General features: G+C 41.8%; 2 protein-coding genes across 7 annotated transcripts; both read right to left on the reverse strand.

Moving 5' to 3' along the window:
* Positions 1 to 28,258: 28,258 nt before the first annotated feature.
* Positions 28,259 to 70,746, reverse strand: ZC3H13 (zinc finger CCCH-type containing 13). Of its 6 annotated transcripts, none has more exons than XM_063425996.1 (21): positions 70,448 to 70,746; positions 67,600 to 67,718; positions 67,020 to 67,129; positions 65,349 to 65,460; positions 61,289 to 61,397; positions 59,498 to 59,637; positions 57,677 to 57,831; positions 57,204 to 57,401; positions 56,859 to 57,035; positions 52,814 to 53,124; positions 49,881 to 50,327; positions 48,834 to 49,010; positions 43,092 to 43,584; positions 41,030 to 41,133; positions 39,219 to 39,248; positions 36,286 to 37,314; positions 34,957 to 35,460; positions 32,412 to 32,564; positions 31,483 to 31,683; positions 28,922 to 29,085; positions 28,259 to 28,751 (listed from the first exon to the last, which is right to left on the reverse strand). In XM_063425996.1, exons 2-21 carry the CDS (start codon positions 67,699 to 67,701, stop codon positions 28,593 to 28,595), a joined length of 4,875 nt encoding a protein of 1,624 aa, XP_063282066.1. In that variant the 5' UTR covers positions 67,702 to 67,718; positions 70,448 to 70,746; the 3' UTR covers positions 28,259 to 28,592. The 6 variants fall into 6 exon arrangements, with proteins under 6 accessions (XP_063282066.1, XP_063282064.1, XP_063282065.1 ...); XM_063425994.1 differs by having other exon boundaries at positions 57,195 to 57,401; XM_063425995.1 differs by having other exon boundaries at positions 57,204 to 57,404.
* A 7,437-nt stretch (positions 70,747 to 78,183) lies between these two features.
* CPB2 (carboxypeptidase B2) lies at positions 78,184 to 112,879 on the reverse strand. The gene is made up of 12 exons (XM_063425998.1): positions 112,711 to 112,879; positions 110,395 to 110,477; positions 107,442 to 107,520; positions 103,597 to 103,721; positions 103,377 to 103,485; positions 100,259 to 100,360; positions 99,813 to 99,935; positions 99,298 to 99,408; positions 86,306 to 86,396; positions 83,257 to 83,459; positions 80,377 to 80,461; positions 78,184 to 78,733 (listed from the first exon to the last, which is right to left on the reverse strand). The coding sequence occupies exons 2-12, from the start codon at positions 110,463 to 110,465 to the stop codon at positions 78,546 to 78,548; spliced, it is 1,287 nt and encodes a 428-aa protein (XP_063282068.1). The 5' UTR covers positions 110,466 to 110,477; positions 112,711 to 112,879; the 3' UTR covers positions 78,184 to 78,545.
* Between the last annotated feature and the right edge of the window lie 17,266 nt (positions 112,880 to 130,145).

Raw genomic sequence — 130,145 nt, forward strand, 5'->3', positions numbered from 1 at the left:
GACAGCACACAGCTCCCTCGCCGCGGTTGAGATGAAAACAGGCACCCGACCCACTGGACCCCAGGGACAAGTCCACGCCAGCACTCCAGGTAGGGAGGCTGGGTGGACATTTTTTTATTAAAAGAAAAATAATTTGTATGTGTGTGTCTGTAAGTGTGCCTGTGAATGTATGTGTGTGTGTCTGTAAGTGTGTCTGTCTGTCTGAGTGTGTGTGTGTCTGTGAATGTATGTGTGTCTGTCTGTCTGAGTGTGTGTGTGTCTGTGAATGTGTGTGTGTATGTGTGTGTGTCTGTCTGTCTGAGTGTGTGTGTGTGTCTGTAAGTGTGTCTGTCTGTCTGAGTGTGTATGTGTCTGTGAATGTATGTGTGTGTGTCTGTAAGTGTGTCTGTCTGTCTGAGTGTGTGTGTGTCTGTGAATGTGTGTGTGTCTGTGAGTGTATGTGTGTGTGTCTGTAAGTGTGTCTGTCTGTCTGAGTGTGTGTGTGTCTGTGAATGTGTGTGTGTCTGTGAATGTGTGTGTGTGTGTGTGTGTGTGAGTGTATGTGTGTGTGTCTGTATGTGTGTGTCTGTGAGTGTGTGGGAGTATGTGTGTGCACGCGTGTGTATATATATGTGTGTGTCTGTGTATGTGTGTCAGTATATATATATATATATATATATACACACACACACACACGTGTATATTATTTTTTTGGGGGTGGGAAAAGAGTTCCCACACTTTATTCCCCAGGACTTCTCCGGAGATCTCCGGATCTCCCATGTCGGCTCACGCAGAGACGGCACTATCTGAGTGCCGGCTCTGCTCTTAGCCTCCATGGGCTGGCGGGGAGATCAAAGATCTCTGCCAGGTTCCTCTCACAATATCTGAGCATTGCCACGGCAACACTCAGATCTCGCGAGAGTTAACTCTAGCTCCGCAGGCTAGAGTTCACTCTCCACTGGACCACAAGGGATGGCGCATGGCAGCAAGGATCCCCCCTCCCTACATAAGGTAGGGAGGGGGGATATTTACTAATCTGCCCCCACCTCCACAATCCCTCCAAACATACAGCCCCCCCACACACACAGCACCTAGACACATACAGCACGCTCACACACACAGCACACTAACCGCACCCTCACAAACACACACAGCACCTTTACAAACACACAACACCCTCACACACAGCACACTAACAGCACCCTCACAAACACCCACACACACACACAAACAGCACCCTCACAAATACACGACACACACACACATCACACAAACAGCACCCTCACACACACAGCACCCTCACACAGCACAGTAACAGGACCCTAACAAACACACAAACACCCTCACACACAGCACACTACCAGCACCCTCACACACAAACAGCACCCACACAAACACCCTCACCCACATAGCACACTACCAGCACCCTCACACACACATCACACTAACAGTACCCTCACACACACACTAACAGCATCCTCACGCCACCCTCACACAGCACACTAGCAGCGCACACACACACAGCAGTGTATGTGTATATATATATATATATATATATATATATATATATATATATATATTACACATGCGGCGTGTGTTTGTGCTTTAGGGTGCACACCCTAATGCAATAGGCTGCGCACGCCTATGTTCAGGGTATGAGTGTGTGGGAAGCAGGGGTAGGTGCGGGAGGGAGAAAAGGGGAAAAGAAGAGGGGATAGGACTAGAGGGAGCAATGTATGGTCCATGCTAAGGGGGAGTCGGATCCCGTGCGCCGCTTCTGGGGTCCCCACCATTCCGCGGGAATTGAGAGATATACATAAACCAGGGTTGCCACGCTTCCACGTGTTTGGTCTCCCTGCCCATCAGGGAGGCATGGAGCACCTCTGCACCCTGAATGTCCTCCACTCGTCTGACCCACTCCTCCTTCGTCGGGATCTCCGTCTGTTTCCATTATGCCGGTATGGAGGCGTTAGCTGCGTTTAGCAGATGGCGCATGATCGATTTTTTTGTAGCTTGATATCGGTTGTTGAGAGATATGCAGGAGTTCGAGTTCCGCAGACCAGTCTGGGACTTCTCCCAATACCAGGGATACCTCATTTTTTATAATTTCCCAGTACGGGGCTATGGCGCTACAATCCCACCAGATGTGTAGTAGTGTGCCTCTTTCTGTTTGACATCTCCAGCACGTCGGTGGGTCGATGGGAAGATTCGGTGTATCACGGTTGGCGTTCTATACCAGAAGGAAATCAATTTATAGTTAACCTCCTGGTAGAGAGAGCTCATGGAGCTCTTTTGTTGCCACAGGAGTGCCTTGTCCCATTGTGGTGGTGTGAATGGTCTACCGAGCGATTCCTCCTACTGCCTTCGGAATGTGTTATTGCCCATGCGGTCATTCATGACTAGATGTTGGTAGAGAATGGACACTGCGTGGTCCAGTCCAGAGCCTTGCTCACAGAGCTTCCCGAACCACGTTAGCTCCCTGTTCAGTCGTTCTTTATGTGTGAGGGTAGTATAGTATTGTTTTAGTTGCATGTATCGGAGTGTGGTGAGTGCGGTCCGTGGTCTACCCTCCAGCAACGCATCCAGATCTCGGAGCCCTCCGTCTCCTAGGGCCCTTCGTATGGGAAGATATTCTCCGTCGCCCAGGAAGCTCCACGCCCTAGCTGGCAAGCCTCCGCCTATTCTGTTATTGTGCGTCACCGGTAGAAGGGGGCTGGGTGTTGGTGAGATATATGGCCGCTCCCTTAGTGATTTCCAGTTGCGTAGCGTTTGTGTCACCGGTCCGTCACCCACTGTTCGGTCTCTCGGGCCCTGTTCCCCCCCCAGACCATGTTTTCCAGTGTCTTTTTGTTAATTGTTTTGTCTAAGGATACCCATTGTTTCTGCGTGGGTTGCGTATGCCAGTCAAGAATGTGTTGCATCACTGTGGCTTGATGATACTTTTTAAAATCCGGCAATGCCAGTCCCCTGTTGGGTCTGGGGAGGCAGAGTATGTCGTGCCGCAATCTGGATCATTCACCTCGCCACGTGTAGCGTATGACTGCTGTTTTCATGGAGGAAAAGAATGTTGCTGGTGGCGTGAGTGGTATGGTTTGCATAAGATATAGGACTCTAGGGAGCACATTCATTTTGAGCACCGCTATGCGCCCATGCCAGGTTATGTGAGGGAGAGCCCATCTAGTCAGGTCTGCAGTGATTGATTGTAGTAGAGGTTGAAAATTATGCTCATATAGTTGTCTGGGATCCGTAGGCACCCATATGCCCAGATATTTCATTTTACCATGGCACCAACGAAACTCGAATTGTGATTCCAGGGCCATATATTCGGCAGTGGGCATCGTTAGGTTTAGGACATTTCGTCAGATTTAGCTTGAACCTGGACAGGTTACCGAAGCGTTTGAACTCTGCGAGGAGGTTTGGCAGAGTTAAACGTGGTTGTTTGATGAAAAAAAGCGAATCGTCTGCGTAAGCCGCCACTTTATGGGTCATTCCCTGTGCCTCATAACCCCGAATATCTGGGTTCAGGCGGATCGCCTGCAGGAGTGGTTCAAGTGACAGTGCGAACAGCAGTGGGGAGAGTGGGCACCCCTGTCGCGTTCCGTTTCTAATCTCGAAGTCGTCTGTCCGTGCCCCGTTGACCTTTACCGCTGCCCTCGGGTTGCTTTATATGGCGGATATCCAAGTTAAGAGCTTGTGTCCCAGTCCCATCTCCCTCAGCGTGGATGTCATGTATTGCCAATCGACTCGGTCGAACGCCTTCTCCGCGTCGGTTGATAGCAGTAGAAGGCGCTCTCCCGTTTTCCTCACCTGATGTTGGATGGAAAAGAGATGCAGAGTGCTATCCCTCGCCTCGCGTCCAGGTATGAAGCCCGTCTGGTCCGCGAGGATCGGGGACGGGAGGAGAGGCTGCAGTCTGGTCGCAAGTACTTTCATGAATAATTTCGTGTCGACGTTTAAGAGGGAGATTGGGCGATAGCTACCGCAATTCATTGGGTCTTTTCCCGGCTTGAGTAGTACGGTTATGGTCGCAGACAAGGACTCCGGTCCGAATCTTCCACCGTCGGCCACCGCGTTTAGGGCTTTTGTGAGCCAAGGTAGAAGCGTTCCCACGAACTTCTTATAGTATCCTGTAGAAAAGCCATCCGGTCCTGGCCTACAGTTTTAGTATTCTTGAGGGCTGCTGCGAGTTCGTCTGAGCTGATAGGTGCGTCTAGGGCTGATGCGGAGTCCGGGTCGACCTTCTCTGCGACATTAGCGTGTAGATAGTCAGCCATTACTGTGGCTCTGTTCAGGTTGCGGTCGTTCCCTACGGGTGTGGGGAGATTATAGAGGGTTTGGTAAAAGTTCTTGAACTCCTCCGCTATCTCCTGTGGGAAGGGGGAGATGGCACCCGATGTAAGACGTAATTGACGTATCAGGGTGCGGTGCATCGAGCCTTCAGGAGGCATGCCAGATGTTTACCTCCTTTGTTAGCATGAGCATAATAAAAGCCTTTGGAGTGTTGTAACGAGCGAAGGTGTTTTTTCAGTATGTGGTCCCTCAATGTTCTCCTTGCCTCCGTGAGTTCGCCGTATATCGTGTTGAGGTGGGATCTTTTGTGTTGTTGCTCCAGCGTCGAGATGGTTTTATGGAGCTTCGCAATCTCCTGGGTTGCTGCCTTCTTCTTCTGAGATGCAATACGTATGAGCGTTCCGCGAATCACGCTCTTGTGGGCCTCCCACAATGTGATAGGTGAGGTTTCTGCTAAGTCATTTTCTCTGAAATAGAGATCAAGATCTTGTTCAATCTGTTCCCGTGTCAACGGGTCCAAGAGCAGTGCTTCGTTCAGCCTCCAGGTCCAGGTGGAGGGTCGGAACCGAGGTTATTTCCAATTCTATTCTGACTGGGCCGTGGTCCGACCACGTAGCTGGTTCAATGGTAGCCTTTAATAGGCAAGAAAGGCCCTCCTGTTTGACGAAGAGGTAGTCGATCCGTGCATAACGGTTGTGGAGAGCGGAATAATGTGTGTAATCTTACTAGACAGGTTGAGGGTCCTCCAGCAGTCAACCAGCCCCAGCCCGTTCAGCACGCCCGTTCAGTCGAATGGATCTGATGCATCTCTGGGGGATACAGCTATGTCCCGAGGAGGAGTCCAGCGTTGGGTCTAGGGGTGCGTTAAAGTCACCCCCTACTATTAGTATGCCCTCTGCAAAGTCCCTTAGTTTAGCTAATGCACCTTTGAGAAATGAAGCTTGGCGCCTGTTGGTGACGTAGATAGTTGCGAGCGTGTATATTTTGTCTGCTATAATCCCCTTCAGGAATAGGAAGCGCCCTTGTGTGTCTTGGACTCGGTCCAGTTCCTGGAGTTCTAGATCTGCTGCTATAACGATGGCCACTCCGGATTTGCGGGCTGTGGGGTGATTGCAGAAATAGTTGTTTGGGTAGGATCTGTCGCGTAACTGGGGGGCTGCGCCTTCTTTAAAGTGTGTTTCCTGAAGCATCGCCACCGCGATGTGTTTTCTCTTCAGTTCCAGTAATAGGTGTGTTCGGCGTTCTGGGATATTCAGGCCCCTACAGTTAAGTGTGAGGACAGACAGCGGCGTGCCGCGGTATGCCATTCCCCCCTATGGGCAGTCGGTCTTTTCCCACCGGTTCTGGTGTTTGGAGATCCCCGGTTTTACGGTGGCTGCCCCGGACTCCTCACCCCCGTCACAGACCAAGATAGAAGGGGGTTGGGTGAGAGGTTGGAAGTAGGGGGAAGTAAGGAAGAGTGGAATGGGCGGTGTTAGTGAAGGCGGTGAGGTGTGTGTGGTGTGTGTATGTGTTAGTGGGTGGTACACCAGTCAGGTGAAGACCACCCCTGGGATTGTAAAAATCCGGTGGCTACCCCCTCTTATCAGGAGGATACTCGTGCAGCAACTAGAGTCGTCAGGGTCCCCCTCCTCCGTCCAACTGTGTTGGTCCCTCACGGTCTAGTCGCAAGAGATTCAGCACGAGCGTGTTGTGGGATACGCAACTCTAACTCTGCCCAAAGATAAGTCAACAGATGAGAGGTGAGTCCGTCCGCCCCACCGTGCCCCTTTCGTAATATGACAAGTATCGCACCGTTACATTTTCAATTAATATATACACAGAAGAAGTCATTAAAAGAAAAAAGAAACGATCATAACATTGTGAAATCGAGTAAACAGAACTGATACCAACATTCCCGGAGTCCCCCCTCCCCTCCGCCCCCCCACCCCCCCAGGGGCCTCAAATTATCTCTTGTCGGTCCTATGCATTTCGTTTTGCCTTCTTTTGGATCAACAGCAAAAACATATGTTAGGAAGGCTGAACTTGATGGACACAAGTATCTTTTCAGCTATGCAACTATGAAATTGTTAGACATATTAGTAGATTTGGTAAAGTTGGCTGAAAGACCAATTTAGGTCTTTCAGCCTTTTGGTAGATAGCTCCCTAATAGTGTGGGAATTAGTGAGCCATCTACTAAGCGGCTGCAAGATGCAGCTGCAGCACGGATCGGATCGGAATTTCACTAATTCAAATGAAATTTCAAACTGACATAAAAGTACCAAATGTCGTCCTAACAAACTGTTCTCATTCTGTTAGGACGAAATTCGGTAGTTTTGATGACATTCTGTCTAAATGACATGGCGTTCGAGAATAATGAAAGCAGGCATCGCGAGATCACGGAGAAAAGGGTGAGTATTTTGGGAAATTTCTCTGACCCACTTGAGCTGGTCAAGCGTAGTCCCTACTTTGTCTTATGTTTTAAAGAAAACTAGAGAAGATAGGGAAAAAAGAACAGATCCTGAGCGAGGGAGAGAAGAGGAAGTGATTGGGGAAAGGTAAGTTCAGCATGACAGTGCCGCTTTAATTAAATGTAATAATCATTTCAAAAATGAAAAATGTTACTTTAATGACCGTTGTCTTTTAAAAGAAGATGAAATGCTCAATGTGGAAATAAGGGAACATAGTACTGTTTCAGACATTTTTGATGAATGCTATGAAAATATCTTTAAAACTTCTCTCTACTGTTCTGTTAAATTATACTTTTATATGTGATTATTGATGTCAGTGAGAAAGACCTATTATTCTTTAATGTGGAGGGCATCGTAGGGACAGCTCAATGACTCACATTTAGCTTGTGACACTTTAACTACAGTAAAATATTATCAAATTATAATCTATTCTGTCTGTTAAACCGTCTTCCTGATTCACAACAGTCTGTTGACATACTGAATATTTTAGGTTTTTATTACTGTCAGAGGGATAATGAAAACATGTCCTTAATAATCTTTTGTCTACTAGTCTCACCTGAGCCATCATTGATTGTTCTGACTGAGGATGATAGGAGTTGTGATTTAATACAGGCACCACAGCTTAATGCAGGATTCCTAGGTAATAAGTGCTCAGCAAGAATCTCCCAGAAATGTATAAACTGGGATAGGGTATATAAAAAAAAGAATGTAAACTGCATAATAGAAATGTAGAAAGTAGATGTAAAGAAATGTAGAAAGGATGTAAACTGCAACTGCAAGGGTGTCTCTAAATAAATTCCCTTAAATATCTGCCAGTCATATCTCCTGTGATTACACCCATCTAATATACATTGCTCAAAAAAATAGAGGGAACACAAAAATAACACATCATAGATCTGAATGAATTAAATATCCTTCTGAAATACTTTGTTCTTTACATAGTTGAATGTGCTGACAACAAAATCACACAAAAATTAAAAAATGGAAATCAAATTTTTCAACCCATGGAGGTCTGGATTTGGAGTCACACTCCAAATTAAATTGGAAAAACACACTACAGGCTGATCCAACTTTGATGTAATGTCCTTAAAACAAGTCAAAATGAGGCACAGTAGTGTGTGTGGCCTCCACGTGCCTGTATGACCTCTCTACAACGCCTATGCATGCTCCTGATGAGGTGGCGGATGGTCTCCTGAGGGATCTCCTCCCAGACCTGGACTAAAGCATCTGCCAACTCCTGGACAGTCTGTGGTGCAACGTGATGTTGGTGGATGGAGCGAGACATGATGTCCCAGATGTGCTTAATTTGATTCAGGTTTGGGGAACGGGCGGGCCAGTCGATAGCATCAATGCCTTCGTCTTGCAGGAATTGCTGACACACACCAGCCACATGAGGTCTAGCATTGTCTTGCATTAGGAGGAACCCAGGGCAAACCACACCAGCATATGGTCTCACAAGGGGTCTGAGGATCTCATCTCAGTACCTAATGGCAGTCAGGCTACCTCTGGCGAGCACATGGAGGACTATGCGGCCCCCCAAAGAAATGCCACCCCACACCATTACTGACCCACTGCCAAACCAGTCATGCTGGAAGATGTTGCAGGCAGCAGAACGTTCCCCACGGCGTCTCCAGACTCTGTCACGTCTGTCACATTTGCTCAATGTGAATCTGTTTTTATCTGTGAAGAGCACAGGGTGCCAGTGGCGAATTTGCCAATCTTGGTGTTCTCTGGCAAATGCCAAACTTCCTGCACGATGTTGCGCTGTAAGCACAACCCTAACCTGTGGACGTTGGGCCCTCATACCACCCTCATGGAGTCTGTTTCTGACCGTTTGAGCAGACACATGCACATTTGTGACCTGCTGGAGGTCCTTTTGCAGGGCTCTGGCAGTGCTCCTCCTGTTCCTCCTTGCACAAAGGCGGAGGTAGCGGTCCTGCTGCTGGGTTGTTGCCCTCCTACAGCCTCCTCCACGTCTCCTGATGTACTGGTCTGTCTCCTGGTAGCGTCTCCATGCTCTGGACACTACGCTGACAGACACAGCAAACATTCTTGCCACAGTTCGCATTGATGTGCCATCCTGGATGAGCTGCACTACCTGAACCACTTGTGTGGGTTGTAGACTCCGTCTCATGCTACCACTAGAGTGAAAGCACCGCCAGCATTCAAAAGTAACGAAAACATCAGCCAGGAAGCATAGGAACTGAGAAGTGGTCTGTGGTCACCACCTGCAGAACCACTCCTTTATTGGGGTTGTCTTGCTAATTGCCTATAATTTCCACCTGTTGTCTATCCCATTTGCACAACAGCATGTGAAATTGATTGTCACTCAGTGTTGCTTCCTAAGTGGACAGTTTGATTTCACAGAAGTGTGATTGACTTGAAGTTACATTGTGTTGTTTAAGTGTTCCCTTTATTTTTTTGAGCAGTGTATTTCTAAGCACACAAAAGAGAAGAGACAGACGAGAGAAGAAAGAAAACTTTAAGCTTGCCTTTAGAAAGACGGATCGTTTGAGCAGTCTAAAAACTCTTTGTTCCTTGCTAAACTAATTTTTCTTGTATGTTTCTACATAAAAAATGCAAAACATGGATGCGGGACCTGACTGCCACACTGATGGGTAGCACATAGTGTAAGCTCTGGGCAAAAGCTCCAGATTCAGCAAACTATCAGATGTTTCACCTGAAAAAAAAGCATGGTCGTATTGAGGACACTTTGCATACCCCTGAGACAAATTTTGAAGCACTTCGCTGCACGATTCACAGTCTAACCCTAATACTTCTTTGACTCACCCCAGAGGATTAAGTGAGGCCTAGTGAATCCAGCGGGCAGAAGAGACAACCACTTTCCTGAGATGTGGAGCACATCTTCCTCACAGGCTCCCTGCTTCTGATGGGTCCCGTTCCTTCCCATTTGGACTGGCGAGGGTTTTCCTGGTCCACATGGGCCCGACACACTTATCCATGCTGGCTCCTACTGACTCCAACAGCCCACAACTGCAACAACGCAAGATGGCGGATGTGCCTTCCATTACAGGAGAATGCACTCACTCAGTCTGGTGAGGAATGTCGTGACATGCTCGAGCAGTTTCTCAGTCAGCTGGATGCAGTATTCTGCCATTTCTGGGCAGAGCTGGAGAAGTGTCTGACTAAGACACTGTGCCATGTTCAGACGGAAGTGAGGAAGGACAAGGGTTGGGAGCTGATGAAGCCTGCCTCCCTAAGTTTGTTGCCACTACAGAATGTGTACCTAGGCTGAAGGCACCAAGGGAATTCCTCCCGAAGCATCGCCCACCTTGCTGGAAGACCACCCGCCACTGGCGGCAGAGAAACACCTGCGCCTTCTGTTGCTCCTGAAATGGGAAGGATTTGGAGTCACAGAGCCCCTGGGTCCATGGGTCACAGATGCTGCTTCAGTAACCTCAGTGTCAAGCCATTTTCCCTGCCCTGTTCAGGAATCGGATGAGTAGAAGATCCTGTAACGCACAGGCGCTGCATGACTTACACTCAATTGCCTCAACACCATTTTAGTGCCTGAAAATCATTTTTGTTTGACTTTTCTTTATTGCCCTTATTAACAGGCAGGATTTTTATTTAATAAGATGTCATATTGTTGGTGTGTGTCGGGCCTCCATGGCTTACCACGCGGTATCACACCGTTCCCTAATTATGCTTTTCTTGTCTAGCTGACAATCCTCATTTAATACTAAAGCTAAAATGTTTGCAAATTAGACATGTCAACCTAGCCTGTTACTCACATGTTTTTTAACTTGTTTATTATTTTTTTTAAAAATGAGGCTACTTCACTCTTGATTCTATTGCATACAACACTGCTACTACATGTATTATATCTGTTTCTCCGCTATAAATCCTCATCTTTTACTCTGTACTGTTAAATTGAATGCCTCTAATAAAAGAAAGATTGAAAAACAGAAAGTTCCATAGTAAATGAATGGCTAAAGTGTATCTGTCCCCTAACATACACTGTGCAAAAGTTTGTACTAAAATGAAATCATCATTTATTTATGTTAATATTTGTAATTATGCATAGAAGTACTAATTTTTAGGATTCCTATCAGCTCATTAGCAAAAGTTACTCCACCATATAAAAAGGTCTGGTACCTACTCCAGGGTCCCTGACACTATAGCTACTGAGTATTTTTTCAGGTTTATTACTTGATTAAGAGGGAGTTAAATTTCAGTTTCCTTAGTGGACAATACGCTTTTTTTTTTTTTTTTTTTTTTAAACATATTTTTGTCACATTTATTGTATTTTCGATTCATTTATATATAAATATGATAAAATAGATTTTCAGGTGTGAGCAGTCTAACCATAATAGTTAGAAAATTAAATACTAAATCCAAATGAATAAACAATATATTTTTGATGGAAATGCTGCATGGAATATACCAGATACACACACAAGGAGGCTTTGGAGAACCCTTCCTTGTTGTTATATGGGATCTAGAAGAGCCTCGTACATTTTTAATTGTTTTTATTTATTGTTAAACAATGGTGACAAAATAGTCAATTTCTTCTTACTCTTTAGCAGAGCAGAGATTAAGGATTTCTATAGTAGAAACACTCAGCTTCCACGTATTTAAAACTGCTTTGCCGTAACAGGCAATTAAAAAGCAGGAGACAGAAATATCTCTGCATACGTAAGATAAGTTCCAAACATAAACATGTATTTTTCAGGAAGTCAGAAGGGAGGCTGTGAGAGTTATAGGTAGGCAAGTTGTGAATAGAACTGTGGGAATAAAGTGGTTTAAAGGGACACTATAGTCAACAAAGCAACTTTAGCTTAAAGGGACACTCCAGGCACCCAGACCACTTCGGCTCATTGGAGTGGTCTGGGTGCCAACTCCCACTACCCTTAACCCTGTAAGTGTAATTATTGCAGTTTTTTTAAACTGCAATAATTACCTTGCAGGGTTAAGTCCTCCCCTAGTGGCTGGCTATTAGACAGCCACTAGAGGACACTTCCTGCTTCATAGCACAGGTTTTCTGTGCTAGAGCGTCGCTGGACGTCCTCACGCTGTGTGAGGACCTCCAGCGTCGCTCTATTCCCCATAGGGAAGCATTGAAATTCATTTTCAATGCTTTCCTATGGGGTGCGCTAATGCGCATGCGCGGCATTGCTGCGCATGCGCATTAGGTCTCCTCGGCCGGCGGGCGAGATCAGTCTCGCCCACCGGCCGACGTAAGCAGAAGGAGGAGCGGCGGGGGAGGAGGAAGCAGCGACGTGGGACCTGTCGCTGCCCCTGGTAAGTCACTGAAGGGGTTTTCACCCCTTCAGCAACTGGGGATTGGGGGTGGGAGGGAGAGGGACCCTCCAGTGCCAGGAAAACGGATCGTTTTCCTGGCACTGGAGTTTCCCTTTAATGAAGCAGTTTTGCTGTATAGATCATGCCACGTCAGCCTCATTGTTTAATTCTCAGCCAGTTAGGAGTTAAATTACTTTGTTTATGCAGCCCTAGTCACACCTCCCTGCATTTAACTTACACAGCCTTCCTAAACACTTTCTGTAAAGAAAGATTTAATGTTTATACTTCCTTTATTGCACAGTCTGTTTAATTGAGAATTTGTTAGCTCCTGCACTGTCAATAGCTTGCTAGATCTTGCAAGAGAATCCTGTGTGTGATTAAAGCTCAATTTACAGAGCATGAGTTAAAAAAAAATCCAAAGTAAGTTACATCTGATTGAAAGTAAACTATTTTCTTTTCATGCAGGCTGTGTCAGTCACAGCAAGGGAAGGTGTGGCTAGATCTGTATAAGCAGAAACAAAAGTGATTTCACTTCTAAATGGCAGAGAATTGCGCAGTGAGACTACAGATGCATGATTTATACGACAAAACTGCTTCATTAAGCTAATATTGTTTTGGTGAATATAGTGTCCCCTTAACTTTAAGATAATGCCTAGTGATACTGCAGGGGCATGATCTATTTGGTGTTTAGAATGACCCTTTAATTCTGGTAATCGAATAGCAGTTCTCATGTTGGCATCTAATTACTAAGAACTACCTCTTATAAAAGAATCTGGTTCTCTATTTACAAATAGCAAAGCGCTGAAACCTCAGTCAGATCACGGCTAACATGTACCTTTTAACTTCTTCCCATTGCCCAAATTGTGCCTTGTGTTAGAGAGGATTTATTTGACATAATGGATATAATCAACACAGAGTCACAGTTAAAATTCACACTGAGTCTTGATATCAATACACTTGCTAGCAGCGGAGACATGTCAGTATTCTCTTTATACACAGTTATTTATATCTGTATTATATATATGTGTGTATCATTTGTCACATTCCCAGAAAAGTAAATAAAAATGTATTACTAGAAAATCATTATATTGTATGTAGGTGCCCCGCGGTCTCATGCCAGATGTCTTGTGATTTATAGTTAAATGACTTGGAAAGGTTAAAAATAAATACAGAGAATTTAGGAGAAATCATGCAGCAAATGCTGCGGTAGCGTATGTCTAATTTGAGACATACTTCTCTTCACTAAAACCTGAAAATCAACGGGATATTGGTCCTTTTTTCAAGAAAGGGCATTTATGCTTAATACTGTAACAAATGTAATTTACAGATTAGCATTGACTCAATATGCTCAGAGGTGATTATTATTTTATTATTATTATTTTATTATTTATATGGCGCCATCAGATTCCGTAGCGCTGTACAATGAGTGGAATAACATACATGTAATTGTTACCAGACAACTGGACGTACAGGAAGAGAGAGGTGGAGGGCCCTGCTCAATGAGCTTACATTAGTGGGAGTGGGGTATAGTGACACGAAGGGTAAAAGTAGGGGTACGAAGTAGGTTATTAGAAAAGTATTAATTGAGGGCTTAGTAGGTAATTTTTTGACAGTTGCAGGTGATTAGACAATATAGACACACAGACCACGTAATCTCATTGAAGTGTTCTGGATGGAGTGTCTCTGTCCCCATAAAACTTCAGTTGGAAACATTGCAGTCTTAGAAATCCTGCAATGTTTTGATTGCAGTGTTTAGACTGCCTCTAGTGGTTGTCTATCTGAAAACCACTAGAGGTATTTCCTGCTGTTTCACAGAGTTAAACTGTGTGAAACTACGCTGGACGTCCTCACACTGTGCATGAGGACATCATGCATCTTGCAAATACCTATTGACTCAATGCTTTCATATGGGAAAGGTGTAATGTGCGCTTGGCATTCCCCACGCATGTGCATTAGGTTTCCCCATGCGATGACATTGGAGATAACTCGGTGCGGTATCGTTTTTTGGTTTTTTTTTAACCCTTTGATTACTCTTCCCCCACTACTACAAAAAGGTCTTCTTCATAAGAGATTGTGTTTCTATTAATCATATTAAAATATCCCCAATTAGTCAAACATTTTCTCCTGTGCCAACTAACTCTTTATGCAAAAAACAGATACCTGGCTCAATGTCTGCTTATGTACTATGTCCTCTGCAGATTCTCTCACTTTCCCATCCCTTTCTCTAACATAACATCGTTTCTCGTTGCTCTGGAGTGTCTATAGCAATATCATTCAGTTCTTGGTTTTGCATAAGAAACTCCACAAATTACTAAAGCAAGTACTGCCTGGAATTCAAAGTGAATTTCAGATTTAAGGCCAGAGTAGCCAAACAGGTGCATACAAACCAATACTTATTTCTGTCTGTGAAACCGAGCGTTGTTGTACTCTTCCCATAACCTGTTCTAAAGAATGATATTATGGCACTAGAAAAAGTGCAGAGGCGGGCAACAAAATTAATAAAAGGAATGGAACATATCAGCTATGAAGAAAGGTTAATTTTAAACCTCTTTAGTTTAGAAAAACGTCGCCTGAGAGGGGAGATGATAACATTATACAAATATATTCGGGGCCAATACAAACCATTGTGTGGAAATCTATTCACAAACCGGACTTTACATAGGACACGAGGCCATGCGTTTAGACTGAAAGAAAGAAGATTTCATCTAAGGCAAAGGAAATGTTTTTTTACTATAAGAACAATGGGGATGTGGAATTCTCTGCCTGTAGAAGTGGTTTTATCAGAGTCCATAAAGATGTTAAAACAGCAACTAGATACATACTTGCAAAAACAGAATATTCAATTATATAATTTTTCAATGTAGGGTAATAACTGATGATCCAAGGATAAATCTGACTGCCATTCTGGGGTCAAGAAGGATTTTTTTTCCTAGCTTGTTGCAAAATTGGAAGTGCTTCAAACTGTTTTTTTTTTCCTTCTTTTGGATCAACAGCAAAAAACTAATGTGAGGAAGGCTGAACTTGATGGACGCAAGTCTCTTTTCAGTCTATGTAACTATGTAACAATATAATGCTGATCAGTTTGAGAACACTATTGCTGTTGTGCTGACAGCTGTGTTTTTATACATGACATGATTCTCCCAACTCTACTGATTTGTGTGAGACTGTCTCAATTTCAGGGTTCTATCCTGTCATCTTGACTTATTTCTGTCCTGCACGTGGGGACAACAGGAAACTATTTCAAGCCAGCACAGCGGGAGTGCATCTTTAGATACACTAGCGATGATAAATCATGCACTACAAACTTGCAGTGCACAAAATGCTATCCAAAAACATTTTTATTTGTTATGGAATTGTTCCATGCTGGGCTCTGTGCAAGTGATGAGTTTAAAAACCAGAGAAATTGATCACAATGAGTCATAAACAAGCAGGGGCGTATTAGCCGCGAGGCAAACAAGGCATTTGCCTTGGGCGGCATTTTTCAGGGGGCGGCAAAAAAAGCCGCCCCCAAATGCCCAAGGCAAATGTCTTGTTAGCCTTGCGGCTAACAAGGCATGCTGGGCGGCCGGCGGGCTGCTGGGCAGTGCGGGTGGGTGGGCGGGCGGCGAGGGAGCACTTCCTCTGAGCTGTCTGCTCAGCTCCCTCGCGCGCCGCAGAGTGAGGCTGGGAGCCGGAATATGACGTCATATTCCGGCTCCGCCTCCCAGCATCACTCTGCGGCGCGCGAGGGAGCTGAGCAGACAGCTCAGAGGAAGTGCTCCCTCGCCGCCCGCCCACCCACCCGCACTGCCCAGCAGCCACTGGACCACCAGGGAGACAGATACCCCCCCAGCATTCCCAAAGGTAAGGAGGCTGGGGGGGTTAAATTTAAAAAAAATAAAAAATGTATTAAATATGTGAGTGAGTGTGTTTGTATGTCTGTGTATGTCTGTTAGTGTGTCTGTGTGTGTGTTTGTTAGTGTGTGTGTATGTCTGTAAGTGTGTGTGTGTCTGTTAGTGTGTGTGTGTGTATGTCTGTTAGTGTGTGTGTATGTCTGTGTGTGTCTGTTAGTGTGTCTGTGTGTGTCTGTTAGTGTGTGGGTCTGTGTGTGTGTGTGTGTGTGTCTGTTAGTGTGTGTGTGTGTCAGTGTGTGTGTGTGTGTGTGTGTCAGTGTGTGTGTTAGTGTGTGTGTGTGTCTGTAAGTGTGTGTGTGTGTATGTTAGTGTGTTTGTCTGTTAGACTGTGTGTGTGTCTGTTAGTGTGAGTGTGTGTGTATCTGCTAGTGAGTGTGTGTGTTAGTGTGTGTGTGTGTTTCTGTTACCTAGTGTATGCGTATTTGTCAGTGAATGTGTGTGTGTGTATTTAGAAGGCGGGATGGGGGAAGGGTTGGGTGGGGGTGGCGCGGGCGGGGGGGGGAGGGTTGGGTGGGGGTGGCGTGGGCGGGAGGGGGGCGCCTGAGTTTTGTCCTGCCTAGGGCAGCACAAAACCGGGATACACCACTGTAAACAAGTGAACTGAGTGGTTAAAACTACCACCAGTGCAAATAGTGGAGCACTTTCAAAACAACTTATAACTTCTAGCAGGGGTCCTCAAACTCCGGCCCCCCACATGTTGCTGAACTACGACTCCCATGATTCTCTGGCTATCTATGTAATTCAAAGAATCATGGGAGTTGTAGTTCAGCAACATCTGGGGGGCCGGAGTTTGAGGACCCCTGACTTATAGGATAATTGTACAGCAATTTGCTAAATAAAAAAATTAAAAAAACGTATGTTGTAGAATATTAGGTGTTCAGGTGTGTGTATTAATATATATTATACACTCAGATGGATTAGAGCAAGGTAACGACAGACTCTGGATGTGTTCTAGTGTTTTTCTATCTTACTCCACATATACTCAAAAAGAAACACAAAACAAAAGCAAGCAGCTTCTGGTGAAGTAGTACAGTAAAAATGCAAGTGAACAATATTTAAAAATGTAGCGGGATAGAGAATTTTATTCCCTTTGTTCGGCTGTCCGTGCCTTTTTGCTTCTCTTATTGAATTTTCTATATTTTTGCTTACTTTTCATCACATCTTTTTACTAGTCTCATACTATAGAGTTGATATGCTGCCTATTTTATGGACTAATGTCAAGCGGAAAATCAGAGCTGTAACCGTATGATTTTTGCGGCTTATTTGACATTTAACCTTTTTTATTCATGAGTTCCCTGTTTCACTAAATATCAAAGCATCGGACCTGTCATTTGTACGAGTCGTGATTTTACATGTGTACTGTATTTTCTCTCTGTCATTATTGATTGAATCTTGAAAATAAAGATTGTCAAACAAAAGGCATTTAGTGTTATTAGGATTTAAAGTTTTAGAGTGGTTGAAATTGTGGTTTAAGGGGTATTTAGGATTATTGGGTTTAAGGTTAGAGTTGGATTCAATTTAATAATAGAGTACATGAGTTGTTAAATAGGAGTTAAACTTAGGCTTAAGGTAAATGGTTTTTAGCCTACGGAGGTTTAGGCTTTGAGAGATCAAGTTTGAGAGTAAGGAAAGGCTAGGTTTAGGTTTTAGGAGGGGTTCGATTTAGGGTTAGGGGAAAGGGGATGGCATGTGGATTTTACTCAGCCATTTTACTCTCTTAATCATACTCACCCTCCTATGATCGACTATTGAGCTGCAGGAGCTGTAATACAGGGTGCATCACTCAATGCTGTCTCTACTCCTCGTGCAAAGCATTAACTGTATGAGATGCTGATAATGGACAGATTGGAAGTGATCCCTTCTACTTTCTGTCTAGCCTCTCACTCAGACATTGATGAACTGGGACAGTATTGTATGCTCCTGGTAAAAGTTCCTGCAGCTCTGCTATCAAGCAAACTAACTACACTGTTGAGGACATTGGTCAAGGCTCTGGTATTTCTCTCTCCCCACCAGCCAACGTAAGCTCCAAAACGAACATTATAAGTGCTGAAAACGAACATTATAAGTGCTTTTGTATCGTGGACGTCTGGAAAACTTTCAGATAAATATAGAAAAAATATCATGTTTAATGGCAATACTTTCTTACTGCATTAACAATAAAATATTATCAGTAACTACATGTTGAAAGCTGATCTGTCACTTCCTGTGATTTTTAAAGGACCACTATAGGCACCCAGACCACTTCAGCTTAATGAAGTGGTCTGGGTGCCAGGTCCAGCTAGGATTAACCCTTTTTTCTATAAACTGCTATGTTTATAATAGGGTTAATCCAGCCTCTAGTGGCTGTCTCATTGACAGCCGCTAGAGGGCTTCCACGCTTCTCACTGTGATTTTTACAGTGAGAAAACGCCAGCGTCCACTGCCGCGCATGCGCATTCAGCCGAGGAGGAGGAGGAGAGTCCCCCACCCGGCGCTGGAGAAAGAGGTAAGTTTAACCCCTTCCACCACCTAGAGCCCGGCGGGAGGGGGACCCTGAGGGTGGGGGCACCCTCAGGGCACTATAGTGCCAGGAAAACGAGTATGATTTCCTGGCACTATAGTGGTCCTGTAATATTATGATTATTTATCCCCTATTTTTAACAAATATATATTTGTGAGGTCTGAAAAGTTAAAAAAGGTAGCAATCAACACCTCCTTATCCTGCAACTGGGCGCCTCTGTCTTAGTTCCCTGTCAGTCATTGTTATAAGCTCTGTCCTTTGCACCTGTCAGTCAGCAGAGAGAAAACATACAGAGAAAAGAAAAAAAATAACAATATTTCAATTTATCTTCATTTGCAATGTTTGTCCTGGATTTTCCTTGTCAGAACTGGATAGTGATGTCATTTTACTAAATCTTTTATATAATTAAAAGAAAAGCAGAAGATCACATGAAAAAACAAAAGTTTAACAATTTAAGTAATAAACAATGTATATGGAATGTTTAATAGGAACGTCTGACAGTTTGTAAAATAACTAGTAATACTGCCCTACTGTATACTAGGAGGTGTGATTTAAACCCTCTGATTGACAGAAAAGTCAGAAAAAGGTTATCTACATGGCAGTGGAAAAAGTAACGCATATGTCAAGGCTTTTTTTTCCTCTATGGTTTAAGAAATATATTTCTTGCTATTAAAATGTTATGAACAGTCTGTTGAAGGCTAATGTAGAAATCCAATTTCAATCATCGCGTGTCAGACAAGGCGTATAGCTTTTGCTACATATTAGATTTACCAGATCGGCAGTGCTTAAATCGAATTATGTATTCCCACTATTCACAGGTCTTTTATCGAGGAGCATTAGACTGGAAGAACAGCATATGAATACTCATAAATGATCTCTGTCTTCAATCCCAAATATAGGACTCTACTGCCCTGTAGTAATTATTTACAAATCACTCATTTACAAGCTATTTGCTTCTAAATCAACTGGCAAAGAGACTGCTTCTTTTAATAATAAAATAAAGAGAGAGAGAGAGAGAGAGAGAGAGAGAGAGAAGGTGTGTGTGCGTGTATTTATGTTTTTTTTATTCCTCTTTTCATATCACATGTTTGAATTTATATTTCTAAATATGTTGTATAATTGTGTATTCTTCAATTTACAGAAAGATAGTCAGTTTGTATCATGTGATATTTAGTTTTTTACCCATGTATAGCAAACAGTCAAGCAACCAGTATAGATATGTCCACCATGAAAACCTCCTCCTTCATGCCCGTAGGCAAAAGAATCCATGTGGGGCAGAAAGCTAGGAGTGAATTTGTGGTCCTGATTTATGATTTATATATTTTCAGGACCCAAAGGGAGGTGTTTTTGTCCCCAATTATAAAAGTAATGATTTCTATTGAAATTTGTTCTTTTATAAACTGTGAAGAAAATGACAGACTCCATACGCATAGAACACTTCCGCAAGCTGAAGTGCTTTTGGTGTGTATGGAATTTTTAGGCTGCTGAAAATTCACCACAGGGTCTCATAAAGCCTTATGCAGCCATGGATCAATTATTTGAGAAAGTCTTATCTAGAATGCCAAGTTTAACGAAAGTAACATTTCATGAGAAAAAGAAGAAACAGCTGCAGAAACTGCTGACGGAAAGAATTTAGCTTTTAACCCCTGCAGATGTAGAAGGACCTAACTAGGGCAAATGTTTTAACCCTTTATTTACTTCTATCTATGACAATCTCCCTCTTCTGGCACCACAGGTGAGAGTTCTAGACAAGGTATATCCAGGTATACTAGTTATACCGGTGGGACCTTTATTAGATATTCACCTTGTTATCCCTTGCAATCTCACACCAACAGAGCCATCTTGTCCAGATATCTGTGGGTTATGGGATAATATCTGTTATTAAATCCACGTTTCATTTTGCAATACATCCATAGGTTAATATATATGTATATATATATATATATAGCTCTGTATGTCTAGGAGAATATTCACTAAGCATGGCTTAGGTAAAACTATTTATTTTCCATCAGGAAATATCCTTTAAAATAAAAACAATTATTTGGGGAGAAGTTCTCGCACAATATGGTAGTGGCTGAAATAGAGTTGCCTGGACCAGATTCTGTATGATTTTTTTTTTGTGATCTGTTGCTCCCTTGGAATACTGGGCATCATTCCCATAGCAGGTGATCAGGAAGGCATGTACATATATAGTTGTAATTAAAAGTATTCAACCCCCATTGAAAATCTGGTTTATTGTCAAAATGTACAGCCTTTCAGCTGTTTGCAATGAACAACTCAAACACACCAATTGAAATAGTTACATAGCTGAAAAGAGACTTGTGTCCATCAAGTTCAGCCTTCCTCACATTTGATTTTTGCTGTTGATCCAAAAGAAGCTCAACACAACGAATGCTTCAAGTGGTTTCCCTGACTAACTGAAAATGCAACTTATAATGACTTCTCTAGTCTCAAAATTATTCAACCCCCTGAATAGAATTCCTCACAACAGCACAAATTTGCAAAACCGGTGTTGTCTCAGGCACACCAGATGCAACTAATCAAGGGCTTCATTAGTGGAACACTTGAAATACCTTCACTGGCTAGGGGGTTGTTGTGTGTCACATTTGACTGCATGTTTGAAATATGGCAAAGTCAAAAGAATGGTCAGCAAAGTTAAAGGAAAATCATGAGAAATTATTGTTCTTCACAAACAAGGAACAGGATATACAAAGATAATGAAGGCACTGAATGTTCCTAGAGACACAGTTGAAAGCATAATTTGCAAGTTCAAAGTTGAAAGAAGAGTGGTTACACTATTAGAAAGTAGAAAAAAAGACGAAAAAGATGAGACTCAGAACTGGTTTTTAATCAAAGTATAGGAAGTGCTTAATACATATTATGACTCAGAGAATCAGCACTGAGTACTGGTAGAGGATGCTATCCAAATAATATATAGCATACTAGTTCCAAAAAGTGCCAAAAAAGTAAAATTAAATTAAAAATACTTTATTATAATACAGATAAAGAAAGGCACTATAAATGGAAATACAAAGGAAAAAATGAATATGGATAAATATACCAAGTATCAATAGGGGGAGAGAGAGCAATGAGGTTATTGATAAAGTTACTAGCCTCAAACAATGAGGTAGAGCTAATAGCCATAAGACAAGCAGCCAGAGGATTACAAAAGGGATGTGTATATTCAATGAATCTGCCCTATTGCTCCTAAATGAAACACCTTCAAATGTGTTCTATGCTGTCCCTAGTAATATGTAGCAAGAAATCATGCCTCATTAAAGAATGCTTGAGAGGACAGCATATAAACGGAGAAATGTGGATCCAAAGTACAATCCCTGTAGCTCCTAAGACAAACACCTTCAGGGGTGTTCTATAATGTCCCTGAAGGAGAGATGAAAAAAAAGAAAAATACCTCTGCCAGTCTCCCCTCAAGAACATCCCGCAGTAAGTTACTGCGCAGAACCCTCAGACTCAGATTTATTTTTTAATGCCTATGGTAAAGGACCTGAGAATGAAAAATATGAGCAAGTTTTTTTTTTTAATATATAGATTTTATTATTCTGAAAAATTTTTTTTCAAAGTTTATCCCAAAACATTAAATCGAGGCATTAATAAGATGAAATGCTTTTAGTGCCTACAGTGTCCCTTGAGCAGCAGTTACTGTATGGTTTGCTGCAAGCTCGCTTCAGGTGCTGCAAAGCATGTACAATTAAGGCAAATACAGGAACTTCAAATCCTGTATAATTTCTATATTTTAGAATTTCAATATATATTTATATATATATATATATATATATATATCTGTATAGTTATATATATATATATATAATTCTTTATTTTTGTTGTGCATTAGAATATAATTGAATAAACTGCACAACATTTTTAGGAGCACATAAAGCATGGTATTGGTTGGTAGTAGGTAAAAAGTATCACTAAAAGAAAAATGTATAGCATGCTAGAGAAATAAACATAAGATTAAACCACTGGAACTGGGCCTATCTGAAGATTGCTGCACTGCAGAAAATATAATCATATATATGCAACACGTAGATTAACAGTTTGCGAGACTGGAAAAAGATATAGCTCAAAATGGTATCCGCTCTCAACATATAACCTCATACCCCCCACAGGCAGCAAGATTGAGTAAACCTCTGAGAATTCTTATAAATGTTCTTCAGTTGGTTCCAAAAGTGAGTACTACACCCAGGGCTCGAGTCCTGCAGGAACGCGTGGGAACGGCGTTCCTGCACTTTTTTTAGTGCAGGAACGCCGTTCCCGTTTATGGTCCTGCAGGTCCTCGCATTTGCCGCCCCCAAATGTCCCCCCTGTCATGGGGGGCCCAAGAGGTGGCCTAATGGCCACCTGATGGACCTCCCCGGCCGGCTCTTGTCTCTCTCTGTCAGACGCGGCGAGGGAGCTGTGTCCTCTCTGCTCCCTCTCGCCGCGCCGTTTGCTGATGCAGGGAGCCGGAATATGACGTCATTTCCGGCTCCCGGCATCAGCAGACAGCCCGCGCGGCGAGAGGGAGCAGAGCGGACACAACTCCCTCGCTGCGTCTGAGAGAGAGAGACAAGAGCCGGCCGCACTGAAGCCCCACTGGACCCCAGGGACAGGTCCACGCCAGCTCTCCAGGTAGGGAGGCTGGGTGGACATTTTAAAATTAAAAAAAAAAAAAATACAAATAATTTTTGTGTTTGTCTGTGAGTGTATGTGTGAGTGTATGTGTGTGTGTCTGTGAGTGTGTGTTTGTGTCTGTGAGTGTGTGTTTGTGTCTGTGAGTGTGTGTGTGTGTCTGGGAGTGTGTATGTGTGTCTGGGAGTGTGTGTGTATGTGTGTGTGTCTGTGAGTGTATGTGTGTGTGCCTGGGAGTGTGTCTGGGAGTGTGTGTGTCTGTGAGTGTGTATGTGTCTGTGAGTGTGTGTGTGTGTATGTGTCTGGGAGTGTATGAGAGTGTGTGTGTGTGTGAGTGTGTGTCTTGGTGTGTGTGTTTGTGTATGTCTGGGAGTGTGTATGTGTCTGTGTGTGTATGTGTCTGTGAGTGTATGTGTGTATGTTTGTGTGTGTGTGTGTCTGTGAGTGTGTGTGTGTGTGTCTGGGTGTGTGTGTGTGTGTGTGTGTCTGGGTGTGTGTGTGTGTATGTCTGGGAGTGTGTATGTGTCTGGGAGTTTGTGTGTCTGGGAGTGTGTGTGTGTGTGTGTGTATGTGTCTGGGAGTGTGTGTGTGTGTGTATGTGTCTGGGAGTGTGTGTGTGTATGTGTCTGGGAGTGTGTATGTGTCTGGGTGTGTGTGTGTGTATGTGTCTGGGAGTGTATGTGTCTGGGAGTGTGTGTGTATGTGTCTGGGAGTGTGTGCGTGTGTGTCTGGGAGTGCGTGTGTGTGTCTGAGTGTATGTGTGTGTGTGTACCTGTGTGTCTGAGTGTATGTGTGTGTGTGTACCTGTGTGTCTGTGAGTCTGTGTGTGTGTCTGTGAGTGTGTGTACGTGTTTATATATGCATGCAAGTTTTGTTTTTTTCTGGTGGTGGGGTGAGGGTGGAACTCGAGTGAGTTCCCACACTTTATTCCCCAGGACTTGACCCCTGACTACACCAATCCAAGGCCCGCTTATACCTTATACTTCACAGTTTCTCGGCTTCTAAGCCCATTCCCTTCTGGGCTAGCTTGAGCTCTGGGGATAGACTCCTGCATTTGGCAGTTGTCCCTCCGCACCAGTGACTAGGTTTCCTCCGATTCTTGTCTGAGACTGATGTGAGGTAGCCGGGTAGATGTCTGCACAGGCTTACTATTTGAAGGCAAGTTTGCTGCCCTCGGCTCCTCATTGAAGCTTGTTTCAGGTAGTCCCTGCACGCTTTTGTAGCTATGCCCAGAAGTGTTGAAATATGACCTCCAGTCGCTGCAGACAGAATTGTGTGGATCTGCAATAAGCTTGTAGGGAGAAGCTCAGTTCCGGCATGCTTGGAAGGAGTGTGTCCTCATTTTAAGTCAGTGAACATCATCTGGTAACGGCTGAAACCTTCACTTAACAGGCAATTGGTAGCATGCCAATGGGGACCGGGATAAATCCTCTGATTTATAAATATAAAGAAGAAGCCTAAGACCCACTAGTATCACCCCATTCTTAACTATTTGGATGGAAGCACTTGCTGCACCCATCCGAACAGCTCGAAGGTCAAGCTCTGCACCCCAATATATTTTATTTTTTTAATGCACTATCCATAAAACACATTAAAGGGACACTATAGTAAACAGAAATACAGCTTAACCCCTTAAGGACACATGACATGTGGGACATGTCATGATTCCCCTTTATTCCAGAAGTTTGGTCCTTAAGGGGTTAATGTTTCAGAGGAAAGGCAGTGTCTATAATGCTGCCCAGTAACACTCCACTAGACGTAACGTCCACTAGAGGTGCTTCCTGTAGCGTCTCCATGGATGCAATGCATCTATATGAGTGGCATTTTGCGGCAAATGAGCAATAGCCTCCCAAATATATTCATATGGGAAAGGGTTGGATTGGCTGATCGTCAGAGCGGGTGGGATCAAGCCGCAACAAGACCAACTGACGGTGTGCTTAACCCTTCAAGGTAAATATCTGAAAAACAGCAATGTTTACCTTGAAGAGTTAAACCAGTGGTCCCCAAACCAGTCCTCATCAATCCAGAATGTATGTATTTTGCTTCTTTTTTTTTTTTTTAAATGGAGCTACTGTGAAAACCTGTACTGTTGCTGAATGGGGAGGACTGATAAGTGAATGACTGGGTTAAACTGACAGGACCACTGCACCCAGGCCACTTTTTTGAGATGAAGTGTACTGGAATTCAATTACAATTATATAACTTTATTTGTATATGATTTCCTTTCTGACTGTTACATGGTAGGGTTTTAGTAAGGATTTTCCCGGTGGGAGGAATGAGAAAATGACATTTCCAACTTCAAGAATTTCACAAAATCTAATGATGGCTGTCATTTTAGTCTCATGGGGACTAATTCTCCACGGCTCGTAGTTCACATTGATACGAAGAATCTAGATCACCTGGAGTCTTAGGCACCACTTCTCATTACAATGATTACAAAGAAATATATTTAGTATGTGCAAATACCAGAGCTCTGTGTTAATACATATGCATGAGCTTAAGAAAGAGTATGAATTCCCTCAGTGAATTTCAACAACAAAATTGAATATTAAAAAATATATACTTATGTTAGGTAGTCAGAATATTGGGCTTTAAATATTTATTACAGCCCTCATAAATATTCACAAACCTTTTTTGTTTATTTTAATTTTTTTTATAGCCAGATTATGCTATTATAAAAAATTATATACAAGCAAAAAAAGACGCGATGTGATTATAGTGATAATAAACGTAAAAATATTTTTCTTTTGACAAGTGAAGCAGTATTTATAGCTATAAAGCTGCACCTTAAAGTGAGAAATAGCTCAAAACACCACTAAATATACAATCCAAAAATAAGGTGCGCTATACCTTTAAAACACTTAATATGTGTAAAATATAAGATATTATTTTATATAATATATCAATATTATAAAATGCATGTGCAATGTGCAACACGTGAGAATATAAATCCAAAAGAGGAGATACACACTTACAGATAGTGGCTGGAACTCGCAATAAATGGCGCTGTTTACCCCTCGGGGTGATATATAAAGCAAACACAAGAGAAAAACATAGGGTAGTATGTAATTTAAACATATAAAGTAAAATAAGGAAGAGTAACACTCACAATGGTGAGAGTGTGTATCTCCTCTTTTGGATTTATATTCTCGCATGTTGCACATGCACTTTATAATATTGATATATTATATAAAATAATATCTTATATTGTACACATATTAAGTGTTTTAAAGGTATAGCGCACCTTATTTTTGGATTGTAGATTATGCTATTATCAAGTCATTTTTAGCAAGTAGCGCAACTACTAACACACTTTTCTGTTAAGCAATTTGTTTTACACACTTGACAAACAGTACCTAAGGACCTTTTTACTTTTTAGTACTTTTTTTTTTTTTTTTTTAAATACAGAAACACCGTATCTTGCTTTATAAGCACTATATGCTATAATGTCTCACTACATCGTTTTATGTTACAAATAACACACTGCAGTACTGTTTAAAACTGCACTAACTCAGATAACACTATAACTGGTACTTTGTTTGCATTGTTTAATAGATGTGTATAAACACACAGTAACCAACATAACAAAGGTTAGGTTATGACAAATGAAGCACACTTGTTAAGATATACTGCTAGTGATGATTATGGAATATGTCCACTTCCTGGATCAAAGTGTTAGAGAGCAGCCCCTTCGTTATTCTACAAATAATTAACTAATATTTGTCAATAACACATATCACTTGCATTCATAAAGATTGTAGGTCTTGGTTAGGGAGTTTTAAAAATATATATATATTTTTTTTTTTTAAGTTGTAGGCAAATGCATGTTGAGCATTGTTAGGTTTTTCTAGTTCACCCTCTGCAGACCAGGACAGTACATGTCCTCACAAGCCACCAAGAAATTACATGCATCTCTAACGCTAGTTAGAAGTGGTGCTGTAATGATGTTGGGGGAACGGTCACATAAGTTACCTTTCAAACCCTTACTGTGATTAATTTTCAACTTTATTTCTCTGGTCCAGACTCCTTACCAATAAAACTGGTCAGTTCCATGATTCAGCATGCTGATCCTCTGGGTGATAGCACCACTTCAGATGATTACAACCCACTACACTGAAGCAGATATTCATTTCATAGTTGGAAAGCAGCCATTTGGACCTTTCAGCAGACTTTATTTTTGGCATATACTGAAGCAGTTTGGCAGGTAAGTTCTGGAGCCAGTTGGTTCCCATTCAGGTAACAGCCATAAGCCCACACACTCGCCCACCAACACCATCATAGCCGTGATAACCCACTATCATTTATTTAGATGTTTGTACCTTTAACCCTTCTATGTTTCCATTCCCCATCCTTTTCTTCACTTACATGCTCAGTATTTGAGAGGACGCAAGTGAAACCGAATTCATCTGTTAGCATAACATGTGTTTCCCTTTTAGCAGGTTATAGATGGACCTTCTATCATAGGCACTTTAATAGCATTGCATACCTTTCTGAAAATCCAACCCATACCTTTCTGAAAATCTAAAGCCTTTTCTCTGCTTTGTCATGGCTGGAGCGAAAATGGAATCTCGTACAAGTGCATGTCACACAAAAGTGAATTCACAAATTTGCAGTATACAATGCAGAAGTAACGTTAGTTAAGCCGATATACATAGAGTTCTCAATACTAATGCAATTCAAATGGACACCAGCAAAACTCTACAGGGGTGTGAAAATGTGGCTCTGGCTGGCATAGAGTAAGGGGCAATGCAGTACAGATTCAGCCATCAGGCCAAGTTTGAACAAACTTGGTAAAGCCACAAAAAATTAAGGCATTTCAAAATAACTAAAACAACTACAGCTTCATGTAGTTGTTCTGGTGTCTACAGCCTTTCCCTGTAGGATGTTCAATGCAAACACTGTCTTTTCAGAGTAACCCCTCTAGTGGCCATGACTCAGAGAGCACCAACGTTCACTGTCTCCACGCTCAGCACGTGTTGATACATTGAATCTCTATAAGGAGATGCTGATTGGTGCAGCGCCTATGGGAAAGCATTGGATTGGCTGAGATCATCAAGTTTGTTTTTAGAACTATAGTGACAGGAAAACATGTTTGTATTCCTGTGACTATATTGTTCTTTCAATGTTTAAAAATGAATGCAGTTTCACATGAAGGCTTCCAATCTCAATGTGTGGATGTCTCAAACTATATTGTGTTAAATTCGACTGTTTTTTTTGCTTTACGAATGCAATTTACATCAGCATAAAATGGCATAAAAATATAGATTTTTAATGTGTGAATTGTAGGGTAAAATTAGGTGTATTGGGTGGTAAGAAATGGGTATTTCAAAATAATGATTAAACATTTAGACTAAAATGTGTACAACTGGTTCTACAGCTAGTTAACTTAAAAACCAAAATATTGAAAACTTCTTCAGAAAAAAATATTTCTAGAACTTTATACATTGAGAATTATCAAGAACACATTTTAAAACAAAGGTTTATAGTCATAACATTACATTAAGGTGTCATGAACAACACAAGACTGGCGAAAAAAACTGTTTTTACAGCAACACAACACTTCAGAGTGAGTTTGCAGTCATTTAAGAAATGCACGTTTCAGGCCGCTTATTTACAGCAGGGAGTTTCCTATCATCAGTCTTCTCTTGGGTTGGCGCTTTCCGTTTGAATAAACGCAGGCTTAACCTTAGCAGATCGCTGTCCATTACTGGAGGATTTGAGTAAGTCTGTTTCACAGTGCCCTGGACGGAGAGGAGAAACAGAAACCAAAACCAACGTGTTAATAAATCAGCACTGCAGATTTATCTACATTCTGCAAAATGGGTTTGACAAATTTGGTCTGGTTATATAGTGAATATTGCACAATCCAGGAATGCAACATCACTTGACAACATGATACACTAACACTTACTTTATCATTCTGAACAAGCTGTTTGCGAATAGCAAAGTCTCTTCGAGAGCAGAGAGCTTTACAACATGGTCCAAGATTACTAAGTAAACCGGCTCTCTCCTGCCTCCTCAGCAACGCAGCCATATTTAGAGCTCCAAGATCATGTTTAAACAAGGCCTCGGCATCTAAACAAGTCAGTCCAAAAGATAATCAGTTAGTTCACATTTTGTATATCATTTTTTTATTCTGAAAACAGGTACATGGGAAATATGGTATCAAAATGATAAGAAGCTATTTTCTTCGACTTATGGCAAACTAAGCTAAATTATATAAATATCAAACTTAATGACTGGTATAAAGGTAACAAAGGCATTTTAATGTTTTGGTTTTTAATAAAACTGGAGGCCCATCCTGTCCGCTCTTGACATACACCACAATACGTCTCATTCTCTGCTAACGCACAGCCATACATGACCTTAACACTTACACCCACCGCTCGAGGCAGGATTATGGCGGTATCAAGCCACATCACTATTGATAATAAAAACTGCAGGCAACATCGATAACTTACCAAATGCAAGCGAATGGTTAAATGTAATGATATGCCTTATCGAATGTACCACACGCAATGTCTATATCATGTTGACTGCCAAAATAAATAATTACAAAAAAAAAAAAAACTGGAGGCCCATTGATATAAATTCACTGACATAGTGGAATTAAACTATAATATATTTCGAAAAATGTACCTATGAATATTTTTTATTTTTTTTTTAAATATACACGTTGACGAAAATGTTTCAGTATCTTATTTCCAAACCCTCCTACATAACTTGTGTGGTTAAAGTAAGTTACACTAAATAATTGTCCTAATTTTGGAAATCACTATGTCTTATTCTAATAATTGTAGCTGTTATACAGCAAACAGTATAATGTTTAGAGTTTTTGCCTGCAGTTTTAGATTATTGAACCTCCTGGCACAGGTCCCCCATGGCACCTAAAAAAAAAAAATAAGTAAAGAAGGTGGGCCCCCTGCAGACCCTTAAAATAAGCCTCTCCCCTATTGGGGGAAGTTGACCTATTATGGGTGGGGGCTCTAAATAAAAAGGAGTCTCCATCCACCCTCCCCTCAAGCCCCCATCTATTGCAAAGCGACTTTAGTAATTTTTATTTGGACTTCTATGGGGCTGAAGAAAAGAAGATGGAAGAAGAAAAAAAAAAGACATCCAATTTTAAGTATTTTTTATTTTACAGTTATTAGGTTTATTGCCCCCCTTCACTAATATTAGGGTGAGTATGGTAGGTAGGGTATTTTGGTTTTATTGTGTGTGTGTGTGTGTGGGGGGGGGGGGGGGGGGAAATATAATGGGAACAATAGGTCCACTCCCCCTTAATAATTTAGGCCCCCCAGCTGCAGCCAACGGGTGGGGGCTGGGGTAACACTATGTCCCTCTGTTCATTTTATTTAGTAGCACAAAGGGGACACTAGGTCCAACGTTTATTTTAATGGCTCCCAATTGTGGGGCACAGGGTGTGACTACGTCCACTCTAGTTTAATTATTTTATCAGGTGCCCCACCTTGGGGGTGTGGAGAGTTTTGCCAGGTCTCCCTTTAATGGATTAGTGACTTGGCAGTCCCTTTTTTTTTTTTTTTAACAGAGAGCAGTCACTGGCTGCTTGCTGTTTAGTAGATATGCCCCTACTCACAGGCATTGCGATAGGGGCAGGAAGGAGGATTTAATCTCCCTTATTTACCAATATTAAGTTGTTGTTTTTTTTTTACTTAGTATTAGTAAAGTTGTCTGAAAGACCAAGATTACAAAAAGAATGGCTTTTTGTAATTTTGGTCTATAACCTTCTTAGTAGATAGCTACCTAATCCTTATGGGATTGTCATAAGAATAACAAAAAGCAGCTATCTGCTAAATAGCTCCTAATTTGGTACCCTTAAATATGGCAGTGACACAAGGGAACCAATTTAGGGAGTTATCTATTAACGGCTGCAAGATACATCAGAACAAGTCCTCATATTTATGGATTGATTTGGTGCTATGTCTCCTTTAAGGAGGAATAGCAGGCCCCAAATACATGGTGCACAAAAACTGCACGCTCATTGAATGTTAACATGTCCTACTATTGTTGGCTAACCTCCCCTCCATTTGTTTTCAGTACGATTGATCAATACATCAGTAGCCAAATATACACAAAGTGTAATACAGAGGAGGATAAGAGATTGCAAGATAAATGTAAAATGATTGTTATCATTCCTAGTGATATTAATTTATGACAACAGACCTGTGTATCCAGCAGTATACATTAATAATCACCAGAGGATGATGGAGATCAGGGGTGCCCAAAACGTAGATATCCAGATTTTTTAACACTACAGCTTCCACGATGTTTGTCATCCTAATGGCATTCTGAAGGCATGCAAATCATCAGGTGATTTGTGGTTCTACAACATCTGGGGAGCTACCTTTTGGGCACCCCTGATGGATATTCTAGAAATTACAATTTAATATTTTGATATATAAAAATGTATGTGAAGAAGTAAGATGTGAAGAAAATATAGAATGTATTTACCTTTAGGCTTGTCCAAAGATTGCAGACAGGTTTCTTTAACTTTGCTGAAGAGGGAAGGCCCTGCCAAACGTTTGGAAATACCAACACGCAGTAATACCGCACCAGGTGTAAATTTTAAGAGTGCAGCACCAGATTCTCTAGGTTCTTTTGTCTGCTTTGGCATCAGGCTGGACCAGTCCACAGCAATTACATCTAAATGATCTAAACAAAGATATTTTCTGTTACTTTTCTCAATAGAAAAATAAAAAAATACATTTGCTTTGTAAATCTATACATTTACTTATTGGTTTGGGGGGTGGGGGGGGGGGGGGTGAAGGAAATATACAATGTTATATCCTCAAATATCTGCTTTAAAAGAAAAAAAATAAGGTTAGGGTTGTAAGAGCAGAGAATTAGGTAATGGACATTGAAGCAGTGAGAGCAAATATGAAGTGGTATCTGCAATCTTTTCCTAGAGATGTGACCTCCACACAAGGACCAAGGGGAAAAGTAGCTTCACGGCAGAAGCAGAGTTGCTTGTTAACAACGTTGCTGTAAAGTGTGCAATTATACAGCTCCCACTGTAATAGCATATCACCATTATTTTTAATTATATAGTTTGATACTGCCACACATGACATGTCCTGTTTTAATCACATATTTTTTTATCACCATAATGTGGGCAGAGAGATAGCTAGTAAAGGTTTATGGTTTTAGAATTGGTACTCTATACACTTTGTGCATGACTCTACTTTCAGTGCAACTTGACCATACGCCACAGTGCGGCATAACATTAAAACATCAATCCATGTGCTTGCAAAATGGCTATCCAATGTAAAAAATACAATATTTGATTAAGACTAGTCCTATATCTTGGATGACAGAGTATCTCTGTCCAATTGAACCGCTGACAGCAAGGATTTGTTTGTAGTAATAAATGTTGTACTTACCAGATACCTTTTCATCATCTTGCTGTTCGTCCTTCTTTTCAGCATCATCTGCCAGAATCTCATCCAACTCATCATCACTGATTGGTTCATACTCTTCACCAGCTACAGAATCACCTGACTGAACATCGTCAAGCTTGGAATCATAGTCGCCACCTGCGCACACAATCAGTTGTTCGATATTGACAATTCAAGTAATTTCTAAAATAGTGAGTAACTAAATATTGCCAACAAGTACAGTATATAAAAAGGTTAACCACATACTAAAGTGAGAATTCAAAGTGAATTTCACATTTAAGGTCAAAGTAGCCAAATTGTGACCTTTATTTTGGAACTCACTTTGAATTCTCACTTTATTGAATAACCCTGCTAGTATAATGCAACCCGTGATATATGCTTTAATGGACAGGATGATACAAGTTTACTGCTTAGACAAAGTTATTTCGTTTAGCACATTTTGTTCAGAACTTTAAAATAAGTAAAAATCTGGGCATTGATTTAATGATGAAGTTGATATTTTACTCCTTGTCTTATTAAAACACTGAAAGAAAAGATGTTGGAGAGTTAGTTAGGGGAGAGGTGAGTGCTCTTTTGGAAGTTGGAAGTGCTTCAGACTAGGATTTTTGTCTTCTTTTGGATCAACAGCAAAAACATATGTGAGGAAGGCTGAACTTAATGGATGCAAGTCTCTTTTCAGCTATGTTACTACTATGTAAATTTTGAGCTGTGATTAAAAGCTTTTATCAAGCAGCAAAGCAAGAATGTCCAGGGATCTAATTTATTGGTTTCCAGAGGACGTCAGAAAGTAGACATATATCGCCAAATATATTAAGACAGAACAACTACATTTTGAGTGACATGCCTTAAGCAAAACACGATCTAAGAAAGATCCATGGTATGCAGAGGAGACTTATAAAAGGCCTTCCCATATTTCTTCCCAATGTGTTACCATCAGGATTTCCTCCGTTTGTCTGATATCGCTCTCATTAAGCAAGTTCTCAAATGTAGAGGTAGAACACATCTCTCCCTCATTACATAGAAAAATAATTCAAACTATGACAAGACTACAAGAATCGGGAAAACCAAAAACTTAAAGTGACACGTCAGCTCAAGTAAAACTGGGTTTCCATAGTCAAATAGATGATGGTATCAATGGAGCCATGTAAAGAACTGAGGCAAAGAGTCCTCAATGGCAACTAATTTGATTTAAGAGTCTCTTGTGAATGTCAGGCGATAATCTGGATTATTCTAGCACAATTAGCATATATGCAATGTAAGTAAGACCTTAAGACATTATAGGCACCCAGACCACTTCAGCTCATTGACGTAGTCTGGGTGCAGTGTCCCTGTCACACTTAGTCCTGCCATGTAAAACATTGCAGTTTTAGAGAAACTGGAATGTTTACATTGCAATACGAAGACAGTCACTAGAGGTGCCTCCTGCTTGCTAGGCAACTAGGTTTTAGGCTCTGCATGAGGATTAAATGCTTTCCTATGGGGAGGGCCCAATGAGCACTCGGCATATGTGCATTAGCCTCCTTCAGAGAAGGCGGAGCACTGAGGGACAGTGACGCTGGATTCAGGTAAGTTAATAAAGGGTTTATAACCCATTATTTACTGGAGGAAGGGGCTGTGAGGGAGGCACTGATTTCTTTGTGAGAAGTTGCAGCATAAGAGGGAGCTCTCCCTCATATTTCAATCACACAGTACAGATGACTTACAGTACCCTCTGTACTGCGTGAACAAGGAAATTCCTCTGCTGATGTCAGTATGGAGGTCAGCACATGGAATACCGTAAAAGGCGATATTAGGACTAGGATTAGGACCAGGATTATAGGGAGGATTAGGGGAAAGGGTATACATGTGGGGTATCATTGAAATCGAGAATAGTAGCAGTATTGGGACACGTGTGATCTGTACATCCCGAAATAATAAGTGTGGAGGGGAAACCAAAACATAAAAAATAACTAATTTGACATAGATTTGTGTTTAAATGAAAAGTGTCAAAATGCTCTTTAATTTCATAGCCTGGGAGATGTACTTTCTATAAATATATACTTTTGTGTAGCGGTTTTGGATTCTGCAACTACTATAAAGAATTGTAATCCCAGCGTGCCAAATTTTGCACAGTTTTAGCTATAAAACCGTAATTCACTCTTTGCAGTATATGTTTTATAAATTCTAAAAATGTATTGAAATCCTAGACATATTAGGCATTTTAACAATCAGGACAATGAATCTGAGTTAGTTTTATGTACATCCACTAAGTGTGCAGAAATGTTTGCATGTAAAACTGAAGAAATTGGTATTTTTTTTATTTTTGTCTTGTTTCTTTTTTATATTTTCCTTCATATTTAATATTGTGTTATGTATACATATAGGGTACTATTAGAAAGCTCTTTTCCTCCTTTAAATAATGATATATGATATTTATGGGTGCACGTAAGCAGAAAGGGAGAAATTGTGGTGGGATTAATGCATGGCAAAAACACTAAGGCCTTAGTCACAAACGCATTGCATTTAAAAAAACAAAAAAACACATTCTTACCATCAAAACTTTCGGCTTTATCTACTTTACGACCCAGAGCAAAGCTATGCATGTTTTCTGCTTCCTTTTCTATTCTTTCTACAAGTGGTGGGATACGGCCAGCAGCATCATAGGACTTTTCATTATCTCTCTCTTTTGGGTCTCGTTTTTGCTCAACTACCATTGTAGGAACATCGAGAAGTCGAACTCTTTCTTTCTCTATGGGATCAGGAACCACTTTGTCGCGTTCCCTATCCATCTCTCGCCTTCTGTCTCTTTCCCTCTCTCGCTCTCTGTTTCTTGGCCTTTCTTTGTCAGCTTCTCTCTCCCAATCCCTGGCTCTTCCATCTCTCCTTTCCCGTTCTCTTTCTCTGTCCTTCTCACGCTCTCTTTCCCGATCATGTTCATAACGTTCTCGATCAGGTGCCCTTTCCCGGCTGTCAAAAGATCCAGATCTAGAATGCACTTGACGATCTGATTCAGGAGAACTCCTTCGGGAACTGTGACTTCTTGAATCTCGGCGATCTATTAAATAGTTTAAGTCATATTTTAGCAACAAAAAAAAAAAAAAAAGAAAAGAAACATTTTAGAAAGCAACTTCAAAACTGGTTTGCAGAGTTTCCGCTGGCTATTAAAGACATCTTGCACCATGCCTCCTTGCATGCCTTGGAAATACACTCTTATTACTTATAAGTAATTACTTAGAATTACTTATAAGACATGTCAGGAATCGATAGGCATCTTTCTAATGTTCAGTGTTAAATCATTTTCAAAACAGTTAAAACCACATTGCTGCATCCAGCAGCTGACAGGTTGAGATGGTCAACTGAGCCCATCACTGGTATGTATTGGTATTTAATAACAGTTACACTCTGCATTAGCCAACCATACACTGGAGGTCAGTACCACTGGCAGCCAGGGACCCTCATACAGTGTGAAATGGATTGAAATTGGTTTCACATTGAACAGTAGGATGGCACCATTATGACTCCTTGCACCATAACTACTTCAATTAAATTAAGCGATTATAGGATAAAAATCACTTGAGCACTAACAGGTTTATAAATGTACTATGGATCGCTAAACTATTTGCTAAGCATAACAATGAAATAGGTCTCAAACTATGGTCTTTAAATAGCCATGGTATTGATGGTATACACTTGTACTAGCATGCACAGCATATTTAGTAGAAAGCACTAGCACCAAGCAGTACAGTAGAATCAATTTGGCACATTTCACTGTTTAGCAAATACGCCTAATTTCTTACATGAAAGAGTCAGCAGTTGAGAAACATTTTTTTTAAACATATTGAAAACAGTCACTACAACAACAAACTGTAAATTCAAGTACCTGAAGAAGTGCTGCGACTAGGTTCTCCTCTTTTCAGCTGATCAATTCGAGATTTGCGTTCACCAGTAGGTTCAATACTTTTATTCCTCTCTCGATCTCTAGAACTGCCATGCAATAACCTTCTCTTAGCAGTCTGATCCTCTCCACGGTGAACAGAATCAATAGATGGTGACCGCAGACGGCTAGATGCACGGCTCTGATTACTACAGATGCTGCTGCTACGTTTCTGCTCAGCAGGCTTTCGTGGTGGAGGTTCTTCTACAACTGCCGGTCGAAGCTCTTCCTTTTCTACTTTGCTCTTTGGAGGCTTTTTAATAACCTCTTCTGCAACTCTCTCTGGAACTATGGGTTCTCCTCTTTCAGGAACATCTTCATCAGACCAATCACTGAATGTAGTTTCCTTTTCTTTTTCAGGTTCAACCATTTTCTCTGGCAACACCTCGGCAATCTCTTCTTTCACAGGTAGTACAACAACAGGAGCCACTATTACTGGAGGAGTCCTTGGGCCTTTCTTTTTCTTACTATGTGGAACTATGGCTTCCTCATCAGAAACGTCAGAATCCCCTTTAGATTTCTTTCGCTTTTTGTCTACATTTTTCTTTTTCTGGCTTTTCTTAGGTGAAAAGACTGGAATGTCTTCAGGCTGGGGCTCAGGAGCAATTTTTTCTGGGATAATTTCTTCATCTTTCTTCTTCTTCGCAGCTTTTTTCTGCATTTTGGTTTTCTTCACCTTCTCATCATGAATCTTCTCTGGAACCTCTCGTTCTTCTGGTTTGTGTTGAACTACTATATCCACTTCTTTTACCTTTGAAATTTCAGCAACTTCCACCACATGCTCCCGTTGTTTCTCCAATGTGGCTGTTCTCTCTTTTGTCTCTGGCTCTTCATACCGTCTGACTATTTCCTTTCGGTCTGGTTTCCGCTCTTCCTCTTTCCATCGGGTTGGCCGTTCTTCAGCAACATGGGTTGGACTTAGGGAACGAGAATCTTGAGGTCGGACTACTTGGCTTAGCAGTCTGTGCTTTTCATCTGCATAAAACATTACAGATATTTAGCTATACAAATGCTTAATATACAAATGTTACATATATGCAGTTATATCCAGTAAACCAAAAAGTGATCATCCCTAATACACTGTTTAACACCTTCACACTGGGATTTGTGCATACACTATTCCCAAGGTATACCTCCTTACTCTGGAACCAATTTAATTTGCAATTTGCACCATAACTTCAGTCAGAGAGAGATCTCACAGTGCAGTGAGCCTATGAAAGCTGAATACAGATACTACCTCTTTGTATACTGTGCTGTTCAAGCCGATTAGCACCATACTGGCTTATTAAACTTTAAATGGCCGATAAAATATATCCCTCTTAATACCTCAAACATGTGAATCTGTGGCTATAAATTTATTTGGATTTGTGCCTGTGTGTGTTGGCATGTCTTTGTGCATGTCTGTCTGGTATTCTGTATGTCGGTGAATTTGCATGTGCAAGTAGGCAATGTTACAGTAGTTGAGAAATACACACACACAATATGGATGATTTTGAACAATATATACAGGGAAATAAAAGATAATTACTGGAATATGTGGGAAAGTGACAAGTGTACATAAAGAAAAGGTATAAGACTGTTTCCTCATTTAAAATTTCCCATTAAATAATGTGCGGTTTATGTATAACGGAAAATAAATTTAAACATTACTTTCTAAAGCACCCAACATAATCCAATTCTAAAGGTTTTTTTTTTAAGGGGTTATGCGCCTTATGGTCTTAATCAAGTTTTGTCCTTTGTGATCCAAATAAACTTTTTCAATGTCACTTGTTCCATGAAGTCTATATATTCCATTGGTTCACATCGATACATTGGGAATTGCAGCCCCTTAGGTGCTATAGTTTGGCCTTTGTTCCTGTGAGCTGTATCCCACTACTATTGATGTTACTTGATAGAGAGAGTTGAACAAGCCTGAAAAAACAATCCTTTAACTGGGGCTACAAGTTTTGATTATTCAAACATGTCTGAAGTGCATTTTAGTTAGAGTTGTCTAAGCCCTACACAGTAATTACCCTCCTGAAAGCATGACTGTAGAAAGGGAACAATCAAATATTTGACAACTGTCGATAACTGCAGTCTAACTCATCTAAAAGTACATTTACATTAACCAAAAGTGCATAAAAAGTTACTTTACGTTATGCTATTTGAAGGTTTATAAATGGCTTGGTAGGCAAGATTTGAATAATATTTTTCAAATTAGGCTCATAAGCATAATAAGCTCTAGGGCAGCTACTGGGAATATGATCTAATTAGTTTCCCTACTCTCTTCAAACAACTCCACCAGCAACCTTCAGTTAAAGTTGGGTTACATAAAACATTTACACTGCTTTCTTTTGATGCCCTCCAGTTGGAACACAATCTCTCCCTGCTGATCAGTGGCTCATTTCTGAAGTATTAAAAAAAAAATATATATATATATATATATATATATAAAATCGATCTAGTTATTTTAAATGCTAGTAGGAAAGTGATCTTAGATTACACAATCTATTCAGCGAGTATCATGATGACTTTCTACAAAGGAATGCAAAGTTTATATAAAATATGTTTTGAATGAAAACTGTCCACTGTAGCAACACTGTCCTTGAATGCCACCATTTATGAGATAATTGGTCAGGAGTACACGCTTAACCAACCAAAGATCATTTTGCATAGCCCGGCAGCACATTCACATTGCAATGACATCTGCCATCACCACCAGACAAAGCTGTGTGATCTTCATTGGGGTAAGTACATACTTTCAAGTGATAATCAGTTGAAATGGGAATTCCTAGTGAGAACACTGTGGGCGATGACAGGTTTCATTTAAGCTTTTGCTGTTATATTTATATGACAGTACGTTAATGTTCAATTATTTATGTAAATATTATGTAACTTGCCTGCTTTGCCTTTTACTGCTGCAAGAAGCCCTGTGTTTTAGAGAAAATGGGATTAGGATAGAAATGCACTCAACTGAGCTAGAACATATAAAATATACAACAAGGTGTCTATGGTAAACCGAAAACAAAGGATCAATGCAACACTAACAATTAGGTAAAATACTTTTAACGTGATCAAAACTTACATATATATATTAGCACCCCGTAACAACAAAAAAAATACATGATAGATTTATATATAATAATAGTATGACTCTGATGGATTTCATTAAACTGAAAGGGTGAATTTGTCTGGAGGTTTAAACCTATACAGTTGGTGCATTAACCAGCTAAGTCACCTCACCCCAGAAGCTCTGGTCCTTTACATTGAGGAAAATCAAAGGTATATGAGAACTATAAGGAATGCTTTAATCTGCATTCACAGCACTTATGGAGAATCGGGATACAGGAAGGATTCATTTTATGGTCACTAACAAGAAAGCATACAGACAAAAATAAGCCAAATTTATTGTGTTAAAAATGCAAAGTTTGAGGAAAGATAGCAAAAAATAAATAATCAAAAAGGCTAATTCTGTCATATATATATATATATATATATATATATATATATATATATATATATATATATATATATAATAAAAAAAACTCGTCATACAAATTTCCATGTGTGTAGCTATGTCAGCTACATGGTAACATTACGGTCTCATTAAAACCATTGCAATAGAATATTCAGTAGAAGGTATTGTAGCATGAATTTTACATGTATTAAAGACAAAAAAAAACTAAGTGACTTATAGGATTATAAAATGCATGCTATTCTACTTGGAAGTTCAGTTTCATACAATAAGATCCTCCATCTTTATTACATTACGAATAGCATCTGTGTCTACAGGACAAATACAAGAAGGGTTTTCCTTGAGGCCTCGAAGAACACCTACTGTGCAGGCTTTCAGGATCATGTTAACCAAGTAGCTGAGCATTTTCTTACAAGAGCTTCAGTGAGTATTTCTTGGAATCTGAATTCTTTGATGTCCCTGAGCATTAGACATGAAGACCGATTCACTTGATTGAACTACAAGGAATCTGCTTTTCATGTAACAAAGTGAAAGCATAACATCAGATCTAGGAATCACTGACTGAAATAGTCAGATAAATTTGAGAGATTCTAAACCATACATCTTGCAGCTGTTCTACTTTCCAGGTTTAATATAATAATTCAATTCACCAGAATTCAATTACAGGGGAAACGTTACTATCACTTACAGGTGGCTGAGAGTGCTGTATGAAAAGGTTCAGCCAATGCAGCCTCATCTTACTAGACATGAAGGACAAGAATTGCATTGAATAAGGGAAATGTATTACTAAAACTGAATCACATTTCAGAGCGTTCTATGACAGGTACATTATGAAAATCACAGTTGTTGGCAATATGAACAATGCCAGAAATACCAAAATAAAGTGTTAGAACTGACCTGCTTAAATTACAAAGCAAGATGTACTGTGAAACCCAAGTTGTCGCTGTTCCTTTAAATGGATGCGAGGCAACAATCTGATTTAGAAAAATCTATCAATATACTAAATTCCAGAAATTATAATTTAAACAATTCCCACATGAAATGTACGACAGCCTGGGGGCTTAGAGTAAGAAATGACCTCTGTATAAATTGGTGCTGTGGCAGCTGCCTTAAACGGTATCTGCATGACAGTAGCTGCTCTACTGCTCCAATTAAGGTTGCAGTTGACTATAGTGAAAATATAAATGTATTTATTTTTTCAACTTAGCTTTAAACGGCAATAGTATTAATACTCACGTTTTTCATCACCACTGTTGTAAGCATCACTTTCAGGGGAGTGGTCTCTGCGACGTTTGGGAGATTGGCGTGGGCTTGGACTGCTTTCATTTCTGTGCCTCTTCCTAGTGTGTGAAAAGTTAAAAATACATTTAAAAAAAATGTAAACTTCAAAAAAACATACAAATAATTAATCACATACACACGCATATAATTTGTTACAAATACATTATCATTGGCCTTTGCTATAGTCAAATAGACTTTTTTAAAATGTCATAAGTTATTGTTACCACAAATTTCAAAATATATAAATAGCCAAAGAAGATTCAGGAGAGACACAAGCCACAAACAATTTTTAATGTTAAAAAGGAAGAACTGTGGAATAAAGTGGGCTTATTTTAAACTAGCAAGGTTCATCAAGACCTTAGTTAAAATAATTATATTGTGGAGGCCTACAAAAGGTCTGCATGTTCCTCGCTGTGAGAACAAAAATGAGTCTCTTCTGGAACATAAATGAAGGAAAAAGCAATGAAATGAGAAAGACAGGATGTTTTTTTACTTTATGAAGTATAACGTTAGCTCTGTACACTTGGTTAACCAGCTTGCTACTGAAATTATCACTCAACCAAGCAAGGTGAGCATTTGGAATTTACGATTGCCACATACACATAAACCATCAGAAAAGCATCTAAATATGCCAAAATTTACCTCCAGATCAGAGTCAGACCACTATACTGGTCCTCATAGAAATTCACATATATTTATCCAACTAAGGGTAACTCTTATACATACCAGTTACTTTTACTATTGTGTAATATACAGTAACATTATATGTATTCATTTTGCTACACAAAATTGAAAAGAACACTAGAAAAATGTCAGGAGCACAAACATGTATTCCTGACAATATAGCGGTAAAATCAGTTTAGGTGACAGACCCCTTTGCCTTCCTTTCAAAAGGTGATTTTACTCACTTTATTTCCCACACTGCACCAGTCTCCCTCCACCACCATAGGAAAGCATTATGAGGCTGCAAAACACCCACCTCCTCGTAGAGATGCATTGAATCAATGCATCTCTATGGAGAACATTCAGCACTGGCATTACTGCCATGGGAGGTGTTACTAGGCAGTAATGTAAATACTGTCTCTTTGAAAAAGCAGTGTTTAAATGGAAAAGCCTACAGGAACATACTATAGACATCAGAACCACTACATAAAGCTGTAATGGTACTGCTGACTATAGTGTCCCTTTAAGAGTCAAGTGTTTTCTCTCTCACCCCGGAGCTACCCAGAGAGGATGGCCATCTCTAACTTGCTACCGTTCTGGGCAGGAATGTAGTGATGTTGCAGCTATCCCCTCCCCCCCTATTGTTGTTCCACCTATTTACTCACCCTCACTTTCACCCCCCCTATATACTCACCCTCACTTTCACCCCCTCCTCCCCACCCCCCTTGTTGACCCCCTGTTGAAGTTGTCAAGTTGCTGTAATTCATATGCATGTGTTAAAAGCAGGTGTAATAATACAAAGGCAGCACAAAACCTGGTGTTTAGCATTATATGCCAACCGTCACTATCCACATTGTATAACGCTGCTATATACTCTGTAATGAATATGTATTTCTTGTACATCTGCACTGAAAATTATAAATATATAAAAAAAAAAAATAAGTCAAGTATTTTAAAGATATTTCTCAAAGAGTTTGAAGAGCTGTTCCAACATTTAGGTAATTGAAGGTTTTACAATAATAAGGAAAAACCTTCATATCTAAAAGTATATAAATTATTTTACACATTTACTTTAAATGAAAGTGGAACCAGTTGATCACACATATTTGTGCATGATATCAATAAGCAAATGTCCTACTGTATTTATTTTATGATCAAAACAAAATACTGCTCTATTTATCTTTTTAAATCAACTAAAGCACATTTGGTTCTGCTTTGGTGCAACTAATTAGGATTTATTTTATGAGGATTAAAAAAGTAACTACGTAATTATCATTGCTGTATTTTCCAATATAATCTAATTATACTAAGGATTATGCTCTACAATAGTACTGCAGAAAAATGGGATACTCACTTAACCTTTCTTTCTTCGTGAACTTCTTTTAGATTCCTCTCTTCACGCACATCCTCCCTTTTATCTCTACGCTCTTCTCTAACTTTGTCCTTGTCCTCCCATTCCCTTGGGCGCTCTCGTTCCCTCTCTCTGACACGTTCTCGCTCACGCTCCCTTTCCCGCTCTCTTTCCCGCTCCCGTTCTCTTTCACGCTCTCGTTCTCGCTCCCTTTCTTTTTCTTTTTCGCGTTCTCTCTCTTCTCGTTCTCTCTCCCGCTCTTTTTCTCGCTCTCGCTCTCTATCCTTTTCCCTTTCACGCTCACGGATTCGTTCTCTCTCAGTTTCTCGTTCTTTCTCCCTCTCCCTCTCTCTCTGCTCTCGTTCCCTCTCTCTCTCTCTGGGTCTATCATCCCTCCTTTCATCTGTGCGGTCTACTCTGCGCTCATCTCTTCTTTCATCTCGGTCAACATCATCACTCCTTCCTAGGTGCCGTGCTGGGGAGGCTGGCCTTTGATCTGTCAATGATGAGGGGGAAGAAAATAAATATAATTTAAATGTGGTTTGCTGATTGCAATCAAATAATGTTCTGGAAATATAGGCTACATAAATGAAAAGCAAAAGATTAACTTTTAAAAGTGTGATGAGAAATTGAATTTCCATTTCATTCATAATCATCTTGAATAGCAGCAGGAATAAAGGAGCCTTAATTATGCACAAGACCAGAATATGTTATTTCAATGGTAATTATCAAGATTCAATTTCCATTCAGTTAGGTTATTTTGCACAAGCATATTTCTACCAAAATGTCTTCTCAAGACCACCTATCATACTTTATAACAGTAAATACAGCAGAAATAACTTTCACCAAAAATATTTTAACAGTTGTAATTATGAATATTTTTACCAAGGACAACATTAATACTGCAGATAGTACATGCTCCAAGATTTCTTACACAGATAATACCCAATTACAGGGCTCAACCAATTCAAGACAACTCCGAAATGGAATGTAGCATTAATAATTTGCCTGTTTGCGATTCAGGATGGATCAATAAAATAAACTGCCTAGTTCCCAGAGGATGCAGAGGAGCAGGCTGTGACTGCATACCTTGGTAACAGAGACGTATGCAATCATCTTTGCATTAACGTGTTGCATCCTTAGCGCGATAGACAAAATCCCTAACAGCGAAAAGTGTGAAAGAAGCCAATCCAAACCTCATTTGGTTTCAGCAACAAACAACTAATAAACTCCAACAGTAACTTGTACTGTCACTTTATTAATCATACTGGATGACCTCTCTCCATTCTATTCTTGATCTTCGGTATTGCCACTTTCACATGCTTGCTTTCCTTGACCATATTTGTCTATTGTTAATTGGTTACTCCAATTATCATAACCACTGAAGCCTACTGTAGTGGTTATGATGCCTGGAGTACCATGGCCTGGTAACCCGGTAATGGGACAAACCATTTAACAGTTTGCCCTCTTACATGGGGCCCCATCAGGCTCAGATGATACCTTTAAGTGCTTCCGGCTTCTGCAAGAAGCTGAAAGCCGCGACTGTCACCATTCATTGGCTAAGAACATCAGTTGACCGCTCTTAACCAATGACAGGCGCAGTGTGCAATGAAAGTCGCACAGAACTGACATTGGACAGTCATGCACCTTAACTACTTCACATCATTACTGGAGTGCTCAAAGTAACTTTTAAAGATCAACAAAAATTTTAATAAATTGAAAAAAAAAAAAAAAAAAGTCCTTACTTTTGTCTCAGCCTCTAGATAAAAAAATAAATAAAAAATATGTAAGAACCACCATGAAGAAACAAACAGTCTCATTCCAACTTGTGTGATTCCTTTAACCTCTTAAGGACACATGACATGTGTGACATGTCATGATTCCCTTTTATTCCAGAAGTTTGGTCCTTAAGGGGTTAAACCAAGTTTTGAAACAAAATGGTCAATTAGGTGAACAGCTGCAAAATCTAAAGTTTTTGTTTTTTCTTATTTTATCTTAAACATTCTACCAAAAATACTATGGGCCAACCACTTCTGCTTACTTTTCATAAACAGTATTTTTGCAAGGGTTCTTTTTCTGTTCCGCCTGCCATCTTTCAACTTCTTTTCTAAGTCTGTTGCTTTTTGTCCACGATCTCTATCAGATAAAGTACCCCAAGGCTCTATGTAGATCACTGTTCTGCAACCTTTTAACAACTGTGGCCCGGCGAAAATATGAGAAATGTTTTCCGGACCGGCGCCAGCCATAAATAAAACACAATGGTATGTGTGAAGAAAGCGGTGTGTGTGTGAGGGGAGGGGGGGGGGGGGGGAGGTGCAAGGTGTGTGTGATTGAGTGCAAGGTATGTGTGAAGTTGTGTAGTGTGTGTGTGAAGAGTCTATATTGTTGAAGGGGGGTGATTTACTTAAAGGGGGGAGGTGAGGGGAAAGCTTTATGCCCCCCTTCTTACCTCTGGCCTCAAAAGAGGGGACAGATCACTGCAATGCCTGGTGGGTCAATGGTGGCACGTGCACTTCAGCCTGCAGCTCCTCCGGCTGCAGGCTGACCTCACTATTTTCTTCCCATGAGCACAGCACTGTGTCTGAGTGTTGCCGGGGTAACGCGTAGCAAACCTTCCGACCTGCCTGTTCGCGGGAGGATAACAGCCTCCTGCGTCTCCCGGGTATTATCTCCCTCCCTCAACTAACTGCCAGGAGACCGGCGAGGGAGATCTTTGATCTTCCCACCGGCCTGAGAAAGGCAGATAGCAGGGCCGGCTCTCCATGGGCCAGACCAAATTATTTTGTGGTGAAAACTTTCGCGGACCGGCAATAAATTCTTGCGGACCACCGGTTGAAGACCACTGAGGTAACCCTTTGTTTTCTTTTTCTCCCTTCATTAGATAGTCTCTTCAGCCTCTCTACCTACTCTCAATACATCAGCTTCTTAAAACCCAACCCCTCTCTAAAAGAGAGCAGATTACAAATCTAAATATTCTCATACCAAGAACAATACTTGCATTTGTTCCTAACAAATCCATCGAAACGCGCTTGTCAATGCATTAATTTTTTTATCTCAATACCTGCAACTAAATCTTTACTGTCTTTAGAAATGAGAAAGTGCCCTCCACCAAAGGCTGCTGCCAAGTCTTATCAGACTAACAATTACTCTTCTCACAAATCTCCCTTTTGTGAGTTTTATCATTTTTCTGTATCCGTTAGAATTAAGCCTTCAAAGACCACATTCATTGCTCCTAAGAAACACTATAGTTACCAGAACAACTACAGCTTAATGTAGTTGTTCTGGCATCTACTGCCTGTTACACCTCTAGTGTCAGTCACTCAGACGGCCACTGGAAGTGCATTCTAGGTCAGTGCTGCACTGACATTCAGCGTCTTAACGCTCTGCATGGAAGTGCTGAACATTCCTCATAGAGATGCCGATTGGTGCAACGAAGCGTTTTGATGCACAATAGGAAAGCATTGGATATTGGATTGGCCAAGATCGACAAATTCAATAATTTCGGCCAGAGAGGTAGAGCAGGAGCGGGGCCAGCCGGGATGAGACCCCAAGCGGTGCTGGAATTAAGTTGCATAAACTCACCTCTTGCTATTTTGACAGGGGATCCGGGGGCTAAACATCGCTATTCGAACTCTGGTGTCAGGAATAAATGTTTGTATTCCAAGCACTAGTGTTCCTTTAAAGATGCTAGTGCGAATAGCACAACTTACCTCTTTTTCTGTATTTATTGCCCTTTCATCTGTAATGTAATGTAATTACAACACACTCCTTTTAGACCATTTCAATTTAGCAGGGCAATAGTCACATCTTGCTTCTATTTACCTAACCTGATTCCCTATTTTAAAATTGTACAAATTACTTGCCTATTCTACCAAAGCTGCAGAACATGTGGGATCTTTCAAAATAATAGAAGCATGATGCAGATGTTTACGGATTAAAATGAATGATTAAAATGTGTTCTATGATTTGCATGGATTGTTTGAGAGTCTATGTATAGTTATCTACAGAACCTCATAATTGCACACTCCAAAAAGGACAGAAACTAAAACATTTTATCTTTTCAATAAAGTAAAAATAAAATTAATGTGGACAGGCTCTGTGCCATTAGCTTGATGATGATGCATTATCATCATGCATTATTAAACTTCAATTCCAACAAGAAGTATGTGCATCCAAACAAAATGGGAACAGCAAGTAAAATCCAATTTAATGCTGGTAATAAATGTTGCCCTATGCATTAATTAATGAGGGCTAAAATGCTTGCTCTTGGGAACAAAGAATAATAATTCAACACAGATTTTTATGTAGATTACTGTAGCATGGTATGAAAAGATGGGCGTTCAAATTTATAAGCAATAACAAATGAGTATTGTATTTGTAAAATAAAATTGCTCATAGCATATAGATCAATGTAAACTGTAGTTATATGGAACATTAGATATGGCAATATTTCAGGTTTGGGCTTTTGTTTTTGTTTTTGTTTTTGTTTTTTAAGCACACACACACACACACACACAGGTCCTTTTTAGAATTTACTATCAGTAATCATATACACCAATATACAGTGTAGCAAACAAGTACACTTGCATATCCTTCTACATAGATTTTTTTGTGGACCCAGGACATACTTGAAAATGAGAGAAATCTCAATGTATCCATCCTGGTAAAATATTTTATAAATAAATAAATAAATAAATAGATTCATAGGTTTTCACATACTTTACACAACAGTTAATGAAGCAAGTCATGATAAAGCGAGGGTTCCAAATGTAAAGTTCTATGTTAAGAAAAAGGCATGAATGTTACTCTTCACTGCTTATCTTGTAACAGAACAGCTGTGAATAGACAAGGCAGAGATATGCTCAGTCACACTGCCCCTTCTGAGCACCTGTGAAATGCTAGAAATTACAGGGGAATAGGGAGACTCCATAATGGTTTTCCTTGCAGCTAAGCATAATCTAAAAAAATAAGTTTGATATCTTTTTAGCTATACGTTGTCAGGTTATTTAGCTTGCACACTGTGTATACAATATTGTAACATGACTTACAACTTTAAATCACTGTAAAGTTAAAGGGACACTCCAGGCACCCAGACCACTTCTGCCCATTGGAGTGGTCTGGGTGCCAACTTCCACTTCCCTTGACCCTGCAAGTGTAATTATTGCAGTTTTTTTATAAGCTGCAATAATTACATTGCAGGGTTAACTCCACCTCTAGTGGCTGTCTACTAGACAGCCACTTCCTTGTCCATAGCACTCAATTCCCCATAGGAAAGCAATGAAAAGCATTTTTAATGCTTTCCTATGGAGAGCTCTAATGCGCATGCGTGGCATTGCTGCGCATGCGCATTAGGTCTCCGCGGAGGGTGGGATCAGTCACGCCCACCGGCCGACGTAATGACTGGGAGGAGCATCGAAATCACCGCCGTGGGGCAGCAGCTGGGGTCTCAGGTAAGTGACTGAAGGGGTTTTTACCCCTTCAGCAACCGGGGATTGGGAGGTGGGAGACAGAGGGGACCTGCAGTGCCAGAAAAACTGTTTGTTTTCCTGGCACTGGAGGGTCCCTTCAACCCCTTAAGGACACATTGCAATCAAGATTAGTTAACAGACTGTTCTAAGGGCGCTTTCTCAAAATAAAGAGGAGGAAAATTTCAGGGAATAGGAGTCATTGATTAATTGTAAGTGAAAGTCAATAGTTTATACAAGCGCATTACTCATATTATACTCAAATAGGTTATGGCCTGACCTCTTTCTCGCTCTCGACGTTCACGATCCCCATGTCTGCGATCAAATGACGAGTCCCTTCCCTGTTCTCTGCCATCAAACCGTTCTCTTTCTGCATAGCCACTGCGAGAGTCCCAGTTGTCATGATAGCTACTACTGCTGTGGCTATCAGCCTGAGAGCTTCTTGCTCCTCTGGCAGCTGTAAGGAGTAAAATAATATGAACAAAATGGGAACAACTGTCTTTAACTGGCACCAGCAATTTTCCGTGAATAGTTATTAAGAAAAATATATATTCATTTCAAATAAAACAGTTGTTAATAGAAAAATGAATTGCGATAGAAGTGTGAGAAGCTGATTAATATGCACAATGGTAGAAACAGAAAAAAGTGGGCAACATTTTAGTAGGAAAATTAAAGTGGCCTAAACCATTGTCTTTTAATTGTTGCATAACAACGTAAGAAATGCATTCGGTTTTTTTTTTCTTTTCCGATTAGACATGATTGAGCAATTTAGGGAAAATAAATTATGTGATACAAACATTGCTATGGATTATACATACCACTTTACATTATATGTAATTTACTTAATGGTTAAAGAAGAGAAATGAGGGAAGGGGTAATACTCTAAATAGGTACTGGAACACTTAAATTTACAGTAGCAGCAACAGTACAGTCATTAGATTTCTAGGCCCAGCCATTTCAGATGCATTGAAAAGAAGGGAAAAAAAAAAAAAAAAAGTAATGTGACTCCTTTTTTCAAATTGGAGACCAGAAGCAAATGCGCGGCAAGCGCCACTCTCCATCAATGTAATGCTTTTCGACAATCATCACAGGACTGAGTCTGTGCTAGAATCGGAATCACCATCTACTACTGGCTGTAAAGAAGGCTCCCAGTGGCTACAATGAAAACATTGTCATTTTTGGAGATTCAACTTTGGAAACAACTTTGTTTTCCTGTCACTATAGTTTTTCTTTAAAGCATACATATGAAGGCCGTAAAAATTCCAACTTGCACTACTAAGATTTTGGTACGGCTGCATATTGATTAGAACATTTAATATCTATATACCTTTTTCAGAAACATCAGCAGCACGTCCTCTTGCCCTGCCATTACGATCATTTCTATTTTCACTCCTGGACTCATTTCGGTTATCACCTCTTGAATCAGCACGAGCAGCCTCTTCTCTGCCATGACTACTTCTGTAGCTGCGGTCATCATAGGACTCCTCCTTGCGGTGGGTTTCGCGGTTTTCCCGGTCTCTGTAATCATGGGTGTCACGAGCAGAACGTGAATCTTTCTGATCACGGCTTTCTTTAACATCTCTATAGTCTCGAGTGTCTCTAGTCTCACGAACATCCCTGGAATCCCTGGGGTCTTTTCGATCTCTATTATCTCTTATATCCCTGCACTCACGACCTTCACGAGTTTCCCGTTCTTCTCTATGATCTCTAGAGCCACTTGGTTCCCGATCGTGATCTCGATCATCTCTTTCTTTGTCTTTTCTACTTCTGACATCTAAAGGAACACAGGATTTATATTTAACTTTTGGACTTCAATAAAAAGATAAAATCATAATGGCAGACACAAAATGAAAGGACACAATGTCATAATAAGCAGTGACACAAAAATCACATCATAATGCATTAAGCCTAATTTCTTCCATGTTGATACTTCACTGGTTTAATAACTAAACGTATACCACCACATTCAAAAAGCTAGACAATACGGAACTACATACGTAAAGTCTATTTATATAATCAATGTCAATGTCAAAATAAATAAATAAAAATAAGTAAAATAAAAATATAGACAATACTGCATAAAACTGAGAGAACCACCTGAAAATTTGGCAAACGCCCCTAAAAGTGACATCTCTGGTGATGTCTGGTGGCCCTGTGGTGCAGAGGAATGTTGTAACAATAGCACTCTTGTGGCCGCTGTAGTCTCCGCTCTGCGCATCCTCTTCAGCTTCTGTCTTCATCTGTGAGAAGACACGTCGGTGCTGTACTTTCACGCATGCACGAGAGTACACCACAGAGGTCTAAAGAAGACACATTAGACTCCATTTATCGTTGTCTGAATCCCAAAGCAATCAATTGTGACGTCTGCTGGGACTAGACTAAAGTTGATGGTGAAGCTCTGCTGTTTGTGAACCTCATAAATTAAAGCAGACTCAACTTTGGTTCTGTTGGAATTTCAATGAAAGTTTTCACCTTTTAGGAAATGCTGAAAAGTGACAGTCGCTTTAAGTTTACACTAAATCACCATGAATATTTATGAATGTTATTGGTGTTTGGCAGTTGGTTAACCTGCTAAAAAGAAGAGCATTTCCGTGATGATTGCACTATTTTTCAGACAACACTTTGATACTATCGTACTTAAACCGATATTACCAATTAAACAATGTTTAGAGCAGATAGATGTGACTGGCTTTTTTTAGAACAAACATTTTTAAATACAAGTAACATTCAAACTTCACAAATGTATGAAATCTTACTACTGCTTAAAGCAGCTCTGTCACGTTCTGGGATTTTTGCATAATTTGCAAAGACCCCCAACAGTGACTGCCCCCTGGCAATACAGTGGGGACGAGGGGTGCATGGGAACCTGTCACTTGTGGCTGACACCATCTTTTTCCTGCCGGTCCTCCCCAGCTCTTGGTGCTTTGGTTGCCACAAGCAGACGAAGATGATGTAACTCTTGAACACTGCAAAAGTACAACACTGAGATCCATTAAAAGGTCCTGCGAAATCCTACACGGAAAGAACTTTTTTGCCTTCAGTCGTCACTAAAGCTAGGTAGCTCTTCCTTTTTTGTCAAGTGTAGCAAAAACCATAAGTTAGTCTAAACTTTGTCTCAGTAGATTTCAGTGAAATTCCAACACAATCATGTGCATGTTTCAAGATTTTTTTATCTCTAGGAAATATTGCATTTTGGATTGGGGGTGAGGGGAGGGAGAGATGTGCTAGAGCTGCTTTAATTACATTGGAGATAAATAGAATTTCCAGATCTAGTGCATAATATATAGATTCATGTTATGGCAGCTTTCACAGGTCATTTCGTTTACATTGAGAGTATATGCTGAGAAAATAGTGGAAACGATTCAGATTGGAATCAATATATTTATCAGTGACATCATTTCCTTACACATATTTTTGAGGAAATCACATGATGACACAGTTACAACTAGTGCTAACTGCTCCTTGAGCCATCTTGAAAAGAGCAAACCTGGCTTTTTTATATTTACATTTTTGGGTAAAATACATATCACTTAAAAAACACTTAATTTCAAAGCACCACTATAGTTGTCAGAAGAGGAACTTTTCTTATTAGCAACTCAATTTTTTCCCTGTTAACGCCAGGCTTCCATATGCTACAGTACCAGTGTATTCTTACAAGGCGAGAAAACAGGCTTTCACAGAAGTTACCTACGGTCATTAGCATGTTTTCACATACAATTAAATAGGTATCACGATGGTAGATGCCCAATGTCAGCCCTAAACTGACTACAAATGAAAACGGAGGGCTTACAAGCCAGGAATTTTTAATGAGCGCCCATTTAACAGGGATAACAAAACTGAAGATACAAAACGTGGTTAGGGCCTGCGGATCCTTTCAGCCAACTTTATAAGCTAAAATGAATTATTAGAGAACGCCAATCTGGTACCCTTCTATTGGCCTTCAGTCACTGTTCATCAAAGGGTTACCTTGGTAATCCAGTTCCACCATGTTCACTCACTGCCCTATGAAAGTGCAGGTTGTTCTCAAGTTGGGGTTTATTCTGACAATAATGGTGAGTAAGCATTTTATTTATTTTTTATCTGATTTCATTCTGTCACCCTTCTCATGTACACTAGCCATTATACAGTCAAAATCAATAAATTCATAGTTCTTGAGACAGAAACAAGCTTATAACACCACATCTCCACCCTTTTGACAACAATTAGCTTTGTGTTTATGTTGTAATTGAAGCATTGCACATAGTAGAAAGATGTGCATACCATCCATCCGGTCGTGTCGTCTGTCCTGGGAACTAGAGGGTATCTCCCTCTCATGTCTGCCTTTTTCTCGGGCTGGAGAACGATGCTTAGATAGACTCCTCTTTCTATGAGGAGAGGAGGAACCATGTGTAGCATATGGAGAGGAAGAGCGTCTGGCTACAGGAGAAGATGCTCTCTGGTAGGCAGGGGAAGGTGATCTCCGATGACGAGGGGAAGGTGACGGTCTATGAACAGATGATCCTGACTGAGAAGAAGGTGACTGGTGTCTCGAAGACATGGGAGAATGATGCCTTCCATGGGGGGAAACAGACCTGCAGAGATAGGAAGAAACTTTGCTAAGATTTTATCTTTTTAAAAAAACATACCAAGATTACAACAAATGTAATTCCCTGTTTTACTACCAGACAAATTAAGCAGTGCACATAAGAACCAAAAAAAATAAAAAATAAAATAAAGTAGTAGTCTGTACTCATGGTCTTTCTTAAAATGTAGCGTTTCAGTCCCAGCATGGAACTTTCCTCAGAACATCATGCTGTCATGAGGAAAGTCCCATGCTAGGACTAAAACGGCGACACTTTGCATCACTATAAGCACTTTCTTGAGTGCTCTTTTTAAGAAATGAGGAAATAAACGCTGCTTTTAAGAAAGACCATCTGGAAATCTATTCATAAACAGGGCTATACATAGGACACGAGGTCACACATTTAGGCTGGAAGAAAGGAGATTTCATATAAGGCAAAGAAAAGGTTTTTTTACAGTAAGAGTAATAAGGATATGGAATTCTCTGCCCGAAGAGGTGGTTTTATCAGAGCTCATACAGATGTTTAAACTGAAATTGGATAAATACATGCGAAAACATAACATCCAGGGATATAATTTCTAATTAGTGGGGTAATAGCTGCTTGATCCAAGGCGACATCTGACTGCTATTTTGGGGGTAAGAAGGATTTTTTTTCCTAGGTTTTTTGCCTTCTTTTGGATCAACAACAAAAACATATGTGAGGAAGGCTGAACTTGATGGACGCAAGTCTCTTTTCAGCTATGTAACCATGAGTGCAGACTACTACTTCCTTTTTTGTACATATAGAGGTAACTAAAGTCTGGCACCTGGCATTGAACTCTTTAATTGAATTGGTGGATTATTAGAGCCTGAGTGCAAGGAGTCTTCTACTACATTATATTATATTATATATATCTCGTCTGTCACAGGCATAACAATGTGCAGGAACGAGGTCAACGTATGCAACAAACGGCCTGACCACCTCGCAGACAGATTTATAGGAGAGAGACATCAAAAGTAAGTTCCTCTTTCCACAGTGCAATTGAAAGGGACCCTATAGTCACCAGAACAACTACAGCTCATTATATTTGTTTTGGTGAGTGTCATCATTCCCTTTAGGCTTTTTGTAGTAAACACGGTCTTTTCAGAGAAAATGCAGTGTTTACCTTACAGCCTAGGGATAACTCCACTGGCCACTCTTCATATGGCTACTAGGGATGCTTTCTGCAGCACTGCCATTCAGTGTCTCCACCCTCTGCATCCAGACACTGAACTTTCCTCATAGAGATGCACTGATTCAGTGTATCTCTATGAGGAGATGCGGATTGGCCAGGCCTGTATTTGACTTGTGCTGGCTCTGCCCCTGATCTGCCTCCTTGACAGTCTCAGCAAATCATGTGGGAAAGCATTGTGATTGGCTCAGAACAACACTTCTGATGATGTCAGCCAAGCAGGCAGATCAGGGGCAAAGCCAGCAGCTGCAGACTTGAACAAAAGTAAGATTTTACAATATTAATGGAGGTAAGGGGGTACCGATGGAGGTTTTAACACTATAGGTTTAGGAACACATGTTTGTGTCCCTGACCCTATAGCGTTTCTTTAATACTGTATTGACCCCCTATATCAGGGGTCCAGAACCCATCCCAAACATTTAGGGCCACCCGATGGGCCCTATATCTTCAGGGGCCTGGTCAGCGCTGCGGATGTGCAATAGCGAGACCGGGCCCCTTTAAAAAAATTAAAATGCAGCCGCAAATTAGCGCTGAGAGGAAGTGACGGCTGGTCACTTTCTCTCAGCTCCCTCTGCGCGGGAAGGGAGAGAGAAAGGCCACGAGGACTCCCACCATAAGCCACAGCCACCATCCTGCAAAAAAAGTAAGAAAAATTAGCTGTGTCTGCCTGCCTCTCCCTCTGCCCCTGTTTCTCTCTCTGCCTCTCCCTCTCTCCCTCTGCCCGCCTGCCTCCCTCTCCCCCTCTGCCCGCCTGCCTGCCTCCCTCTGCCCGCCTCCCTCTGCCCGCCTGCCTGCCTCCCTCTGCCCGCCTGCCTGCCTCCCTCTCCCCCTCTGCCTGCCTCCCTCTCCCCCTCTGCCTGCCTCCCTCTCCCCCTCTGCCTCCCTCCCTCTCCCCCTCTGCCTCCCTCCCTCTCCCCCTCTGCCTCCCTCCCTCTCCCCCTCTGCCTCCCTCCCTCTCCCCCTCTGCCTCCCTCCCTCTCCCCCTCTGCCTCCCTCTCCCCCTCTGCCTCCCTCTCCCCCTCTGCCTCCCTCTCCCCCTCTGCCTCCCTCTCCCCCTCTGCCTCCCTCTCCCCCTCTGCCTCCCTCTCCCCCTCTGCCTCCCTCTCCCCCTCTGCCTCCCTCTCCCCCTCTGCCTCCCTCTCCCCCTCCGCCTCTGTGCCTGCCTCTCTCTCCCCGCCTGCCTGCCCTTGTCTCTTCCTGCCTGCGTGTGTAGGTCAGTATGTATATGTATTTTAATATGTATGTATATGTATTTCAATATGTATATATATATATATATGTATTTCTGTATGTATGTATGTGTATGCCTCTGCCTGCCCGCCTGCCTCTGTCTCTTCCTGCCTGCCTCTGTGTGTGTGTGTAGGTCAGTATGTATATGTATTTCAATATGTGTGTATGTGTATTTCTGTATGTGTATTTCTGTATGTGTGTATGTGTATTTCTGTATGTGTGTATGTGTATTTCTGTATGTGTGTATGTGTATTTCTGTATGTGTGTATGTGTATTTCTGTATGTGTGTATGTGTATTTCTGTATGTGTGTATGTGTATTTCTGTATGTGTGTATGTGTATTTCTGTATGTGTGTATGTGTATTTCTGTATGTGTGTATGTGTATTTCTGTATGTGTGTATGTGTATTTCTGTATGTGTGTATGTGTATTCGTGTGTGTGTATGTCCTTATGCGTGTGTGTATGTATGTCCTTATGCGTGTGTGTCTGTATGTCCTTATGCGTGTGTGTCTGTATGTCCTTATGCGTGTGTGTCTGTATGTCCTTATGCGTGTGTGTCTGTATGTCCTTATGCGTGTGTGTCTGTATGTCCTTATGCGTGTGTGTCTGTATGTATGTTAGTACGTGTCTGTATAGGACTATGTGTCTGTTTCAGTATGTATAGGAATTTTTTTTTTTTTTTTTTTTCAAACTATAGTCCGGCCCCCAACCGTGTCTGAGGGACAGTGAACTGGCCCCCTGTTTAAAAAGTTTGAGGACCCCTGCCCTATATCAACCGTGATAATCTTTTAGAATCAAATAATACAAACTTAAAAATTACTCTGTACAAATGCCTGAAAATGTATAGCTATTGAATCTAAGTGCACCCCCATTAGCTAGAAAATGTCAAATGCTTTAAGAATCCTTTGGGGGCAGGACAGTCTTATTTAATCCCTAGAGGTCACATTACAGGAGGTGGTTTATTATTTAAGGTCTCCATAGTGGAATAGCGACATTTTGTGCCTTGCTATTAGCCCACAACAAATATTTTACCTTTCATTTAATTAACTTGGCATTAAACATTTCTCCTTCAATGAAACAAAAGTAACCTGGACAATAACACAAGCATTCACTTTTCCATTATAAATGTTTTGTATAAACTTTGGTTATTCTCACACGAAGTGCCACACAAGAAAAGGAATTTCTTCAGTATCTACAGATTTGCACATCTGAATTAAAGAGGGTACTTAAGGTATGCACTATAGCAGAACAAGTTATATCCTACTGGTGATCATAAAAGGGTTATCTGGTTGTAAACAACCTACCTGCGAGAGGGTGAGAGTGCATGTTTATGAGATGAAGACTTGGTAGGGGTTGGTGAGGACACATGGCGTTTTCTTGGAGCAGGAGGAGAATAATCCCTGGAATTAGATGAATTGCTGCCCGAGTGTTCATCTGGACTTGGAGATCGTTTCTGCCTGTGTGATCCTTGAGAAGCATCCCTATAAAAATCATCAAAAACATGTTGCAAAGAAAAAAATCTATATATTATTTACATTTCGAACTTCAAAAGGTAATCAATTCTAATAAGATTTTAGTAGAACATATTTTTAAGTACTACTTGAATACTATATAAGCATATATTTAGAGAGACACCTTACACATCTAACCTCTGTTTGTCCTTTTTGTCTCTGTGCTTCTCAACTTCTTGTGCTCTCTCCTTTACGTCCTTTACCTTTTCCTCCACTCGATCTTTCATTTTATGCTTATCTTTGTGCTTCTTGGAAATTGGAACTTCTTCTTGAGCTGGAGGTGGGGGACTTGGAGTACGAGGTCCTTTCTTTTTGCTGTGTGCTCCTTTTGTGTATCTGCTAAATGCAATGTATTAAAATTATAAAAATATGTATATACAAAACACCCACTTAAAAGCCCCAAAGTATTAAAAGGCAAACTGTATACAATGGACACATTAAATGTAATACAATATTTTGGAATTCAAGCTGGAACAATATCTTTGTGCTTCAAATTAAGTAAATTGAAGGTGTAGAATTCTTAAATCCTTTAGCTTTTGTTGGACTTCTATTTGGTAACCAATTCTGTAATGTAATTAGAATAGAGACAGATATGGTTGCAGCTTACTCACCTTCCTGATAGCTCAGGCTGAGGTGAAGACACGGCAACTGCCTTCTTCTCTTTCTTATTTACGGAACTGGAAGATTTAGGGCTGGATTTTCGTTTTGGAGATTTACTAGATTTTCTTGGTGAAGGTGACATTTTGTTCATTACTTCAGGTGATATCTACACAAAACAATTCAGAAGAAAAACTTTATTAAAGTAGCAGATGTAATTACATTAAGTATGCCTATGCTTTACCAAGCAGCTGCTACGCAATTTATAGATACAAACACAAAAACAACATTTTCAAATCAGCAAATGTAGTATGTAGTTTACGGTTACAACATGACGCCCTGCTATAAAACACCTGTTCCCCAGCCAGTTTCTCTCTTGCATTGGGAATTTACAGGGAGGGACACAATTTATAGTAGGGTGTAGGGTAAGGAGTGTATAACTTTTTTGTTTTTTTAAATAACTGAATACATTTTAATGATATTACATACAATGTATGCTTAAAGGAATACTATAGTTTTTTTTTAAATCGCCGTTTAGGCCCCCGGCACACTCTCTATACTTTAAAAAGGTGTAAAACTTTTTTTTCAGCGCTGTGCGGATCTTATTGTGATTTGCCCCACCGGTTGTAGTTGTTTGGGTGATTATATTGTCCATTTAAGGCATGGGTCGTCAATCTGGTCCCTACCGCCCACTAGTGAGCGTTTCAGGATTCCAGGTGGGTGGTAGGGATTTCCTCATTTTGAGAGATTGGGCGGGCGGGTGCGAGCCAGCAGTACCCCTGCGACTGGGTACCTGCCATCACCATTGCTGCGGCAAACCGCCGGGGCCGCCGTCCATGGAGTTCATCGGGTGGCCCATGCTGTCAGGGCCATCCGATGGTTATGGATTGTAAGGGGGCCTGGTCAGCGCTGGGCGCTTTAACAGCGTGACCAGGCCCCCTGTGATTACATCACACAGAGCTGGGAGGAAGTGACTGCACGTCACTCCTCCCAGCTAACACACAGACGGCGCGGGAGGAAGCAGAGGGAGTCAGAGTGGGAACTCTGACTCCCATCCACCTAAACCACCACTGGACCCCAGGGAATGTCACCCTCCAGCACCTAAAAGGTAGGAAACAGGAGGGAGACTAAAATATTGTGTGTGTTTGTTTGAGTGTATGTGTCTTTGTATGCATGTCGTGTGTGTGTGTGTGTCTTTGTATGTATGTCTTGTGTGTGTCTGCAATGAAGACATCAGAAACATTTTGGAGAGGCGCCCCCAAACAATGTCAGTTCGGTTTAGGACTAGAGAGTGGATGTCAAAATGGTATAATGCCAATCGACCTCTAAAATAGGGGTGGGGGGTGCTGGAGCAAGGAAGGATAGAGGGTGAGTGAGTAGAACTATAACCATTCATACTCCAAATATATAACGTATCACTTTGAAGAATTATTTATTTACTGCTTTAGGAGCAGTAGTTTTGCATGCTCTACCACCACGTTTGTTTTTGCTTTCTCATGTATATAAACATGACCAGAAATCTACGGTTGTGAAACAAACAGAATAGCAAGTGTAACTTATCCATTACAAAACCAGTGAAGACAGTAATGGCTGGTAGTTCAAAAAAGATGCAACAATGCATGTAGTACATGAAAGATTAACCATAAGCAAGAGGGGGAAAAAAATCTCTTGCACTATATCTCCACTTCCCATAAACCAAATGTTCAGCAGGATTACATTTAATGGATTTTTTCCCATAATGTTCCCAAGAAGCAGTAAATAATAATAAAATTACAATTACAAATACTTTAACATCAATACAGGTCACATTTACTAGCTAGTGTGAATATGCAAACCTCTTTTTTAATCACAATCTCTTCTCGTTTTTCCATGTTCTCCTGCTCCAACTTCATAAGTTCTCTCTGGATTTTCTGCCGCTTCATTTCTAGAGACAATTCATGGTCATAATCGTAATTAACATCACCGTTCTCGGAATCTGGGGATATGAAAAATATCCAAACAAACATTTTGAATAAATTATGTAAACCATGTCCTTTAATCATCTGGAGTTACTTTTCTCTGGGTCTCCAAATAGTGAATTATAAAATGAAACTCACAAGGCCAGGACAGAACAGAAGTGAGTCGTAAAAGGGGGAAATGGAGGGGGGGGGGGGGTCAGGGGGAGGAGGACGACAATGATTAGCTGAGCTTGCCAGCTGATGCGCTCCGTTAATTATTGGATGCTCATCGCCAGTGTATATAAGTGTGCATTTCTAGCTTTTATTCGCAAATGGACAGCCAGTCTACTACTTATTATTCTACAGATCTTGCAAATGCTAAAAGATTACAAACTAAAAAGCAAGCTATAAAACTTAACACAATAGAACATTTTAAGAAAAAGTTCATCATTGCACCCCTTCTCAACAGTGTACATTATAAATATGCATTTGTAGCTTCATTAATGCCAAAAAGCAGCAGGAGTATTACCACTACTTATAATTAGCTATGGGCTACAAGAGGAAACTCATGCATATGCACTCAAATGCATGCTTTAATTCAGACAAAACAATAATCTACCTACTGTGCAAGTAAGCTTGTGGCCATCAAAATGCAAAGCAGAAAATGTATGCATGATCTGAGCAGTTCTAACTTCTAAATCACCCTACCTGGTTTTACATAGTACATGTCCAAAATCTTGAACTGGATTTCCATCTAAATCAATGTATATCCTTATTTTCTAGAGCTGCAGAGTTCTACCTATAAATAGATATCTACTCCAACAGACTGTATCGTGCATTATAATTACTCATGACTGTGCAAAACATCACAGGAGCAGCAAGTGAAGATACAATACATAACATTTTCATATAGCTCTCTCAAGCAAGTGTACTTTGTAAACCCACCAGAAAAGGATGGGATATGTAGTTCAGCACTCAAAATTATATCACCTAGCAAACCAATACTGGCCTGTCACATCTCCATTTATAGTTTTTCATGACTTGCAATCAGAGCACAGGCTCCATCACAGAAATCTATCAAGGGGCCTTTCACAGAGGGTGTGGAGCTATATGGTATGCACACTTCATACAATTACTTGCAGAGCGATAGGGAAATATTGCCAAATTAGATAAATAGCTACTTTTGGCATAAACTAGAAAAGTCACAAGTCACAGTTGCCAGCATTTAACATTGATAAAGTTGATTGGTTCCAGCATAGCACCAGCAACTGGCATATGTCAACTATGGAAGAAATGGTAAGCATCTCTCAAAGTACAGAAACTTATATCAAAGAAACAACTGGATAGTTATCTGAACCATTTTGATGAGAAGCAGAGAAAAAAGTAAGAAAATTAGATAAAGTATGCAATAAATCTTTTGACCGGACTGGAATTTTAATGAAATTAGTGGTCTACATGCACTTTTCAGAAAGATTATATATTTATGGAAAACATAAAAGTGACATTTAGGTTTTAATTTTGTGGTCTATGCTAGAGTTTAGAATCTGAAATTCTATGCTACTTGCCAAGCCTAGAACGTTATGAACCACTGTAAGCTATAGCATACTCACCAGGGCTAAATTTTCACTCCCCAGTGGAGAGTGGGAATATTGAGCCCTGGTCTGTGATATGGGTTATACATGTTCTCACCATCTCTAGTCGTTTCCCATTCAGCAGTTTCTTCGTCGCTTTCAGGAGTTCTCTCCTTAGTAATTTTTATATCTTCCTTTTCTCTGTGCCTTCCTCTGGAAGATTCTTTCTGTAAAAGCAAGATTCCAAAGTTACAAAACATTGCCTTTGCTTTTCAAAGAAAAAGAAAAAAGTTTTTCCAACCTAATGTTATAAAAATTCAAATGTTTACCAAGCAAACAGATCTGAATTGCCCCCAAATTGTGCCAGAATCCCAACTGTCATAAGGCTTTAGAATGCCCTTCCAAATGTTCTTTAATGAACATCACTGTGAAGGTAATAGGGATCATCCACAAGACCCCATAACGATGCTGTAGACTCCCCTCTTAAACCATCTTAACCAATGTGCAGCAGGTGAAGAGCTTAAATCCTTCACTACCAAGCACGTTCTGATTAAAAAAAAATATATAGGGGCGGAGCCTGGCATCCAAACGGAGCGGTTGTGCTGCACCTCAGCTCCTGCTCAAAACGGCACAAATTGGGGAATTTACCCCCCAAATAACGACACAAGGGCATGCAGGAGAGGTGCCATTAAGTAGGGAACACCCGGGTGACACTTGGGTGCAAAAACGAAGCGTGTAACCCATCGAGACCCTGCATTAACACCCGAGGCCTACCAGAGATCGGGCAGTGGAGAGACGGCCGCTCACCACGCTGCAGACCTGAGTATGGACTCCCAGGGGTTCCCAACGCCTACCCCCCCCCCCCCCCCTTTGGACCGATGGGGTTTATCTCGGTCCAGCTTGGGCAACCGGAGAGACAGACTGAGCCTGAAACCGCAGCTCACAGGAGAGAAACTGAAGAGCTATCAAGCACATGGCCTGCCTAAGATGGCGCCGACAAGCGAGACAAACCACACACAAGGGGCAGTCACAGCTTTATTCCCGCAGCCCTGGGAGATTACAGTGAGATCCACCGATTGCCTTACCGAGCGATCAAGGCTGGATGAGATATTCGACAACTTCTGGAGAAACCTGGCCCTGCGCCAGCGGCAGCAAGCACAGCCTCGGCAGGCCGACAGCCCACCTCACGGCACCACCAAAATGGCCGCTGCGCCTAATGGTCGTCCCATACGCCTTCCTGGGCCGAAGACCACCCGGAACAAACCTCCGAGGCACCGACCACAACGCCGCAGGCTTGGCCGCTGCAGGCGGCGGCAGAACACCCAAGCTGATAGTGGCGCCCAAAGAAGGGAAGACCCGGCCTCATTGAGACACCGAGTCAGTGGAGTACAGGTGCAGGCCTTCACCACGACCTGGGGCTGGCTGATGGCCATCGGGCAACGGTGCCTTCCCGCAGACTCACCTGGATGGGGGTGTCGTCCTGCCAAGCAAGGGCATCGGCTGATAAGGGACTCTCGACCCCAAGGACACTATATGGTTAAACTAGCCGTGTTTAAACCGTGCAACCGACCATGTAACGTACTGGCAAAATGTTTCTTTATCCTGAGAGCAGCATATTGTCTACCCTGTCTACTGTGTTCCCAACTACCTAAATGCTTAGCAATCTTAGGCTTGTGTTTATAATGTTATTGTTTAGACCCTAGCATTTAAAGGGGACTATCCCCCATACACTTGATCTCCAGCCTGTAACTAACCATGTCCTTCCTGAACATAACCTAAGTTGAACCCGCGTTTCTAACTGTTGCAGGAAAGCTAGTATTAGCCTATAACGATTACCCTGCAAGTCGCATTAGACTACTCGTAACTGCTTATCTCACTTCTTAACCTTGTATGTGTTTGCGCAACTAGAGTTGTATGTTCACAGCCTGTAATATAACGCATAGATTAAAAATAGTGTGGCGCCTGAATGGCCTATAAATCCCTTGCAATTGAACGAATGCATCATTGTAGGCTAGCAGTTGACCTGCACTGTCAGTAACACTATGTCTCTTCATGTTTCAACAAGTGAAGATCGCAGTCCTTCCTAAATGTGAAACACAAACCAGCCTGTCAGCAATAACGATACCTACTAAGCAATAATGATACCTACTAAGCGTCACTCATTTACGTTATTACATGTTATTTTACCTCATGACACTTAACTTAATCTGTAACATTGTGTATATTCATGTTTTAAAAAAAAGAAAATATGGCAGTCTTTCTTAGGAGAAACCATCCTGTTAGCATTCACGTGTGTTATCCCTATGTACCTCCTTTCTCTATTCTGTACCCCATAACGCATATGCCATAATAAAAGAAAGATTTACAAAAAAACAAAAATATATATATATATATATATTAGCAAAACATTTATTTGAAGTGGATGCATAACTAACATGTAAATATTATACATCAATTGTGTATAGGCGGATTTGCAGACAATCATAACAATTTTAATTATACAAATTTATAAAAGGTATATTTTCACTAATACACTCATCCTTTGTAAAAAATATTTCGGAAATAAAAAGCTTTAGACAATATTCAGCATCATTTATCTTGTGATATTTAACACTGTCTGAAATGATACTAGGAAAGTAAAAATGCAAGTTCTCACTTACAGTAGATGTGACAGAAATAAATTAAATTAGTCAATACCTTCTTGTAGGTATTTGCATAGACCATGAAGGCATTACTGGAAATATAGCTTACTTAACGCCTTAAGGACCAAACTCCTGGAATAAAATGGAATCATGACATGTCACACATGTCATGTGTCCTTAAGGGGTTAAAATGGCCACACACACACACAATAAATATAATGAAATCGTATTTGTAGAATAATGCTATTACAAACTGCTATAGCAATTTTTCAGTCTCTGGAACAGTAAGATGGGGGAGACTAGGAGATCAATCTGGTGCAGAAATTAAGAGGTAAAAAAAAGAAAGTGAAATGGCAGACCTAGGGGCATTTGGGGGTTACAGCTTTGGGAACAAAATTAACTGCACAAGAATCAGGAGCGGTAAAAAACAAATCAAAAAAACGGATGTGGCCATGACAGTGCTGCTTTTATATGCCCAACATGGCTTGGTAGTTTCTCCAAAAACAGGAGCAATCATCTGCCAACACTAGATCGCACTAAATTTGCACGCATGCCCAGGTAAGCGATTGGCATTCGCTATTGTCCGAATTTCGGCTAGTTATCTGAAAGACAAATTCTAATTTAGTAGACATGCACTTAACCCCTTAAGGACACATGACATGTGTGACATGTCATGATTCCCTTTTATTCCAGAAGTTTGGTCCTTAAGGGGTTAATAGAGGGAGATTTTATCCTCCCTTATTTACTAATACTAAATATCTTATTTAGTATTAGTAAAGTTGGCTGATAGCTCTCTAATCCTTATGGAATTGCCATTATATTTACATTATACAGGGTACCAATCTAGGCGACTATTTACTAAACGGCTGGAAAAGATACATAAGACAAAATAGTCCCTAATAGATTTTAAAGAGAACTAGATCAGAAAAAAAAAAAAAAAAAAAAAAAGAACAGACTCTGGGAGAGGTACAAAAGAGAAAACCATTGGGGAAAAAGTGAGGCTTGACAGTGCAGCTTTAACGTGCTCACAGAAATTCACATAAGTGCCGAGGCATCCTAGGACAAATGAGTCGCCCAGAATGCAAACGTGCAGCAGAAGTAAGCAAATTTTTTTTTTTTATCTTTGCTGCTTTATTTGTCCTGTAAACACCAAAAAGCCATTTACAATGGTAAAAGTAACAATGAGTTGCCACTTGGAAATCACAATTCTGCTTTAAAGGGAATGTATGAGCCATAGCTACTACAGTTTAATGTAGTAGTTATGGTGAAGTGAGTCTTTGGGTGCCATTCCCTTATGTGTCAAACTCCTTGAGCTCCTCTATCTCCCATTGCTCCTGTTCTGATAATGCAGAGGTTTCCTTTCTCTGCAAATTCATCGAACTATGGACAACAATGAGTGGTGCTTCGACTAGTACTTGAGAGCCCATTGCTGCCATCTTCTTAAAAAGGGATCTTTACCATATGCACATTTATGGACATGGTGTTCATATAAAAATAAAATACATTATTTAAGGGAAAAAAATATCACGTGCATACCCTTGCTGGGGACGTTGCTTCTTCAGCTGTACGTTTCTGTGGCTCTGACTCAACATCATGACGTCTGTTCTTCATTTTGTCACGCAAATCTCCTGTCGGTCTTTCTGGAGACCTGTATAAATTGTACTTATTTTACACTCAGTTCAAAACAAAAATTAGACTAATGACAATTCTTTAACTTAATGAAAGGGGGACAAAGTGCAGATTATTGCACTTGAGATATAATAAGTTGTTTTTAAATTTGCTTTTTGGAAATTATGGACAAGTACAATTCTACAGATGCATTATTGTTTTATTATAATATTTACCTAACTATACACCTTTCTATGCTTTGCCCTAACCCAAAGTATTGACCGTTTGCTTTCAATTAAGCATTATTTAGAATTTCATTAACCCATACGGTGAAGTAATTTGAGTTATATATACCCACACACCTGCCATATAATGCTAATCCATCTTTCATGTTCGAAAATCCTTTAAAACAAGCAATCAGAGGACCACAACAACTAGAGCCCACTGCAGTGTTAATGCCATGGCGCTTTCTCAGTGTAATTTGTCAAACTGTCTTAGAATGGTTTAACAAATTAATTAGGACTTTGGGTACTTGGGTTACTTTGGTATCATGTTTAAATCACATGGGTCCCCCAGCATCCATGTGTCCTGTATTCTCCTGCAGGGGACGCTGGATGCTCTATTCACAGGGCCAATATAGGATTGGGCTTAATGGATGAGGGCACTCTACTGACGCTCACACCAATGAGCACACAACTGAATTGCCAGTTTAGCTCAGTAGAGATAATCAGATTTGTTATGGGGCTTGTAGTATTCCTTTATGTGAGCTCTGAGTTCTAAATATCCTCCACCTACCAACTAAGTTGGTTAGGACAGATTATATAGTAAACAAAATAGAATACTAACATATAATTAGAATTTGAAATCCTCCTACCTGCTAACCATGCCAAATCTGCTGAGTACCACTTACCTAGTTCATCTTACGATAATAAAAATTAAAAGTTTATATTAAAAAACATAAGCAAACTAAAATTCAACATAAAAATAATTATACTCTATTTAGTGATACATAAAAATCAGAAATATGTTAAAAGTATCATGAAGCTACATTGGGTTTCTAAATGCAGTAAAAAATGATTTTATATATATATATATATATATTATATATATATATATACACATATACATATACAAACTTACCATTATCTCAGCCCGGCTCATGTCTCCCGGCGCTTGCCCCGCACCCCTGGCTGAGATCATAAGAATTGACAATCTTAGCCAATGCAATGCTTACCCATAGGAAAGCATTGGGAGGTTAACGCGCATATGCGGCAAAACGCCGCACTGCGCCAATCAGCATTTCCTCATAGAGATGGATGGAATCAATGTATCCCTAAGGGGAAAGTTCAGCGTCTCCATGCAGAGTGTGGAGTCGCTGAACATCAAATGTTGCACGTTGTGCAGCACTGACCTAGGAAGCACCTCTTGTGGCCGTCTAAATGACAGCCACAAGAGGTGTCACCAGGCACTAATGTAAACACTGCCTTTTCTCATCAAGCTGTAGGTCTGGTGACTATAGGGTCCCTTTAACTGTTGTCACAATGTTTAAAAAAAGTATAGTACTACATTAACTAATCATAGGCTTATGAAGTGCCTTACCTTCGGTAAGAACTGCTATATCCTTTGCCTCTTGGTGAAGGTCCATGTATATATCTACAGGTGTTACCATACATACAAGCGCCATTATTCATCCAGTTACGACATTGTGCCTGAAACACAGACAAGATCCAAAGATTTCTCGGTCAGCTAGCAAGCAATAATACACTGGGGGTCGAAGTAAGCCAAAAATGTAATGTTCTTATGGTAAGTCAGTGAAGAGTTTTTGTCAGAAGCAGTTAGAGAACACTAATGACTCTGCCCATGATTTATTTACTTATGTACAATGCATTTGTACTTTTTTCATGTGTTCACTGCACATATAAATTATAATGAAAAACGGATGCTTGGAAGCAGGGTTACGCACAGTTGTGGACTAAAAACCTCAAAATAAATCAGCCAGCCAAAAAATGGCTGAGCATCTAAAAACAATTTACCAGAAGGAGCCATCGCTGCACTGGCAAATAGTGGAGCTTAGTGTATGCAAAAAGTTAGAGATAGTGCCACAAGATTACTAATACAGCAAAATTCTGAATGTTTAAAAGGACACTATGCGCTAAAGCCAGTAAAATTGCAACCTTACCTCCGGAGGTCCAAGCCTTTCAAAAACACTTGGTCTACGAGATGTGCTATCTGATATGGTTTTTGTGTTTTCTACTGTAACCTTCCGACGGCTTTTTGACATCTTGCACTTTTTCTTACCTACAGAAGGGGGGAAAAAAAACAATAATTTAATTGTTCCATTGAAAATAATTCAAATTTACTAGTTAAATTCCAGTTGTTTTTTCAAGCCTTCATGAAAACAAGCACATAATGTCACTAAGACAGCAAGTTTCAACTAAGTTTACTAACTGCAGCTAATATGTAGCTTGTGAATTACTCTCGAACTAAAACTACTGTGGAGCACAGCCAGCCAAAAGCAAACTATTTTCTTTCTTAATATCAACAAAGTGGTTTGGGTGCAGTGGTCCTGTCATTTTAACCCTACAATTTGTAACCCTGCAACGTAAAACAGAAGTCATTTGCTCCACAACCGAGTGAAACTATTTTCAGGAATGAAATGCAGCATTTGATTGCAAGAGCACGGCATTTGGCTGTGCATATCTATTTCAAGTCCATTGCTTCCCTATGCATTAGATTTACGCAGGCATGCTGACAATTTTGAATGTGAAGCAGATTGCTCCAGCAGAAGAGTCCTGGTGCTGGAAATGAGGCAAGTAATCTTTTAAAAAAAACTTTTTAGGGTGGGTTTTTAACCAAAGGTGGTGCACAGAATAGGTTCCCTTTAATTAGATTAACCTAAACTTAGAGACCTATGTTTCACTGCCTCAAAACACACAAACGTTTACAGTACAATTAACGTTCTATTATTTTACATTATCACTGTATTGGTATGACAGGAGCGTGCACTGTATTGATTATAGTGCCATTAGGTCACAAGAGCTGTCTCTCGAACAGTTTTTGGGCAATACAACCAAAAACAGAGATCCTCAATTCACCAATGGATGTGTCAGTATATGGTTGCAATAGATATTGCTAATGCGGAAGTGGAACTTTTTTAGATCTTGAGTTTTGGTCAAACTGTCCGAAAGTGGTCTGATCAATAACCAACGCACAAAGCACACCAACGGCACCATTACAACTACACATAGTGATTTTGGCAAATAGACTACTCCTTTGTCTAGTTTATTCCTCACATATACAGGTCTGCAAAATGGTCTACAGGTGGGCTGAGCCCTTCTAAACATAACAAAAAGGTATTAGAAGACAGAAAAACTGTAACCAAAAATCCAGCCTATAACTGAAAACATGTAGGTCCTGAACAACCTACAGTAAAAGTATTGGAAGTCTCACAATTACCATTGTCAGTTGTTGTGCCTATCCACTGCTAAACCAACTTAGAGCACTTACAAATATTTAACCGAAAACCTTCAAGAGTGCTTAGTAGCACACGAGTCTCACCGGGAATCTTCTGTAACCTGTCCCAGTGCTAGCACAGTGTACAGATACACTACGAAATATGAAAACTGCATCCTTCCATGTTACAATTCTGGGTATAAAGAGACAGACAACATGTACTTATAAGATTATCCCTCATTATGTCCTGTAAGGCACCAGCCCCGCCACACATTGAAAGCCCCCCACCCCCCGTCCTGTCTGTGCCCCCCAGTATCCCAGTTACCCCCGGTTAGGCCGTTGCCCCCCAGCAACCCGGTTACCCCCGGTTAGGCCGTTGCCCCCCAGCAACCCGGTTACCCCCGGTTAGGCCGTTGCCCCCCAGCAACCCGGTTACCCCCGGTTAGGCCGTTGCCCCCCAGCATCCCGGTTACCCCCGGCTAGGCCGTTGCCCCCCAGCATCCCGGTTACCCCCGGCTAGGCCGTTGCCCCCCAGCATCCCGGTTACCCCCGGCTAGGCCGTTGCCCCCCAGCATCCCGGTTACCCCCGGTTAGGCCGTTGCCCCCCAGCGTCCCGGTTACCCCCGGCTAGGCCGTTGCCCCCCAGCATCCCGGTTACCCCCGGTTAGGCCGTTGCCCCCCAGCATCCCGGTTACCCCCGGCTAGGCCGTTGCCCCCCAGCATCCCGGTTACCCCCGGCTAGGCCGTTGCCCCCCAGCATCCCGGTTACCCCCGGCTAGGCCGTTGCCCCCCAGCATCCCGGTTACCCCCGGTTAGGCCGTTGCCACCCAGCATCCCGGTTAGGCCGTTGCCACCCAGCATCCCGGTTACCCCCGGTTAGGCCGTTGCCCCCCAGCATCCCGGTTAGGCCGTTGCCACCCAGCATCCCGGTTACCCCCGGTTAGGCCGTTGCCCCCCAGTATCTCGGTTACCCCCGGTTAGGCCGTTGCCCCCCAGTATCCAGGTTACCCCCGGTTAGGCCGTTGCCTCCCAGTATCCAGGTTACCCCCGGTTAGGCAGTTGCCCCCCAGTATCCAGGTTACCCCCGGGTAGGCCGTTGCCCCCCAGTATCTCGGTTACCCCCGGGTAGGCCGTTGCCCCCCAGTATCCCGGTTACCCCCGGGTAGGCAGTTGCCCCCCAGTATCCAGGTTACCCCCGGGTAGGCCGTTGCCCCCCAGTATCTCGGTTACCCCCGGTTAGGCCGTTGCCCCCCGTATCCCGGTTACCCCCGGTTAGGCCGTTGCCCCCCGTATCCCGGTTACCCCCGGTTAGGCCGTTGCCCCCCCGTATCCCGGTTACCCCCGGTTAGGCCGTTGCCCCCCAGTATCCCGGTTACCCCCGGTTAGGCCGTTGCCCCCAGTATCCCGGTTACCCCCGGTTAGGCCGTTGCCCCCCAGTATCCAGGTTACCCCCGGTTAGGCCGTTGCCCCCCAGTATCCAGGTTACCCCCGGTTAGGCCGTTGCCCCCCAGTATCCAGGTTACCCCCGGTTAGGCCGTTGCCGCCGGCGGGTTGCAGTGTCCGCCATTTCTTACCGTTTTGCCGTCGGTAGCGGCGCCGTAGGCCGCGTCCTGCAGAGTCCCGGGCCGTGACCGCTGTGTGTCTGGCTGCCGCCCCTGGGAGCTCAGCGGCCCTCCCAGTGCTGCGAACACACCAAGATCCCGAGCGCGGCTCCCAGCGCCGCTAACCGGACTCCCAGGTAGCCCCGGCCGCTTCCCCTCCTCCGCTTCTTCTCCTTCTCCCACCGCCGCCGCCCTGCCGAGACCGGAGCGCCTGCCGAGCTGGGGACCGTGAGAGGAGCTGAGGCCCAATACAATAACAGACCGGGGGGAGAGCGGCTTGCTCACTGACTGCATTATACGGCAGCCAATCAGCAGCCACGTACAGTGCGTGCCGCGAGGAATGCTGGGAGAGGCCGTCAGAACGCCTTCAATACTGCGGTGACAGAGCTGCCGGGAGAGTGTGCTGTAACCGTATTCTATGTCTATGGCGGTAACAGAGCTGCCGGGAGAGTGTGCTGTAACCGTATTCTATGTCTATGGCGGTAACAGAGCTGCCGGGAGAGTGTGCTGTAACCGTATTCTATGTCTATGGCGCTAACAGAGCTGCCGGGAGAGTGTGCTGTAACCGTATTCTATGTCTATGGCGGTAACAGAGCTGCCGGGAGAGTGTGCTGTAACCGTATTCTATGTCTATGGCGCTAACAGAGCTGCCGGGAGAGTGTGCTGTAACCGTATTCTATGTCTATGGCGGTAACAGAGCTGCCGGGAGAGTGTGCTGTAACCATATTCTATGTCTATGGCGGTAACAGAGCTGCCGGGAGAGTGTGCTGTAACCATATTCTATGTCTATGGCGGTAACAGAGCTGCTGGGAGAGTATGCTGTGCGGCCATTCAGTAAGCTGGCTGTCCCGGCAGTGTTAGTCACTGAGCGAGAATTGTAAGGAATTCACACTGGGTTATTTAATAAAGTGAGAATTGTTGCCAGGTTATTCACTACAGTGTGGTTTGTAGAGAATTAAATCTGGGTGAGATTTGTAAGTGATCCATAGCCAAACTGAGAACACAACTGACTGTAAAATAGAGAATTATCCCATTCTGGCTAATTTTTTCAGATTTTTGCTTAGTAAACTTAAGTGAGAGTTTGTGGGTTATTCAAAGTGAATTTAAAGGGATGCTAAAGCCAACCAGACCCTTTCAGCTCATTAAAGTGATCTGGGTGCAGTCCTGCAATATAAATCATTGCAGTTTAATAGAAACTGCAATAATTACACTGCAGGCAAAAGACTGCCTTTAATGGCAGTACAGAGGCACTTCATGGTGGCTAAGCAACCTTTGGAAACCTGAAGCTGGACGTCCTCACGTCATCCAGTGTCAGTAGATGAAATACCCATAGGAAAGCATTGAGGCAATAGAATCCCTATAAAGGATCACTCCACACTCATATGATCACCTTTTGGGTGAGGAGTATGAACTGTAGCTTAATGAAGCCGTTTTGGTGTATAGATCATGCCCCTGCAGTCTCACTGCTCAATTCTCTGTCATTTAGGAGTTAAATCACTTTGTTTAAGCAGGCTTGTCACACCATTCTGCATGTGACTTACTCAGCATTTCTAAATAATTCCTATAAAGAATTGTCCTTTTAGAGTCCCTAGGTGGGATGAAACGCATAGGATCAACTCTGAACTTATGGGAACATGCTACATCTGCTTTTACTATCTTCTATGTAAGTCAGTAGATTTGCATTGTGCACTTTACTTGGTTGCTATTTTATTGGATTGCACTTTGTCTTTTCTCATTTTGAGATTAATAACGCTAAAGATCTGTTCCATTATACTGAAAGCTCTTTATCCTTTTTTCAATTGTGAGTGGCCATTTGGCGTATACAATTAATTATCACTTTGTTGTACAGTTTTGCACTGTTATGCCATTTCTTCTCTGGCAGGATAACCCCTACTTACATTCAACTGTACTGGTTATTATGCCAGGAATGCCCTAGTGTCATCCCACCGTGAGTGATAAAACTATTTTAGAACACTTTGACAATTTACCTGGCTCCCGTCATGTGCTTGCAGCCACATACCCTACATCCGAATTTTCATTTAGAAGAATACAGTAAGCTCAACTTGGCTAAGTAGGTATATGCAGAACAATATTCATTGGCTGAGAGCATCAGCTGAACACCCTCACCCAATAGGCACAGTCCTGGATTGCTTGTGCTTCGTTCTATGAAGACACCTGGCTTAAAGGAATTCTATAGTCACCTAAATTGCTTTAGCTAAATAAAGCTGTTTTAGTGTATAGATCATTCCCCTGCAATTTCACTGCTCAATTCACTGTCATTTAGGAGTTAAATCACTTTGTTTCTGTTTATGCAGCCCTAGCCACACCTCCCCTCGCTATGATTGACAGAGCCTGCATGAAAAAAAAACTGCTTTCACTTTCAAACAGATGTAATTTACCTTAACCCCTTCCCGCCGTTACAGCACGCCGTAACGGCTTTGAGCCCTGAAGCGCCCAGTAAACTAACCTTACCAGCGCTCCGCTTTGGGAGGTCTGCCTCACAGCCCAAGCAGCCCCCCCACGGCAAATCAGGCCCCCGGGGGCCAAGTGATCGCTCTTAAAGAGCGATCACATGGCCCCCTATAGCTGGCTGTGGATCTGCCAGCATGGGGACTGTCTGAAATATCAGACAGTCCCCCTGCTGGTGGGAAAGTAAAAAAAAAAAATTAAACATGTTATAAAATAAAAAAATATATAAAATATTATATATATTTAACGTCATACATAGTGTATTTTAATACTAATATAAGTACCGTATTTATCGGCGTATAACACGCACCGGTGTATAACACGCACCTCATTTTTAGAAAGAAATTCCAGGAAATTTCCCCCCCCCCCCCCATAGTATTCCCCCCCCTCATCCCATAGTATTCCCCCCTCATCCCATAGTATTCCCCCCTCATCCCATAGTATTCCCCCCTCATCCCATAGTATTCCCCCCTCATCCCATAGTGTTCCCCCCTCATCCCATAGTGTCCCCCCCTTTCCATAGTATTCTCCCCCTCCCATAGTATTCTCCCCCCCTCCCCTCCCATAGTATTCTCCCCCCCTCCCCTCCCATAGTATTCTCCCCCCCTCCCCTCCCATAGTATTCTCCCCCCCTCCCCTCCCATAGTATTTCCCCCCCTCCCCTCCCATAGTATTTCCCCCCCTCCCCTCCCATAGTATTCCCCCCCCTCCCCTCCCATAGTATTTCCCCCCCTCCCCTCCCATAGTATTCCCCCCCTCCCCTCCCATAGTATTTCCCCCCCTCCCCTCCCATAGTATTCCCCCCCTCCCCTCCCATAGTATTCCTCCCCTCCCATAGTATTCCCCCCCCCTCCTCCCATAGTGTACTTCCCCCCCCTCTCCCCTCCCATAGTGTACTTTCCTCCCCCTCCCCTCCCATAGTGTACTTTCCTCCCCCTCCCCTCCCATAGTGTACTTTCCTCCCCCTCCCCTCACATAGTGTACTTTCCTCCCCCTCCCCTCCCATAGTGTACTTTCCTCCCCCTCCCCTCCCATAGTGTACTTCCCCCCCTCCCCTCCCATAGTGTACTTTCCTCCCCCTCTCCCTCCCATAGTGTACTCCCCCCCTCCCATAGTGTACTTCCCCCCCCCTCCCCTCCCATAGTGTACTTCCCCCCCTCCCCTCCCATAGTGTACTTCCCCCCCCTCCCCTCCCATAGTGTACTTCCCCCCCCTCCCCTCCCATAGTGTACTTCCCCCCCTCCCCTCCCATAGTGTACTTTCCTCCCCCTCCCCTCCCATAGTGTACTTCCCCCCCCTCCCCTCCCATAGTGTACTTCCCCCCCCTCCCCTCCCATAGTGTACTTCCCCCCCCTCCCATAGTGTACTTTCCTCCCCCTCCCCTCCCATAGTGTACTTTCCTCCCCCTCCCCTCCCATAGTGTACTTTCCTCCCCCTCCCCTCCCATAGTGTACTTTCCTCCCCCTCCCCTCCCATAGTGTACTTTCCTCCCCCTCCCCTCCCATAGTGTACTCCCCCCCCCTCCCCTCCCATAGTGTACTTTCCTCCCCCTCCCCTCCCATAGTGTACTTTCCTCCCCCTCCCCTCCCATAGTGTACTTTCCTCCCCCTCCCCTCCCATAGTGTACTTTCCTCCCCCTCCCCTCCCATAGTGTACTTTCCTCCCCCTCCCCTCCCATAGTGTACTTTCCTCCCCCTCCCCTCCCATAGTGTACTTTCCTCCCCCTCCCCTCCCATAGTGTACTTTCCTCCCCCTCCCCTCCCATAGTGTACTTCCCCCCCTCCCCTCCCATAGTGTACTTCCCCCCCCTCCCCTCCCATAGTGTACTTTCCTCCCCCTCCCCTCCCATAGTGTACTTTCCTCCCCCTCCCCTCCCATAGTGTACTTTCCTCCCCCTCCCCTCCCATAGTGTACTTTCCTCCCCCCTCCCCTCCCATAGTGTACTTCCCCCCCCTCCCCTCCCATAGTGTACTTTCCTCCCCCTCCCCTCCCATAGTGTACTTTCCTCCCCCTCCCCTCCCATAGTGTACTTTCCTCCCCCTCCCCTCCCATAGTGTACTTTCCTCCCCCTCCACTCCCTTCCCATAGTGTACTTTCCTCCCCCTCCCCTCCCATAGTGTACTTTCCTCCCCTCCCATAATTACTTACCTGTCCTGAAGCGTGGGCCGGCTTCACAGCGCGCACCGCGGTACAAGAACTTTAATTTCAGGTTCCGGTTTCCGGCGGGACTGAAAGGAAGTGTGCACACTATTGTGCACACTTCCTTTCAGTCCCGCCGGAAACCGGAACCTGAAATTAAAGTTCCTGTACCGCGGTGCGCGCTGTGAAGCCGGCCCACGCTTCAGGACAGGTAAGTAATTATGGGATATCGGCGTATAACACGCACCCACGATTTTCCCCCTATTTTCAGGGGGAAAAAGTGCGTGTTATACGCCGATAAATACGGTACATATATCAGTATTAAAATACACTTAGAATGATGTTACATATATATAGTATATATATATTATATATATAATAGATATATACACATATATTATATATATAAATACGTATAATTACAATAAATATAATAATAAAATTATAGATAGATAAATACATATAATTACATAAAAGATTACATTATTATACACGTAGAATTTAAATACCTATAAATGCATATATATTCAAATTCTTCGTGTATATTTAAGTAATCATTTAACATAATTAGGTGATTTGATTAATTAAAATTTTATTGACATGCCTGACAACACAGGGAGAACGTGCAGAGAATTTAATTTGCAAGCACTATATTTGACCCTGTAACTCTTCAAGACACCATAAAACCTGTACATGGGGGGTACTGTTTTACTCGGGAGACTTCGCTGAACTCAAATATTAGTGTTTCAAACTGGTAAATTGTATTACAACGATATTTTAAGTAAAAGTGAAGTTTTTTTCATTTTTTACAAACAAACAGCACTTTTATGGACTATATTATTGTTGTAATATGTTTTACTGTTTTAAAACACTAATAAAACACTAATATTTGTGTTTAGTGAAGTCTCCCGAGAATAACAGTACCATGTACAGGTTTCATGGTGTTTTGGAAAGTTAGAGAGTCACATATAAGGCTTGCATTTCATTTTTTTGGCATTGAAATTTGCCAGATTGGATATGTTGCCTTTGAGAGCGTATGGTAGCCGAGGAATGAGAATTACCCCCATGATGGCATACCTTTGCAAAAGTAGACAACCCAAGGTATTGCAAGTGGGGTATGTCCAGTCTTTCTTAGTAGCCACTTAGTCACAAACACTGGCCAAATATTATTTTTTTGCTTTTTTCACACAAAAACAAATATGAACGCTAACTTTGGCCAGTGTTTGTGACTAAGTGGCTACTAAAAAAGACTAAACATACCCCACTTTCTATACCTTTGGTTGTCTTCTTTTTCAAATGGTTTGCCATTATGGGGGTAATTCTCATTCCTGGGCTACCACACCGTCTCAAAGGTAACATTACCAATCTGGCAAATTTGTATTTGAAAACGGAACGTTCTATATTTGACCCTGTAACTTTCCAAAACACCATAAAACCTGTTAATGGGGTGTACTGTTGTACTCGTGACACATCGCTGATTACAAATATGTACATTTTTTTGCAGTACAGTATTATGACATTCACAGCTAAAATGTCAGACGGAAATACAATTTTTTTTAAAAAATCTTATTTTCTCACATTTTTTTTACATTTTATTCATAATGAATTATGTTCCATATATAAATAGTTAATGATAAATTAAAGCCCTGTTTCTCCTGAATAAAATGATACATAATAAGTGTGGGTGCATATAATATGAAAGAGGGGAACTACGGGTGAACAGACATATATAGCGCAAATTCCAGTTTTTGTTCACGTTTTGTTTTGATCAGAACGTGCACTATTGACTCCGCCCTGAAGGGGTTAAATAATTGTGTCTCAATCTCTAAATTTAACTTTAATCACATACAGGGGGCTCTTGCAGGGTCTAGCAAGCTATTAACATAGCAGGGGATAAGAAAATCCTAATTAAACAGAACTTGCAATCAAGAAGGCCTAAATAGGGCTCTCTTTACAGGAAGTGTTTATGGAAGGCTGTGCAAGTCACATGCAGGGAGGTGTGACTAGGGTTCATAAACAAAGGGATTTAACTCCTAAATGGCAGAGGATTGAGCAGTGAGGCTGCAGGGGCATGTTCTAGACACTAAAACTGCTTCATTAAGCTAAAGTTGTTCAGATGACTATAGTGTCACTTTAAGTTGCAGGAGAAGACAGAATGTAGATCAAACGCCCAAGTAACCCACGTAAGTTGTTACACAGGTGAGTTTGACTACATGCTGTGGAATGGTGCCAGGGATCATAACCACTATAGTGGGCTGTATTGGTTATGGTGCGTGGATTGTACCTTTAAGAGTAAAATAGCCTGTTACTGTGGAATTTGCTGTTATGTTTTGTAAGGGCAAATCTTCTTGAAAGTCTGTTATTATTCACTCACTCTGAACAAATCTGGTAGAGTAGCACACAATTTTGCACAAAATGAGCATTACATTGTAAATTTAATATAAATTAATTTTACAATGTACTTAATAATGTAATATAATAAATATGTTTAATTATTGGGTTTTGTTGAACCACTTTCTGAGAAACTGCCACCAGGATACTGAACAGATTAATGCCACTTCCAGTGCTTCTCCCATGTTGGATTATCTCACATTTTAAATGAAGAAGTACAGTACATATTTTAGATTTTATATACAGATTGTGACATTACCCTTCTTCTTGAGAGAAGCTGGCGACTGTTTGATTGTGTTTGTTTATTGTACTGCTTCGTGGTCCTGTGTGGATTAAGTTGTTCTGGTACCCAGTGTGGGTCATTTAACCTCTTCCCAACGTTAGGACATTCCTCCTCGACACAGTGGGCTTTGAAGGCGTTATGGTGTCAGCAAGGTTAAATCTCCAAAGTATCAATCGATAATGGGGCGCCCTTCTTTCAGCTGTGGCCCAGATTAACAGATGAGCTATACGCAGAGCTCTATGTGAGTGTGGTGACCGATCATTGTGTTTTCCTCATATACAATATGCAGACGTTTTAGCATTATAGGGAGATATCACTGCAATGGTGAAAACAGCCAGTAGATAGCAGTAACATACTGATTACTACTGTTTTAACTAGGAAATCCAACTGCATCGGACTGCTGAAAGAAAGCTACTTGAAGCTAAAATATGTTTTGAAAAGATATATATTGTTTAATTGTATGATTTTATACCATTTGATGTCACATATACAAGTATAACACAAAGCATTTCTTGTTAATAAAGTACAAATGGGGGGGGGGGTGACAAAGCATTCACAGATTAGCAAATTGTAATGTTTGCAAAATATTCTTCATCAAATCACACAATAATTAATTTGGATCCAAGTTAGTTATGCAAAATTGTAGGCGTAAACATTTGCGAGGCCAGTCACTAAAAAAGATGGAGAGAACACAATTTGTGACTCAAAATGATTTAAAATTGCATGGCGCCATTTTACAAGGTGGCTGCGGTTGTACAATAAATGCATAAATATCTGGTAGGTTGCTGGTCATTTTATTTGTTTGACAATATGACCTGCTATGATTTTGATCCCAGTTAAAGCTTCACTACATGTTGGCTTTATTAGACTCATAGGAAGTAAAAAACCGTAGGTCCCTTTGTCTCGGAGTTCGAAGGTAAAAGAATACTTGATGCCAATATCGTAAGCCCAGTCATCAGAGCCTCCTGGTGCGAGATCTGTGAACCAAAACGCAAGTTACTTCATGCAAGTGTATATTAAGTAAAAAGGCAGTGTTTACAATGAGCTGTAAGGATACTCCTAGTGGCTGTCACTTGGACACGCACTAGAGACCTTTACTGTTACTTCCTCCTTGTGGGAGCACCATTCAGCATCTTCACGCTCTGCATGAAGATGCCTAATGCTCCCTGTATAGATTCATTGCTATTTTCACTTTAAATTTTAAATTCACTTTGAATCAACTTTGAATTCTCACTTTGGTAAATAACTCTGTAAGCTTTCTGGGGGTGTAAACATCTAACAAGTTAGGAGGTACCTCTAACGTTAGAATAGCAGGTGTGTGTTTCTAACGTTAAAGTGCTCCTTTCCATTTTCTCTCTGAAAGAAGAGATACCTGTTTTGGCCAGTGACTACATAGTTTTATATTTTATCAAGGCATTTAACTCCCCTACTCTAGGAAGAGTTAGTGGGATTTGGGAATGCAAATGTGCAGCTATTTTAATATTACCCTCCTCCTAATGACAATATAGGAAAGGAGCTGTTTTAATATTAGTTTGTGTTCTACGTTTATCTTTTTAAAGATATATCAGCTTCACTTTTACTGCTGTGAGTTATTACATATGGTGGGTGATACATGAGGGACACCAGGGTAGAAAAGATGGTAAGGAGGATTTAGGTGCAAAGCAGAGTAACCTGGGATATCTGAAACATTTTCTGTTATTCATGAGGAAATCTGTTACCCTTCAAAATCTAAATTGGACAATATATGCACCATAACCTCTACAACACCACATAAGTGGACAGGAGTTCCCTGATAATCTGTCATACTGTGTACAAACATTGGAACACTAACCTTGCTGTGTCAGGCGCCCACAGTTCTTGAGATCTGATATGATTTGATAAAGTGGAAGTTTATATTTCCACATAATCATACCAATTTAGATCAGGCTTAAAGGGACACTATAGTCACCAAAACAACTTTAGCTTAATGTTTTAGTGTATAGATCATGCCCCTGCAGTCTCACTGCTCAATTCTCTGCCATTTAGGAGTTAATTCACTTTTGTTTCTGTTTATGTAGCCCTAGCCACACCTCCCTGGCTGTGACGGACACAGCCTGCATGAAAACAAAATGGCTTAATTTTCAATCAGATGTAAATTTCTGTAGGCTCCTGCAGGGTATAGCAAGCTATTAACAGAGCAGGAGATAAGAAATTCCAAATTAAGCAGAATTGTCAATAAATGAAGTGTAAACATTAGATAGTTATTTACAGGAAGTGTTTGGGAAGGCTGTGTAAGTCACATGCAGGAAGGTGTGCCTAGTGATTCATAAACATAGTGATTTAACTACTAAATGGCAGTGAATTGAGCAGTGAGACTGCAGGAACATTATCTATACACCAAAACTGCTTCATTAAGCTAAAGTTGTTCTGTTGACTATAGTGTCCATTTAAGGTTTATTTGATTAACATAAACCAGAAGGAACAAGAGAGCCTTACATAGCAAGGTAATTGACTAACCGTTTATAAATTGTTTAACAGATTACTATCGGACAACCCCGGTAGCTCCCAGAATCATATCCACTACAGCGCATGGTAGTGGTTATGTTTTTTTAGAGTATCAGTTTATGCAAATTTTACTTACAAATAGTTTCAGCTCCAGTGCCATATGCATATTTATTTCTATATGTTGCCTTCATGCCATCAGTCACTCTGTTTGCCAGTTGTTGCTAGATTTAAAAAAAAAAAAAGAAAAGCATTATTTGAAAATAGAATTCTTAGCAATATTCAATGTATTTATTTATTTACCTTTAAATTTAGGTGTTCATTCAAAAAGCTGTAATTTAAGCAAAAAATACAAGCTTTCTCAGTGCAGATTGGTAGTATCTGACTTTCCCATCATGGTTTCCAAAATGTAGACCGCCAAATAAGTAAATACCGACCGGTATTATGTGTTTTAAAACTTATTATGCACAATTTGGGCATTTATTTCTCCCTATTTATTTGGCTCTCAATTTTGGAAAATTGTATTACAGGATCAGAACCTGTTAGAACCCCAGTGCAATGTCTACACTTACCCTAAAAAAATAAATAAATAGATAGAAAAACCTCTTGTGGCCCTAACGACCACAATTTAAATTAAAGGACATCCAAATGGCAGTCCCCTTTAACTAAACTTTACATATAGGACATGACTTTTATAAACAGGAATCCTTACCAGCCTAAGGGAGACTGCATATTTCTCCTTCCTTTCCACTAGTGATATTAAGTGTGTAGGACTATAGAGTAGGTAGCTACTCTCTCCTGGCATTCTCTTACTTACACCTGCAGCTGTGTTTGCTGAGTTAAGTTGACTCACTGGTTTTATTCAGTCTCCCCACTCCTCGTACATGGGGGGATAAGAGGAAACCAGCTCTGTGCCCCCTCTAGTTTGATAATGTGTCCTGGGGCCATCAAATGTCAACAATGTCATACTGAGTTACACTATTCACAAATAATATTTGAGAAAGTACATAGCAGTTCACAGTGTTCTAAAAAAAACTTGTTTAGTTATAAACATTTGTTTACTGAAAAATGTTCTATGGGATATAGTTCCCACACAAATGAATGTAACTGTGTCACTAATTATTCATACCTGTTGACCAGGTGTTTGATTTAGGGGTGCATGAATTTTGTTGATGTGTCCAGTATAGGTTTCTGCTCTGCTCTAGTTCTCCTGCCCCACCACCTGCTCCCTCAATCCCATTCCCTTGTATCTCATTCACACTCGGTCTCCTTCTCTTGCTCTGCCTCTCACTAAAATATGGAATCTCTCCTTCTCCTCTGGCATATTTCCTTCACCCTTCAAGCATGCAACCATAACCTCCGCTTCTAAAAAAGCCAAAGCTTGAACCTAACTCCCCATCTAACTACCATCCTATTTCACTACTACCATTTGCCTCCAAGATCCTTGAGATTGACTGACTTCTATGAATCTAACTCTCTGCTTGATCTGCTTTAGTCTGGATTCAACGCTTGTCACTCGGCTTGTCGAAACGGCTCTGACCAAAGTATTAAATGAGTTAATTAATTTAATCTAGTGGTCACTATCCTAATTCTCATCGACCTTTCTGCTGCTTTCATCACTCTGTTTACGAGATGCTACACTCTCCTGGTTCCGCTTCTACCTCTTCCAACAATCTTTCAGTGTTTCTTGCTCTGGCTCTGCCTCTTCTCCACAACCCTTTTTTGTTGTTATTTCCCAAAGTTCTATATTTGTTACCTTACTTACACCTGTTCACGATCTATACTCCCTCCCTTGGTAAACTCATGAGCTTCTTTTGGCTTCCAATATAATTTTTATGCGAAAGACACGCAAATCTATCTGTCTTCTCCCGATCTCTCGCTAACCTTATTGACTCATGTCTCTGACTGCCTCTCTGCTATTTCTAACTGGGTGGCTGCTCACTTCCTTAAACTTTTTGTCATTCCTCCCTCAAGTTTTGCTACTCCTGGGTCTGTTTCCCTCTAAGTCAATGGCACTATCATCAGCCCTACTTCACAGGCTCACTGCATAGTTGTCCTCTTTGACTTCAACCTCTCTTTCACCCCTCATGTGCAGTTGATCCCACCCCTACGCTATGCCGAAGACCTATGTCTATCCTCTGTTCGTACTCTCACCTCTGATGCTCGCCTTCAAGACTTTTCTAGGGCTGCACCGTTCCTATGGAACTCCCTTTCCTGCTCTGTTAGACTTTCACCCAGTCTCCATTCCTTCCAAAAATCATTGAAAACTCACTTCAGGAAAGCGTATCAATTAAACTGTTAATAGCTTTCACACCCCGCACCTTGTTTCCTCTTCTGTAACGGTTTCATCAAAAAGAAAAAGAAAACTAAGCAATCATTGATAACTATTCTAGCAAGCTATTTTTCTACCCTACCCTTACTCTATACCCACTCCCTCTAGAATGTAAGATCATTGAGCAGTGCTCAACCCCTCTGTTCCTGTGCGTCCAACTCGTCTGGTTACAAATAATTGTCTATTAGTCCACCCACTGTACAGCACTGCAAAATTTGTTGTAGCTTTCTAAATATTAATAATAATAATAATAATGTGTAATGAAGCGATTTTTTTTTTTTTTAAATCAATTGTACCCTGTAGGATGTATTTTATTGAAATGCCGGTAATTCCAGAAAATATCTCTTTATTGGCAACAGCAAAGTACAAACACTTCAACTGTGTATCTTGAAAAAGACACATAATCGAAATGCTGCTACTTTGTTTGGGGTTGCCAATAAAGGGATATCATGTTAATATTAGTTCTTTGCTAGTTTCTGCTGGCACCTTGCACCTTTTATTTATTGTTAACATAGGTACCGTAGTTGTTCCTCTGTATTTTACTGTTTAATTGGATGTAAAGTAAGACTTAATTTTGTTCATAAAAAAAGTGTAACTGATGAAGATGAACACTTTTTATGACCACAGTCCAGATATCTGTACATATATTTTAAGTGCAAAAAATAAAATAAAAAACAGGATTCCTACCAGTTCTTCATGGTCCTTGGTTTTCTTCTTTGTATAGGAATATGGAAAAAGCACCATCTGAGAGTAAGAGTGAATACTTATATACCCTTTAAGCACATCTAAGTTATTTTTTATAAAGTTTACAACCGCTTTCACTTCAGCTTCCGATTCTGGAAAAGGTCCACAATATATATCATGGCAAGGGTTACTGGACGCACCTGGACCTAGAAGAGACAAACATGTTACGAGAGCTGTTATATATTCTGTGTGATAGTGCTATAAACATTCTGTCTGTACAATGTTTATTTACTGTATACCATTCATATTCCTATTACCATGATCTGAAACTGTACATCAAATTATAAATAAACCTATGTGTTGCTAAGAAAATGCTCTGAGCATTGTACATCAATATACTGTGCTTTCCGGATGGAGTGTAGTCCCTAGTGGTTTAGCTGGCTCCAGTGCATTTATCTCTCTACCCTGCTTTGTGGACCTGCTCTAGAGAAAACTGTGGGGATCAGTATAACAGCTTATTAATGTCACAGTATAATAATGGTTTCTTTCTGTTACACGAACGGGCTCTTTGTATTGTATTCCTCTAGTGTTCTATATTTGGTTGGCAAATAGTGTAATTGTATGAGACAAATGGCTAGTCTGCTCAACCACCCCCCCCCCCCCCCCCCACTCCCCCACTCCCTTTCCTGTTTGCCACTCCTCTCTATAAATTCATTTAAATAACTCTGTATCTCTACTCTTTAGGTTCACTCTTACATCCATCCCTGCAACAAGGCTATTTAATTTTACTTGGCTCAACCCGCCCACCCACTCACCCTGGTTCCTTCTAACTATATAGCATGCTCTTCCAGCTGTCTGGAACCACAGCCAATCGCCTACTCATTCCCTTCACATGCTATCAGCTGCTGCAGTTATACAATTAACTCTCTCTGCCATCACATACAAATCCCTCTGCTACCTCTTGTCTCATCTCCCCATTTTACCTTTAGATTGTAAGCTCACGGGCAGGGCCCTCTACCTGTTGTATTGGTCTGTTCTTATTGTGTTTGTCTTCCTCCCAATTGTACAGCGCTGCAGAATATGTTGGCACTTTTTAAATACCAGTAATAAATAAATCAAAATGAAAAAAATATATATCTCAAGTATATATATCACAAGTATAAATAGTGTTCACACAAGGCCAGGAGTTGATTCCCATTAGTTAATACATGAACTGATAATGCATTAAAAATATGCAAACAATGTAAAAATATTTCAACTAAAAAAGTTGATTTTAAGGGGGGTGGAACTTGGACGCCATTCTGGACGGTCGCAGGCAGATTGAGCTCCTGCCTAAAATCAACGAAAAAAGAACTCCAAAGGGGGTAAAACACCCCAAACCTAAACTAAATACTCATGAGCAACCTCAACCTGCACTGCGGGAACAACCTCGGGGGGGATTACATTTCCTCCACCCGTGCACAAGAGCAGCTCCGACATCCACCTTTTTGCGGCCTGGTGCCGACCCGGCGGGAGATGCGGCCGGTCTCTACGTCGGGGGCGACCTGGACACTCAGCCCACCGGTCAGTCTTCGCCCTGTATTCCCCCCCCTCTGGGCCGGTGGGGGTATCCCGGCCTCCACCAGACGACTAATCACCTCGGCAAAGCAACCAGACGACAACAGGGACAAAGCCACACACGCGGCCTTCCCTAAAATGGCGGCCGACAAACCTGCACAATCTAACCTGCACCACAGCAACTGGGCAGCAGGCTTCATGCTAAACTTCGACAATATGTGCCGGCGGTATTGGAGAGGCTGGGAGGAACGGCGAAAGCCACCTGAGATGCCCGCACCTATGGAGCTACCCCTAGACAGAGCTCCACTCCATCGGAGCCCCCCTCCTGAAAAGATTCAAGCACAAACCCACAGCCCACACTCTGGGAAGCAGAAGCGTAACAGTGTGGAGGTGCGCAGGGCTCCATCCAGCATTATCAACCGCCAAACACCCCAGCCGCAAGTACCTAGCCAACACAGGCAGAGAGCAGGCAAGACTTCACACCATAAACGCCCAATACAGAGGCTGAAACACAGACCCCCCCAAGGAGACAGACAAGCACACAGAACCACAGTCGCTCCTCTGGGAAGAAGGACTTATACCTATCCCAGAAATCACAGACCCAGAGAACAGCGATACTTACCTCCAGGAAGGCCAAGGACGAGCAGGACACTGGGCATAAAACACACCTTGTACGGCCACGGAGACGCAGCCAAGCAAACTCAAGAGCTCCCAAGGACGACAGGGCTCTGCCAAGCCGAGGCATTGGCTGACGCTGCCACATGCCCTCAAGCAAGGTACCCATGTCCCCCGAAATACTTGCTGCTAAACTCTAGCCCACCGGTACCAAGACAGATAATACTGTTTTTAATGTCATAGTCAATATTATGTTTAGCAGCCAACATTTACTCATAGCCATAATTGTCTTTAACGCAGCCTACACTGGCGACGATTGATAATGCCACGTTTCAAATAGCATGTCATACTCACACTAGTACACCAACCTACCAAGCTGCCTAGGATTTGCATAGCCGGGTATCACTCACTAAGCACAAGTATCTTCTAGCCGCAGGGGCATCCAGAGGCAACTGTATTGCAGAACTAGCTATGCATCACTTGTTTTCACGTACCCATATCAGTATAGCACTTAACACCTCGCCAATAACGTGAACTTCATTACAAACGTAAAGCTCGCACATGTATATTTTAATCTGCATTTTCAAGTATCACTCACACGACTAGCAAGTCCATACAGTTAGATACCCAACTCCAGCTAGGACTGGACATGATTGTTTTGACTATATTGATTGTTTTGATGGTGGATACGCCTGTTTATAATTTATCACTCCTTTTTTCAAAAACAAAAAAAAGTGCAGCATAACATGATGACGCTAATGACATACTGTAACGTTTTCTCTAATGCCTTGTGATAAAGCTGAAATGTATGTTTAACACTGCACTACAAAAATAAAGATTTAAAAAAAAAAAAAAAAAGTTGATTTTAAAACACACGTACCACACCACCCTGCATCAAAGTTCCGGTTTAGATCAGTTCCAATACAGGTGCTGTTTTGATATTTGGAGCGATTCTTTCTCCACATTCGATTCTGTAGAAACAAAAATCATGAATATATTCATAGAAATAAATAATAAATAGTATTTATAATTCCATTCCTTCTAACAAGGAAATGCACACCTACATATGCACATATTATATGAATTGTATTAATTATATGAATATAATCTTACCATAAGTGTGACCCTGATTGCTTGTGATTCTGATTTACCTTAATAGCAGTATTTTCCGAATTAAGAATGCCTTGCTGAACATTCTAAGACAGAACTGGAATATCAATATCAACTATATTGATTGAGGATGAGAAGTACCTGTGTTACTCATTCTTCCAGAAAGGCTATTGCAGAGGTAAGTGTTCAGCACAAAGATTCTATTTACTTGACTTCCAAACGTACAAGAATTCTAAGTATGTGCATTACTACATTTGTGTATGTGTAAATACAGACAGAGATGTAGGTATCAAACTAATATTGTAATGGCCTTTAGATTTAAAAAATATATAGTCCTATTCAGAAAACTTTACACATTTCACAATTAAGCATTCGTGATGTCGCGAACATAAAATTTTCCGTTCGCAAACGCGAACTTCCGCAAATTTTCTCGAACGGGCGAACCGCCATAGACTTCAATAGGCAGGCGAATTTTAAAACCCACAGGGACTCTTTCTGGCCACAATAGTGATGGAAAAGTTTTTCAAGGGGACTTACACCTGGACTGTGGCATGCCGGAGGGGGATCCATGGCAAAACTCCCATGGAAAATTACATAGTTGATGCAGAGTCTTTTAATCCATAAAGGGCATAAATCACCTAACATTCCTAAATTGTTTGGAATAACGTGCTTTAAAACATCAGGTATGATGTTGTATCGATCAGGTAGTGTAAGGGTTACGCCCGCTTCACAGTGACAGACCAAACTCCCCATTTGCACAAGGTTGGATACCAAGCTAGCCATGTCCCGATCCTTGTCCTCACTGATGTCATTGAAGGTCTCTTCCTCCACCCAGCCACGTACAACACCAAGGGTCCCTGAAAGGTGACAACAAGCCCCCTGTATTTTTTTTTTTTTAAATGTACACTACAGTTACACCAGATATGAGTTGCACTGGTGTGACACTGTGCCCTGGCAGGCCCTGAAACGCACACGTGTGAAGGAAACTGACTGCTATTATATTAGTCAAAAAAGGTTGTTTTTTTTAAATGCAAGCTATTGTGACACCAGAAATGAGTGGTGGCACTGGGCAAGTGGGCACAGTATACGCTGTGAGCCTGACACACACGCTGACAGGCAGGCAACTGCAATTAGATTACACAGGAAAAAAAAAAAAGCAGACTGATGTTCTAGCCCTAAAAAGGGCTTTTTGGGGTGCTGTCCTTACAGCAGAGATCAGATGAGTCCTTCAGGACTGTAGTGGACACTGAAAACACTAGCCTAGCTATCGATTTCCCTATTAAATCAGCAGCAGCTACACTGTCCCTCCTCTCACTAAGAATGCAAATTCCGGGGGCGGGCCTAGCTGTCATGGAGGAAAGATGCACTTCGTGTGAGCTCCCTCAATATCTCACTTTAAGCGGCTATCAACAAGCGAATTTCACCCCAGAAGGGGATGACCCAGCAATGTTGCTCCTACCTGACCGACCCGACATGCTTAATAGCGGTCAGCAACTCGACAGAGTCTTACTTACCTCCGCATGGCAAGTGTGGCCTGGTGCTCACCGGGCGGGAGAGGCGGACGATCTCCCGATCCTGGGATGCCCAGGAGCAGCTACTTCCCGGCAGGAACTCCGTTACCCTCCCCCCTCGGACGGGTGGGGGTTATCCCGGTCCACCCCTGAGGCTGTCTGGAGCTAATGGACGCACAGAGCACAGCCGCCCAGGCTGACATTCTCATATGCGACTCTCCCAATATGGCGGCAGCCACGTATCCTCCTGGTACCAGCAAAGCATGGCAGGATATTGAGTCTAAGCTGGACAGACTCTTTTAATCAATTTTGGAAGCAAATAACAAGCAGGAAACCCCAACAAGCTCCACCACAGCCCCAACAAGCTCCACCACAGCTAAGCGAAGCACTCCCCATTAAAATCCACCAACGCAAAAGGCGTCGAAGACGGGACCGGAGGCACAAACAGAAATGCAGAGCCTGCCCCACGTCAAGCACTCGCCTCCACCTTAAGCCACCACAATCCCGCACCGGACGTGAAGCACCACCGGGACAGATCCGACCACCCGACAAAACCAAGCTTCCACCACCTCAAGCCGCGAACCCGGCACTCAGCCAGAGACTTGCCTTTGTTGTTCCAGGTATCAGGGACTCCCAGGGTCTGCACCTGACGCCCAGAAGGGATCGGATGAGCACAAGCAGTAAACAGCAGCCTGCCAAGCATGTCCCACTATAGCCGATCCTCCACACCATGCCTTTGATCACATGAACTGCTCTCTGCACATTAACTAATCATAAAGTAGCAAGCGTTTAAACATGTCATTTTTTCACCTCCTAAAGAGTTTATTGTCGTAGTTCCTTACATGCCTTTACCTTAACCGTTCATGTATTATGTTATTTACTAGTCTCATCTCATGGGGCGACTCACACTTGATTTATAACTAGTGGTGGAGCTGCTGATATAAATACACAGTTGATAACGTGCAACAGAGGCGGCTCTAGACTTTATGAGGCCTTAGGCGAAACTCAAACATGAGGCCCCACTAACAAAAAAGTGTCACATATACACATTGATGCACAGTTTACCTGTGTATGTGCCAGAGAGTGTGTCTGACAGAGAGTATCCTTGTGTGTGAGAATGTATGTCTCTGTGAGCATGTTTGCGTTTTTGTCTGAGACTGAAGTGTGTTGTGTGTATGGCCGGTGATGGTGAGAGTGAGGGAGGGTTGATGTGAGAGTGAGGGAGGGTTGATGTGAGAGTGAGGGGGGGTTGATGTGAGAGTGAGGGGGGGTGATGTGAGAAGGAGGGGGGTTGATGGTGAGGGGTGAGGCTGAGGGGGGTGGGGGTGATGCTTGGGGTGGGAGGGGTGAGGCTGAGGGTGGTGGGGGGTGCTGAGGCTGAGGGTGGTGGGGAGGCTGAGGGGGGTGCTGAGGCTGAGGGTGGTGGGGGCGGGGAGGGTGGTGAGGCTGAAGGTGGTAGGGAGGCTGAGAGTGGTGTGGCTGAGGGTGGTAGGGAGGCTGAGGGTGGTGGGGTGGGTGAGGAGGCTGAGGGTGGTGGGGAGGTTGTTGAGGCTGAGGGTGGTGGGGAGGTTTGCTGAGGGTGGTGGGGAGGGTGATGAGGCTGAGGGTGGTGGGGAGGGTGTTGAGGCTGAGGGTGGTGGGGAGGGTGATGAGGCTGGCTGAGGGTGGTGGGGAGGGTGATGAGGCTGAGGGTGGTAGGGAGGCTGAGTGTGGTGGGGGTGAGAGAGCCTACCTTTAGTCCCTGGTGGTCCAGTGGGCTCCCTGGTGGTCCAGTGGCCACTGCACCCGGGAGCTGCAGACCATGTAATCTCGCAAGACCATCAGAGTGTTGCCGTGGTAACCTGCGGCAACGCTCTGATTGGCCGGTTTTCACGAGACACATGGTCTCAATCTCTGCTCACTGCGGAGCTGCAGACCGGTGTCTGCGGTGGGTGGCCGGGCAGCCAGGAGGGGCCTCGCACCCGGCGGCATACCGGGCAAGCCGCCGGGCCCCCTCCTGGTGTCAGGTCCTCGGTCAGTGACCGAGGACCTGACACAGTCTGCCCACAGGCGGTTTAGGCGGCCGCGAGGCCCCAGCCAGCGCAAGGCCTTAGACGGCCACCTAAACCGCCTAATTAGAGAGCCGCCTCTGACGTGCAAGCTACACCCTAAACATGACAGCCATCTTTCACAACAATGTACTGCTATATACTCATACCCACAGTGCAACTAGCCATGATATATGCACGTTCAGCCTAGCATGCTCAAATATAACACACTTCTGTCTAAAAAAAAAAAATTATAATACAAAAAATAAAAAGAATGCAGCTTTAGAATTAATCTAAATTGTATGCTGTCTAGGAGGTGGGAGGGTCTGCTGCTGATTGGCTGGAATGTGTCTGCTGACTGTGAGGTACAGGGTCAAAGTTTACTCAATGATGATGAATAGGGGGCGGACCGAACATCGCATATGTTCGCCATCCGTGGCGAACGCGAACAAGCTATGTTCGCCAGGAACTATTCGCCGGCGAACCGTTCGGGACATCACTATTCAGCATCTTAGATGTATTGATATTTTCATGTCGTACAAGATAATGATTTTTATTAGGAAGTAAGCTTATCCTCTTTTTTTTTTTTTTTTTTTTTTAAATGTTGTGCTCAAACATTTGCATACCCTTGGCAGGGCTGTCTTTAACGCGGGGCAAACGGGGCAGCTGCCCCGGACCCTGTCCCTGCTGGGGGGCCCAAAACAGCTGCTCCGTTTGCACTCTGCCCGCAAACTATGGGAGCCCATCGGGTAGCCCATGCACTTAGGGCCACCCGGTGAGCTTAACTCCCAGCCAGCCCACTGGACACCAGGGAAGCCAGCCTCCAGGAAAAGGTAAGAAACTGGAGGGTGGTTATCAAATTTTGCATGGGTGTCTGAGTGTGTGTGTGTGTCAGTATATATGTATGTGTGTATGTGTTAGTATGCCAGTATGTCTGTCAGTGTATCTGTATGTCTGTGTGTGTGAGTCTGTCAGTGTCTGCGTGGTTCAGTATGTATGTATGTGTGCATGTCTGTCAGTGTATGTGTGTGTGTGTGTCTGTCAGTGTGTCAGTATGTCTGTGTGTGTGTTTCAGTATGTCTGTCTGTCTGTGTGTATGTGTGCCAGAATGTCTGTATGTCTATGTGTGAGTCTGTCAGTGTCCGTGTGGTTCTGTATGTCTGTGTTTGTCAATATGTCTGTCAGTGTATGTGTGTTTCAGTATGTCCATCTGTCTGTGTGTATATGTGCCAGTATGTCTGTCAGTGTATCTGTATGTCTGTGTGTGTGAGTCCGTCAGTGTCTGTGTGGTTCAGTATGTCTTTGTGTATGTGTGTTTCAGTACGTCTGTCAGAATGTGTCTCTGTATCTGTATGTTGTCCGTTTGTGTGTGTGTATCTGTATGTGTCAGTGTTTGTATCTGTATATCTGCATGTGTGTCAGGTTGTGTGTCCTGTATGTGTGTCAGTGTGTGTGTCGGTGTATCTATATGAAGTCAGTGTGTGTACCTTTGTATCTGCATGTATGCCAGTGTTTGTATCTGTGTGTGTCAATGTATCTATATGTAGTCTGTGTGTATCTGTATGTTCTTGTGTGTATCTATATGCGGTCAGTGTGTATCTGCGTGTGTGTCAGGTATTGTATTTGTGCGTATCTATATGTAGTCAGGGGGGCCCAAGTAAATGCTTGCACAGTGTCCAAACAAAATTAAAGACGGCCCTGACCCTTGGAGAATTGGTAATATATGTACAATTTTTAAAGAAAATATGAGTGAGCAGGCAAAACATATTTCTTTTATTTCTTATTGGATTCTTATTCATCTTTAGGTTATAATACAATGGCACAATCATGAAACAAAACATGGCAGCGAAGAAAAAATATATAAAGTCTGCATACCCTTAGTTCTTAATACTGTGTATTGCCCCTTTTGGCATCAATGACAGTATTTTGCAATAGTTATCTATGAGGCCCCTAATTCTTGCAGGTTGTATAGCTGCCCATTCGTCTTGGCAAAATGCCTCCAGGTCATGCAAAGTCTTTGGTCGTCTTGCATGAACCGCACGTTTGAGATCTCCCCAGAGTGACTTGCTGATATTAAGGTCAGGTGACTGATTGCCACTCCAGAATCTTTACCTTTTTCTGCTGTAACCACTGGATGGTCAACTTGGCCTTGTGCTTAAGGTCATTGTCATGCTGGAGAGTCCAAGAGCGTCCCATGCGCAGCCTTCGTGCAGAAGAATGCAAATTGTCTGCCAGTATTTTATGATAACATGCTGGATTCATCATCTGGCCATCAATTTTCACAAGATTCCCTGTACCTTTAGAGCTCACACGCCCCCAAAGCATCAGTGAGCCACCACCATGCTTCATAGTGGGGATGGTATTCTTTTCACTATAGGCTTTGTTGACCCCTCTCAAAACATAGCGCTTATGGTTGTGGCCATAAAGCTCTATTTTGGTCTTGACTCTCCAAATTACAGCATGCCAGAAGCTGTGAGGCGTGTCAAGGTGTTGTCGGGCATATTGTAACCAGTCTTTTTTGTGGCATTGGTGCAGTAAAGGCTTCTTTCTGGCAACTCGACCATGCAGCTAATTTTTCAAGTAGCATTGTATTGTGCTTCTTGAAACAACCGCACTGTTTTTTTCCAGAGCAGCTTTGTATCCAGAACAATTCTTCTGGCAGTTGTGGCTGAAATTTTTCTTGGTCTACCTGACCTTGACTTGGTATTAATAGATCCCTGAATTTTCCACTCCTTAATAAGTTATTGAACAGTACTGACTGGCATTTTCAAGGCTTTGGATATCATTTTATATCCTTTTCCATCTTTATAAAGTTCCATTACCTTGTTACGCAGGTCTTTTGACAGTTCTTTTCTGCTCCCCATGGCTCAGTATCTATCCTGCTCAGTGCATCCACTTGAGAGCTAACAAACTCATTGACTATTTGTACGCGGACACTAATTGCAATTTAAAAAGCCACAGGTGTGGTAAATTAACCTTTAATTGCCATTTTAACCTGTGTGTGTCACCTTGCATGTCTGTAACAAGGCTAAACATTCAAGGGTATGTAAACTTCTGATCAGGGACATTTGTGTGATTTCTGTTTACATTGTGATTTTAAAATGAGTAAAACAACTATGTGATACTTAATGGCTTCATGTGATCACTATCCTTCAATAAAATAAATTTTTTTATATGATCAGTCATATTTTCAAAATCTCACAATTTCTGCCAGGGTATACAAACTTTTGAGCACAACTGTAACTGAGTTGCGTAATCCTCCAGGTGAGTCCACCTGGACTTGTCTACTTCCATAACGGTATGATAAAGTTATTGTGCTATCTTTAATGGATTTTGTGTATTAATACATAGTACAGTAGTTAATCTACCATATATACTCGAGTATAAGACGAGTTTTTCAGCACATTTTTTGTGCTGAAAAACCCCCACTCGTCTTATACTCGAGTCAATGTCTGTATTATGGCAACTTACATTGCCATAATACAGACAAGGGGCTGTTGGGGGCTGGCAGCGAGCATTTACTTACCTTTCCTGCAGCTCCTGTCAGCTCCCTTCTCTCTCCTCCGGTCCGGTCAGCTCCCTCTGCAAGTCTCGCGAGAGCCGCGGGGTCAGAGTTCCGCGCGGCACTCACACCGCAAGACTTGCAGAGGGAGCTGACCAGACCGGAGGTGAGAGAAGGAAGCTGACAGGAGCTGCAGGAAAGGTAAGTAAACGCTCTCTGCCAGCCCCCTCCTACACAGCCCATCCACTGAACCACCAGGGAATGAGAGCCCCCCTCCCTGGCCAGCTAACAAGCAGGGAGGGGGGACTGTGGCGAAACCAACTTCGCCACTGTGAACTGGAGAAGCCTGGTTGCTAGCCTCCTGCCCGCTGACTATGGCCCCTGGACATATTGCACTTTAAAGACTATATTTGGGCATGTAATGATTTATATTGCTGCTACTGGCCCTTTAAAATCAGCGATGGACATTTTGGGACTACTGTCCCTTTAAGACTGTGAAGTATATTCTATTGTACTGCCTGTATATTGTATATGTATTTATGTATGCAGTTAACCTGGGTTATATATATATGCAGCCTTCATCTGATTGTTCGGTAGAATCACTCCATTCCTTGTATTGAGGAAACTACCGAACAACCAGACCACCCAGGACTAAGTGTGCCTCCAATTACCGTTTGCAACAATGTTGCAAACGGGTAATTGGCAATCAGTGCAGTGTGGTCTTTGTCCTCTGGGTGGCCGCCATTCAGGAAACTAACACGTGGCGGCGGCCATCTTTAACTACCGAACAGCGGTGTTTTGCCGTCGAGTGTCTGGAACTGAAATCGGACACTCGACTAGGCAAACCCGCCGTTCGGTAGAAAGAAACGTACGAACTAGGGGATTCATACGAACTCCCCTTAGTCTCTATAACACCAGTAATTCGTATGTTTCATTCACCTGTTTGTGACCGACCGCAGGGCCAAAATGCATGGAACTGTTTTCGGATACTTTACCCATGCGGTCGGTCAATACTTTAAAGTCCCATAACTCCCGAACCGTTTATCCGAATGGGCTGATTTTAACATATGTTGTTCCTCCAGACTAGGGCTATCTGGAGATATTGGATTTGTGGATGTACCCCAAGTATTTAGGGTACATCCAAAACTTGGGTAAAACTATGTCCCTGTTAATTGTGTTAACAGATATGTTGGAGGGAGGAGATGTGTGGGTTGTACCTTAAACTGGATTGGTGTACTGTAAACCCCTCCCTTGCATGGGAGAATCTCATATAAGCCTGTGTGTGAATAAATCAGTGTTGTTGCTGTTTAACCCTGAAGCTGGAGTGTGTCTCTTTCTTGGGGGGAAAGGGGACTGTATGCCGACTGCCAGGAGTGTAAGCGGATTGTATGCTTTTCTTGTTCAGCTGTTCCAGTTCGGAGTGTTATCTTGTATCCAGTTCGGGAGTTTGGTGTTCTGCAGTAGCTGTGCCTGTCTCTAGAAAAGGGGATTATCGCCTAAACGGATTTTATTCCCTTTTATGCTGAAACGGTCCGTTACAATTGGTGGCAAGCGGCGGGATCGTTCCTACAACCAGAGGGACAGCTACAGACAACACCATTCCTGGATTACAAAGTGAGGGCAACGCCAGTACCCGTACAGCGCCCCTATCTACAAGGAACCAACTGCAGCAGAGCAAGCATGGCACCCAGCTACACGCAGGAGGAGTTTGACAAAGAGCTGAGATCACGACTGATTTTCTTCGGACCCAACCCCCCGGAGAAATACGTGCAGCTCGTGAGTAGACACGTAGATGAGTACCTGCGGTTCATGGCAGATCCAGCCAAGGGTATCGGTCGCCCTATCCGGCGGCAGAGTCCGTTTCGGGGACTCAAAGGTGTACCCCAGGGAGCTGATGGTGTCGTCCATCCTCCCCAGCGGCCGTGTGTGCCCCAGGGAGCCGAAGGTGCAGTCCTTCCTCCCCAGCGGCAGGCCGAGTTACAGGGGGCAGAGGTAGTTGTTCCTGCCCCCCAGCAGCAAAGTGATATGCCAAGAAGGCAGTGTGAAGCGAAGGGAGAGGAGAGCAGCGTCCTCCCTCCCCAGCGGCAGTGTGTGCCCCAGGGAGCTGATGGTGTCGTCCATCCTCCCCAGCAGCCGTGTGTGTCCCAGGGAGCCGAAGGTGCAGTCCTTCCTCCCCAGCAGCAGGCTGAGTTACAGGGGGCAGAGGTTGTTGTTCCTGCCCCCCAGCAGCAAAGTGATATGCCAAGAAGGCAGTGTGAAGTGAAGGGAGAGGAGAGCAGCGTCCTCCCTCCCCAGCGGCAGTGTGTGCCCCAGGGAGCTGATGGTGTCGTCCATCCTCCCCAGCAGCCGTGTGCGTCCCAGGGAGCCGAAGGTGCAGTCCTTCCTCCCCAGCGGCAGGCTGAGTTACAGGGGGCAGAGGTTGTTGTTCCTGCCCCCCAGCAGCAAAGTGATATGCCAAGAAGGCAGTGTGAAGTGAAGGGAGAGGAGAGCAGCGTCCGCCCTCCCCAGCGGCAGTGTGTGCCCCAGGGAGCTGATGGTGTCGTCCATCCTCCCCAGCAGCCGTGTGTGTCCCAGGGAGCCGAAGGTACAGTCCTTCCTCCCCAGCGGCAGGCTGAGTTACAGGGGGCAGAGGTTGTTGTTCCTGCCCCCCAGCAGCAAAGTGATATGCCAAGAAGGCAGTGTGAAGCGAAGGGAGAGGAGAGCAGCGTCCTCCCTCCCCAGCGGCAGTGTGTACCCCAGGGAGCTGATGGTGTCGTCCATCCCCCCCAGCGGCAGTGTGTCCTGCAGGGAGCAGAGACAGTCAGTCTCGCACCCCAGCAGCCGGACAAGAGAATGAAAGGGGAGACAGCTGGTCCCCCTTTCCACCAGCAGAGAGAGTGGCAGGGAGAGGAGCCTGCTAACCCCCCTCCCCAGCGGCAGTTTACCGTCCAGAGAGAGGAGCTTGTTACACCCTCTCTACAGCGGCAGCCTAACCCACCAAGGGGAGATGTTAAGCCCCACATCTGTGCAGATGGGACCGTAGTCTCTGCACTTACAGCACCAGGGGTAGGGACGGTCGGTCCTGTCCCCCAGACACAGAGCGGTATATCTAAAGGGGAGACAGTCGGTCTCCAGCAACCAGGCTCCCACCAGACTACTCCCATGGTAGTGCTGGCAACAGGACAGAATACTGCTGGTCTCGGCCCCCTCAGCAACCCACCAAGGCAGCCTACCAGTCCCCCTCACAGCCGTGGTGAGGCACCTGAACCCAGACCAGATTCTCCCTCACCCAGAGGTAGTAACTGTTTATTATGGGTGGGCTGCTCTACTACTTCTGTTTTGTGGGTGGGTTGCTGGACTAACCAGGGCACTGACCGGCAGGAGGTCAGATACCCTGTTAGTCTAATTGGTAAAGGGGAGAATTGTGGCGAAACCAACTTCGCCACTGTGAACTGGAGAAGCCTGGTTGCTAGCCTCCTGCCCGCTGACTATGGCCCCTGGACATATTGCACTTTAAAGACTATATTTGGGCATGTAATGATTTATATTGCTGCTACTGGCCCTTTAAAATCAGCGATGGACATTTTGGGACTACTGTCCCTTTAAGACTGTGAAGTATATTCTATTGTACTGCCTGTATATTGTATATGTATTTATGTATGCAGTTAACCTGGGTTATATATATATGCAGCCTTCATCTGATTGTTCGGTAGAATCACTCCATTCCTTGTATTGAGGAAACTACCGAACAACCAGACCACCCAGGACTAAGTGTGCCTCCAATTACCGTTTGCAACATTGTTGCAAACGGGTAATTGGCAATCAGTGCAGTGTGGTCTTTGTCCTCTGGGTGGCCGCCATTCAGGAAACTAACACGTGGCGGCGGCCATCTTTAACTACCGAACAGCGGTGTTTTGCCGTCGAGTGTCTGGAACTGAAATCGGACACTCGACTAGGCAAACACCGCTGAGACCTCCAGACTTCCAGGATTTCGTGGGGAAACTACCGAACGGCCCGCCGTTCGGTAGAAAGAAACGTACGAACTAGGGGATTCATACGAACTCCCCTTAGTCTCTATAACACCAGTAATTCGTATGTTTCATTCACCTGTTTGTGACCGACCGCAGGGCCAAAATGCATGGAACTGTTTTCGGATACTTTACCCATGCGGTCGGTCAATACTTTAAAGTCCCATAACTCCCGAACCGTTTATCCGAATGGGCTGATTTTAACATATGTTGTTCCTCCAGACTAGGGCTATCTGGAGATATTGGATTTGTGGATGTACCCCAAGTATTTAGGGTACATCCAAAACTTGGGTAAAACTATGTCCCTGTTAATTGTGTTAACAGATATGTTGGAGGGAGGAGATGTGTGGGTTGTACCTTAAACTGGATTGGTGTACTGTAAACCCCTCCCTTGCATGGGAGAATCTCATATAAGCCTGTGTGTGAATAAATCAGTGTTGTTGCTGTTTAACCCTGAAGCTGGAGTGTGTCTCTTTCTTGGGGGGAAAGGGGACTGTATGCCGACTGCCAGGAGTGTAAGCTGTTCGTATTGCTTTTCCTGTTCGGCTGCTTCCAGGGTTAGTGTGTCTGCTGTTCGAGAGTTGGTGAATTCGTGCAGTTTGGGAGTTCGGGAAGTTGGTGCTTATGGTAGCTGCTGGTCCATCTAAAGGGGATTATCGCCTAAACGGATTTTAACCCCTCATATGCTGAAACGGTCCGTTACAGGGACGAATACAAATATAAATAATAATTTAAATTATATATAAAAAGAAATATTAAAATAATAACAATATTAAAAAAATAATAAAATAATAATAATGTTATGGACAAAAAAATAATAAAAATGCCCACCCCCCACCAAGGCTCTGCATCACATACACAAACACACTCTGCATCACACACACACACTGCACTCATACACACACACAAACTGCATTCATACACACACACACTGCGCTCATACACACACACACACTGCACTCATACACACACACACACTGCACTCATACACACACACACTGCACTCATACACACACACTGCATTCATACACACACACTGCATTCATACACACACACACTGCATTCATACACACACACTGCATTCATACACACACACACACTGCATTCATACACACACACACTGCATTCATACACACACACACACTGCACTCACACACACACACACACACTGCACTCATACACACACACACACTGCACTCATACACACAGACACTGCACTCATACACACACACTGCAATCACACACAGACACTGCATTCATTATATACACACACTGTAAATAAATATTCAATTAATATAATTTTTGGGGGATCTAATTTTATTTAGAAATTTACCAGTAGCTGATACATTTCCCACCCTAGTCTTATACTCGAGTCAATAAGTTTTCCCAGTTTTTGGGGGTAAAATTAGGGGTCTCGACTTATATTCGGGTCGACTTATACTCGAGTATATACAGTATGTGCAGGAGCCCTAGTTTAATTCCCTATCCTTTTTAAATGTATACCATTCAGCCAACCACAGGATCACTTTTTAATTGTTATTAGTTTTATTGTTATTGTTATCAATTGTTTATTTTTTATAAAACAGTTTTTTGGTCCACCCCCATTTGGACGCCATGTAACGTAAGAAATCCTGAATAACCTGTTATTTAATAAATTATTCTGAATGCAACAAAGCATGGCGTGCCTGTTTCTGTTTAATGTGTAAAATACTTACAGTTGTCCATGTGTAGTGATAGCCATCAACATTCATTACTGGTAAAACATAAAAATCAATATATTTCAGTAGCTTCGTCATGGTTTTATCAGTCCCATAGAACCCTACAGCCTAAATATGAAACATTAAAAAGAATAAAGGGCACTTTAGTATTTCGATTATTAAAAGATTTAACAACATGGCAAGATGTTTATTTAAAAAAAAAAAGATATTTGATTATTTCAAGTCATTCAAGATAAGTTTTGCAAATGGCACTCACTTTAGTCTGCTTTACAAAACTCTGGTGCGCCATGGTTAAAGTTGCTACCTTACAGTCATAGTAGGAAAATACACCTGAGCACCACTTGTGGAACTACCATGGTCACAACGGTACCTATATTTAAGAACTCTTATGATACATTGAAATGTCTGCTGTGCAATATTATGGTTAATCTTTGAAAGTGTTTCACTTGCTGGGTATAATTTCAAATATATAGTAATACTTCTACAAATCAAAACCGCGTTATGGTACTTACGTGTCCTACAAACCACATGCAAAATGCTGGGGAAATCCACTCCCTTGCATGTATCCCGCAGTCAATCCAGATTGCAATTTTTGTGCCTTTCGCTTCCTCTTCCTCTCCTTTTTTTCCCGATATCTGGAAAAAGTTATATATCATTATAATGCTGTATTATTTCTTTTCAAATTGGCTAGCAGTTTATGAGATAAATCAAAACAAAAGGTCCACATGTACCAAAATCTACTATGTATCGAAATCACAATAATAATCCTTAAACTGTGATCATTGCACACTACTTTAAATACGGCTTTGTTTCTTATGGGTTGCACATTTTTAGATGTATTTTCATATCTCAAGCATGCTGGAGGGTTATTGGCAGTTTAACCTCAATACCAGTGCCAGATAGCTGTAAATGACTTTCAAAAGTTTACATTTATAGTAACTCAATAATTGTGCGCTACCTTTAACACCTGAAGGGGTCGGTTCTCAAATGAAAATCCAATGTTAAATTTCTCCACCATGTCAGGATTTTTCTCTGCCATTTGCTCCATCCAGTAGTAAATCTAACATGAAAAAAAACAAAAACATTTTTGATGTCTTTTATAGAATAAAAGGAAAATTACACTAGTAAATGCAAGATTGAAAATCCTCTATAACTTGTATAGGCACCCAGACCACTTCATCTTAATGAAGTGGTATGGGTGCCAGGTCCATCTATGTTTAACCCTGCCTGCTGTAAACATAGCAGTTTCAGAGAAACTGCTATGTCTACATATGGGTTAATCCAGCCTCTAGTGGCTGTCTCATTGACAGGCGCTTCCGCGCTTCTCTCTGTGCCTTTCACAGTGAGAAGACGCCAGCGTCTATAGGAAAGCATTGAGAATGTTTTCCTATGGACTGACTGAATGCGCGCGCGGCTCTTGTAGCGCATGCGACGGAAGAGGGAGGAGAGTCCCCAGCACCAAGGGAGCCCAGCGCTGGAGAAAGGTAATGCCTTTAACCCCTTCCTCCCCCCAGAGCCCGGCGGGAGGGGGGCCATGAGGGTGGGGGGGGGGGGGACCTATTAACACTATAGTGCCAGGAAAACAAGCTTGTTTTTTCTGGAACTATAGTGGTCCTTTAACCTTTTAATCATATGATGCTTTGTTTTCTTATATATGTAAGTTAAACATTTTGCAGTTGATATCAAAATTCAGTTCAGTCCAGGTAGAGCCAAAGCACACATTTTTATTGGAGAAGAGCAAAAATTTGAGTTGTGAACAGGGCTGGACTGGCCATCCGGAATTTTTTTCCGGTGGGCCACGGCACCTGAGGCCGAGCAGACAGCCCTGATCATCAGGCTAATGTTATTTAAATGATTTTCCCCTCGGACTGTGCCAGCTTCTATCAGTTTGAGTGGAGTAAAGAGGTAGGAGCTGGGGGCTGGTGCGGCCGCAATTAGGCAATGCGCAATGCAGCCGGAAAGAGACCTGTCAGTCTCCCTGCACTATTTACCTCAATTTCTGCCGCAAGCCCCATCCCCGAATGCAAGCCCCGCTCCAGCGCACAAGCTCCGCCCCCACACGCACGTTGCTGACCTCTCTGGGAGGAAGAGGTCACAAAATGGCAACTTCACCTACAAGTGCCAGGTAAGCTTCAGCCATGACTGTGTGTGTGTATGTGGCTGCAAGTGAGTGAGCTTTTGTGTGTATGTGTGTAGGTGTGTGTGCCTGCTAATGAGTGAACTTTTGTGTGTGTGTGTGCTTGCTATTGAGTGAACTTAAGTGTGTCTGTGTGTGCCTGATAGTGAGTGAACCTGTTTGTGTGTGCCTGATAGTGAGTGAACCTGTTTGTTTGTGCCTGTTAGTGACTGAACTTGTGTGTGTGCCTGATAGTGAGTAAACTTGTGTGTGTATGTGGCTGCTAGTGAGTGAGCTTTGTGTGTGTCTGCTAATGAGTGAGTTGTGTGTGTGTGTGTGTGTGTGTGTGTGTGTGTGTGTGCCTGATAGTGAGTGAACTTGTGTGTGAGGGAAACAGACATGGATGGAAGGGGGTTGAAGCGAGCGGAGTGGAGTGTGCAGCCACTCATTACTCTGCCTGGAGATTACAGAGGGACTAGGGAGCGAGCGGTGAGGACAGTGTGTCTACCTACCTGGCTGAGACTGCAGTTTGCAGAAGCACTGAGGGAACTAGCGGAGCGGACACTTCAGACAGTGGCATTACTACTGAGATAGTAAGTAACTTGAGGTGAAGCTTTTGAGTGAATTATATATATGTACCCAGGATTAAATATTGTTTGCAGGAGAAGGATACAAGTAATTTTAGTTTGTGTTGGTCTAGGACAAACTCTTTATTTTATTTTTTTTGTGCGGCCCACATACACTTACGCCTTGTTTTTTTGGCCCGAGTTAGCCTTTGAGTTTCACATTTATAAGCAACTCACATAGAACTTGAATGAAAATAATATATAGATGGTATCTGGTCCAAGCTAGGCTAATTCACATCATGGGTAAAGGGAATAGGAAATGTTATAAATGTCAGTTAGACACAGGCACTACTAGATGTGTGTAGTAGCTGCCCACTGATATCGATGTACTGGTCGAGAGTACATACAATGTTATACAATAAAACAGGGGTAAACCTTCCACCCACTGTTGAATCCTATTTGCTGTTTATGCTGCCTATGCATTTACTTAAACATAGCTTAAAACTTATATTTCCTATGCTGATAGCAGAAAACACACTAATTGCGAGGAATTGGAGATTACCCACGGTAGCCGCAGACGTAGAGTCCTCTGATGTGTTCATATGAACATATGATGTTTATACAGGGCCGTGGTAACAAAACAACAAAGAAAGTTTGCAAATTGTGGGACACCTTCCTTGGACAAACTGGGTTTATGATGATGGCATTACATGTTAGCATGAGTTATAAGCATTATTGATCAAAGCTATTATTGACATTGTATGCTGGAGGTGCGTTCAAATGTGGCCTTAAGAAAAATAAATCCTTAGTGATAATGGGACGCACATGAATGTGTTTGTCACAATATTCCTGTATATTATAACACTCATGTTTTGAAACAATGTTGCACGTATATCTATGTGATGTGTGGTACTGAAATGTAAGACAATTGCAAGGAAAAGGAAACCATATTGGAATCCACTCATACCCTATCCCCTGTCTTCTGCTCCTTTCTCTATCTTACTTGTTGCCCACTATATCATTTTGATTTATTTTTGTACTTCTGTACTCTACATATAGCATTCGACTAAATGTAAATCACTACATAATGTTATTGCATCCAGTAAGCTGCAAGTCTTTGCATTCTATCTCTTTTTATATAAACCTTAGTAAACTTTCATATTGAAAACATATATATTTTCCAGCTTGTGAGGGATCAGAAATTGGTTCTTTCGAATCAATAAACCAATTCATTAGGTAGCCTATATATCTTCTTTTATTGCAATATGACTATTTGTGGAAATCTGACTGAGAATCAAACAGTAGTTCATAAGCAGCTCAGTTGCCATTGATAGCCATTTCTGCTATGTACCATACCATGTAGATATGTCTGCAATATTGTAAAAAGGTCTTACATCATCTAGGCTGTGATACTGTTCATAATAGGACCCACTGCTGCGTTGACCAACAGAATCATTGAATGTTTGCTGTTCAATTAGACTTTGTGCATCTTCAACAAGGACCCTGAATATAACAAAAACATGTATTTGGACAATAACGAGAAAAAGTTGCGATAGAAAAAAATATAACATTCAGGTAGGTCAATATTGCAGTTGCAAGTCATGGATCATTTACGTGTAGGTAAATCCAGATTTATCCAACTGGGTCTTCACTTCATCAACTGCAGACACATTGACATAGAAATGGACTTCATTGTTCTTTACTATATGATCAGAAGAGTCCGGTTTCCACAGGATAACCTAAAAATGTATTTTTAATTAGTTTAGAAGATTTGAAAAAAGGAATAGAGTCAGTCTTTGTGCCACAACCTATTCATTAAGATGAAGTGATAATTGTACCCTTTTGGTACATTTGTGACAACAGACGTGCTGCTTAATAAGGTGGAGTAAGAGCTTGACACATCCCTAGCTAAGATGCAGTGGACACGTGTGACATTTGATGATGTAAATATCGCACTCAGAGCAATGATTAGAGAAGGGCAAAATGTGTGTATGCACAAGTCTACTTAGTGTACAATTTTTGTTTTAAATATGTTTATTGGTATCATGTCTAGAGTTCTCATATCGGACCGTTTTTTATGAAAGCAAACAGTCGCCTGCGCAGAGGCTAAATTATCGGTTTAAAATGGTTAATGCAGAATATCACCTGCGCAGAGGCGTATTACTCAGTACATATAAACATATATAAACTTTGCAGAAATGCATTTGTACATATTTCAGCACAGACTGCGCATAATGAACAGATGTATCATGCTACGCTAGCTGCCTGTGAGCGTGAAGCTTCATGGGTATGTATCTTATACATATGTGTCTTAATAAAAACGTATAGAAAACTAATAGTGCAAAAACTGTATGCATGGTACATGAGCTCACATCCGCTTAAACATGTGTTACAGTAATCATATGCGGCTGGAGTATCCCATCAGTCAACTGTCTTAATGCAGTAATAAGTGTGTAATCTAGGCGTTTAAGAAAAGCCTTTGGTGAGCTGGTGTGGCCGCAGTAATAGTGACGTGTAGCTACATGTGTGGCGTGCGTCTTCCTGTTGGGCTATGTTAGCATTTTAACCTACATCATGTTTTGTATCCATCTGGTTATCTAGTCAACAAAAATAAACTGCCTTAAGCGGAGGCCCTAGGGGACTTTCGAAATTTAAATAGTTAATGTCGTGTAGCTATACGTATAGCTTGCGTCTTCCTATTGGGATATGTTAGCATTTTAACCTACATCATGTTTTACATCCGTCTGGTTATCTAGGCAACGAAAATAATAATAGTAAACGGTCTCAAGCGGAGGCCCTAGGGGGCTTTTGAGATGTAAATAGCATGGTCATAATTTGAACTAAGCATAATTAACATAAGGAAACAATGGCATATGTAGCCTTAGCAAAGCTGAATCGAGCTTCAGAATAACAAAAACTATTATCCAGGGCCTTATCAGCTTCCTGTGATTCAGTGAATGAGTTCCAGTGGCCTTATCAGGGGCTTGACCGTTCCATCTCAACTTTGAAAAATAAATGCAAACGTGGAAATTAAGTCTGTGAACTGTCGAACAGAGCTTTGTTATTTAATCATGGCCAGACTAAACAGTGTCTTTACATGGTGTGGACTGAGTGGAGCAAAGTTCGTTACCCCAGGTGAGGGCCGATCCCACACCTGCCGTTGTGGGCCCTTTAGGCCGTCCATCCTCCGTCAGTCCTCCCCAAGTCATATCCAGCTCCCCCGCATGATGCCCCAAGGTTCCGTGGGCACTCAGAGTCCGGATTGGTCTTACAGACCCCCCACCAAGAGTCCTCGTCCCATCCGTCTCCTGCACCTCCCCAGCACCCCAGATGCATCTGTGAAGCGTCTGGGCCCTCACACCCCACTGAGCGCCGGCCACATACTTGGGACTGGGTCCACCCTCTCACGGCGACCGGTATACCGGAAAGGCTGGTGTGTTCCCGTCCCACAGGACTCACGGTGTCGGGGGCATAGTTCCTCTGGGCCACCCCCGAACCCAGAGGCCGGGTCCATATCTTCCCTCGGGAGGGGGGTTGGTTGCTCAGGGGTCCTTCCGTAAGACAGCAGCCGTCGGGGCCCCCAGGGCGGCGTCTGATCATTTCCCCATCTGAGTGGACGGAGGCCTCCCTCTTCATCCATATTGGTGTCTGCTGGCGGGCTGTGTTTCAGGCAGCCTTTGCCAGTTCAGGCGGTCAGCGTGGGACCAACGCGGGAGCTCCCGCCATTGTGTGGGCTGCCGCCATGCGGCCGGGATGACCCCCGCCGGCCAGGGGGGGAAGCGGGGCCGAGCCCGGGGCCGGAGCAGGTCTCTTTGTGTGCTGGTACCTCTTGCAGGGCGTCTGTCTCTCACCCTGGTGTCTCCTTTGGATGTGTCTCCGAGTCGTTTGTTCATCCTCGGCGGCCGCTTGCATAGAGGCTTATGGTGGCAAGAAGGCCGAGGGTAGCTGTTTTAGCACATCCCGGTTGCTGCAGGCATCTTCCAGGTATCTGGTTAAAGCTGGGGTTGTTCTCTATTGAGTGGAGAGGGACAATCCGTCCTTGACACGGTCGGTAATGTCTCTTTACGGTGTTTTAGTAGGCTCGGTGCTGGAGCCTAAGCAGATGGCTGCCAGTCGGCCCGGCGGCCCGGCCCCGCCCCCCCTTAGTGTACAATTTTTGCAATACCCAGAACAACAATCGTATATATCATGCAGCAATGATTTCACTCTGAACATCAAACAAACTGTTACGGAGGAGTGTTCTTTATTTACCTTGTGCTACTCTCCCCAGAAATCGCTTCTACAGGTGGTCCTCATTTAGCGAAATACCTGTTTTACAACGGTCTAAGTTTCCCCGAACATAGACAAGCGCGCCAGAGCAAGAAATCCCTCAAATCTATGTTCGGGGAAATTCCCCCGAACATAGATTAGAGGGGTTCCCTGCTCTGGTGCGTTCGTCTATGTTCGGGGACGTTTCCCCGAACATAGACGAATGCACCAGAGCAGGGAATCCCTTAACTCCTCACTTACCGACCAATTCATTCTACGACCGGGTCGTAGGAACCCGATCAATAAGTGAAGAGTGTCTGTATACTGTTTACAATAGCGAAGGAGCAAGGATCTGTATCAACATGACACTTTAAAGCCAATTTTCTTTGCATAAGAATCTTTAAAACGTGTTATATCTCTGTTTATGAGGTTGAGAAGAGGATGTATCATTATGTATGTGAAAACTCCATTATTTGTTGTTTCTTCAGAGCTCTCTGTACAAAATACCCAGTAACATGTGAGTAAGATTTAAAGGGACACAATAGTCACCAGAACAACTACATCTTAATGTAGTTTTTCTGGTGAGTATAATTATTACCTTCAGGCATTTTCAGAGAAAAGGCAGTGTTTACATTGCCCCCTAGGGATACCTCCTCTGGGCACTCCTCAGATGGCCCCTGGAGGTGCTTCATGGGTCAGTGCTGCACACTGTGCACTGCTGTTCAGGGTCTCCACGCTCTGCATTGAGACGCTAAATTCTCCAATGCATGTCTATAAGGAGGTGCTGATTGGCCAAGCCGGCGTCTGGTCCCACCATTGTCCCACCTCCTTGCCGATTTCAGCCAATCCAATGCTTTCTCTATGTTCATTTAATATATCAAAGTAAAACTGCCTTAACTAATTAATTGACTGTTCCAATTTATAGGTATAGTTTAGGATGCTGGAAATGCAATACATTTAACACTTGAGGAACACATGTAAATGACATCATGGCCTCAATTTATTTCATTTGGATACGCTATTAAAATGATAACAAACATTGCAAATAATGTATCTACTCAAATTCCCATAGACTTTAATGGTGACTTCTGTAGATAAATCATTTGAAAAGTTTTTCTAACAGATTGTGATCATTTGAAAGATTATCCAAAATAATTACATTGAGGCCTATATAAACTAACACAGTAAAATACATGTAAATGCTCTACTACCTCTGGCATGGAGGTGATATTCTTTATAACGTCAACATGAGCGTCAGTCCGTGGACGAACATTTAACACCTGGTCACTCCTGAGAAAATAAATCACTCAATCAAGTAAGCATTGGAACCTGAAAAACACAGTGACACGCAAACAAGCCATCTCTTCATAGTCTCGCTATCTTCATAAACATAGACCTCTATCTAGCATTCAGTAAAAAACTCTGTAGTTGTATACAGGGAATGCACCTCACTACTTTAATGGGTGTTCTATTTTAGTCCAGCAGGACTATGTGAGGAAACATAGATACGAGTCAAAACCCAAATTATTTAACATAAAATTGCCCCTTGGGGAGGTGGGTCCGACAGCCATCTAGAGTAGCAGGACAATTTGGAGCTCGTGAGCAGATTTTCCAGTTTCCGCTACAAAGATAGCTTGGACATTATATACAAATCTGCAAAGACTCTGTTTTTTTTTTTTTTTTTAAAGCAAACCAACAAACAAGTATTATAAATGTTTTTGTAGAGCTTTTTGAGGATTCTGTGATTTTACTTCGGACCTGTGGCCTAGCATACAGTTAGTGTAGGAGAGGTGGCTGCACTTCCACCTTTGCCTATTCCATATCGAATTCAAAGACCCAACTTACTGACTAACCTCTCTGTGTTCTGGTGTGGGTCAACCAGAATCATAATGGCATTCAGCACAATGAGACTCACAGTCGGAGGCACCAGTGATGAGATTAGGCCAAAATGGCTGTTATGTAGCTACAGAGCCATGACATGCCTTGATATCAAGCAATCTTTCAAAGGATGACTGGATTTATATTTTTAAAGCCTTCTAGCTGAAGGTCAGCCTTACATGCCACAGTACCACATCCTTGGGATACAGACTATTCTGATCGATGTCATTAGAGCAAACTGAAGAAGAAACCACTGCTTCTTCTATTTATTTAGAAGTTAGTATTTGTTTGTTTTTATGTTTATTATGTTGCATACTTAAAGGGACACACCAGACTGCTAAAACACTTTTGCTTACTGAAATGCTTTATGTTTGAAATGTGTGTCTTTTGTTCATATTACAAAAAGTGCAGATTTCAACAAAAATTTACACTTTTATAAATTAAACTTGTGACACCCCCATGGCTGTCAATTAAACAATTGGCCCTGTTACTTCTGGGTTTGGTTAGCTCAGTGGAGCCAAACTCAAGAGGCAGCAATTGTCCACAGCACCTGCCTTGCAAAGACTTCTCATTGAGCTACATTGGGAACTTTGTGATTGGACAGCCACAGAAAGTGTGGGCTGGGGAAGAAAGGGAGGGCCTGCAAAGGCTACAGGCAAGAGACTTGAAGCTCCTGCAATTGTTTTGGATATACCCCAAATGTAAAATACATAATTAATGCATGTGTGTTTTCATTGGGAATAGATCTAGTAAACAGTAATTTTTATTTCAGCAGTGATGTGACCCTTTAACTAGGTGTGTCCCCATATCTAAGCGACTTCCTCTGTTTTATGCTCTTTGATTTTTAACACTCAGCATGGACAATCTATTGCCCATCTTAGTTTGGAACAATGTATGAATGTTAATGCTGATATTTGTTCTTTGTATATTAAGATTCATATATAAAATTTGGTTTGATATGGTTTGAATGTTGTCCTTATGTATCTACATACCACACAATAAAATCAAATAAAAAATTAAACAGAATAAGAAGGTTGCCACAAAAAGTCACTTTTCTCCCTATTCTTTCTTGCTGGGTCCATCCCTGGCTCTCTTGTAGAAAGAAGAAGCCATGACGTCACAATCATGTCAAAATTAACCTTTGCTTAAAACATGGATTTACAATTGTTTAACTATATATTTACAGTACATATATGACCGTGTTATACCTTTTATAAACATTTTAAAATATTTTTATTTACAATTACAGATAGGAAAACAAAATTAAAACTACACATTGGCTTTATATTTTTACAAAAGCATTAATAGGGTTACTTTAGAATCAATTTTGCCATTCAGATTTAATTTACTAGAATTCCGTGCTTAGTGAATAACCCTTTAAGATTTATTTTATAAATATATTTTCACCACTATGAAAGGGTGTATATATATATATATATATATATATATATATATATATATATGTAGCCCCATTGATAGTGGTGACAATCATTAGATATTGATTAACAAAAAGCCCCTGAACACTATAGCGTTAGGAATACAAATACCGGTATGTACGCTGTAGTGTTACCCTACCTATTTAAGTGTATCCACCCTCCTTCCCCCCTGTGAGATTTTAAAAGGTAGTTCTTACTTGCCTATACTTCCTCACCATGCTGGTCTTGTCACAGCTGCCCCAGCTTCCTGCCTGATTGATATCAATAGGATTGATGATTTCAGCCAATTAAATGCTTCTCCATGGGGAAGCATTGGGAGGCTAGTGCGCATGCACTGCAAAACGCTGCACTGCTCCAACCAAATGCTCTCGTTGAGCAGTATTTGATTTAATAAACAAATCAGGAAGACAGCCACTAGAGGGGTGTTTAGCCCTGCAACCACCATTGAGATTTAGTTGCCGAGGAGCTGCATCCATTTGTTTAGCTATCTTCTGGGCCTTAGGTCTACTGGGTGTCTCTAACTCAAGGGGCTATCTTCCCATGGTGCCCATATTTTCTGGAATTGTTTTTGAGTAGCTCTGACTTATGACGGAAGCAATACATGGGGTTAGACAGATACAAAAGACAAAGCCTCAGTAACATGAATTGGATTAAAGACATGGAAAGTAACAGAGAGTGCTTAGGTATAGAAAGGTTGAGAAAGGTTGAGAGACAAGCTTACAGATCCAATGGAAGTGGTGACTGAGAAAGAACCAAAAAGAAAGTTTTCACCACATAACGATGTTTGAGAAGCTTTTCTCTAACATTCTATTTTGGCAGCCATAGCCAATTAAAATACAGCAAATGTTACCTGTTAACAGTGGCCAAATGATTCTTCTGAATGAAAAGGGCCAATACTAGAATCAATAAAGGCAACTTCATTTCTGACTCTGTCTGTAAAACAAAGACGCATAGAAAGCTAGTGTGGAAGGTTTTTTTAGAGTCTCCCACCAATTGGTGAGGTATTTGCACTGTGGTTAAACATTAATACGTACTGCCTATATTGCTAACAAAAACAGGTTATTACTCAAATTCTGTTTATACTTTGACAATATAATGATACAAGTGAAAATGTAAAACCCAGCAGGATTTCTCAATCACAGTTTTATTCGTTCCATGGTACTCAGCATTGTTTAAGGATATTATTTCCAAATGAAATTTGGTAATAGGGATAAATCACAATACACATAATCCCAATCTAAATTTCGCAGATGATTTTACTGCTGGTGACGCCACTAAAGTCAGAAAACGTTATCAAATTAAAACCGAGTCATAATTTGGTTGTTAATTTTATATTATAAATCTTGACAGACCAATTCAAGTTGTAAATGACAAAAAAATAAATAAATCTGTCGCTTTCGCAGGCCTTTCACTATCTGACAGCTCTAATGATGCTAATAGGTGATGCATTTGTCATTAACCTTTAATGTTTCATATGAACATTGCAGTGTTTGGTTCTTTAATGCTCCAAGCTCACTGTAGTGGTTATGGTGTCAGGAGTGGCTTGGTGCCATCTCACGTTAAGTAGTCAAACCAATTTAATATGGTTTGACAACTTACCTGGGTCCTACAGGGCACCAGCAGCTGCAGCCACTGCTTCCAGTCTTCAGAATCTTTAGTATAGATTTGGTAACGTTGCTTGTAAATGTCAACAAATCAGAGAGGTGTTTGTGAAGTTAGTTCTGCACTTGAGCAAATACTTTAGAATGTGCTTTAAGTGGTTTATCGATTGCTTTTTGTTTGAAATTTGCTAAATGTCTGAAGCAGTAATCAATAAAGCTGGAATAATGATCCATTATAATTTCATCTTATCAATGTAATTATATAGAAATAATTAATGACATTCACCATACATTTAGAGCAGGCATGGAGCCCATAGGATATGGGAGTAAGTCACATTTGCCATTTCAGATGAAATTATGTCCGTTTACAAATTTGTGAGCTCCTAGAAGGACTGAGACAACCAAGTAATCTTCTCATATACAATTTAAAGTGAGAACCATAACCACTTCAACTTAATGAAGAGGTTTCCATGAACTAATGCTGCCCCTTTTGTCTGACATTGTAAAGCAATGCTGGTCTGGTGTCTTAAGAACACCTCTAGTGGCTGTTAGATTGACAGCCACTATAAGTACCAACTCACTGAAGACCTTTAGTTTTTCGAAGCTCTTCACATTCAATGTACAGCATGATGAAATCAAATGGATCTCATATAGAAGCACTGAATTTAATTCTCTGTGAGAAGCATTGGAATGGAAAAAATCAACAGATTTAATGACGGCACTGAGGACACTTTCCTGAGGACAAGTACGTTTTATGGCATTTAACCTAAGCACCATTATGATTACAGCCTCTTCTGGAGGTGGTTGAGATGTAGAGTTGGTGAGTACCGTCAGTTTATGCCCAATCATTTTCATACAGTTTGCTGTATCAAAGATGGTGAATATTGAATCAATGAGTTTAATAAAGGCATAAAAAAGCATGATTTGAATTCCCTTTGACCTAAGAGATGTTCTGATCTTCAAAATAGATAAAGTAACACAAGCATGCAAGTATTATTACATATATTTATATGTAATTATTACATATTATTATATATATATAACAAAAGGAATCCTTGCACTCACGCTATCTTCAATATTTTGCCGGGTGCCAAAGCCTGGTATCCACAAGTAAGGCTGCACTCCACGGTCTTCTTATACATTAGAATGATCAATGTTTCAGCCCTATATATATATATATATTGGTCCTGAGGAAAGCCCAATGTGGGGCTGAAACGTTGATCATTTTAATGTATACCCCATAAAGCATTTTGATTTTTAAGAAGACCGTGGAGTGCAGCCTTACTTGTGGATACTCTCTCTCTTCCTTTTTACACACCCTTAAATTCTGTACAATACTAATGTAGCTCTATGTTGCTTATGCGTTGTATACAGTTGTAAAGTCTCTCTTATTTTAAACAGCTTTGCTATAAACAATGAAGCACTCAGAATTGCATTATTTTGATTAAAACAAACAATCAGAACTGACTATTCATGCCAGAGAAAAACGTAACAAAAAAGAATGCTAATTATTCTGCGACAATTTAAAAAACCTCCTCATCTGAATCCAGAACCAATTCACTAACCTTTGTGTAAAATCTTTAAAGAGGCTCTCCAAAAGATGAGCTTAACTGTAGTTTTCAGCAGAGTAAGCACACATTAGTCATTCAGTTAGTTAGAAAGCAACACAACAAAATCAATTCTATGATTCTTCTCTCCTGTGTGACAGTATCCATTTAAATGCACAGCTTTTAATAGAAGAGCAAAAACTATAACCAAAATCTTATTTGTGAAAGCAGACAGAAAACCAATCATGAAGGTCATCTTAAACAAATATTTGTGAACATCTGATCTTTGTTCCCGTAATTCTGTGGGCTAGTGTAGGAATGAGTTAGTCAAACATGTACAAACAGGTCCATTTTCTGAGTACATCTAATCATCTGTGATACATTTTGTGTATTAACCAACTAAATTCTGCAATATATTTATACCAATCGTGAATACGTATAAAGTAAATAAACCAACAATACCTCCTAGGTATATACAGAGAGTCCTAAGTAGATATTCAATACCTTGAAAAAAAATTCTTCGCTAAAAATCCAATAGAACACCAATATAACCAAGAAGAGGAAATAAGACACACTAAACTAAAAGAAAAATCGTAATTTTATCCTGAACAAATGATTTCTGAAAAAATGATTACATTTGAAACTATGGTAATGACCGAAATCAAAAAACTGGAGAGGAAAGACAATTTTAACCATAACCTCACTATGCAAGAAATACAAACCCTTAAATATTTAAAATCAGACACAAACTTGGTCATCAAACCGGCAGATAAGGGAGGGGGGATAGTTTTAATGTCTAAAGAATCATATTGCAAAGAGGCCGAAAGATTACTACTAGATGGTCAGACATACCAAAAACTAAATTATGATCCCAGTAAAAATATGAACCAGAATTTTTTTAATTATTTTAATAAAGGAAAAGAGCTTAAAATACTTAATGAAAAAGAATTTGATTTCTTAAATATTAAATATCCGAAAATACCTGTGTTTTATTTTTTACCAAAAGTGCATAAAGATGTAAACAACCCCCCGGGAAGACCCATAGTAGCCGGGATAGACTCAATATCAAGCAGGCTATCCCACTATGTAGATATTCATTTACAACCGCTCGTTAAAAAAAACTACCTCATATATCAAAGATACCATCTCGATTTTAAATATTTTAAAAGAATGCGCTTGGAATTCAAATAGTTTTTTAGTTACCAGTGATGTTTCAGCACTTTACAGCAATATTCCCCATCACTATGGATGCAACGCAGCAAAATTCTTTTTAACTAACTTTTCAGACCAAGAAAGCATAAAAACAGAATATATCTTGGAAGGTATGGAGCTAATCCTTAACAATAATTTTTTCTGGTATGGAGAGGAGTTTTATCTTCAGATTAATGGAACGGCCATGGGGACCAAGTTTGCGCCCAGCTATGCCAACTTATTTATGGCCCATTGGGAAGAGGAGTTTATCTACGGCCCACATAGCTGGAGGCAGAACTTGGTCACCTATGGCCGGTACATTGATGATATCTTCTTTATTTGGGAAGGAGAGGAAAGGGACCTTATTATATTTTTAAATTATCTTAACAACAATACATGGGGTATAACTCTCACTAATAATTGGAGTAAATCGGAGATCGTATTTTTAGACTTACAGATATACATAGAAGAAGGAAATATAAAAACCAGGAATTACTTCAAAACTGTGGAAGCAAATAGCTTCATAGGAAGGGAAAGTTGCCATTTTGCCCCATGGCTCGAAAATGCCCCTAGAGGACAATTTCTGCGTATTCGCAGGAATTGCACTGACCTTACGACATTTGAAACACAATCAGATAAAATTAAGCAAGAGTTTTTAGAGAAAGGCTATGAGGAAATAAAATTGGAGAATGCTAGAAGAGAGATAAAAACAATGGACAGAGAAAATCTTTTAAAATATAAAGAAAAAAAGGATAACGAAATTAAAGCAATTCCCTTTATATTTAATTATAGCACACAAAATCATAAAGTCAGAAACATAATCTCTAAATTCTGGCCCATTCTCCTTCAAGATCCCACAGCAAAGACCTTCCTTCCAGAAAAACCACGATTTATACATCGAGGAGTTAACAATCTACGTACAGCTCTTACATCTAGCTTTTTAAAGGAAAGGAAAACTAAAAATACATTTTTAAATTTAGAAAAAGGCTTTTTCGGATGTGGAAGCTGCTTAGCATGCAAAAGGACCTCAAGCAGAAAGAGACATATAGATCACTTTTTTAGCAAAGATGGGACAAAATATCGAATTAAAGAACTTTTAACTTGTCACTCTAACAATCTAATTTATTGTATTGTGTGCCCTTGTGGCTTACAATATATAGGAAAAAACACAAGGGCACTACATACAAGAGTAGAAGAGCATGGAAGAAATATAACTAAGGGCTTTGAGAACCACAGTGTCTCAGCTCACTAGAAAATCCACCACAATTGTGAAATGGGTGGTACCCAATTCTTTGCGATTAAAAAATTAGAAAGAGATTGGAGAGGAGGAAATTTCGACACAAAAATGAGCAAGAACGAGATGGAATGGATTTTTAAATTGAATACACTCATCCCTTATGGTCTTAACACGGACTTTGAGATGTGTCATTTTTTAAAATAAATATATGTTTTATTTCCAATATATTTGAGCATTGTTCTCAATTCCGTCCTATATTTAAGTTTTTTTTTAAGTTTTTCATGGTCTTTAAGGTTCTTTTATATTATTGGTTATATTTTATCTATACAGATAAAAAAAAATTTCATTTGTTGTTTTAGGTAATGGTTATTTATGAAATTGCTTATTTATATTAGAGTTCACCTATGCCATATAAGTTCGTATATATATATATTTAACTCATGTTAGCTTATTCTATATGGTATATTCAGATTTCTCTACATAATTAGTAAACCTAACTATTCCTCTAATAGATATCAGAATTAGAAGGCTTCTATTCACTTGATTTTTACATTTATGCGTTTAAAAATTATTCTACATCTATCTCCCATTGTTATTCTACCATATTGCACACTTTCGGGTATCGGCCGAGTGAACCGCAAGGTGGAACGCATGACGTACCGGCCGACAGACACGTGACCGGAAGTGATGCGGAAACCAGGAAATAAACGAAAACGAGACGTGAACCGCAGGGCGTCACCGTTTCCATGGTGAATGACCGCGAAATCACTGACTCGGAACTCAAGATTGGACTTTTTAAGAGGTATAAAAGCAGGAACCGGTCCCACTGAAGAAATAGAGACTTTTCCGATTTTTGATATATCCAGTTGAAGAAGCTGTTACAGCGAAACGCGTCCTGGAATCTGGAGAAGATCGGTCTTTATTTATTTGGACTTTTTATATGCCTAGTCAGTGTTTTTATATTGTCATACATAGTTTTATGTAAATAAAGTACATTTATATTTTTATAACACTGCTGGCATTGTTCCTGCTCTTTTAAAGAAGGCGTGTGGGCCTTAACCACATATACCCTAGATCAGAGCCGATGTGGATGGCTCTGGGTCTGTAAGTACAAACTTGTTCATTTTTTACCGTATTGGAACCATAAGGTATTGCACCATATATGCTTTTCAACATTTTAGGAGTCAAAGGAAAGAACACCCAGTATGAAAGAAGGGATAGGGTCGCCTTCACGGACCCCATGGGCTACTAAATTGAGCTATACACTATTAGCTCTCTAAAGTGTGAGTGGGAATTTTTTCACTCTTATTTTAACCTTTTTTTTATTGTCACAGTTTACACTATGTTCGGTATATTTTGTTTATTTTCAAGGTATTGAATATCTACTTAGGACTCTCTGTATATACCTAGGAGGTATTGTTGGTTTATTTACTTTATACGTATTCACGATTGGTATAAATATATAGCGCTGCACCAGCACTTTACCACTAGATCTACTTTTAAGATAAGAATTGGTGTTTCAGCTGCTCATTCGGTTTGTTTTGCACTTCTAAGATTAGCGCTAGTACTACCCATTTTCTGTTTAAATTCTGCAATAGTTGGGAAGTATTAATATATTATTTATATAGTGCTGACAGGCAGAAAAAAAACTTTACAGGTTGAATGTATTAACACGGAGTTCAATTTTTAATATCTTGATTTACAGTGATCTTGAGACTTTGCGAATATACTAGGAGAGAGAGAGAGAATTCTATTATTTTTTTTCATTGTTATTTTTATTGAAAAATAGTTTTCCATTTTATTATACATATAACAAAATTAGTGTAGTATACATACAAGACAAGACACGTGTGACAATAACAAAACATGTAACTTGCATTTATTACAGCTTTATAATTATAAGTTAAAGATAATTCCTAAACTAATCAGCTAAGAATATCTTAATAAAAAGATAAGTTCTATCTCATAAAGCTGTTATCAAGATAAGTATAAATGAGAATAAGTGAGGGCTATGGTCAGTCTAAACATCAAAAAAGAAAAAGTAAAAAGAGATAATATCACCATGGTGAAATTAGCCATCTAAATCTAAAAAAGGGGAATAAAAGGGAAATAATTCATTTATTTTCCAAAATTCGAATCCAATTAGTGTATTGGTCTTGTCTATTTATGAGAAGTAAGGAGTAAACTGGCAAATCTTTTTCCATTCGAAATTGGTATAAGATTTGGTTGACAAGCTGACACCTCTGGAAAGGAAGATGTGACTTCCATTGTCTTGCTATTATTATCTTTACCGCCAGAAAGCAATGGTTTGTGAGACACTTGGAAGAGGTGGAGGAAAGTTTCCAATTTAGATGTAGCAATGCTATGTCCGGGCCTTTTTTAATTGTAATATTAAATAAACATTTAAGTATTTCAAAGGACCATTCCCAAAGACTTTTAACTAAACTACAATGCCACCATATATGGACAAGTGTTCCCTCTGGATAGCCGCAACGCCAGCAGTGGGGAGTTTGACCTGGATACATTTTACTTAATATATATGGAGTCCGATACCATTTATACATAATCTTATATTGACATTCAACTAAATTTTGACAATGAATATATTTACGAGTATCTTTAAGAGATGTACACCATTCCTGCTCAGCTATGTCAATATTTAGGATCTTTTTCCAATTATCAAGTATCTTTAGGGGTTGTTGATCCAAATTGGATAACAAATTAGTAGCTTTTGAAATAATTTTGTTAACCTTAGTATATCTAAAGATGGTTTGAATAAGAGTATCGATTTTTGGCGAGGTTTTAAGTAAGAACTTATTCAAGAAGTTTTTAATTCTTAAATAAGAGAAGAGTTCTTTATTAGGGAGAAGGAGTTTGGCTTGGATATCAGCAAAAGGTAGGATTTGATCCTCATGGAGGATAGCTCCAATCGTCCATTGAAATTTGGACCAGTTATTTAAAGAGATATCCTCAATAAAATCTTCTAAAACAATCAGATGAGATGACTTAATTATTTTATTAGAGATTTTTTGTTGTTTTTTTATCATCTCCCAAGCGATAATAATTTGGGACAGGATTAATGATTTACTTCGTAGAAATTCTATCGTTTTTTTTGTTATTTTTATGCCATAAATATACTTCTAATCTGTCTTTTCCAGGCTAGATAATTTTTATTGAGTCGTTATTTTTCACTTTTTCATATTTTTTCTTGCAATTTGGTTTTATAGTTTTTTAATATTTGTTTTTTTTTACTTGGCCTTTTATTGGGCTGAAGTAAAGAAAGTTTAAGAATTCTGAAGGTAAAGTCTGATTTATTTTCACAATTTTTTTTTCTTAATGACCCATAACCACCAAAGTAGATAAGACTCTTATTTAAGGAGTGGAGGATTGCACGTCATCCCCCTTTGTTTTAATACTTCTAACCTGAATTCCATGGGTATTGAGGTGGACAATGATACGGCTACCCCCACATATTACTAAATTGCACCCAACCACTGCCCAGGGGTGAGGGCTAGGGGGAAGAAAGTGGAATGTTCCTTCATCCTTACATTAATAGCTCCCACCTGACACCTATGTATGAAGGATGTGGGGTTATGTCACCCCCTCCTGTATATCATAGAATACCCCCAACCCCATATGTATAAGCTAGTGTAAAAACAAAGCCTCAGTTTATGCAACTGATATAAAATTTGTGTATGACCTGATACAAAAATATAGTGAAAGAACACATGACAGATATTGGTAGTTATGTATAAAAAGTGTCATGTTCACTATCACCAGGATTGTGTGAATGTACCATTTTCATATGTGTAATACTGTTATTCCACCATACATAAATTTTTGCCTTTTTTCTGCCTTATGAATAATGCTCTAAAACAGTGGTTCCCAAACCAGGAGTCTTTTCATTTTCACCTGGAGATAATTGAGTTTATACAGTATCTGACTGGAGATAATTGAGTTAATACAGTACCTGACTCAATTATCACCCAGGCAGAGGGGAGGGGTTGTATGATATGCATGGAAGAGAGAATGAGATGTGGGGGGCTAGGAGTGAGAATGAAACACATGGAGGGGCTGGGGAGAGAATGATACACATGGGGGGCCAGGGCAATTTTGGCACAGGGGCCCAGTTGTTCTTGATCACATGGAAATTATTTAGGACTGCCATCTACTGGTACTTAGGAAGCAGCAGCAGTTGTGTTTTAAAGAACTGTTTTAAAAAACTGTAATTTAAGCACCACTAAAGCAACACAGATCACTTCATCTTAATGGAGTGGTCTGGGTGCAGTAGCCCTTTAGTTTTAACCCTGCAATGTAAAATATTGTAATTTTTTTATAAGCTTCAATTGCAGTGTTAAACACAACTCTAATGGCTAACTTCCTGAAAGCTAAAGGTGGTCCCCTATGAGAACCGAGCTAAACTCATTTCATAATTAATTAAAGCTGTTCTTGCAATCTTTCTGCTCTCCACCCATAGCAACCACAGCACATGCACTGTGGTTGCTATGGTAACTCCTTAGCCGGCATTGCTATCGATGACCAGGAACTATAGGAAGGGAATGACTGATATCACTCCATTCAGATGCCGGCATGTGTGTTAGTGGCATGGAAGAGGTTTGTTTGCCCTGTTTGGGGAAGTGTTCTTAACCCTTTAAGGACACAGCTTCAAATGCTTGTCTTACCCTCAAGTACACAAGCCATTTTTTATTTTTTTTTGCTGTTTGTGTTCAACCACATTTTGCATTTCTCTCATTTATTGCACCAACACATATTATACACCAATTTTTAGAGGGCAAAAAGGGCTTTAATTCAATGTCACATATACATAGATAAATTCTCATTAATTATAAAAAAAAATGCATAAAATGGGGGGGGTGGGGTGGTGGTTCACAGTTTTGGCAATAATAGCGTGTTTATAATATGTCCAGCTTAGAAAAAGTAATTCAAAATAAATTCATTTATGTGTCTTGATTTATTTTTAAAAATTCTTTATTTTTTTCGGTGCATATAAGGGTGTACATGCCATTATGTGATAGATTGTGAAAGCCACTATTAATTGCATGACAGATTGATACAACAATGAATCTGAAGATACAGTGCACACATTTTTATATTATAGACTAGTAATCACATTTAGTGGTGGCAGTCTAGGTTGTAATTTTGTCGTGGGACTAGTTTGGTTTACTGTGGTGAGTTGTCGTCGTCGTCGTGTAGCTTAATTCCCTGCACTCCCTGCCACTCAGCTTAAGCTCTTGGGTGTCGTGAGGATAGAGGGCTGAGATAGCTTAGTTGACATTGACCAGTGTGTTGTCTCATCGTTTTTCCGCCCAGGGCCGGCCTTAGGGGTGTGCGAGCTGTGCAGCCGCACAGGGCGCCATGGTGAAGGGGGCGCCCTGCGGCCGCATAGCTCACACGGCATGTCTGTTAGCCGCAATGCTTAGGGCTCCCGTCAGAATGGGACTGTGTCGGGTGTCCCTACCTGTCTTCAGAGTCGGTGGGTTCTTGTACGTCCTATTTTGTGGCGTTCTATTTCCGACCCCTAACCTAAGGGGGTCACGGGGGGGAGGGCACTTAGTCTCCCGGTCTGGAGCCATCATTAGGGGAGGGGGGAGGTCCGCCAATAGGGGCCTCTTTATCTACGGGTTCGAAATGGCTTAATTGGTAAGTAACTATGTAAACAAAAATAAAGGTAAAATGCATGCAACATAAACGATAATGTGAGGTGCAGGATGGCTCTGCTGCCAGTGCCGGGTTCAGGTAACAGCATCCTTTCTCTTATTCCCTCGTGGGATGAATGGGACAGTCCTGCCTGGCTGTTTCAGGCATGTGATGGTTGTGGCGTTGGGTGCGTTGTGTCCTCCTGCGCTAGGCCCAGCGATTGGAGAAAGGATGGTGCTTCTGACAGTGAAGTGAGTTTCAAGACTACATTGTCCCGGGTGACCACTAGGGTCCTAGGCAGGAGCCATCTGTATTCCACCTTCTCGTTGCGGAGTCGGGTAGTGAGTTGCACCAGCGATCTTCTCCATTTAAGAGTATTGCGGGTAATGTTGTCTCTTGATTTATAGAGTACATAATATGTATAGGATTTCAGCTTATTTTTAAAGTTACAGGTCACAAAATACAAGGACTAAAATAAAATTTCAATGTGAAACAATTTTAGAAGTTGGTATGTTTGTCTTGTAAGTTTGCCACACAAAAGTATATATTTATATAAAGTAGACATCACAGGCTATTTACCTAAGGTTATTTTGACACTTTTTACGTAGCCATTTCATCGCCAATCTCCATTTTGGCATGTACACATATAACAAGGCTTTTGTAATGTATATTTTGTAAAGCTGGTGTGTGCTATTCCTGCACAGAACCCCACAGAACCTGCACAGAACCCCACAGAACCCCACCTCGTGTTCAGCTACATCTGCGGAGTATAATAATACCCCCATTGTATGCTTTTGGCACTATTCTGTGGAGCTACAATGCCATATAAGAGACAAGGCTATTTCAGTTTCCATAGTTAGAATTTTAATAGATGGATTTGATGGGCCTATGTCTCATTTTGGGGTATTATTGCAGTTTGACTGTAGGCAGTGATCAACTGTAGGCAGTGATCAACTGGCAGAGAAGGGGTTCATTTTTATTAGGACTGGGTAAAGGGAGGTGTTTTTTTTTTGCTTTTTTAAAATGTTGTTAAAACATTTTTTTTTTACTTTTTAAAACTTTGTAGCTAAATATATCATTTTAAAATATAAAATTTAATATATAAATATAAAAAATAAATGTAACCCCTGAGGGTTAAAAAAAATAACCCTCAGGGGTTAAGAAAAAAATCAGATCACAGTAAAAAAACTGTGATCTGATTTTGATCATTGTTGTCAGTTATCTGATGGCAGGGAAAGGGTTAATTTTTATTTAAAATGGGTAAAGCGGGGGTGGGATTGTAAACTTTATTTTTTCACAGGGTGAAGAAGATCAACACTGATCTGTCTCCCTGCACTTCACACTGACTGCAGAAGTGCAGGGAGGTGGACCATGATTCCCTGCAGCACATGTGCTCGCTCTTACAGCCTGTCAGAGCGATCACAGCTGCAAGGACATCGCGATTAGGTGTTCCCGGTCTGCCTCAGATACCGAGGCAGGCTGGAAGAGCATTAACAGTCAGGGTTATACCTCAGTCATTTCTATTTAATCCCTCCAAAAAGTCTCTTAAATGTTCATTAGATTCTCTCCAGTTGAAAAACAAATCATATATGTAATGGTGATAGGTGGCAAGCTTATCTACTCAGTTATTTCCTTGGTAGTAGTTGTTGGCGTTTCCAATTGACTATTAAAAAATTGGTGTAATTGGGTGCAAACCAGGTCCCCATTGACGTACCACAGACCTGTAAATGAAATCCCCATTAAACCAAAAATAATCATTGTTGTTAGTTACCTAACAGAGTTAGATACCTTCTAATATGTATGAAATTTGTTTTGATTTAAAATTCCCAGATTGTTGAAGAAAGAACTCAATCATGAGAATATAATGAGCTGACATCAGAGGTTACAAAGTAATAGTCTTCTTTCCAAACTATCTTTTCCAATATTTGTAAAATATTTACCTGAGATTATTTTGAACTATTGAAGAGAAGAGATTACAGGGAGGGAGGGGGGGAGAAGAAGATAAGATTACAGGGGGGAGAAGAAGAGATTACATGGAGGGAGGGGGGAAAAGAAGAGAAGATTACAGGGAGGAGAAGAAGAGATTACATGGAGGGAGGGGGGGAAAGAAGAGAATATTACAAGGGGGAGAAGAAGAGATTACAGGGAGGGAGGGGGGAGAAGAAAAAGAGATTACAGGGAGGGAGGGGGGAGAAGAAGAAGAGATTACAGGGAGGGAGGGGGAGAAGAAGAAGAGATTACAGGGAGTGAGGGGGAGAAGAAGAAGAGATTACAGGGAGTGAGGGGGGAGAAGAAGAAGAGATTACAGGGAGGGAGGGGGAGGAGAAGAAGAGATTACAGGGAGGGAGGGGGAGGAGAAGAAGAGATTACAGGGAGGGGGAGAAGAAGAGAAGATTACAGACGGGAGAAGAGGAGAACATGGGGGGAAGAAGAGAACAAGAGGAGAAGGGGAGGAGAACACGGGGGAGAAGAAGAGGAGAACGGGGGGATGAGAACACAGGGAGGGGGGTTGAGGAGAACGTGGGGGAGGGAGAGACCACTAAAGGAGGGAGGGGGTGGTGGAGAGACCACTAGGGGAGGGGGGTGAGGAGGGGCCGCTAAGGAAGGGTGGGGGGAGAGCAGAGAACACTAAGGGAGGGAGGGGGGTGTGGAGGATAGACCACTAGGGGAGGGTGGGGGGAGAGTAGAGACCACTAATGGAAAGGGGGCGTGAGAAGAGACCACTTAGGGTGTGGGGGAGACCACTAATGGAAAGGGGGGAGAGGGGAGACCACTAATGGAAAGGGGGGGGCAGAGGAGAGCAGAGACCACTAAGGGGGAGACGAGAGACCACTAATGGAAAGTCAGGGAGAAAAGGAGACCACTAAGGGAGGTGGGGGAGGAGGAGAGTAGAGACCACTAAGGGGCAGGGGAGGAGAGGAGAGACCACTAAGGGGCAGGGGAGATCTCTAAGGAACGGAAGGGAGAGCTCTATATGACAGGGGGCAGGACAGGGAGATCTTTCACACTACACACACACACACACACAATGCATCCCTATACATACTCAGAAAAACACAATGCACCTCTACACACACAGAAACACAACATGCTTCCCTTACACACAGAGAAACACACAATGCATCCATTACACACACATGCAAACACACATTCAGGGCCGTCTTTAACAAGGGGCAAACAGGGCAGCTGCCCCGGGTCCAATTGCTCCTGGGGGGCCCAAAGCAGCTGCCCTGTGGGCCCCCTGCCCGCAGCCAGGTCTGAACAGCCCACCAGGATACTGAGAAATATCCCAGTGGACTGCAGCAGGTGATGTAATCAGGGGCCCCCCGCCCTTTAAGAGAGCTCCTGACCGAGCCCCTGTCTTCCGGCCTGCTGGGAGGAAGTGTTGTGAGGTCACTTCCTCCCATTTAACAGAGTGCCGCTGGGGAGGAGGAGACATACATGGAAAGAAGGAGGAGGTACAGACCAAGAAGAAGACTCCCATCAGTCTCAGCCATCCAGCTCCCACTGGACTACAGGGAAGCCACACTTCTGTAAAGGTAAGGAGGGTTGTAAACTATGTGAATTCATATGACTGACTGTGTGTGTGTGTTTGTGTGTGTGTATCTGGCTGTATGTGTGTGTGTGTGTGTGTATCTGACTGTGTGTGTGTGTGTATCTGACTCTGTGTGTCTGTGTATGTATGTTTAGCTCACTGTATGTGTGTATCTGTGTGTGTATATCTGAGTGTGTGTGTGTGTGTATCTGACTGTGTGTGTATCTGACTGTGTGTGTATCTGACTGTGTGTGTGTATATCTGACTATGTGTGTATGTATGTGTATCTGACTGTATGTGTGTATGTGTATCTGACTGTATGTGTGTATGTGTATCTGAGTGTGTGTGTATCTGACTGTGTGTGTGTATCTCACTGTGTAGCTCACTGTGTGTGTGTGTGTGTGTGTGTATCTCACTGTGTGTGTGTGTGTATCTGCTGTGTGTGTATCTGGCTGTGTTTGTGTCAGTGTTTGTATCTGACTGTGTGTGTGTATCTGACACTGTGTGTGTAAATGTGTATCGGGCTGTGTGTCAGTTTGTGTCAGTGTGTATATGTACCTGTGTGTGTATGAGTGTCAGTATGTCTAAGTGTGTATCTGTGCGTGTGGCAATGCATACATCCCATCTAACATTGCACACAAATACAACCCTGCATTCCAACATTAACAATGCACACAAATACACCACTGCATGTGTATCTGTGTTCCTGTGTGTATCACTGTTTGTGTGAGAGTGCATCTGTGTAACAATGCATACATCTCGGCATTCCTACGCCAACACTGCACACAAATACATATGTATTTGTGTATATCTCTGTGTGTGGATGTGACAGTGTCTTTATCTCTCTGTGTGCACGTGCATTTGTGTATGTGGCTGTGTGTGTATACGCCAGTCTTTGTCAGTGTGTGCATGTGTCCAGATGTTTGCATGTATCAGTGTGCTAATGTGTATGTATATCTGTGAATGTATATCATTCATCAAGGCAATCAAACACAACATGCAACCACACCCCTGCAAACATTACATACAAACACACCCCTGAATTCAAACTCAAAAAGTATATAGAAACACATCCCTACACTTAAACACCAATACTACACCCTACATGCACACACATACTGTATACAACAACATGCTCACATTCAAATGCACAAACACTGCTCACAAATACAGCCCTGCAAGAATGGTCAAATGGTAGATCCCCAGCTGGCATAGCATCGTGGGAATTGTACAACAGATGAGGATCTATCTTTTCTCTGCTCTTGCGCTAGAGGGGAGGCTCAAAACAATGTCTTGCACCAGGGCCCTGTCTACATTAGTTCTGCCACTGTGTTGGGGTGGAGGGCGTGATTGCATGCCAGAGAGTGAAAGTTTCGGGGGTGGGGGGTGGGGGCGAGGGATGGCAGGATCCAGGGGGCCCAAACAAATGTTTGCCCAGGGTCCAATCAATGTTAAAGACGGCCCTGCACACATTGCTTCTCTTACACACACACTGAAACACAATGCATCATACACACACTCAACGCACCCCTTACAGACACACACACTGCATCCCTTAGACACACATGCAAACACACATTGCTTCTCTTACACACACACAGAAACACAATGCATCTGTTACACACACTCAACGCACCCCTTACAGACACACACACTGCATCCCTTACATACACAGAAACACACTTTGCATCCCTTATGCATACAAACACAGATTCACACAATGCATCCCTTACACACAACGAGAAACACACAATGTATCCCTTACACACAAACACACACTGCTTTCTATCCCTTACACAAAAACACACTGCTTCCACTACACACAAACACACTGTATCACCTACACAAACTGGTATCCCTATACGCTACATTCCATAAGCACGCACATTAGATCCTCTACCATAACACATCCCCTACACACTAGACTTCTTGTGAGCGAACATATAGGTAGACTTATGGGTGGACCTTATGGGCATACTCACCATCAGGCCCTGGGGCCCAGACCTTGAGCTGTGTAAGGGGCCCCCAAAAATGGAGCTGCTTCTTGTTCTCCCAGAACATTGACTTTTGTGACCACAGTTACAAACAGCCTCCAGAGATCCTGTTCTACACCAGACCAGTGGAGCCAGACTGCAGCTAGAGCCCATCACCATCCTCATCTGATTGTAAGTAGGCAATCTAGTATATTATTAGTGACACTAATCTCTAATTTACCTCACATTAAAGGGACACTTTAGTCACCAGAACCACTGCAGCTTAATGAAGTGGTTCTGGTGTCTATAGTTTGTCCCTGCAGGCTTTTTAATGTAAACACACACTGTGTGCAGCACTGGCGTTAGTTCATATGGCAGATCATATGGGTGGGGTATCGTGATGTCATTTGGGGGGGGAGGGGGGAGGGGGAGGGCGGCAAATCTTTATTTTGCCTAGGGCGGCAAAAATCCTTGCACCGGCCCTGACTACTCTATATATCTCTTTTCTTGTTTACTTTACATGCATACCCCGTGTGTACTGTAAGGGGTAAGTGCATAAGGAGTACTATTATCACACTTCTAGCGCTGCACTTATATGAAGTTGTTTTGAAGTTTGTTGCATTCTGATTCACTGCTTGGTATTTTGTTTTCTTTTGGTTTCACAATTATAGTGGTTTTGGAGTATCCACTAAAAGTGCACATAGCAGCTACAACAAATAATTCTCACTAAATAACTATTAAGCGCCTTTATTCTAGCCACATCCATTTTTGTACCTTTCTTGAAATAAATCATGCCTATTAAAGAGCCTCGCAGTTTCCTTTTTAAATTTATTTTTGTTCTTTTTTTTCCTCCATGTCTTCTTCTCTAAAATCTTACCTTCCTGTTTTGTTTTTTTTTACATTTAATGGATATTAATCATTAATACCTCCCCAGCCCCTAAACAGCACAACACACATAAGCTTTAGATGGCTGTTACCTTAATGCAGCAATAGAAATCAAGGCTTAGAGATTCAGGATAACCCAAATTTGCGGATAATTTCTGTACGAATTGTCTTGACCCACTCTTTGAACTTGCCTCCGCCGAGACTTTAATCTTTGCTGCGCAATTGCAGCTCCTGGCTTCTGCTTACAGCAGCTCCGTCTGGCGTCTAACACTGGCTCCGTCTGTGAAGTCAGTTGAATTTTCTCCTGCTTCAGGCTTATACCTGCTTTTGGCTTCCGCACTCTCTTCTTACTACACAGTCTACTTAGTTACAGCTCACAAACTCAGTCCTTCGTCCCTCCTCTCATATCTCTTGTGGTAGCGAGTCACCTCCCCTCCCGGCGTGCCCGTGTACACCTACGTCCTCACGTCATCACCTCCCCTTGAGAAGGCTTTTATAAGAGCCCTAATAATCCATAAAACCCCTAATAACTCTACTTCTCAGTAACTAAAATGGTAATGCTGTACACCCACACGCTCCCTGCCCTGAACCTTTCACATGTTTCTGTCCCTTCGATCTACATTTTAAAGAATATAAGACAGCTCTCTTTTTATAGCGCTCCACTATTTTTACAAGTTGTTCACTTAGAATATATCTTATATTGTTTGTAAGTTGGTGAGGGAAGCAAGGTTACCTTGAACAAGTGTTTTTAGAGCTGTTGTACTTTTGTTTAAAATACTTTTAAAATGCTTTTTACACACTCCCATCTATTAGATTTTATCTTTTAAACTTTTTTCAAATGCCCATAAAAACAAAAACTGATGAAGCGTGGCACAATGGTAGAGAACTATGGCGGGCTATATATTTTAAAGGTCATAGGTCAAACAGTCTGGCAAATCACGTCACTATCCAAACATATTCTTCGGAACCGCTTATTCTGCAGATGTACAGTTTGCTGTGTGAAGTAAAATTGGATTGCAAAAATTCTTCAACGATCATCTTCTTTAAAGCAGTTTGTGAGATATGGCACAATTGTTCACATTTATGTCCTCTGCCATGGTTGATCAAAGCTAGTTATTTCAAAATTAAGATGGCTGCATTGAGCCAATTATCTTCATGGTGTCCTAGAATTTTATAAATTTGCATTTATCTTACTACTGAACTATACTACTGTTGTAGAATTATTAGGCCCCTTTAAATCCCCTATGCTCTCATAGTCTTATAAGAATGCTTTGTTCGTAGAAATTGTGTCAGCAGGAAATGTTAGGTTCCTGCTGAATGAAACATTGTAGCAGCCAGTCTTAATAAAATGTGAAGTTACTAAAAGCCTTGAGAACTAACCTTGAGAGACTAACGTGCCAACTAATCTAAATGGCTGCCAAAGCCCCCCCTCCCATCGAGTGAACTCCTCGTGCTAGCAAGATGGCGCTGAAATCTGGAGGAGAAGTTCATGACGACAGTTGTGACACTAGATATAACACCCAGTAGGGAGGGCATTTAACTAACCACTTAACACCTAAACCAATTAATAATGTTTACTTGTTGTTATCTTGAATTTCTTTAGTGATATAATTATGCCTTTATAAGGGTCTGCGCACCCACTTTTTAACAGATGCCATTAAATCTCCTGAAGTTCTTTCATTTAACCTGAACCTCGTGTCAGTGTGAATTTACTTCTGCGTGCACGCAACTTTATTATTTCTAATTTGGACAGGAACAGATAGTCATTCAAACTTATTGGTTTGCTGAAAAGAAATCTATATCAGTTGGCGCCCAACCGTGGGGCTCTGGGTTATGCCCTGCTAGGGCAGCCGTCCAAGAAGACGCGGGGTGGATGAATCCTGGGGGAAGGAAGGAGATTGATCACCTCTGAATACACGGTAGAGCTTGCTGCAGCACCTGGCCGGTATGTTCCAGCCCCTGTGATTGACCTGCCCCAGCGTCTGAGATTGGCTGCCGAGAGGACATCAAAGTCAGGTAATAGCTTGCCCAGAGACCCTACATCGTACTTGTTAATACTTACTTTACCTGCACCTGTTGACTATCTGTTACCTGGGTGTGTCTGATTTGGTTTGTCCTTAGCTTAGTGCCCGGGTAGAGTGTTTGCCTGTTTTACCTCTTTTAGGTGCCGAGTAGCTACGGCAGTAAGGAAAAAGAGGGGGGGGGATCTGTGGAGGGGTGAAGACTCACTGCCTCCTGGGGGTTCCCCATAGTGTTGCTCTGACAGCTTAGCTAGCCTCATTGGACACTTGGTTTCTCTGACTGGATTGCAGAGAGGTGATACGTTCCAGCCTCGAGCGCTAGGGCTGGTAACATTTGTTTTGATGGTGGGATTGGATTCGGGCAGGCATTGCTGTCTCCATCACCACGTGGTAGTGTGACTTGCGGGTGGGTCCGCAACAGGGACACTACGGGAGTGAGGGAAGAGGTGGTTACGGGTCCGAACCACTGTAACGAGGGAGGTGGACGGAACTCGGGCCGGTGTTTGCTGTGTTCCGTCGCCGTCAGGTAGTGCGGCTAATCTTCAGTCATTCCCCGAGCAGGGACACTACGAGGTTGAGGGAGGTGGTTTCGGCCACACGAGTAAAGGAAAGGGATTACTGTTGAACTTATTTGAATTGTTGAACTTATTTGAACTGTGATGTATGCACTGTATTTACACTGAAATGTTGTCTTGATTGTCTGTCACACAGGTTCCTGTGTTTACTTTTATCTTACTCTCTGTACTATTTGCACTTTCCCCTCCTATTTCTCTTTTTCTGTTGAGAGAAGTGATTGGTCACACACTTCTTGCCACGCTCCAATCCGCAGCTACCTTGCGTAGGCGGAATCAGTGACTAGTCTACGTTTTGGGAAGACGTACGTAGGAACCCACTCTTACGTAGCAGTCGAGCACTGTAGACATTCTGTTCCTTTTTCTTTCTCTATATCTGGG

This window comes from Pelobates fuscus, chromosome 1 (assembly GCF_036172605.1).
Source record: "Pelobates fuscus isolate aPelFus1 chromosome 1, aPelFus1.pri, whole genome shotgun sequence".
Lineage (NCBI taxonomy): Eukaryota > Metazoa > Chordata > Amphibia > Anura > Pelobatidae > Pelobates > Pelobates fuscus.

Excerpts from the sequence above, each read along its gene's own strand:
- ZC3H13 (XM_063425992.1), bottom strand. The coding sequence starts at position 67,701 with ATGTCAAAAAGCCGTCGGAAGGTTACAGTAGAAAACACAAAAACCATA. Across the intron at positions 67,130-67,599 it reads AAAGGCTTGGACCTCCGGAG|GCACAATGTCGTAACTGGAT; the intron begins GTAAGGTTGCAA and ends TCTGTGTTTCAG. Across the intron at positions 32,565-34,956 it reads TAAAGCCGAAAGTTTTGATG|GTGGCGACTATGATTCCAAG; the intron begins GTAAGAATGTGT and ends TTGTGTGCGCAG.
- CPB2 (XM_063425998.1), bottom strand. The coding sequence starts at position 110,465 with ATGAAGTTGCCTTTATTGATTCTAGTATTGGCCCTTTTCATTCAGAAG. Across the intron at positions 103,486-103,596 it reads AAATCTGGATTTACCTACAC|GGTCCTTGTTGAAGATGCAC; the intron begins GTAAATGATCCA and ends TGTTATATTCAG. Across the intron at positions 86,397-99,297 it reads ATCACTACACATGGACAACT|AATCGAATGTGGAGAAAGAA; the intron begins GTAAGTATTTTA and ends TTGTTTCTACAG.